The sequence below is a fragment of the Apteryx mantelli genome, chromosome 6, assembly GCF_036417845.1.
Source record: "Apteryx mantelli isolate bAptMan1 chromosome 6, bAptMan1.hap1, whole genome shotgun sequence".
Taxonomy (NCBI): Eukaryota; Metazoa; Chordata; class Aves; order Apterygiformes; family Apterygidae; genus Apteryx; species Apteryx mantelli.
Window position 1 is genome coordinate 32,237,920 of NC_089983.1, and position 134,901 is coordinate 32,372,820.

Consider the following 134,901-nt stretch of genomic DNA (forward strand, 5'->3'; position numbering starts at 1 on the left):
GGAAGTGACCTGGCGCTGTCCCTGGTGAAGACCTTCAGGCCTGGGGTTCCTGGCTCCCTCCCCAAGGGGATACCTAACAGCCCAAGGCTAAGGAACCTCTCTCTTTCCCAAGTCAGATAGCCCTTCTGGACAAATTCAGGGCCATGCACACGAGCACTCACTTGTATTGAAGAGCTGTGTGAACCAAGCCTGTGTCCAGTGCCCAGGATTCAGGTATTGCTGCAAGAGAAGCGTCTCTTTCATTAAAACCCCTGTACAAGTGGAGAGGGGCTGGAAGAAGCTGCATCTCTCCTTTTGGCTCTGTAGTGATGCCTGCAGGGCTGGCAACAGGCTTTGGGAAAGGCTGGCTCAGGTGCCTGCGAAGGACACGTCCGAACCTGCCGTTCCCATGGAGAGGACAGTTTGTGTCCGTGTGTGTGGAGGGTATGTTCCTCCCCTTGCAGGCAGCAGGGCCCAGCTCAGCCCTCTCTCCTCTCCCCGGTGCCTTTCCTGGGGCTGGTGAGTTCCCGTTTTTCGAGTGACACAGAGGGGAGGTGGATGGAGGGAAGAAAAGGGCAGCATGTGTGGGGCTGGCACAGTGGCAGGGACATATGAGGGCCAAGGACAGTGGTTTTGGTAAGCCACAGCCAATGCTCTCACAGACAGTATGCATCAGACATAAGGGCCTGTAGACTTTAGATGATGTGTCCGTTAATGCAGATATTTCAGAGCCTGGCATGGACTACAGCATGTTCTGGGCCCCCCAGGTTCTTGCCCAGTGTCCCAGCAGTCCTGAGATGCTGTCCATGCTTTCAGTACAGAGGTCTGGAGACCTGGGGACAAAATGTCACACTGCTAAGTGAAATTTGGTGTAGAACTGAAGTTCAGCCTGGGCCTGCTCTTCTCCAACTTCTGTGCTGTGGTTAAGTCCATGAGTCATTTACGTTTATCTGCGGAATTCAAGCCTGACCCCCAGCATCTGTGAGCTGGGGCTGATCTTAGCCAGTCTCTGGGGTGTCTCACATGCAGATCTTCCCTTTCAGCATCGGCTCTGCTTTCCCTAAGGGTGCCCAACTGGTGCAACTCATGCTTAAACAAAATCATTTGCAGACACTTGCGCGAGGAAGGCAAATGCAACCAAAGCAGCACTCGACCAGCTCCAGCCCAGAGTGTGGGAAATGCTCAGTGCTGGTGGCATCTGGTATTCTTACCTGCCACTCCAGGTGCAGGGCTGCAAACCCAGTCCTGGTCTGGAAGAGGGAGGAGAGTTTTTTAATCCACATTTATGAAATCTGAGCAACTAGAAAGCACACACCATAGCCTAGCCAAGGAGATATAGATGTACAGGGAAGAGGGGAAACTTTGTCAGTGAGATCAGTTCTCAGTTTTGTTGAGCAAGTTGTCTTAGCCAGCATTTTTCTTAACATCCCAGCAGTACAGCCATGTGAATGGGTGCGAATGTTATCTCATTAGAAAGTAAAACACGGAGATGTGCCAGCCCCTCCTGGCTGCAGAGAATAAAAATAGCTTTAGAAGATGGTTTGAGCCTACTTGAAGTCGGGAGACATAGACAGAAACCCAAATAGCTTGCCTAAACATACGATGGTTTAAAATAATACGGCTGATAGTTTTGGGAACGGACTTCCTATTTTTAGTTCTCCAGACAGGCAGCGCGGCTGCTTACTTTAGCAAAGATAATCCTGTCTTACACAGGCTAGCCATGGACAAAGCTGCTGGATAGAGTGCAGCCCTGGTTGCATGTCCCAGCCCTTGTCCAGGCAGCAGGAGGGAAATCACCCCCAGAGCACCCCATCCTGGAGCATCCCCAGCAGCTGCCTGGGCATCCTCTGGAGCCTGCGGCTGGTCTTGCACGAGGTGCCCTCCATGCACAGCAGCATCCCTGGGGTTGCAGCTCCTCGCCTCTCATCTCCCCCTCCTCGCACAGGCATTCTGTGGTCCGACGTGCTCCCCGGTGAAGGCAGCGCCCAGTGGGCTCCCCTCTGGTCCCACAGTGGTGGGGAACTCTCCAGCAGATGGGCACCCAGCCTGTGCGCTGCACCCAGGCGCCACGTATTTTCTAGCGCATCCATCAGATTCGGTGCCCAGGACCACGAAGGTGAGCTCAGACCCTTTCTGCCACTGTGGTCACCCATGGAGGCCCTCTACGCTGTCCTTGAAGCAGAGATCGGTGCTTTCATGGAGTATGTGCAGCAGTGCCAGCGGGGCTTCGACCTGGGGGCCCTTTACAGGGTGCTGCTGCTGGTGCTGCCGCAGAGCCCCTCGGGGGAGCTGGAGAGCTGGGAGCACCTGCAGAGCCTCGCCAAGCGCTGCGCTGCTGAGGGCCCCAATGTGGCCAGCTACGTGGGCTGGCTGGCCTCCTACCTGCAGCACCTGCACGCCTCAAAGGAGAGGTTTGATGCCAAGGTGGTGTTCCCGCTCTGTGAGAACCTCTATGTCCATGAGGGGCCGGGCGCCCCCGCCATGCCACCGTCCCCTCCAGGGGCCCCAGCCTCCATCCCCTGCCTGGCCACCCAGCTCTTTGCCGCCAGGCGCCGCTGGGCCCTGCTGCTGAGGGGGGATGCCATCCACGAGGGAGCCTTCACCCCCCAGAGCCTGCGTGACCTGCAAGGCTTTGCCAACACGGAGCCCGTCCTCAAAGTCTTGAGGCTGGTCCCTGACATCTTCTACCATAGCCTGGCTACGGCAGAGCTCGCCAGGCAGTGGATCCGCCTGCACAGGAACAGATATCACATCCCCCTGCTACTGTCACAGCCGCCACCACTATCATGGCCACCGCCACGCCAGCCAAGAGGGCCGGGCACAGTGGGGCCGGCTCCTGGCGCTTCATGGCCACAGCTGCCACGTGGCAGATCCCTCAGGCAGCCCAGTTCTCCCACAGGCTTGCCTGACCTCTCTGGCCAGCTGTGGCCCCCCGAAGCACTGCGGGCCCAGCTGCAGGAGAGCCAGGAGGAGCTGCTCACCCTGCTGCACCATGCAGAGAGGGCGGACGCCCTGCACGCCCAGATCTGCAGTGTCACCCAGCGCATCCACGGCCTGCGGCTGCAGCTGCGAGGTGGGGAACCAGCGCTGGAGGCTGGGAACACGCCAGGATGCCCGGGGACGGAGGAGCTGCAGCAGCAGCTGGAGCTGGAAGAGTACCACCAGGGCATCCTGCAGGCTGACTGGCTGCTGGAGCTGGAGGTCAGGCCCATCCTTGTCCGGCACATTGAAGAGGTAAGCAGTGCGCACTGGATCTGCCCTCCAACCAGCCTGTGCTTGCCGCCCTCCATCATGGGGCAAGGGCCATAGCTCTGTGAGAGCGGGAGGCAGAGGGAACACCACCACATGCTGGGGCTTGGGGAGATGCATGGGATGGACTGCACATGAAGGCTTGATGGAGATTGTATCTTGTAGGATCAGCAAGGGCCAAAGGCTTTCTAATGCAAATGATGGCCCTCAGGGCAGCCCTTGGCCTTCACTAGTGAGGAAGGAGGGCTGTGGCAGCAAGGAGGGCTGTGGGAAACAGGTGAGGAATGCTTCCCAAGGTGGTGGAGCAGCCAGTAGGGAGAGTGCATAAATGACCCTGCCTAGCCTGCGTCTGACCATGCTGCAAGGGCAGGAGTCAGGCACTGGCGCTGCCTCCTCTTCCATAGGTCCAGCAGCGCTGCTGGGACCTGGAGAGAATGCTGCAGGGCCAGGCGCTGGCCGTCCCGCCGTGGGACCTGTCCAGAAGCGGGGCCACCACCATCTCTCCTCTGCCCACAGTGCGCCCCATGCCAGCAGCCAGCCCCAGGAGAAGATGAAGACCCTGACTGCAGGGACAGAGGGACATACAGACTCAGCAGCCATGTGCCAGCATGTGCACCCAGGCTGAGCGTGGCTAGAGGACATCTGACCCACCACCACCTGGACTGGGAGCTGGCTTCCCTGCCAGCAGGTTCCAGAGACTCGAGCCCATGCAGGCATTAATGGAGAAGTCTGGATGGGTGAGAGTAGGGAGGATGCCCTTTGCCTGCTTGCAGCTACAGGGACAGCTGAGATACTTGTCCTCCACCCGCCTCTGTGCTCCAGAGGAGGAAGCTCAGCACTGCTAAGTGATCGGCACTGTTTTGGAAAAAACCTCCTTTCCAAACAACGATGCACCAAACAGCATCGCTTTTTCCCAGGAATGTCACAGGATGGTCAGCCTGAACCACAGGGAGAGATGCCCTGGGCGGGGGGGGGAAGGGGAGGAAAAAAAAGGAGAAACCTTCATTACCAGGACATGGTCAGACAGAGGTCTTCACAGAGAAGTTTTTCATCAGAGGGGCCTCCCTGGAAGGGTGCTAGGGCATGCCTGCTTGCAGTATGCCTGGTTTGACCTGTGTCTGGGAAGAAAGCATGGAGGCAACCTGTATGTAATGAGATATTTTCTATGTCCTCCGCCAATGGCGCTCCTATCTACAAGCTGGGGTAAGGAAAGAGGCACTGAACGTGCTGTGTGGGCACATGCCTGTGCATGTATATGGATGAACACAGGTATGAGTAAGCGTATGTATTTCTGGTTAAATACGGGGATCTTGGCCTTGACCTGCATCTTCAGCAGCCAGCATGGGGTCTCTTGCTCAGGCTGGTTCCTGCAGGTAGCAAAGCTGGCTATTTGGGGATGGCAGAGAGCCTACCTCAGTGCTGACAGTGGGCACCCAAGTCCCTAATGACTAATGTGGTAGCACCCACTCCTGCTGGGTTTTGTTCCCTCTGCTGGCTGCCGAATTCCTGGGGAAGGAGAACCAGACATCAGTTCCTGTGAAGGGTTTATTGGTGTAGCTGTTTCCACTACAATCAGAGGAGTCACAATGCACAGCGACAAAAGGCCTCCTACACTACACAGGGAGGACAGGACACACACAGCCACAGACACACAGAGACACTTGTCTCTCAGCCCTGGGCACTGCGGGTGGGCCAGGCGGTGGGGCAGGAACCTGCCACTGCAGGAGTTTTCCCTCTGGCAGGATATTTCTGCAGCCTCCTGGGGGAAGTGTTGTACCCTCCCAGTAATGAAAGCACCCACCTTCTCCTGCAGGAGCCACGGTGATAAACAGGAACCAGGGCAGTGGCTTGTCCAAAATCCAATGGTCAGTCAATGGTGGAGCAAGCATCCCAGCCTTCTCCCAAGTCTACTCTGGCTGCTATGTTAGGGAGAGGCTGGGCCCATCTCCTGCGATGTTACCCTCAAAGCCGCCAACGTGTCAGAGCTGTTAGCTGTGGCCACGTTTCCTTTGGTCCCCAGCAGCAAGGGCACTGGGAATGGTTTCTTCAGCTGGAGCCAGGGGGGCCTCAGGGGAGGTGGGCTCTGAATGGAGACTGCTGCCTGGGGTGACCTCAGGAGACAGACCCATGGCCTGCCTGGAGGAAAGCTCAGAGCTGCCCAGAGGTTACTGGGGGCTGAGTGCTGGGCATGCTGGCTCTTACTCATTTCCAATTAGTGGGTGCCCCTGGCCATGGAAGGTGACCCCAGCATGTGAGCAGAAGTTGGACCAGGGGTTTCAGTGACCTCATTGCAGGGAACCAGACCCAGTGGGTCTCTGCACAGGGAAGAGGAGGGGACACAAAGGACTGTTCTGTGTTCCAGCACTAAATCCCTTGTATAGCCTCACATATATGGTGTGTTCTCCAGGACAGGAACCTGGGGATCAGGAACTGGGACACAGCACTGTGACCAGACTTTACTCAACACCCCCTGCAACCTTTGTGGAGGTACAGAATGGCACAGGACCCCTGTTAGTCCCTGCAACAGGGCAGGCACCTGTGACTTCAGGATACCTGCTTGTCCCCAAGCCTCCTCTCCCTGTGCTGTTTTCCTTTGGCAACAGGGTCAGAAAAACTGGGAGGATGTCAGCAGCCCCCCCCCCCCCCATGCTGGACAAGACTGGAAATCTGTCCTGTGGGAGCATGACTGGGTAGATGAAGGCCTGGAGCACAGGGTCTGCAGAGCACCCCTCACCTGCCAGATGCCAGGGCCCAGCGAGCTATTGTCCCACCAGTGGTGGGGCAGCTGTGCTGCCAGGGAAGAGCATTGGCTCCTTGCCCATGTGCTGGGCACCTGCTGAGGGCTCAGAGGCAGTGTCTCCCAGGGAGCCCAGCCCCCTAACCCAGGCAGGTCCATGGGTTGCAGTCTGTGTGCAGCAGCCCTGTGGGCCATGAGCTGCGGCACAGGCCCAGTGTGAGCACTCCTGGATGAGGGCAGAGGGAATGGGAGCAAGGCACCTGCCAGCTGAGCAAGGAGGCTGCTCTTGCCACCCAGTCTGGGAGGAGGCCGCTAGCCACCTGCATGCACTCGGCCTGTCCCTGTAACTGCTCAATGGCACATGGAGCTGTGACACCCAAGCTTCACGGTAGCGGAGTGGGACATAGTGGTACCAGCTGGCATGGCTCCCCTTCACCACCTGGCAGGCTGAACCCAGGCTGCCTCCAGCAGGGACTGGGCAGACCCCTGACCCACAGGTGCTCTGGACCACACAGCATCTGGATGTGAGAGGCATCTCAGCTCACCAGGTCCAAGAGGAGAGAGACGCACAGCCTCTGCTGAGTGAGCGATGAGGCAGCTGGAGCCGGGGCTGCCTCCGGCACGGCTATGGAACAACCATTTGTTGGTCCAGGCAAGAGATAGCACGACTCATGGCAAGTCCGATGCCATCTCCAGGTAAGTCCTCGGGAGGGACGAGCAGGCATTAGCAGCCTGTCCCAAGAGAGGAGAAGGCAGGTCCCAGCTCACACAGGCATGTGCAGCTCGTTGTACTCGTCCCGGCCGTCCTCGTCAAAGTTCGGCTCCGCATCCTCCGAGTCCAACTGGGGAGAGGCAGAGACCAGGCCTTGAAGGCCACAGCAGCCCCCAGCGCAGGGTCTGGAGCCCTGCACTGAGGGAATGGCATGCAGGGAGCCAGGCACTTTGTCCGCCCCAGGAAGATCAAAGATCTTGCTCTGTTTTGTGCCTTTCCCTCCCAACATGCCCCTTTTGCTGCCCTTCCACCCCCAGCCATGCTTCCCCAGCCCAATGCCGTCCCCTATGAGCGCTCTTGTTCCGATCACTGGGTCTTTGCTCCAGCACAGCCAATCCTCTCTCCTCCCCTGCTGACAGCACTCAGGCACTCCTTACTTCTGGGTACTGCTCCAGGCTGCTCTCCAGCAGGAGCCTGGGATGTCAGCAGCGGCTGAGGAGGCACCAGCACCCTGGCACTGCATTTAAGTGGTCCTGTGCCAAGCAGCCACAGGCTCTGGTGTGCTGCTGGGCTGTCCTTGATGCTGCCTCAAGGGAAAAGGGTTATCTCCTGATGAAGCAGCCACAAATGGGATGGAAGATGGAAGAGGAATCCCTTATTCCAGACCTTTGCTTAACAGGCTCCTCTGTGTCCTTGCCTGAGGCTGTCCATCCATCCTACATTGTATTCCCAAGGCTATGGGCTCCAACGAAGCCACAAGGCCATCTACTGCTCTTAAAAAAAGACCCTCAGACAACAGCAGGGAGAGCTGAAGCCTTGCTGGCCCAGGCTCTCTCGGCTTTTCAGTCTCCCAAATCTCCTCAACCTCACCACAATGTTGCAAGCAAGACCATGGGGACAGATATCTGCTTACGGCTTTGAGCTCCCTGTCATGGAAGAAGCGGGGCAGCACAAAGCGTCGCAATGGCACTGTCATGATCAGGACAAATGGGAAGGCCAGGGACGCCACTGTAGATTTCACCACCCAGAGCAGCACAATGCAGGCCAGCTGGATGCAGGTGAAGAGATTCATTCTCCAGGTCTTCACCTAGGGATTTAAATCCAGTCTAAGAACACATTATCCTCCTGTACAGGTTAACAAAGACCCAACCTGGCAACACATAACCCTTCTGCATAGCATAGTAAGGTACTGCAACACTGTGCTGAGCATTCTGCCTGTCTGCTCACTACAGCAAGGCAGTACTTTACAACACACCAGCCTCTATGCAACCTAGCAGCATATCCATCTGGCAGTGTAGTGCCCCTACATCCGGCCAAGTAATGCACTACTCCTATAAAGAGTCTGTCCATGCAATATCTTTGCAACACACTTGTGTGTGCAGCCTGTCAACACACTATCCTAGCATCGCATCAGCTTTGTGCATGGCCTGCACTATCTCTTGGCACAACCCAGCAGCATACCACCCCTCCACATCACCCAGCCAAGCATCACTCAGTCAACACACCATCCTCCCTAACCCGCCTTTTCTTTCTGTGATTCTTCCTCTGCTCCTCATTACCCAGTACCCCACAACTCACCTTAACAACATAGATGTGGTCAGGGTGGTGCTTGGATGGCATGAAGATCAGAAGCAGTCGCTCATAGAGCTGGATGCCAGTGAGAGACGTAACCCCCATGTAGAGGAAAATCCCGAAGAGCACAGCCAATGGGATCTGCCGCAGCATATTCCCCATCACAATGGACAGGCCTGCACAGACAGTGCTCAGGGCACAGCACGATCCACGCCAGCCCCCTCTGCATTGGTACCCCAGCCTCCAGCCCTCTCCTGTCTCCTCTGCCTATCTATCCCAGGGCATAAGGGAAAAGAAATTCAAGAGAAGTCTAGCTGGACAGGTTGGGAAGAAGGACTGACCCTGGGGAGAAGTTACTGAACGCTATTGGAGGGAAGCTGGCATGAGGTGCAGGCAGGGAAGAACAGCAGCGAGTGGGCAGAGCACAGACTGGCCCTGCCAGGCAGAGACACCACCAGGTCTGCATTTCCAGTTGTCAGCCCTGAGCTCCCACATTACTCCTTCACCCAAGCAGAGGCTCACCAACGAGGGCAGCAATAAGCACTCCTGTCACACGCTGCTCCTTCACCTCCTCGATCTTGGGCTTCTCCCCCGGCGCAATGGCCTTGCTCATGACTGTCAGGGCGTTGACATGGGTGACAGAGCGCACAGTTGCCGCAGTCAGCCAGGGCAGCCCAAAAAGTGCACAAAGTCCCCCCATAGTGCCGATGAGCAGCAAGTCCAGGTGAAAGCCAGAGCCTTTCAGCAGCTTCCTCTCCTTCTTGCTCACAATCAGTCTGAGAGGAAAAAGGGCCTGTGTCAGTGCCAGCTCCAGCCTGGGTCACAGCATGCACCCACTGCCTGTGGCCCAGGGACAGCACTGTGACAGGGGACAATGCTCACTCCCTGGATAGGGCACATGTAGGGACAACAAGGAGATGGCTGGGGAGAGGGATGGCAGCTGCTGACCTCAGATTAGAGGTTTCGTTCTGTGCTTGGCTGGGGCAGGTCTCCACCATACTGTATCCCAGGAGGGTAGTCAAGAGAGAATGGGAGAACCCAAGAAGGTGCAGCCTGAAATTGTCAGGATCCTGCCCCCATTGTCCTACTGGGATGCCAGCCCCATTTCTGCACCAGTGGCAGCAGCACCTAACCTGGCCTTGCCTGCCCAAAGGCCAGTGATGGTTGGAGTTGGCAGGGGAGGTACTCACGTAGTGATCTGCGTCTCCATGAAGATAAGAATGAAGACCAGGAGGGCAGGGATGGCAGAGGCAAACATCATCCACATTGGAAAGGTCCCACTGCTGCCCATGGGGTGAATGAACCAGCCACGCTTGTGAGGAGATGTGACGGACAGGCCAGATGGGACATTCAGCTTCTGGTGGTGTAGCCACAAAACCAAGTAATTATTCATCAATACACACATGCCCACAGCCCCACACAGCTCTAGCCCAGATCGTGGTCTCCCTGGTCTGAAGGCCTCAGACGACAGGACAGCCACTCTTACTGGAGCTGGACTTTCTCATGCATAATCCCCTTCAATGTTTAAAAAACAAACAAACAAAAAAACAAACAAATGCATGCTCCCTGTTTCTAAGATGAGCTGGTCTCATTTCCTCTTTCAGCTACTGGAATTCACTTGGTTTTTGTCCAAGAGACTGCGGAAATATCTTCCCTGAGGAACCTTGTCACCATGTCAGTACTTACAGACCATGGTTAAAATGCTTCTTGACCTCTGCTTGGACAAACCAAGCATCCTGAACAGCCTACTCTTCTCTGAGGTGGTTTTCCAGACAACAAGTATTCTCTGAGACATTTTTCAATATTGTTTTTGGAGTGTTGATCCCAGAACCAGGCACATTCTCTAGAAATGATCTCACTCTTATCATGTTCAGAGGGAATATCATGTTTGTGCTCCCATCAGAGACCACACAGACTCCCAGTTGCGCACAGTCCTGACCCTGCGTTCACTACCATTTAAACTCCTGGCCCTGCACAGCTCTACTGCAGTTCTTGCTTTCTGTTTGCGTGAGTACTGCAGTGAGAGTTTATGATTTGCATTTATGTTAATCGACATAAGTATGAATAATATTCCTGGAATGCTTGTACTTGAGCTAAGCTCTGTAACAAAGTACTGTTTTCTCAGAAAGCTTTGCACATATGCTGAGTAAATACCAAAATGATAATGCTGCTGAAATTAATTGTAGAAGTGTACAAAAAGGATGTAGCAGAGTGTTTGATTTTACTAAATTCTGATAAAACCACACTTCTCATTAAGATTTAAGTGAACAAAAATACATTTGTATTCTGCTAAGCCTTGGGTTGTCTTGATAAAAAGCTTGCCTGCTGAACAAAAAATACCTTTCACCCTCTCCCCAGTGTTGGCTGCAAGAAATACCAAAACCGAAAGGCATAGCTATGCACCCAATAAAAAAGAAAAAGAAAAAAAAAGAAACCTGTGAGATGAGTATGTTTGATAACATTTAAACTTGTGCATAAACTACAAAAGAAATCACCGTGTTTGAGATAAAGCAATCAAAATGTTTAGTAGCCTGTGTTCAGGGAGAGTATAAATACTGAAAAGACTAAAAACATGACAGAGTACACCACTGAAACCACTCTGTATGCCACCCCTTCAGTGTGAACAACAGAAGTTTATGTCTTGTTGATTGATGACAAGTTTTTATAGTTATAAACAGGAAATTAACTGCACTGAATCTCTCGGGTCCTCTAAAACCTACCAACAGTTGGAGTATCGTATCATGGGGACTCCAGTCCCTGTAACTCTGGTCTCTGTCTCAACAAGACCCTTGGAGCTTCCCTTCAGGCTGGGAGTAAGGATAAGGGCGAACATCTCTGTGCTTGCTTTGCACCGTTATGACTGAAGAGGCAGGAAGTACAAATCCCCAGTCACAAAAGAGCAGGCCCTGGTGCAGCAGGATCACCGGCTGTACCAGAGAGGCCCTGAGGGCAGTGCTGACTCCTACCTGTGTGTACGTGTCTGTGATGGTGTAATCCACCAGCACCATGACCAGGATTGAGATGGGGATCCCAAAGTCTCCGATGATCCGCCGCGCCTGCAGAACAAATGCCTTCTGGTGGCAAGGGCAGCAGGAGGCCCAAGGCCGGCTACACACGCCCACCCTGCTCAGGGAGCCTGGGACACGGCGAAGGGTCAGACAGGGCCAAGGGCCACTACAAATCCGAGCACTGCTAATGAGTGGGACAAGACAACCTATCCTTGACCCATGGATTCAAGGCTATGCATCTCGCTCTCCGAGTACACATGGCCCTCCAGCCACTCTGGAGTGACTGGCTGCTTGGTCCAACTGGCCCATTCACTAGTCTAATCAGGTGGTGCTCCAGGTATTATAAAACGATGTCCTGCATGGACAGAGGTGTCAGAGAGAACAAGTCGTAACTTCCTCCTCCTGTATTCCAGTTTAACAGATTTGTATTCAGCCAAAGGAACTTTCTCAAGGCCCAGGGGGCTTTTCAGCAGAGCTCACTGGAGCAGGACAGTGCAGATACATCAGCAGCACCCAGCTCTGCTCTGCAGCCTAGGTCAGTTTACCCACTCCTTCTGCATGGCATTTAAGGGATTGCTGGTGTTTCTCTGGGGGATGGTCCCTGATGGTACCAGCATCTCATGGAGCAAAACAATGCTCCAAGGTGCAGCTGAGATCATATAGATATGATAAGATATGATAGGGACAGAGCACTAGGTTCAGGTTCGTTCAAACTGGTAATAAACAAATGCTCTGGTGAACCAAGGTCTCTAGCAAACAGCACTATTTGCTTGGCATAAAGGGTTCTTAATATCTGGGTCCCCAAAACCTCTCACCTTTCCTCCTAAGAAACGGCTGTTCTTGAACTTGCGCATAAAGAAGGCAATGAAGAAGGTGCCCAGCATGAGGATGAGGGAGAGGAGAGCTGTGTTGGGCTGCATCCTGATTCCCAGTGACATCGCATCTGTGGAGAGCATGCTGGTATTCAGGCTGCTCTGCACATTCGGTGGGTAAAACTTCAGCAGAGGATGTTCTGCGAACACCTGGACAGATGAGAGAAGCAGTGGCACTGTCACCGCACAGAGGGGCAGGGGGCACTGTCACTACTGGGGGCAGGGGGATGTGGAGGGTGTCCTGCTCTGCGGAGAGGTGAGGGCACAGACCATCCCAGCATCCGTCACCTCACCTCACAACCTACCTAGCTGGACAGGGCTGGGGACAGAAAAGTGCCCCCTCTTTAATGCCTCCTGCAGGAAGAGAAGGGGAGATAGATGTTAGGGATTATCCTGCCAGCCTCTGTGGTGGCACAGGGGCAAGCTGGCCTGGTGTGTGAGAGGCCAGCAAAGAATTGCTCTGCAGGACACCTAGAAAAGCTGTGGCTATGCTGGTCCTGTTCCCCTGCCTCCTGTATGCTAAAGCAGCAGGTTCCTGGGGGATCAAGAGACATGGCAGTCTGTCTCTCTGGGGAAGGTTCACCTTGTACAGTTTGTAGAAGGTCTCATAGATGAAGATGAGGGAAATAAGGAAAGCAAAGATCTCCTGGGTGAAGGGCGAGATGTAGCGCACCAAGAAGCTTCCCTCAGCTGCCACGATAATGAAGATGAAGACGATGAGCCACAAACCAATCCACACTCTGCCTGTCAGATACTCAATGCCTTGTGTCTGGCAGAACTGAAATGGAAAGGGGAAAGGGTTACTCATGGCTCCTGTGGCTGCCTTCCTCATCTCTCCTCCCCACTGAGACCCCAGACTCTTCTGGAAAAAGGCGTTCACATCTCTGCAGGCATTCAGCACAGAAACAGTGAATTCAGGACTGGAGTCACAGGTAAAGTTACAGACTTTGCATTAACATTAGTCAGCTCACACCAAGCAGGTCTTTCCCTTTTCCAGGCTTTGTAACAGTACTTATCTCACTCACTGCTCAAGCCACCTCATGAATTATGCACCTTGTCCCACCCTTATGGAGGTGTCATTACTCAAACACAGCTCTCCGCTGCTTCATGCACTCCAAAGCCTGTTCCCCCCACAGGAGAGCCTGAGCAGCCTGCTGCATCCTGGTGCACAAAGGCTACACTAACTGGGGCAGGATCCCAGACAGTGTCCTATGTACAAAGACAGTTGTCTGTGTGTGGAGGAAAGCCACAAACCATGGACATACTTCACCCCTTCACATTCCCTCTTTCACAGCCTTACTAGCCATATGACAACAGATAATGCCCCTCACAGAGGGCAGAGGTACACTCAGTACATGATGACTGGACAAAGCAAACAACAGTCAGTGAGAAGTAAGGTCACAGGAGAGCAAAGAAACCCCCATAGTGCAATCGCATCACAAGCACCAAAATCTTGACACCCCAAGCTGAAAATCTAGCTGTAAGAAAAAACATGGTTTAAAAACCCAGAGATGCCAGCAGCCAGAAAAAGTGAGAAGGATTAGACCCACTGTGCTTGGGGTTAAGGTGACACAGGGATGCTTTTTACAGAGCAGAGATTATGCTGGTTGAGAAAGAAACATGTCCAACCTGGTTGGCTACGATGCCTCTGCATGCACCCTTGGACTCATCCTGCCAGGTGAGAGTAATGGGCATGGGCCATCCCGAATGGGTGATACGCTGAAGGTTGTTGGGTTCCCATACAAAGAAACCTGGGCACAGATAACAGTTGTGAAGCTGTTGCCCAAGGAAGCCCGAAGAACAACAAAAAAGGATTGCAGAGCAGTATCTTAGGCTGCAGCTACAAGTACTCGTTGTGCCAGGATGGGTGTAGCACAGGGCTGGGGGAAGAAGCTTCCCTCACACTCAGCAGTTAAAAGATCACTGTCAAACCTCAACAGGGTCAATCCACAGGAGCCAGCAACAGGAGCCAGCAGTCCCTGCACTGTGACCCGGAAAGGGTCAGCACAGATAGGGCCAACCCAGTCGAGCTCAGGCCAGCCTGGCAGGTCCCAGGGAGTCTGCGACAACACAGTGACTTTGAAGAGCCGAGAAACACAGGTAGCCCTCTCCAGTGGAGGGGTAGCGAGAGTGGGTGCAGAGCATGGCACACTGCTCACAGGTACCTTGTAAAAAGCTTCTTCAAACACCAGCAGGGGCCCTGAGAAGCCAATGACCAGGAGCGGCTGAGCTCCAAGCAGGGAGAAGAGGATCCCTAAAACCGAGGTGGAGATTATCAGCTCGGAAACTCCCATGAGACCCTCTGTTTTCTCTCCTGGGAAAGAGAACAAGGTGTGAGTGTTAAAGCCTGGACATAGGCGTTGTCCCCCACTGGCAGGCAGTCTGTAGATACAGTCCCACGCAGAGGAGGTAAATCTCTGTCCCATCAGTCACAGGTCCCCTGTGCTGGGCAGGGAGCGCAGAGGAAGCACGGGGAAGCCTGCTGAGAAGGCTCCCAGGACTCAGCCCAGGACTCAGCCCAGGACTCCTCCGACTGGAACAGCCCTGACTGCCTGGAGAGCACTCAGAGAGGAGCTGTGAACCAAGGCTGGAGAGGCCAAGCTGCAGGCAGGCGACAAGAGAGCCACCGATGTGTGGCACTGACGCTCTTTGAGAGCGAGCAGCACCGAAGCCCACCCCAGCACAGGATCACACAGACACAGCCAGGGTCCCGGCGTGCAAAGAGCAGACCAGAAAGCAGGCCCATTACCTAGGAGTCCCCCGAAGGTGATGGCAGGAGAGAGAGCAGCAAAGTAGATGAAGAGAACGGCTGCGAGACACTGGCTGTGCAAGGCGTCTCTGATGTCACTGAGGTATTTGGGGTACCTGCGCTTTATGTCCCGAACCAGACCTCCAAAAAATATTCCGGTCCGTTTCAAAGGGTCGTCCTCAGCTTCCTCCTCTTCTTCCTCAGCTTTCACTTCACACAGCTCTGGAAGTGCACAGAGAACAGGGCTTGAGAAAGGGAAGGCAGGGTTGTCCCTCTTCTCCATACCCCATGCATACCTCTCTTCAGGGGCACTAATCTGGCTGGCCCCCACACCTGCACATCTGACCATCTCCCACTTCCCCTCATCTGCCAGGGCTGCCCACAGGTGCTGTTCTGCCTCCCTGTGGGCCCCGACACTGCCCTCTGCAGGAGCCAGGACCTGCTCACCCCTCTGCCAGGCTTTGTGAGGAGAAGACCCACCAGGGCAGGCAGGGCACTAGGCACAAACTCATTTGCCCAAATGTGAGTGGAGAGACCTTTGGCTTCCTGGACAGCCCCCTCCTTCATGGACTTTTGCTCCCTCTCCTTCCTCTTCCTCAGCAGCAACTTCTGGAAGGTGGCAATGGATTTGAGCAAGTCTTTCCCCTCCACCTCTGACGGGGGAATGACAATGCTGCAGTCCAGGAACTCATTGATAGCGTTGAGGAGGTCTTGACGGTCATCTGCCATGTATGCAGCCTCATGGAAGTGCTGAGGAGAGGGAAAGAGAGGAGAGAGAGGGAGAAGGCTCAGACCAAGACTGTACCCAGCTGTCTGCTGCCTGGAAACACAGTGCTCGCTGTGCCCACACTGACCCCACACTCCCCCAGCCACCACCTGCCCCACTGCTGCCACTCTGTGACCCACACTCCTGGATCCCTCCTTTCTGTCCCTCTCACCAGTGATCCACCTAATCCCACATCCCTCGTCCCTTCCCTACCCATTCTTTCCAGTGATCCTCTTGCTCCTGCTTTTCTCCTCCAGGCTCTACTGCTCCTGCCCAAGATGGCACTACCACAGCATTTCTGCCAACAGCACACTCCACTGTACCACAGGGTTCCCCTTACAGGACCTCTCCGCCTAACAAAATCAGATCTGTGTTTCCCAGCTAGCTGGTGTCTCTCCTTCCCTAGGTTAGATACCGTGCTCGCCCAGCCTGTGCCACTAGCCACACTGGACCACAGAGACAAAGGACTTCAGGGCTTCCCTGTCCCTGCAGCTCAGAATTAGGACTCTGCAACAGGCTGATGTCCTCCTAGTCTTGTCTTGGGCCTTCTACCCAGAAGAATCTGTCATTGAGGGAGAAGCTGGGGAGACCTAAAGCACTGCAGTGAAAGTGCAAGAACCAGGGCATGAGACATATGAGCAGGCCGTGGAAGAGGCTCTTGAAAGACTTGGACATAAATATGTGAAACATGGGAGAGGCAGGGAAGAGAGGAATCTACAGCATGAGGGAAGCCGTGCAAGGGAAAGCCAGGCAGAAAAGGGGAGATAATCCTGGCAGCAGGGTTAAGATGACAAGGAAGGACTCCAGGGAGACCACGAGGGGACAGCACTACTCTAGATAACAAGGGAGGTGGCTGGCAAATGGGCAGAACTGCTGCATTGCCTCCTGAAGGTGCCTGCAGTGAAAGGGCTGGAGGAAGATGAACAAGTGAACAGCCTGTGAAGCAGGTAGGGGACAGCTAAGATCTCCGCAGTACACAGACTCCCTGGAGCCACAGATTCAAACTGTAAGTGATACCATGCTCTCTTCACGGCGCCAGCCACTGTGTAACCTTGCTACAGCCTGGGCCAGGGCAGCTAACTCCTCCGTTCTAGCAACAGAGCAGCAGAGGCCGAGATGAGCGAGATCAGCCCACAAACGCAGCAACGAAGCTGGAATATGGCACCTCACATTTTCTGGCTCAGTATGTGGTCTCAGCTGAGCAACTCCTGGGGAGGAATCTTTCAGCTGGGAGCCTTTGATGCCCACAACCCACCTGCTTTGTGTAGACTTTTTAGTCCCCAGTTCAGGGAAAATTCTGTGCTAGCACCAGGGCAGGCGGGTTTGTTTCTTGGTTAATAGTTACGTGGCTGCAGCCAAGATCCTGTGGAACCTCTGATTCCCTCCTGTCCTGGATGTATGCAGCAGATACTCCGATTGTCTTTTCTTTGTCTAATTCCTTGCCAGGATAATGAATTTTTCTTTCCTGCCATCTAGCCAAATGAGGGACCTCTAGCAGTGTACACCCTTCACAGAAAACCTTTCTGCTGCCTCATCTCTGCTCCTGCACAGATGTGCTGCTCTGCATGGACACCACAGTGAAGGGATTCAGCTAGAAAGCTTCAGCAAAACTCCTGAGAAACTGTCCCCGAGCATTGCTGGGTCTTCTCATCAGCATGGCCTGGGAACGTCAGGGTCATGGACACCTCTCAGCCTCACTTTATGAAGGCACAATCCCTGTAAGCTGAACACAACTCTTCTCCTCTTCTACCAACCTTGGTGAGCCCTTTGGTCCTGCTCTTACATACATCTCTTGGACTCTCTGTCCCTGCCAAGTTGCTTGTCCCAGTCCTTTGTTTTTTATTTGAGCATCCTGCCTTGGTCTAGCCAGACTGCTCTTAAAAATCCTAGCTGCTCAGGCCTGTCTGTCCCACCTGGGCCTTCATGCAGTATCTCTCCAGCACTCTCATCTCAGGACTGACTTCTGAGGAACTACCAAAGCTCACTTGCCTGAGCTTGCATTACCGCCTGTTGGCTCCTCACCTTGTCAGACATGAGGGTGGAGATCGACCGGCCAATTTCATGGTAATCCATGTTGGCCTGGCTCGGTCCCAGCAGCACAAAGATGAATCTGACAGGAATTGGGACCTCCAAGACAGATTCCAGGAAGACGGCCTCATTTAGTCGGACAAAAGCCATAGTTGGCTGCTCCAGGAACTGCACGCAACCTACCAGGAGACAATGTTTTGAGTGGAGTTAATCACTGGGGCGAACTGTATTGGGCTGCCTTTAACAGTGGAGCCTGAGTGATTTAGGAGGTTCCCACGAGCCCTGCAGTCCTGTACTTGTTTCCAGACCATTAGTACAGCATCAAGCTTCACACTGAGAACTGCTCAAAGTCCCCTGTTCACTGATCATTTCCCAGCAATGCTACTTTCTTTAGCTCTCCTGGTTAGCCCATTCTTAATCTCTTACACATGGGCTCTACTTACATTGTAAGGGGCTAATTTTAAATCAGAATGTTGTTTTCTACTAAGCCTTACGAAAGGAAGTCTCTTACATGTAGGCAGTTACTTTTATCAAACAAACTTCTAATCTCATCAAAGAATGAAATCAGGTTTGTTTGACATGACCTATTTCCCATAAACCTTGCTGCTTGGCAATAATTACATTCCTATCCTTTAGCTCTTTATTAACTGAATCCCATATTAGCTTTGCCATTATTTTGCCCAGGAAGGACGTCAGGCTAAATAACCTATAAGTACTGGATCACTGTACTTCCCTTCTTGAGCACTGACACTATTAGCTTTCTTCTCTTCTTCTCATATTTTCCTTGTATTCTCAGACTTTTTTCAGATGAAAATGAGCCAGTTCTCTAAAGATTCATAGGTGCAAATTACGTAGTTTGTTTTACAATGTCCATGTCTCATGAATGTTTTGCAGCCTCCTCAGTTCCTAACAGATTGGGAAGTACTCCCGCATCCTCAGGCACACCATCCGCTTCCTTCCCATATTGAACAGAAATGTTTATTGAATACTTCTATTTCTCTGGCATTATTACTAATCTTTCTACCATCTGTGTCCAGCAAAGAGCTGTGCTCTGTGTTAGACTAGCAAACTTGGACCATTTGATCATTAAGTCCAAGATACAGCCAAGAGGTCCAGGACATCCCAAAATACAGCCTTTTCTCAGAAATGGCCAGTATTTAGTTATCTGAGTACTCAAAGTGTGTTTATGAAGCTGATCTGGCCTCATCAAGGTGAAGTATCAGCTTGGCTATGCTGTCAAGCCTCTTTGCCTGAGTTTTCCCATCTATTAGATAGGCGATGACATTTATTTTGCTTGCAGTGTAGCTAGGTTTGCTCAGAGTTTAATGCCAGCAAAGCGCTGAAAAGAACTACTCTCGTGGTCAGAAGGCACCAAACCCACTGGTGCTTGAGACCATCTGCCCACAGCCCTCGTTTGTATGGAGAAATATCTCCTGGCAGCGCTGTGGCTGATACCCAAGGCCTTGCCAACAGCTGGGCCCTGCTCCCATAAACTCAGAGCTCCTTGGCACACATAGCCAAACAGCCAAAACTAGCTAGGGGCAGAGGAGACCAGAGGCTAGCACAGCAGCCTGGTGTGAGCAGGCTGGCCAGACTAAGAGCACCAATGGTCAGAGAGCAACACAAGGCCCTTTGGCAGCCAGTGCTTGGGAATTGGTCCCTTGGGCACCACTTATCTGCTTCTGCTCTGCAAAATGGGATGTTTTTGTGAGCATGACCAGACTTTCTCCATTAAGCTGGGCCACAGTTCCCTGCAGCAGTGTCTATCAATCTTTTCACATTCAGTATTTGTTAATTTGAGTAAAAAGTGCCCAGGCATCCTTACATTTACTACAGACAAATAAAAAGTGCACTGCTGACAAAGTAGAGGGCGTACAGTGCTCCTTCTCCACTTAAACTTTGGGAACATGTGCTAGATGTCCAAATATGCCTCAGGATGGAGAGCACACACACAGCCAGGCCAGGACCATGGTCTGAACTGGCCTCTTTTGGGTGCTGGGGGAGGTCCACATGCTGCCTCTTACCCACAAGGACCACTGTGGCTTCTGCATCTTCAGGAATCTTCTCCATCAGCTTCAGATATTTGCGATGTCCTTCAGAGTTATGAAGATGCAGGTTTTTCTGCTGGAGAAGAATACAAAAGACTAAGATCTGAGTCCCCTTGTCTTGGTTTACCTACACAGATGTGTGCCCCACTAGCATATCTGCACCTGGGACTTGGCTGTGTGCCTGACACCCAGTTCCTTGCTTTGCTAGCAAAGTGTCTGCACAGCAAAGGTCATTCTGCAAACACTGGAGCCATTGCTGCCATCGCATGCTCAAGCAGACCTTTAAATACAATGTGAGGCGAAAATTAGGTCCCAAAATCATAATGCAGTGACCTGATTTCCAGTGCTCCAGGTGATCCAGAAGAGCTCAGCCCTTGCAAGAATGAGGCCTCTTGTGAGGGGGCTCAGATGTGGGGCTAAAAGGTTGGTGTACACTGTTGGAGGCCAAAGGCTGCCCCTTGGTGGGAGTGATGTGGAAAAAGGGAGCGGTTACCCCTCATGTCATCCTAACCTCTTTGCATTCAGTCTCGTGGGCCTTGGGGTCAGCCATCTCGATGCGCTCCTCCCCCATGAGGGGCACGCAGGTGTCCGTGGAATGGTTGTGGTGGTGGTTCCCCACGATGGAGTTCATGCTGGAGCTGGAGTGGTTCCTTGGGAAGAACCCCTCCTTCTCATCATTCGGGTGGCTGAGAGAGAGAGCAGCAGTCATGAGGGGCCCTGCAGGACCTGCTGGGTAGCCACCGTCACTGAGCCCAGTTCCAGTCATCCTCTCCTTACCTTGCAAGGTCCTCTCCTTGCCTCTCCACCTGACAGACAGCCCCTCATCTCCCTGGTGCCCTCGCCCAGCCACGCCAGTATCTCTCCCCAGACCCATGCCTCACCACCCTCTCTCTACCCAGCACCATGGAGCTGGCTATGGCCCAGTCCTCATCTCTCCCCTCAAGGCCCTCATTGTCCTGCTCTTGCCAGCCTCCCTGCCCTTTCCCACCACCTGCCTGGGTCCCTTGCCCCATCACTCTGCTTGCAGTGATCTCACTATTTGGGGTACAGCCTGGTTCTTCCCAACCTTCTTTGCTGTCTGGGGCTATCAGATAACCCCTGAGTCTCTTGCACCCCTTGGCCATGTCTCACCTACCTGTGCTTGAGCAGGAGAGCACGCAGCACATTGGCTCGGTCTTCCGCTCTGATCTGGTCAGAGATGATCATGGTCTCCACCATGAGGTGAGCGATGCCAGGCAGCGTGGTCTGCTCCAGGTCGAGGAGGACAGCACCTGCCGGCAAGAGGGGAAGAGCCTTGCTTCTAGTGTGCAGCACTCCCCACCCGCAGGCGGGCGTTCTGGGGATGAAGCCATCCAGCAAAGGCCCTGCAAGCTCCAGGCCCGCTCCCTGCACCTTTCAGTCCTTCTTGCTCCCCCTCTGCAGCCAGACCCTGTACCCACACAGAGGCCGGGCCTTGTCCCAGCCAGCTGCTGGGGAAGCCCTTCCCCAGGCAGGCTCTCCAGGGTGGTTTTGGTCTGCGCTCTCCAGAAAGCTGTGTGTTTCTGGGGATGCTGGGAGTCAGGCTCTGTATGGAGTGTGCTCCTGGCTCCAGGGCATAAGGATGCCTAGGAACAGGCCCAGAACCAGAACTGCACTTTTAAGGGCACCATCCATGGCAGACAGTCAGGGTCCCTCTTGCTTATTCTCTCTTTCTGGACCCATAAATCTTGTGATTCCTGACTCACCATGGGCGATCGTCTTCCTGAGCTCCAACAGGCTACGGAAGGACAGCGAAGCCACGTGGGGTTTCCCCCACCTTGCTGTGTCCTCCTCCACGTCCTCCTCAAACTTGATCCAGCGGGCCGTCTCCCTCCAGTGCATCTCCTGGTTCTTATCCACCACCAGCTCGTTCAGCTCCACAAACACCTAGCAGGAATTTGAGAGAGGACATGAGACTTCCCCCAATGTATACAGCCCTGCAACCAGTATGTGGAAGGCCATAGGCCCGTTCTCCAGGTGCTGCCTGGTCTAAAGCACTGCCTGAACAAAACTGTCCTAGCTAACCAGAGGTTTGGTGAAGAGAAACAGCCAGGACAAATATTGCCAGCAGCGGGGCAGGAGCCTCCATCAGTGTGTGGAGCACCAAAAAGCCCCAAGTCAGACATGTGGGCCAAGGAGAGAGAATGATGCAATGCTCTTGACCAAACTGTGACAATTTTGCCCTCTGACTGCTTTTTGGCTAGAATAAGAGAGTTCCCCCCCAAAATCTTCTATGTGAACTTTCTTACCAGAGACAGTGACATTACTGTGCTGCCAATTTCCATAATAGCATCATTATTTCTGTGATAATTTTGTCTTCCCTAAGGTTGAAGCTTTGTGATTTCAGAGAAATCACAGCTTCTACTGAAAAAGTACACTTTCAGCCCTCCTGATAATGGATAAGAGCTTGAAAATGTCACCCCCAAGGTCATGTAAAGAATTCATTCTATTGAACCTAGATTTATCATTTTATAAAGTGAGTGTTTCTAATCCTGATTTATGACTTTTGAACAAGTGAGGGAAGACAGCACATGGATACCTCATGGGGCTTTCTATCTAACTTCTTCTTCTTCTTCTTTTTCTTGACGGATGGGGTTGCTGCTAACTTTTTGCTTGTCCTGGTGATCTGGCTGCGAGATGGTTTCTTCATCAGATGCCTCCTCACACCAGGGTTGTCTTCAAAACGGTGGCCTGAACACATAGGAAAGAAGAAAAGACCACCAGTGTCTCTAGTGGAAACACAATGACAGGCAGGGAAACACATCCAAGTCCACCCTCCTCTCACTGGCTTACGCTAGCATGGCCCTGACAGCTGGATCACTCACCATTTTCTTCCAAACTTTTTTAAGATCCTTCCGGGCTCACCTTCCTACCTTCAGCTGTTCCTGACATCTGAGAGCTAATTCCTTTAAGAAGGATCCTTTCCAAGCCGTGCATACACTGGAGCATCATCCCAAAAAGCTTTTATTTGCAGTACCTGAATAAGAGGTTCATAAACCCTCCCCACACTCCCTCAGCAAAAAGCAACCTGGAGCCTTGTCTGCACAGCTCTGCACCCAGACAGCACAAGGAAGCATCAGGCTGGGGCTAATTTCTCCCACTGGAGGAAGGCCTGGTGCTTGGTGAGCATAAAGGGCAGTGAAGGGGAAGGATATCTAGCTGCTGCTCTGGCAGACACACGGAGATATCAATGGTTATTTTATTTAATTGTGTGATGAGACAGTAGTATACCAGTGCAGACCCAGGGGCTGACATGGAGGCTGCATGGTTAACTCCAGCTCTCGCTGTTTCTAGATGATTCCCACTGCTGCTGTAATGACCTCTGAAAAGTCTGCAATACAGAGTTTGGCTGTATTGAAGCCTCCTGAACACAGAGGCTGTTGAGGCTGCATTACAGACCTACCAACAAACTGCCAGTGCTAGCCAGCACCCACCAAAACCTGGCCACAACCATGCCAGCCACATTTACATTGTCAGAGAAATGGCACCTGGGCAATGGTCTGCCATGGAGAGAGCCCAGTTCCCCCAGACACTGCCCAGAGGCAGTGAGGGGTGGGCTGCCTCAGGTAGATCAGGAAACCTGCAGCTCTCAGTGTGTGAAAAGTAGTGAAAAGCACTGGGCTTGAAGGCTAAGTGCTTCCCTGATGTTGCAGGAACATGTCAGTGCACTTTTAGCATGGGAAGACACAGCCCAGCATCAAGCCAGGCATACCATGGTCTTGCTCCTTGGAAATCTGGGTCGCTAAATTAAATATAAAATGAATCAATACTGAGCCTTGGGGGATTTTCCCCCATTGGCTGCCCTGCTGATATGTGTCCTGCTGACAGCCGGACTCCTCCCTGCTCCACTTACTGTGCTGCAACATCAATAGGAACCAATAACTGCCCACTGTTACAAATGCTTGCCTGCTAGTTTTCTGGGAGTCGTGCACATGTGCGGCATCTTCCTCAGACTTTTGTACGGATTTCTCTATTCCTGTGTGCACTGCAGTCACATCATCACGCTCAGCGTGGATTTGTGCACAAAATAAATAGGTAGCCAAAATGATGATCTTGATATCTGGCAGCTTTGCTCCAATCTGGGCAACTTCTGATTCTCCCATGTGCCCAGGATTCATTCTCACCATGTCCCTGCCAGGACAGGACCTCTCACTCTGCCCAGCAAGACTGCATGACGCACTCAGAGTCCTGGCTAGTCTCCCTGGTGGCTATGCCCATCTGCCACGCAGTGCTCTTCAGTGACAGCCCTAGGAAGCACACACAGCTGTTCAGCCTGAGGAACTGAAAGGCTGGAGGACCTATAGAATGAATGGAGCAGAGTTCCCTGTGGATGTCTCCAGTGATTTCCACGCTTGCTGACGGGGCAGGAACTGGAGTGCTGTAGGCTCAGAGATCTGGCGAATACACACCTCTGGAGCCCAACAGAAGAAAGGAGTGATCCCCTCTGCTGCTCTCCCTTGGTGGTGCTCGTGGCTGCTGAAATGCCAGCTGGCAGACAGAACTCAGAAGAGCAGAGCGAACACATGGGATTAACTCTGGAAGACACCACAGGCTTTGGGAATCCTGTGAAGAGCCCAGCTGAGGTGTTCCAGGCACTTCCAGAGAGGCTGCCAGTGACCCTGTCAAACTGGTGCTTCCCCTAAATGAAAACCAAGCTCAAGTGAGCACCTGAAGTCCAGAGTTCCTCCTGAGGACAGCATCTTGGACCAAGACCAAGGCTGATATGCCAAGGGAATAATGCAAGGGAATAATGCCTTGCTTAAAGCCCATCTCCCCAGGGTGAAATGTAGCAGCCAAGGACCCCTTGCTGTACCTCCTCTTTACTGCTCCCCAGTAGCAGAGCATGAGATAGTGACAGAATCCGAGGACAGTCTATGGACCGTGACTCTAATGATGACTCCCCTATAACAAATCAGTACCTCATTCTCCCAAATGGCATCTCCCATAGTCTCCTCCAGAAGATTTTCTTTCCACGCTGGCTTCTGTCAGTTCAGATCTCTTGGGCTGACCAAGCTTTTCTTCACCCAGCTCAAATCTGCCAGGCAGAACTTTCCAAAGGCCCAGTGCAGATGAAGAATACCACTTTGCTTTCCCCAAAGCACTGGTTAAAATCTTCCCTCAGAGTGCCAGTGCTCATCAGTCCAACTCAGTGGGTGATCCCCTTCAATTCATGTTTTAGCTCCCCCCTCCCCTTTTCATTCCCCTCTGCCCACAAACAGAAAGTCCAGAAAGAGGCATCAGAGCTGTTGTATCAGTAGTGCTAGAGAATATAACAACTTGCTAGCCTGGCCTCACAAGGATGCTGGCTTGTATCCCAAGCTTACCCCAATGGTAAGCTAGAACATCACCTCAAGGAGGAAGAGGCCGAAGTCCCATCACCTGGAATATTTAAAATTAGACTGAACAGAACACTAATCAACATACAATAAGACACAACCCTATGTTGGCTTCTGAAAGAAGCTATTGCTCTGTCATGACTTACCCAGTTTTAAGTGGAGTAAGACAGTATGTGTGTGGGTGTATATAAATATGCAAATGCCACTGACCCCAGCATATATTAATGCACGCAGGATGTGCATTGTAACTGTACAGCTAAGTGTGCGCAGAAGTGTAGGAGAGCATGTGTAACTGTGAATGTGAGAGCAGAGGCAGGATTATATGTACAGAGGGCACAGGCAGGACTATACGTGTGCAGACACAAACACAAGTTTGTATTTTGAGGATGAGATTGTGCCCAGCCTTCTGTTTCTAGAATATACCAGTATTATTGAGAATAGGAGGATAAGAATGACACTAGAGGAGCTGCAAAAATGTGAGGCCTCTCAATGACTAGCATCACAGAAAGAACAAATCCACAACCTGCCCTGCACCTCAGGAGTGTGTGACAACAGATGTGCTGGCAGTCCCACCAGGGTGCTGAGATCCCGGGTACCAGGGACAAGCTTGCCACAGGCACGACAACCTGGTCTGGGATCTTCACTCTGCTGGGAAGCAGGGAGCTGGCTGTGCAGAAGTGTGACCAGGCAGAAAGATGCACCCAAATAAAAAAAGGGGCCTGGAATCACACACGACTTTTACCACCAGAATGGAAGGGCCTTGTAAAGCTGCAGCTAGACCAGACTGTAAGAGTTCACCCACTTGGCAGGTTCAACAACCACTGCGTGTGTGCCAGTGTTCCCATCATGAGCTGGCTCCCATCAGGTACTAGTGCAGACCAGGGCAGGGCTGGGTATGTTTGCTTACAAGAAAACCTGGTTCTGAGACTGAGCTCTGTGACAGGGTTCACAGGGTAACGGGAGAAGCAGCAACTACAATTCAGCAAGTGGGATCAAGACAGCTTTCTCAGGTGCTGTTTGCACACACACACGGCCATGCCAGGTAAAGCATGCATCCTAACACTGAGGAACCAAAGACAGAAACGACAAGACTGAAGATCTGCTATCACCCATTTTTCCATCATTCAGATGGCAGCATGCACTGGCTAGTGGAAAATCCTGAATAATGTGGATATTGGGGATGCACCCCCAAACAGCTTGGCATAGAACCCAAGTCTGGCCTGGCTGGTGCCAAGCTCAAGCTAAGAGGGATCCCAGCTCATTCCCACTGCCATCCAAGTGTTTCTGCAGAGCACTCCCCATGCTCCTAGCACTACAAGGCAGTGTGGAGAGAGCAGCTCAGGTCCAACAAGGGCTCTATTTTGCACAAAAGGTATTAAATTCCTTCTGGACCTGAGCTGGTCCTGGAAGAGGTACTGCTCTGTCTGCAGCTGAGCAAGTAATACTGGCTGGATGTGAGCAAGCTCTGCACAGAACTCAGTCGTCTCTGCCATCTCTCTCTCTGTCATATCTCTGCAGGATTAATCCATAGTGTGGCTATATTGTGCAGGAATAATTAAGAGTTGACTGTACAGTGCATCCCATTACTACAGCTAATGCTGCAGGTGCTTGAAATCAATGAATGAATTAACTGCTGGCAAGTGAAATTTCCCTACTTTCTAAGTGATATATAACACAAGCCTTAGAAGCAGTCTGCCCCTTCTCCTTTCCCAGAGTAGCCATCTTTCTCCTGGGTGAACTTGGGGCAATCTCCCACACTTTCAGTGCACAGGTTGCTCATCCCTAGCAGCTGATAGGGACCAGTCTGCTCCAGGTTTGTATTTCGAACTTTGCTTATATTATTTTGTCTATGGCTTTACACTAACAAGTAGCAGACCCAGCCAGGAAGAAATCCCTCCTTGCTGGGCCCTGCACAAGCACGTAGACAGCCCTTCCCCAAAGGCTGCACAGCTTATACAGATGGACCAGCTGAGAGAGAGAACATTATGCTGAGACTGGGAGGCATGGCAAGTTAAATGTTTTGCTTAAGATCACACAGGGAAGCTGTGGCAGAGCCAGAAACTGAACCAAGACCTCCTGAGAACATGTTGCAAGCACACTGCCTCCCCACTCCTGCAAGCAAAGTCTGTAAGCGGGCTAGTTCTGAGGCCACGTCACCCTCCTGTGCGCATTTGTACAATGCCTTAGAAAATTAGAACATGATCCCGATGAGGACATTTGGGCAACTGCCACAGAGCAATGAATATGAACAGTGTCACTCCCAAGGTGACATACAAAGCCACCTTTTAACCGTGACTTGCCACCACCTGCTGAGAAAACACAGTCTGTACGAGGTGGGAGTGAGGCTCTGATTTCTGTGCAATCCTTGGCATGGCTCAGAGAGGGTGTACAGATAAGGAAAGAGATGCGGAGAACAGAAAGATGCTGTTTGCTTTCAGGACTCCAATTCTCTCCTTCCTTGCTTTTTCCACTCTCTCCTCCTTCCTCTTTTCCCCTCTCCAGACACCCCAACCAGCTTGCCATTAGCTGTTCCACAGACACACTCATGCCTGCAGACACAAGGGCTAGTTTATTTTTTCCTCCTGGTGTTAGTCTACAATGCAGAACTGAGAACTTGATACCCACTGCTGCTGCTGTCGGATCCACAGCCCGGCTCGAATTCCAGCAAACAGAGAGCAACTGCACACTGTCACCTTGTGCCAAAGATGGAAGGGGAAATTTCTCTGTTCTTATATATGCCTTGGAGCAGCTGCTTTTCCTACAGCCACAGCACGAGCCACATCCTGATAAACACAAACAACAGGCTGCAGCCACCTCCAGAACTGCTCAAGTAAGACACACACAGAGAAGCACCTCAACATTACAAGCCAGATCTGTACAAAGACCTTGGACAGACACACAGACACCAGACAGCTCCTCTAACACCCCCAGGCACAGGGCTGCATAGAGTGGGGCATTTGGGTAGAAGCTGAGCATATATCCTCTAAACCGGGAGCACCAGCCTGACACAGAGAGGGTGGCAGACAGCAAACACAAGGTGGGAGATAAGAACATTAGCTTGGGGCTCTGATCTACAGCTGCAACCATGGGGTCACTGTTCCGGTACTTACAGGTGGACTCCCCGCCTGGGTAGCCCAGATGGTTTCTGATGGCCTCCCATAAATCATAGTCTTCGAAATTGAAGGCAAATTCATCAAAATCTTCATAGCCAACCGAGTTGCGAATGCAGGTGCTTATTGCTACCTCTGGGCTGCTGCCCCTTTCCGAGTCCTTCGCTGCCTCCTCTCCCTCTCGAAGGGTTGTCATTTTGTCCTTGCGAAGGTCAGGGGTCAGGTGCCATGAGCCACTCACCTTCAGCGGAGGGGCTGGGATAGCCAGGCTGAAGTGCAGAAAGCAAGCTGCCCCAGGGTGCACCCTGCAAGGGCTTCACTGGAGCCCCAGGGCCAGCCCCGGTACCTCGCTCCCCTCGTCACAGCGGGGCATGAAGGTGCTGGCTGCAGCAGCCCCCAGGGACTGATGAGGTCCTGGAAAGGAGGGCTCCACCCGGGGCTGCTTCTGTGGGTGGCTGCCCCACTTGCTTCCTGAGAGCGCGGTCTTTGCTTTGCAGTGGGGTCTCTTGCTGGACGCCCAGGGATGCGGTGCCGTGGCCCAGGGACAGCCCAGCTCTGCAGGCAGCACTGCTTCTCTCCCTCACTCCCCTCCGGCGTCTCCCTCCCTCTCCAGCCTGCAAAGCAACCTATTGAATTCTCCATGTCCTCGGCCCGGAGCGTGCATTTCCATGACGTCTCTTCTGTCTGCCCTCACGCCGTGCACAGGGGCAGTCCCTCACAGAGGCACTTCGGCAGGGGCAGCTGCCTCTCCGAGAGGAGAGGAGAGGCTCTTTACATCAGGTTTCCGTGATACCAGTGCTGGCGTGGCACACAGAGGGCTGATTGCTGGGAAAGTGTGTCAGGAAAGGAGAGCTAGGTCTCAGGGAAACACACGGAGCCCTGAAACGGAGAGGGCAGTGGGGTGGGTGGAGGAGGGCCAGTGCCTGCTGGGTGGGTCTCAGGGAAGGTGCCGAGCTCATCTGGAAACCTGGGGACTGGCACTCCAGATTGTAGCAAAGCTGACAGAAAGAAGGCAGGGCTGGAGGAGCAGGGGCTAGGGGACAGGGAGATGAGGACCAGGTCCTCAGGGGAGGCTGCAGACCATGCCTGGAGCTGCTGGGAAGGAGGGCAGAGCAGGGAGATGCAAGGGACAGGCGTACGAGCAACACAGGCAGTGTCACAAACCACAGACTCACTTTTCATGCCGTCCAAGTCAGCGGATGCCAGCATCTGGGCCTCAGCCTCGTCAGTGGGGACACGCTGGTACGCCGCGCTCTCCAGCGTGGTCATGCTGCCAATGCACATTCTCTCCTTCAAGTCATAGGTCACCCGCTGCCCACTCACCACCTGGCCCCAGGGCTTGCGCTTCTCCCACCCACGAGACAGGCGTTCCCGAGGCCCGGGGGCACTGTAGGAACCAATGAAGACACTGATGATAGCAGACAGGGTGAGCAGGGAGATGGAAAGCCACACTGGTCTCTCTTGAGGCTGAAATCCCTTGGCCCAGCCCTGACCAACAAGTCCCTGAGAAGGAGCAGAGCCAGGAGTCACCTGTCCCAATACCTAAAAGTTGCCCTGTAACCTCCTGTGCTGCTCCTCTCCTCCCTGCAGAGACTGACTTACAGTCAGTGTTGGGGGCTCATCTCTAAGTCAACAGCCTCATAGTCCCCTGACTTGGCTGACCCTCCTGGGGCTTCCCAGACTCAAGTCAGCTAGGAGGAAGGGCTCTCCACATGTATAGCCCAGCATCCCCAAACCTGCACCCTCAGGATCCCAATGACGCAAGGAGGCTGCAGTAGTCCCAGGGAATGATTGTCCTGTTCAGAGAGCAGCAACATTGTTGGCAGCTCTCCCACCGCACCTTGTGGATCCTCTGGCTCAGCAGGCGAGTTCAGGCTGGGCACAGCCCCACATCTCCCTGTGCCACCCCCAGGTGCAGGGTCTGTGAGGGACCCCAAACCAGGGAGAGCGGTAGGCAGTTCAGCGTATGCTCTCCTACCTGCGGAGGGAGGCAGAGCCCTTGTCCTGCAGCAGGTCAGCAAAGCGTGGCATGGGGGACAGGACGCCACACTCCTCCTCCACATGGAACTGCGCAGGGGCCGCAGCACTGCCAGACTCGTCCTCATCGCTGCCGATGGTGAACTGCATGGAGGAGAATCCTGACAGCAAGAGCCAGGCAGGGCAGCCTTCGTCCCAACCCTTGGCACGTAGATCCCCCCCATACCTCCCACAGCCCCCTTGATCCCCATACCTTGGGACTGGTGCACACATCCATCCTCATGTCCCCTCCATCCCAGGGCTGGCCACACCAAATTTTCCCACATCCCATACACCCCAAGAACAGCCGCACTCATCTCCCTGTGTCCCCTAAACCCCAGGAACAGTCACGCTGACCCTCCCCAGCACCCATTCTGGGCATTGCCTTATCTATCTTCCAGTGTCTGTCTCCATGGGGCAGGCACAAAACCAGTCTTCCCCCAATGTTCCTCAGCTCTTGAACTTCCAGGTTGTCCCCTCCAAACTCTTTCCCCCAAGTAGCACGCTCCCTTGGTCATGCTCCCCAGCTCCCTCACAGTATCGACTATCCCTCCACATCCCTCCAGACTATAAGACCCACCCAGGCAGGGATGCCCTGGCCTTGCCTTTGGTTTGCTTGGGTGCTCCAGCTTAGGGGATGTGTCCTTCCCACGAGCTTCACTCTCAGACTCTGCAGAGACCTCTTTCTCCTCAGCCTCCTCTGCCTCAGACTCTCCTTCTTCCTCCTCCTCCTCTTCTTCCTCCTCCTCTCCCCCCTCCTCGTCTACTTCCTGGATGGTGGGGGTGAACTCTGAGGGGGGCACTGAAGTTTTCTTCTTTTTCCTTCTCCTTTTTTTCCTCCTGCTGGAGCGCGGGGGCCTCTTTTGGAACTTGAGGGCAGGAGGGAGATGAGTGGAAAGGGGGTGATGGATGTGGTGCGAGGTTTGGCGGTGGACTGAGAGAGAAAAAGAGAGTCAGGGGCAGGAAGAGGCTGGGAGGAACCTGCCAGGCGCCCCTCCAGGAAACAGCCTGGTCTGGAGATCAAGGGCCAGGAAGGGCAAGGAGAGCCACCAGCCCGCAGGGACACAGCAAAGCTCTTTCAGAGATGTGGCAGGCTGCATCCCGCCTGGAGCGGCCAGGGAGACAGCCCTCATGCAGTGTCAAAGCACCCCAACATGGCTTCACCACCCTGGGGAAGGCATAACTCTCCTAGCACTGCTGAAAACCATTTGCATGGCTGTGGAGAGCTGCAGCAAGCTGCCATAGACACCATCCCCTTCTTAAGCATGGGGAAGTATTTCTTACATTCTCAAATAGGAAGGGAAGAGTTTGAGCTCTTTAAAAACACTTCTTTCCCCCAAAATGTTCTTTAGTTCTTTGAGTTGAATAGATGTGCCCTATTTCACCCACAGGCTTTGATAAAAAGGCCCTCCTGTCTACCCACAGGCTCACTACTGACCATGTCTTTTAGTGCAGATGCAACGAGAGCCCATGTCCCAGGTACTGGGAGGGCTTGTGCCTACCAGCATCTGAAATGCAGGTTCAATTAGGAAGTTCTCTTTTAAAAACCAGGGTAAAAAACAGGGCAGGAGGACTTTTGTTTCAACTAATCTACATAGAGAAATTCATATAGGCTTGACCTGGGTGTCGAGGGATTTGCACAGTGAGAAGAAATTAATGGCACTTCTGCGCCTTCACTGAGAAACAATGATAATGCACCGTGCAGGTCTATCTGCAGGCACAAAGCCTCCCATGGAAGGTCTGCAGGACACACGGATTCTGGGGCTGCACCCGGAGCAGCTGAAATCATGGGGGCACCAGCCACTTTGCAAGGGGGCTTTGCACAGCAGCTCTTCCTGAGGAATTGTTTCCAGTCTGTTTTGATTTGGTTCCTTTCCCAGCTTTCCTGTGACATGGCAGCAAAATCTGTTTATACTGAAAACTACCTTCAAAGGACATTTTCAATGGGATCTGTAACCTCCTCCCTGGGAGAGCCAGGCAGGTTCATTGTTCTGGTGTCATGTTTCCTTTCCTTTGGTTTCTCAAGTCTTTTCTCCCCTGTTTCCCCCCTTGGGAACAGCAGGAATATTTCACACACCCCCTTGGTTCTGCAGGAGAGGCTTGTGGCAGAAATAGAAGGGTTTGGGAATGGTCAAATGTCTGCAAAATGGAAAGTTTGGGCTCTTTGCAAACATTTCTTTCTTCTGAAGTGTTCTTTAGTTCTTTGAGTTAAATAGATTATATGAATTTCTAAGACAACAAGAAGCAAGGAAGGCCCCAACCGTACAGACCTAAAGGCACATTGCTCCTTCTACAGCACCAAGATGCTGGTGAGGACACAGCCCGTCTTTCCCTCCTGGATTGAGCATATCTAAGGCAAATGAAATCAAACCAAGAGAGATGCATCTGCACTTTGGATCAGAAGGATGCCTAAGCCTTGGGTTGCCAGCTGCAGGGAAGTGCAGTGGTGATAAATGGTTGATCTGGCACAGAAAAGGGGAGCACCACTCCTCGCCCCTGCACTTAGCCCTCCTTGTGGCAATTGATCACATCTGCCACAGAGGTGGCCTGGAGGTGTGGAGAACATACCTCTCCCTAATGCAAAAGGCTTTGCGCTACCCTCTTCTTCCTCCCTGTCCTCTTGCACCTTCTGCGTATCCAGCCCCTGCTCTCCTTCTCTGTTCCCTTCCTTGCACTGCCTTCCTGTATGAAAGCTTATTGCCAGACTTGGGTTCTACTGTTCGATGTGTTCTAGATGTTTGATTACACTTTTCAGTGAGCTTGGTACAAAAGATACAAGTAATTCGGATTATGAACTGAGAAGGAAGAATCTGAATATTAATAATTCCTGGCTTGGAATGGAACAGAAAACATTTATAAGCCCAGAGAGCATCCACCTCTAAGGACCTAACCAGATTTCCCAGCTTCATGAATATGAATTGCATAAAGCTTCCAATAACAAGGTGTGATGTAGTTCTAGATAACAAGGATACATCAGAAACTTAGAGGAAAACAAGCTTGATTCTGACAAAGAAAGAAGGACCCTTCCATCAGTACTGTTTAAGGCCCAATTCCATTCCTAGGAAAATAACTGATAATTAAGAAAACAAAACCAGTACAAATCTGCAGTCAAATTTTCAAATAAGCTTCTGCCATGTGTGCTCAAGCAGATCCTCTGTGTACCCCGAGCCAGCTTGCACACCTGTGCACGCAGGCAGAGCTGCTGAGCAGGTAAGTCTTTCCGGCACAAGACAGGTATTCAAATGTGTCACCAGTGGCAAAGCTATTAGCACTTAGCAGCCATGTGCGTGAGTGACTGTGTGCTCAGGTGGAAAGTGTTATTTGAACGTAGCCTCTACAGAGAAATGGCACGACAAGCAGCAAGTAGTAGCTGGGGTGCATTACAGTAATAGACCTTACCAACAAATCAGCCTGGTTGTACAACAGCAATTGGAAATGTGCAGCAAAGCAGAAAACAGCCTTCTGATGTACTTGGAAACATAACGTTCCCGAGGTTGTATCCTATCAAAGCTAAGTTGGAAAATGAGCTGTATCTGACTGTAGAGAGCCAGAGACCAGGAAAACTCACCCAACTATTGCCACCTGCCTGCCACACAAACGGCCTGCTGGCTGGTGGACATCTCTTCCTGCCCTTTTACAAGAAGTTCAAGCATCTGCTTCTGTGGCTAATGCAACTAATCCACACCAGGCAATAACCTACTACAGTTCTTGTGGGCCTGCTCTCATTTTACAGCCAAAGTGCCTTTGCGCAGACTGGTTCCCTCCATTGTGGAAGGGGAATCAGTGGAATAAACAAGTTGATCAGAGGAGTTCAGGTGAAATAGCTACCGTATTTTAAATTCACACCACATTTTTATTTTGCATGCTTTCTTTGAGCAGATAAGCCTGATGGTTTCAAGGGTGCTATTTAGAGATATACAAGCATGTCTGACTGGAGCCATCTGTCTTCAGACGGAGGAAGACAGCCTGGCTTCTAGCCATGTTTGGATGTTTCTTTGCAGCCATATGGAGGAAAAACAGTTTCAAACTGGAAACTTTAACTTGGTGGAAGTGGCTGCGTAGGTCTCCAACACTGAGTGAGGAGGTGAGCCAAGGCCCAGGCCCGAGCTACACTGTCAGGTGGACTGAGAAGTAGCTACATCTTCAGGGACAGGGAACACTAGTACGCAGCAGGGAGCAGACTGGGGAGAGGCCATGGGTACTGGTGCTAAACTGCATGCACACAGCTCTTTGAGATCGCCCTGAAGGGAGGGAGCAAGAAGCACATCACCGAGATCTGCAGTGTCCCCGGGATAAGGCTGCAGAGGAGGTGCAAGTGATACAATAGTTCAAACCTACATACACTCGAAATCTCTCTCACTGTAGCTGCGTCTTTGCTTCTCCAGATCGCTTGATGCTGACTTGCTTATCAGGTCCCCAAATCTCTTGATTGACAAAGTCTTATCCAAGTCCTCATCGTCCTCGGCACCAGGAGAGGCTTTCTCTGCGCGATCTCTGCCCTGCACAGAAATCGCCAGACAACAATCAAACGCTGTGGACTCCTACAGTCCTCGGGATTTTGGTACCCTGCAAACAGTGCTGTGCCTTGCTGGGGAGTCTGATCTCTCCCGTTTCTTACTGCCCTCTTCACATACTGGGAAACAGCCTCCCTGCTCTGGTGGGGAGGCTTCTAAAGCTGCTCCCGCAGCTCTGGTGAGCTGCCCCTACAGCACATGGTCCTGTGCCTTCCCGCCTACCCTCCACTCTCCTTGATCCTCCCTATTTCCCTGGTCCCTGGCATGTTTTCTTTAGGCTTTTCTGCCTGTTTTCCCTTCATTTCAGGCTGCAGGCGCTTCTCTGCCTTTTGCTGGTGGCGATGCCCTGAGAAGAGCATCGCCAGGTGACTCCTGTCCTTTCTGCCTCCCAAGCAGCAGCAGCTGATAAAATTTTCCGTCAATATAGCCGAAATGCCAGCGCTGAGCTGTTGTGGACTCCCGTGTTTCCATGGGAACAGGAGGAGGCCCAACTGTGACAAATCTGCCTGTGCTGGGTGGAAAGAGGGAGCAAGGCAGCTTTAGCCAAATTGTGCCCGCACCCCTTGCCCGTTCCCAGCTGTGCCATGGCTGCTGTGTGAGCTGCTGGGGCTCCTACCCCACCACAGCTGGGCCATGCAGGGCCAGCGCACCCCTGGCATCCCCATGGGACCCCGGGGACTGGACAGAGCCATGGCCGTGTTGGGGGCTGCTCCAGGCTTTCCTCGCCCAGGGCAGAAAGGGAGAAGGGAGGCATGGGAGGGAGAGGCAGGAGGAGAAATGAGAGTGAGGGAGCATGTGGACGCATGCCCAGCGAGTGGCGGCTGGATTCCTGCCTCACCTGCTGCAGGTCGATGAAGACATCTCCTATGGGAAGGGGCTCTCCAGCTGCCATTTTGGTTCAGGACCTAAAGGCCTGGGCAAAATATCAACCCTTCTCTTTCACCGGCAGGCACCCAGCAAACCTGGAGAGTGGCATAACCTGTGGAGAAAGGGCAGGACATGGGATTGTCATGGGACACTGCCACTCGCTGCCCTTAGCCCCCCATGGTGCCGGACCCAGAGGGGTCACCTCACCTGGAGCCCCTCAGGAGCCTCCCAGAATCGCTGGGACAGGGCTGTCCCTTGGACGGTGGTGCACCAGGGAACGGCCCCGACCACGCCGCCTCGCATACCAGCTCTCCCAGTTCAAGGCCAGTGAGGCCCTGTCATCTCCCTGCCCTCTGCCCAGTGAGCTGCTGCTCAGAGGGTGCAGGGGCAGAGGGGGACAGCTCCTGCACATGCTGCCCCTGCATGTGCTGCACATCTGTGCAAAGCCAGGGCATCCCCAACCATCGGGGGAAGAACAAAGTAGAAAAGGCATGAGCCCCACCATCTCCCATCAGATCAAGAAGAGTGGGAGATGGTACAGTGACTGGCACTGGAAAGCTACCAGCCTCTGAAAACTCATCTGCAGACACACAGAGAACAAGGGGAATGTTACCGTAGGAGATGTAAGACATAAGCACACACACACAGCGGCTTGGGCAGAGGGATGGATGAAGAAAGTGTTCTCATCTCACAGCACGAGAGACATTTGTTAAAATTACAAGGGAAGAATACAAATGAATTCAAAACTGGCAAAAGAAAACATTTTTTCAGTGATGTCATTGACGGGGAAAAAAACAGCAGATTTGGAGGATAGCTTGGACATCTCTCTAGGTCTTTCAGATGAAGCATTTGCTGGCTATGAGAGCTCTAGAGGAAGGCTTAAAGGACTGCAGGTTACACCGCAGTGATCTACCGAGAGGTTTCTTACTGTGTCATCTGAAGTACCTAGTAGCAGCCACTGTTTGAGACAAGACACTAAACCAGACAGGCTACGGGTGAGACCAGGAAGGCCACTTCCATCTTTGAAGATCTCCTTAAGGTGCTACTACAGATTCTGTGCTTTTTCTGCCTACTGGAATATACCCAGTTAGCTTACAAAACCAAAAATTCTGGGGCCATCTGAACGGCAGTTTTTTGAGGGGCCGATCTGACCACTGATGAAGCATGCTCTTCTAGTCCAAGTGTCTCCTCTCAAACCTTTTTATAGGTATAGCGGCTATCTCAGGATACAGTCATGCAAATGAACAACCTATTGCATAGTGTCAGAAGCATTACAGCTGGAAGTTAGACATACTGCAATGTGATATGGCTGCAAACAGGTAGACAGCAATCTTGAGGCTGCACGCTCAGGCCTTACAGACAAAGACCACTGTTCCTTTGTGCAGTAACAAGAGGACTTCACATGTAATATTATGTTCAGTACTAGAGACAACAGTGACAGAAAGACTTTAACTATGTGTATTTGTTAATGTATTTATTAATGACAGAGACAGTGAGCATGGAAGGACCAAAATTTATACATGACAAACACTTAGGCTAGAGATAAATATGAGGAATACCAGAGGAACAATACGCGAATAGGAATATGAGGATGATTAAAATTCAAGGTGAAAACCCTGGGCTAACTGAAAAACCTGAGATTTTTGCTATTCTTTTCCTCAGTTTGAACTTCATCCTAGTTGTCACGAACAAGGCTAAAATCCAATGGAAGAAACCCCTCAGCACTTCATTGGATTCTACAGTAACAGAACCCCTCAGTGAAACCTGAGCAGCTCAAGAGAAATATGCTCCCAAGACAGAAGTCTAAAAAGCAAATGCAGAGTCCAGACCCATAAGGGACAGGATAGAAAATAATGGAAATACCCAATCCACTGTGTAGATCTATGAGGGTTCCTACTTAATCTGTAATCTTCAAGTTTTAACCCCTTTTTTCCAAGAAAGAGCAAAAGAGTTCAGAGAGAAGAAAAAGCAGAAGAAGGAGTAATGTCTGGAAATTATTTGTAAAAGAGAGACTGAGCTTCTTGTTTAATAGGAGGTGTGACAGAGAAAAGGATAATGTATGGCTTTTATTTACTTTCACTCTTAAAAAGAGGGTATCGCTCCATGAAATCAAACAACAGCAAATTTGAAACTGAAGCAGGAGGACGCTTTAATACACTAAGAAGAGTTGGCAGGTAGAACTTGGCTCTGCAATGCATCAGGACCAAAGAACAGTAAGTGTTAAAAAAAAAAAAAAGCGGTATTTATACAGAGCATAACAACATCCACAGTTACAGCAGAGAGGCCCTACCTGCAAAAATCCATTGTAAGTAATATTATTTCAGGGTGCAAATTGACTACAGAGATTTGGAAGGAAGTTCCTGCAGTGGCAAAGTCCCTAAAACTAACAAAGTAGTAAAGGTAATTTAAGAAAAAAATGCTCCTAATGTTCAGTTCCTCCTCTATGCTATTAATGCATCTTGTGGGGCCTCCAACGGAAACTGGAAACTATCAGCAATGTTGTAAAACAATGTGCTTTGTTGTTACAGGTCAACTGCAGGTTTGTCTGAAGCTATGCAAAGGTCCACATGGGTATTCTTGATCAGGGAGGGGAGAAATCAACAGGGAGGAGAACCGCTGGATACAATGAGCTCTTCTGGCTTGAGCTTTGCAAAACATTATATTGAATATAAAACTACAGTCTGATTGCCTAAGTGAAGTTAAAAGGGATGGAAAATTCAACACAATCTTTCTCTACCCACCCAAGCAGTATATTTTCAAATATGCTGAAAATATGTCACTCTGTAATAGCTTTGCTGAGCAGCTAAAAGCAAGGCAGTTATACTAGTTGGAAAGGAAGAGAGCCCCTGGGACTGTAATAGCACCTCTCACTGGCACACAGACTGGAAAAGCCTTTCTGCTCCCCTTTCAGCCCTTGCAGGAAAACTCCTGGAAGGGTCCTGAGAGCTGGTGCGTGGGCTCTCCTGCTAGGGTCAGTCTGAGAATGGATAATGTCCCATATTGCCCCTGGGATGAGGGATATCTCCCTCATTTTTTGTGGGGTACTGAAAGCAGACTGCTGCAGGGAGAGTTCCCAATCAGGGAACACTGGTGCTCTCTTTCGGTGCATTAATTTGTGGCTGGCCAGTAGAGGCCACTTGCCCCTTTTTCCCAGGCACCTGGTGCAACTGCTCAGAGAAAGGCTAGAGAGACACCTGCTCTGAGCTGGCATGGCATTTCTATTACCTACAAACAGAAGGAGTTCAGGGAAGAGCAACAAAAATTGCCAGCAGGCCAGAGGGACTGATTTATAAGGAAAGGTTAGGTGCTAAATTTGTCTAGTGCAATATGGGATGACTAAGATGGGGAGGGGACATACCAACAGTCTGGAAAGATCTCAGGGGTGTAAAACAACTAAAGAATTTTTTCAGGCAGCCCTGCACAAAGTGACTCAGACAAAGGGGTTCAAATTTAAAAGAGAAATTTATAATGAATATCAGGGAGATTTCTGCTAACAAGACTCATGCTGAACCACCCAGCCTGCTGGGATCACTCCCTGGGCTGTCAAAAGAAGAAGGCAAGGCAAAAGGAAAAAAACAGCAAGGAAACCCGAATGAATGATACCTTCATCCTACTGTATCTCGTGGTTGTCGGCAGTACGTGATTCAGCATTCCTGCTGGAAGTAATTTTCAGTAATAGAAGCATAATGCCAGCAGGCCAGATTCGCACGGAGGCCAGAAAAATCTACCAGACTGCTGACTTGTGTACCCGCACCTCCCCTCTCCCTCCACAAGTGCATCACCCTGCTTACGCCAATTCCTGCAGACTTTCCCCTCTGAACTTGGCCCACTGTGTCCGTACACAGAGCAGAGCGCATCTAAATTGGCGCCGCTTGCATCGATGATCTAGGCAAAATGATCTTTAAAGGAAAATGTGAGGGAAAACAAGTTACAGCAGGCAGGTCCCTGCAACGCTGACGGCTGAGCGGATCCCGCAGGCCACGGCTTGCTAAGGCAGGCTGCAGAAGGGCTTCCCTGACCCCAAGGGCCAGCTCACACCAGCAGCGCAGGAGGTTTCCCATTCTCCTGGAAAAGTGCATTTGGGGGCATTACTGCATCTGGCATGGCTCTGACACCAGCAGTTTGCATCACCCCTGCGAGAAAGCTCAGCCAGGGGGGTACAGCAAGCTGCTCCGGCTCTGCAGCGAAGGGACTGCATGGGAATAGCCACCAGGCCATCCATCTCCTTAGCTCTTCCCTAACCCATTGGCAATCAGGCTAAGAATAATTTTGCTGTGGAATGCCTAGACAAGAAGCTGATGCCTAATAGGAATAAAGCCACATGGGCAACGCCAGCATTGGGATAAAGGAGAGCGGGAGAACCCAGCTGACAGACACAGGCAGGAAAAGCTCAGGAAGGAGCAGGATTAAAGGCCTGGAAAGATTTCCCTGTGAAGACATACTGACAAGCCTGTCCACGGAAAAGGTGAGCAGGAGGGGTACTGCTGCATACACTGAAGCATTCAGATATGCTGCGATGGCCATAGCATACAAGCTAAATAAAACGAGACTGGACTGCACAAACCCTATTTCTCCTCTGTCACAGTGGAGGAACAAGGACACGCATGACAAAACGGAAAGACAGCATATAAGACAGAAGACACACAAACTTTTTACCCGGGAAGTATTTAACCTGTGGATCTCTCTGCCACCTGGTTATATCAAAGCTAGAAATGCAGAAGTATTTTATAAGACTTAAGCATTTCAGTGAATCCAATATCCTACTGAATTAGCTAGAAAAAACACCGTACCTATTCACTTCTGCAGCATCTGCCCCTTTCCCCGTCTCCCACCTCGCAGGCCCAGCAGACAGCGCTACCAGACGGGATGGAGCTCCCGTGGCAGACAGACACATATGTGCATGCACAGGAACAAAACCTGTTCCAAAACGGGGTAGCAGCATCAGACAGGGACAAGGACACACCCCTCCACATGGGTGTCTGGATGGCTCCGGCAGCGCACAGACTAGGGGGGAGGAAGGGACGTGTGCAGGCACCAGGGTGCACCGCACCATGCACCGCCAGGCACCGCGCACCGCCAGGCACCGTGCCCCGAGCCACGCTGTGCACAGCGCTGCCCCTGGGACCATGGCACACCGTGCACCGTGCCATGCACCGCACCACGCACCGTGCCGTGCCCGGGACCATGCCACACTGTGCACCGTGCCGTGCATCACGCTGTTCACTGTGCTGCCCGCGGGCCCGTACCACGCTGTGCACCACGCTGTGCACCGTGTTATGCCACGCACCACGCTGCGCAGCATGCCATGCACCATGCTGTGTGCTGCGCTGCACCCGGGATCATGCCACGCCGTGCACCGCGCCGTGCACCGTGCCGTGCCATGCAGCGCCGCGCACCGTGCATCGCAACCCGGGGGCCGGGGAGGGAGCGCGGGCACTGCGGGACAGCGGCGGCGGCCACGCGTGTCCGCGGAGAGGCGCGGGCTACAGCCGGGGCACACGGCGGGGTGACAGCAGCAGGTCGCGTCCCTCCATCCCCCCCCCAAGCCTCCCGAAGCGGCGCCGGACCCCGGCCCGCCCCTACCTCGCGGCGCCGGAGAAGGAGAGCCGCCCGCCGCCGAGCCCGAGCCCGGGCCCGCGCCGCCGCCGCCGCCGCCGCGCTCCTCCCGACACGCGCCGCGCCGTGCCCCGCCGCACCGGGCGCGGGCGGCGGCGCTGCGGCCACGCGGCCTCCCGCGGCCCCCGCGCACCGCGGTCCCGCCGCCGCCCCCCGCGCCGCCCCCGCGCCGCTTACAGGTGGGGCGCCGCTGCCCCGCGCCGGGCGCCGCCGTGGGGCCGCTCCGCGGGGCGCCCCCCGCCGCGGGGCGGCGCGCTGGGCCGCGGCCCTGCGCAGCCGCGGAGCAGCGGGCAGGCTGGGCTGGGCGCGGCGGCGGCGGTGGCGGCGGCGGGACCCCTGGCGGCGGGGCGGGGGCCGGGGGGCGCGGGCCCCGCCGTGCAGGAGGATGACGCTGGGGCGGGCTCCATGGCAACCGGATGTAAGCGGCGGCGCTCTAGCCGCGGCCGGCGCGCTCGGTGGCGCGGCGGAAGCGCGCGTCTCTGTGGAAACGCGGAAGTGCGCGGTGCGGCGGCGGCGCGGCCGGGGCCCCCTCGGCCTCCGTCCCTCGCAGATGGCGGCGGAGACGCTGGTGCGGGGCCTGGCGCGGCTGCTGCAGGACGCGGGTGAGTGGCGGCCGCGCCCGGCGTGGGGCCCCGCGGGGCCGGCGGCGGGCGGGCGGGGACGCTGACGGCGGGCGCCGCGCCGTGCCTTCCCGCAGGGGACGTGGTCCTGGACGGCCGCAGCACCCTGAGGCTGCCCGCGCCCGCCCTGCAGCACCTCACGCGCGTCTTCGAGCAGCACCTGGGCTCCCGCAACCAGGGCCGCGGCTTCGTCGCCCTGCCCTCGCACCCCGCCGACTCGGCCGCCTTGCTCCAGGCGCAGTTCCTCTTCGACGTCCTGCAGAAGACCCGCTCCCTGAAGGTCCGTGCCCGGCCCGGCCCCGCCGCGCCTCGCTCGTGGCGTTAAAGGCAGGGCAGCGGGGGGGGAGGGGGGGCGGTGTCGCGTGCTGACCGTGGCACGGCGTTGGGAAGGGTAAACGATTGCTTCCCGAAATGCTCGAGCAGTGCTTGGCATGTCTCCCTAAGCCATGATCAGCGTGTGCAGTGCTGCAGGGCCAGGGTGTGCGAGCAAAGCTGGTCACAGCCACCCTCTAATCTGGGACTTTCTGTTTCTTATTTCTGAGTTTTGCGTACTTTTGCCTAGGCAGTGATTCTGGCTGATCTGTTTCACAGCACAGTGAATCACTAACAACACATCCTCCTTAAATGAATTTTAAGAAGGCTATAGTAGAAGTAAAAGCATGGCGCTAAGGATGTTTCAGAGGACTTCTTGAAAGCTGGCATGTGCTATGAGACTGCACGTGATTATACTTGGCCCTGGGGTGCTGCTAGGAGGGTAGGAGAGGTGAAATGGGACTGGAAGGGGAGAGGGAACTAGCTCTATAGGCTGTTCCTAGGCCCCATGGTGCCACTGAGGAGATGTTGCAATTGAGTGCTCAGGTCTCTGGCAGTACAGCCTACAATGCCTTTAATAGTGTTTTCAGTAGGAGACAGATTGGAGTTCATTATTCTAATGTTGCTGGGAGGTTTTAACAGCAATGTGATGAGGCTGGAGATCAGCATGGGGCCCAGAGCCTGTGGAGGCTGCAGGCTCCCCTGGCTCTGCAGCCTCCACAGGTGCTCTGACAGGTCAGGGAAAAGCAGCTTAGTCAGGAGGATATTGTGGTGAGTGCTTGCGTTAACCAAATTAGCAGGCGCTTACTATAACAAGCATTGAAAGAAGGGGAAGCTACCATTAACCATGCAGTAACTTATTTGCTTAGAGAAACTTATGCTTTATATCAGCCTGTTCAGATTCTTAAGACGGTGGAAGGAGAGGAGAGAAGGTGATTAAATTGCCAAGGCACAAATCAAGGATGGCACCTGTAATAAACTTTTCTAAAACTGATCATCAGAGCTCTCAGTACAAGCTTCCCCTACAAATGGCCCTGTTCAATATGCTGCATTAGTGCTGGAAAGCGCCAGTGCTGTGATTCATCACTGTCATGGCCATAACTGTGGAAGCTGTAGTGGTGATGAGGCCTTGGGATTATGTTCTGCACCTGATGAGTCACTTTTACGTGAGCCTAGATGTAGCTGGCAGAGGTGGTCTCTCCAGTTGTTCTCTGGTGGCTGCAGTAGGAGTGTTAACCACTTCATTATTCGCTTTATCTGAAGTACTGTTTATGCAATGACTGTAGAGAGCATAAGAAGCCAGATTTAATATGAACACGACCTCACTGTCTTGTAGTGAGAGAGGCTGTGGCTGTACTACAGAACGCAGGGAGTGAGTTTGTAGGTTCCTCTGTCTCATGCTAACAGTGTCTTGGGGGCCAGCTCTATTTTCTATTGTATTTGCTTTTGGTTTGCCTTATTTGGCCTGCTCTAGTGAAATACAAATGCACAACTCCCACCAGTGTGCTAGTTTAGCTCAGCTGTTTGGCAAACATAGCTCTAGCAGTGAGATTTTTCTCTGCTTAGTAGGTTTGTTGGTGATGGCTGATGGGGAATCCAGCTGTCAGACCTCCTTGTGGTTCTGAAAGCACAGGCTTCTGGTGAAGCCATATGGGCAGGGGAGGGGAAATGGAGCTATATGGTCTGGCAGTCCTTGGTCTCATGCTAGCTAATATACTTTTTTCTTTGACCTGTGCTGAACTTCAGGGCAATGAGTCAGTGCTGATGCCAGCAGGTGGGCAGAGAGCACCAGAGGTGAATGGACCTGTTTGTGATGCTGCAATCAGTGCATCAGGGTGGCAGTACTGCAGCACAAACTGAGATTTATGCAAGACTTCTTTTCCTGTTTCTGTAGCTTGTTCATGATCCAAACTGTGTTTTGCAATCTGCTGTGAAGATCTTCCCTTTCAAGTCCCTTCGGCATTTAGAAGTAAGTATGGGAGGCAAAACTGGCTTTGAGCCTTGCTGTGTGGCTTCTTCTGACTTAGTTTTGTGGTTGCAGAATGCCTCTACTCTTAAAAAGCGGGTAGGCTTTTGTGGCCTTCCTAGAAGGCTAAGTCTAAACTTCTGCAACATTTGCTTAGGGTCAAGCCTGGATATGAACAAGGAGTGGAATGGAAGGGCTCTCTGCTGCAGTAGGGAGATGGGAGATTGCTTGCAGAGATGGGCCTGAGATGGCAGCTGCTCTTACATTATAGTATTCTCATGTGTGTTCTCCTTGCTTTCTCATCACTGCTGCAGTTGAAGTCTGTCCCTCCACACTGCCTTCGGGGACTGCGATTAGTCTATTCACAGCTGGAATCTCTAACCTGTTGCAAATGCATCAGTACCTTGGAGGTGAGTGAGGTCTCTACAGACCCCATGGACAAAACTGCAGGAGGAAGACTGTCTGGATCCTACAACCCTTCAGGCAGGGAAGATGTGGGAGATGACATGTTTTATTAATCGATGCTGTGTATGGCTTCCCCTCTCCCCCCTCTGGGGTCCTATTCATGACTCAATGCTGAAATACCCCTTGTTAGTTCCACACCTGTGCTCTGGTGCTCTGTAATCTCCTCTTTAGCTGCTTGAGAATTTTTGGCTCCTAACCAATGTTCGTATCACTTAAGTGGTTGTTCTGTGTGTCAGGCCATTTCTCTATTCAAAGACTTGCAGCCGATCAGGGTTTATTTGATTGCACCTCAACAGTCTTTAATTAGAGTTGATGAAAGGAATGCTGTGCCCCTGTGTCTCATCTGCACTGATTCCCACTAGGTTTTTGAGACATGAATGCAAGCTCTGACCACGGAGAACTGAGTAATATAGACTGTGCTAGCAATGGGGCTCTGGGATTGTATCTGCAGCATAGAAGCAACTGCCTGCTGGGGAAGAGGGTCTGCTGATGGGGAGTGCTTTGTGGTATCCTCTGTCAGCCAGAGCCTGTGTTACTTGACCAGAGCATATGTATCTATTGCTTTGTCTGTGCTTTGAGGAAGGTCTGGAAAAGATTTTGTAATGATGAATCTTTGTGCTTAAAATTCAGAGTTTACTAACTGTAACATGTTAGAAAAAGTATTGTCACTTGAGTAGAGAGTGCAAAAGCGTCTCCCCCTCTTTCTAAATATTTAGCCATGGAGCTCCCACCACATCCAAATACTTGAATTAGTGACTTAAATGTCATTCCTTCTGAAGGCAAGGCAGGGGCCATAAGGTGCAAAATGCCAGCCTTGTTCTCACTAGCTGTTCTCCTGTGTTCATCTGCTGTTACTGTAACAGCTAGTACTCATCAAGTAATGGCTCCTTGCTTCTTCCTAGGAAATCATTTCAGCATGTGGTGGAGATCTGAGCTGTGCTCTCCCCTGGTTGGAATTGCAGACTGTCAACTTCAGCTATAACTCGATCACTGCCTTGGATGACTCACTGGTGAGTGAAGCATGCTTCCTGCATGACTGAATGGAAGAGAGGAGATGATCATGGCCAGGAACTGGGCACTCCTTTACTGATGCTGATGGATCTGGGTGGGAGTGGGCAGCGTTCATTTTCATGGCCTTTCCCAGCAGGATAGGCTTCCCATGCTGCAGTAGAGACTTTTGTAGGATCTGATCTAGTCTCTTTTCTTCCTTCAGCAATTACTGAATGTGCTGAGAGTCTTGAATTTGAGTCACAACAAGGTCCAGGACTGTGAGCACTATTTAACAGTAAGTATCTGGGACTGAGCCCCAGAATATGGGTATGGAGAGCATGCTACTGAAGTGGTCTTTGGCTATGTGCCTGCTAGGTGAAGTATGCCACGAGAGATAGGAGACATGGCTTAACAGGCATGTGATGTAGACCTTCTACTTACAGCCTTGAAACTGTTTGTCCTGTATGTGCAGCCCCTGCCTCACTGGGACAGAGAAGGCAGCGTTCGCTGTCTGCTCTAAGACAGGGACCTTTGCTGTATGTATTGTTGTAACCTCTCCAATGTGGCTGAGACCTCACTGTAATCTGCAATAGGTGAGAATGATGTAGCCAGGATTTGTTGTTCAGTTTGTCCAAACTGCCAGTAGTATTTCCCTCTTGCTCTCAGAAATTGCCTGCCAATTATGTTAGAAAGGTGGTCATCTGTCACAGTAGCATGTGTGTCTCTGGGAAACAGTGCTGAAATCCTCTCTGTGCTGGGCTAGGTCTGCTGCTTTTGAGAGAAGCTCTGAAATAGCTTTTTATGGAGTTGGTGAAGCTCACAATACATCATTCGCTTCCCTTTCTTTGGAAAGATGACTGTGCTTCTTGTGGTAGCAAGTCTGGTCTTTTGCTTAGGCAGGGCATCCTGTTCCTTCCTGTGAAGTTGATGGTGCAGGGGAAAGCTGCTCCTAACAAATTTTGCAGAGGAGTTAGATCATGTTGAGTGCCCCTAGGCAAACCACTCCAGATGCAAACATTGAAGTCTTACTGCAGAAAAACTCATATTTGTAAGTGGCCTTGGCGGGTCGCTATTGCTTTTTGCTAGTGTCCATATGTGGGGGATGGAGAGAAAGGTAGGGACTAGTGCCCTGTCTGAGTACGGGATCAGGCTTTGAGCTAAGGTCTCAATTGATCTGGTGCTGCTCTTCTCTCTGAACAGACCCTTACAGAACTAGAGTACCTCAATCTGGCCTATAACTTCCTGTCAAAGGTGCCAAACCTTGGCATCTTCAGCCGATCCAAGCTGGTGACTCTGATCCTGCGCAACAATGAACTTGACAGCATTGATGGTGAGTCCAAGGGGAAGGAGTGCTTCTGAGTTGGAGGCCTTTCCCTCTTCCAGGAGGAACACAGCTTGAAATCTTGGGTGCAGCTATTTTTGCTAGTGTTCAGTGTGGGGGAGAGGGGCAGGGGGAAGGTTCCTAGGTTATATCTTCTGGCATGCTGATGGCTTCTTGCTTTGTTTGCAGGGGTGGAACAGCTGGTGAATCTGCAGCACCTGGATGTGGCCTATAACCTGCTACTGGAACATGCCCAGTTGGCACCACTGTCCACTCTGCACTATTTAAAAAAGGTAAGCATGAAGCCTAGTGGGTTGGTAGATTGGAGATGTCATGGTCTGGGGTTGCAAGGTGGAGGCTGCTTGACAAGAAGAGTGTTGGAAGTTGAGTTCAACTCTTGAGCATTTAATTTTGACGAGGAAAGCTGGTAGGGGAGCCTTGGTGAGACAGCTATATTTTAGTCTGCTCCATTATTCAAGCTAACCTTTCTTCCCTATGTTCATTCCCATCTCCTTGTTCTACCTTTCAAATTTTAATACTACCAAGTTCTGTAAAGATCCTCACCTAATTCTTTTGTGGATCTGTGGTGTTCAGAGAAGTTTGAAGGAGGAAAACTGCAGTCACTCTAGGGCCTATGAAGCAAAATAGCCTGCAAAGGACTGCTCTCCCAACACTTTCTGGAGTCCTAGTACAGGAAAGGCTTTTGTCAATTTAGGGGCATGAATAAGAAATACTTAATTTGTTCAGCTGCAAATGAAATTTCAGGAAGCACTGAAAAAGCTTAGTCCTCTCCTGGATTTTTCATCATTCCACTGCAAGGATATTTCCTGAAGCAGAGAGAAGTCCTAGAGCCACAGGGCAGATGAGGTTGAGATACAGAATACTATTTCTAATAAATATTTTTCTATTTCCTCACCCAGCTGCACTTGGAGGGAAACCCATTATGGTTCCATCAAAATCATCGTTCTGCAACACTTGTACATGTCTCTCCCAGGGCAGCCTCCTCCAATGTGAGTATTGGCTATATGCCTTCCACCCCTGGGGTTGAAGGATTAGGGTGTTCTGAAGCACAGGGACAAATGAGGGGAAAGTATTTTGAAAACTTGAAAGCTGATTCTGGTAGTGCAAAGATGAAGGCTGAGTAGTTTATGCTTAAATTTTAGTGAGGTGTGTTGGCCAGGGCAGACAGCTCAGTACTGATCTTAGGTTTGCAAGGCCTCAGGTCTTAATCCTTCTTCCCTGTCTACTTCATCAGTTTTGCTTACAGATTGTCCCAAAACTTTACTCTGTTCCTGCCAGGTAGTGACTATTTAGTTGGGCTTTGCAATCAAGGAACTCACAGACTCAGCCCACCTTGACTAATTACATACTGCTTTGGCAGCGGTGACCACCTCCTTTTTTCCCCTCATCACTCTGCTCCGAGCCAGGTGTCTTCACTGTTTCCCTTGCACTCTGGTGCTTAATCAGTCCCGGGTGGCCTGCTTTTAAATAAATGGGCCAACAAAGAAAGTGTTCTGGCAGTTTAGCAAGTAAAAGTGCTTACTGATGGGTGAGAGGTGTTGCAGAGCTGGTATGCCCTTCGTGTTAGCAGCAAATGGCTAGATTCATTGTCATCAAACTGGATCTTGAAACAAACTTTCATTGAGCCTTCTTTTTTGTAGAAATTTCTCTAATCTTTCATTTAGTGGGTTCTTTCCTTTTACTCAACCTGCAAAATCCTCTGCCATTCATCCTCTGAACACTTCACAAGTTGTCAAAGAGCTCTTGTGCCCATCTGCTGTGAAAACTTGTGTCCAGGGGAGGAAATAGATTACTTGCTTTTACTGGTTGTTAGGAAAGATTCACTTCAGGATTGCTCCATGCTTTGTGGCCAAGTATACCTTAGTGTGAGACTCCAGATGTTCATCTGATTAAGTCCTTGGGGAAGAATAAGGAAGACTTGGTCAATTTAAGAGTTTACATGGAAGCAGTGTGCTGTTCAGTGCTTTCAGTCTGGCAAGCAGGGGCTTACTGAGCTCCAGTAGCTGGGAGCTAGGTAGGCTAAGCCTAGAAGTAGGGTGTAAGCTTTGAAGTGAAGATGAGTAGTCCTCAAAACAATTCATGAAGTATTGCAGTAGGATCTCTGTCATATCACTTCTGCAAATTGCCTTAGATACGTTTCTGAGACTCCTGAAGTGTGTAAACAGGAAAACCACAATGGTCCCTTCTGGCTTTGTATGCTATTAAGTCAGGTAGCTACAGCTGAAGGAGTGATGGATAGGTGGGAATAGGGTTGCTTCTGGTACTCTTTGCAGTCTTATGCAAGGATCATGTGCCAAGGACCCAACCCTAGGATGGTCTGAAGGGGAATAGGAGTCAGTAGATGCTGTTGTGGATAAGTGTCAGCCAGGTGGAATCTGACTGCAAATGGGTCTCTAATTACAGTTCCTTTTGGATGGAGAGCCACTATCTTCCTCAGACCTAATGGTAAGTACAGTGCTGTAAACTGATCTTACTGGCTTTGGGAGTGGGAAGTCTGACAGGTTTCTCAGTCCTCACGTGTCCCACTTAATCTGTATTGGTTGCCTTGCCTCTTTGAAGCAATTCTTTTTGGCTCAGTTCATGCTGATTCCTAGTAATTGGGACTGATCAGGTAGCTTGTTCTGTCCTATGCACCATTGCAGAATTTGGAGCCTTGCCTGTTTCCCTTTCAGGTGCTATCTGGCACTTGACACTTGAATTACCTGTCAGCAAAACAAACAGTTGTCAATTCCCTATATGCTGTTTTTAAGAAAGGCATAGTTTGAGTTAAATTGGAGCAGTCATGACAAGCAATTGAGTCAACCAGGCAGGATTTGTTGTTACCACTTCTACTGAGATGGTAAATGTTTGGGATGATGAGCAGGGAAGTTCTCAGCCTGAGTTGTGGCTTGGTTACCTGGCATCACCTTCATGCTCAGCAGACAGCATTCTCTTCTTTTGGCTTAGCACCTTCCAAAATCTGTGCAAAGTGTGTCACAGTCGATCCACACTTCTACCTCTGAGAAGACTGCACTGGACCGCAGTGCTCTGGACAGTTCCTGTGCTGCAGACCTCAGTGACAGTCAGTCCCCAGCGGAGAATGTGGCTGTCAGGCTCCCTCGGAAAAAATGCAAGGTCTGGGACTAACGTAACATCTTAACTTTTTAGCTGGCCTGTTGGGAGAGGGGGATGGCTCTCAAAGTCCTGTACTGTGGGATGTTGTCTAGTACTGACTGGGTGGTACTGGGCCTCTACACTGGTGTGTGCTAAGTAGGGGCTTGGCTTAAAGACAGTCTTGAGCTACTGTAACAAATGTTTTGTGAGGTATTTTTGCACTGGAACATCCAGGAGTGGTCATGCACACCTCTGCCTGGCAGAGCCTCTGATCAGATGCTGTTTTCGGTTGTTCTGGTGCCTCCCAACTATTCTTATCCTGTTTGTTTCAGGGAAAAGTTAAAGTGCGCAGAGCAAGCATTTCAGAGCCCAGCGACACAGAACACGAGTCCCAGGCTTTACTTCTCTCTGCTGGTGAGGCTTGTCTTCTTCCTTGGTAACACAGCAGCTGAACAGCCCACAGTCAGAGGTGTGTGCTGTGGCGTGGTGACTGTCTTCATACTTCCAAGGTTTTCTCTGTGCAGGCCTTGTCCTACAGCATCAGAAGGAGATAAAGCGTATGGACAGCTTCAGAGATCGCTTTGGTGTTGACTGGCTGCAGTACAAGAGACACCTGGAGGAGCATGACCAAGTACCTGTCATCTGCCATAGCCATTCTGCAGATGAGATCACAGGCAGACCTGCTGCAACGGACTTGCTGAGTGAGAGCTTTGGTCCGGAGCAAGGAAAACCCCAAGTGTTCCAGAAAGAATCCTCTCCTCCTTTGGATGACACTGGGAAGGGAGAAGAGCCTGACCTACAGCTGGATATGCCTGTGAGAGGAGAACAAGGAGAAGAGGAGGCAGATGAGCTAATGCTTGGGGAGGAAGAAGATGAGAAGACAGAAGGTAAACGGGCTCTTTCACTGATGTGTTTAAGGGCTTGGATGATAATAGAATAGATGGATCACATGTGATATCCCTAAAGCTTCATCATACTGCCCAGTTTTGTGGGGCTTTTAAGGACTTTGGCCAAGTAGACACTGTGACCTTTGGGCAGGGATGGGGACACTGTTTTGGGAGACCTCCATCAAGGCTGAGACCACTTTCTCTGCCTTGGCTGCTCTGCTTCTGGCACCTCCTAAACACTCAGATATGGTTGCCTCTGTGCCAGCGTTTTGCTGGAGGAATGCCACCGACTTTATATCCCTTGCATCCTTTTTACAGCGGAAGCAGAGATGGTTGCCACAGTGCTACCTGTGGAAAGGAGGGGAGGGAGCAGGGAGAATAGGACTTGAGTCTACTGCTGGAGTACCTGCAGTGCTGTCTTCATTTAATGCTGGTATCACATATGGTAGTTCTGCAGCTTTACGCCTAGTGTCCATATGCCTTCTATCATCTGTGTGTTGCCCCAAGTCACAGCCTGCCTCAGAGGATTGGGTGGAACGACTGATTCCCAGTGAGACACAATCTGGGCCTGAAGGTCTGCTGTGTGTACTGACCTCTGGTTGTCTTGCTCAGCAGTGGACCTTTGCCAGCCAGTGCTGGTGAGCCAAATAGAAAGTGAAGGCGACCCAGAGCCAGACTGGATCTTCCTTCGGGTCACAGCTAGGCATGTGATTGAGGTGGAGCTGAAGGCTGCCAGAGTCCTCCACAAGCTGGAGCTGAAGTGCCTGCAGAAGATGGAGACCTCTGAGATGAACTGGAAGAGGATGGTGAGTTGTGCCTCTGTGTGAGCCTTTGGCATGTTATGCCTTGTATGGGCCAGCATTCTGGATGTGGGCTTCTGTCACTGAGTGCCCTGTAGGAGTTTTCATAGCTCCTGTAAAGCCTGATTGAGTCTCTTCAACCCCATTCATGTGTATTGCTTAGGACGTCTGTGATAATGCAGCAGAAATCCACACCAGTTTTATTCCAAAACTGGAGTTAAAAGGACTGTGGCTGGACTTGTTCCAGCACATAGGAATGAGAGACTTCCCGAGAGGAGCCTAAATCAAGTGAAGGCAACCTCCTTCTCATCCATTCCTCAGTGGGATATCCCAGCCTTGGAGGGCTCTTTGTGGACTGCACTTTTTCATTGACAGTGCAGCACTGAGGCTAGGTCTTGCGTGACTTTTGGAGAGCTAGTGATAGCTCAGTGGGCAGTTTTCCATCTGCTCTAGGTGTGTGCTTTGGTACTACCAGCCCTATTTTGCTTTTGTGGTTTTTAGAAAGGGAATTTAGAAACCACTTTTCCCATGGTAGGATTTTAAGAACATGTTCAATGCGTGCATGAACTTTATCACAGGCTCTTCTAAAACTTTTTTTTTTTTCCAAAAGCTCCAACTCATTTATCTTCCTGCCCTTGTACATCTTAAGTTTGTGGTATGCTGTTCTTCTGAAATATCTTCCTGAGAAGGTGTTTCATTTGAGACACATTCTTCTGGGCCTTGAAACTTACTAGTTGTCTTCAGCACTTCACACAGCTTAAATTTTTCAGCCCGTTTTACCAGGCTCCTAAATGCCATCAAGGTCTTTCTGGGAGGGCTGTTCAAAGCTTACTAGATTCCAATGCTCTGGCCATGTTTCCAACAGTTGCAAACAAATGTGGTCTGTGTCCTGGATACTGTGCCCTCTTTCTGGAACTGATGTTTTGTCTCCTGCAGGACCTGGAACGAGTTTTCCCTGTTCTCACATTACACTTCAGCTACATTCGCAAGGACCGGCAGAAGCGCAAATATGTGGTGCTTGATGACTGCCCGGAGCAGTGTCTACAGGTGGGGAGGCTAATGGGGGAAGCGTGGGGAGGAGGCAGTGTTTTTGGAAAGTCATTGGATTCTTGCAGCCAGAAGAACTCCCATTCTCAGAGCACATGTACATCTGACCTCCTCTTACTAGCTGGGCAGCTCATGTCTGGACTGTATTCTGAGGGTTTATCCTGCTGTACAAATGACCCGTGGAGGGCTCTGAGCATGGCCATGGGCAGTGGAGCTTCTGAAACATAAAAGGTGCTCTCAAGGAGAAAGCTTTGCAGTTTTCTTCCCTTGGGAAAAGAGGAGCTGAGTTTTAGTAGTAAAGTTAGTGACCTTGTCTTGTGCACGTGTGGCATAATATTTCCTGGGTGCTGTGTGATGCTCTGGCCTGTGCTTAGCCTTCAATACAGCAAGAGTATCTGTGCTATGGCAACTGTATTCTGCACAGCTGCTATAGTGACTCTGCTATCAAATCCAAATATTTTTCTTGAGGCACAGTCATTTATACACAGTTAAGTAGCTGCTGCAGAGAAGACACAAACAGATGGGACACCTGAGACCTGTAAACATGTAGGTGCAAGAGACAGACCTGCAAAAAGGTTTGTCTTAGTCTTTGCGGTGGAGTTCGGTGCCTTTGACAAGTTTCTTTCACAGATTAACTGTTGTGCCCTGCTGGCCTGGGATATGGCCCTGCACCCTTGCAGTCTGAAATGCTGTGATGAGGCACATGAGGAGACGTGCTAATGTTAGAGACCTGCTTTTGTCAGGACAGTTGTAGTCTGCCTGCTAGCGCTCTTTTTCCCTGTGCTGATACTTCTAGTGTGTGCTTGAAGTGTTGACTCCGGCTCTGGAGGAGAATCGGAGAAATCGGGGCCAGGAGAAGGGATTCACAAAGCTCCAGTGCCTGAAATGCAAGCAGGAGTTTTTTCAGTCCCTGGGTCCCTGGCAACAAGGTCCATGTTCTGCAGAGGCTGGAGACCCCAAAAGGCTGGAAACCCTAGCTGCCTCAGATCAAGGTAGGACTTAGTCCTCAAAAAAAAGATGTTATCTGGTGCCCAGGCAGACTGCCTGTGGCAGCTATGGTGCAGAGCATGGCATGCATAGGAGAGGGTAATGCCTTGGTTGCACTGGAATTAAAACATGTTGTGGGATGCACTCTGACTTGGCATGTTTGGATTGATCCTAGGTGTCAGGGAAGAGGCGCTCACTGCTTGTCTGCTAGCAGGAATAAGCCACTGTTTTACTGTTCATCCACAATAGGGGTACTGTTTGGTTAGTCTCAGGCCTGGGAGAACATAGGGGTGCTGGAAAACTGCAGATGGCTCACAGAAATCTTAGGTCTGGGAGAGGCCTTAAAGGTTCTGTAATCCCTTGTCCTATGTAAAGCATGATCAGTTCTGCTATACAGGCTAACTCTTTCTGAAAGGCCTTTGCTAATGGAGGTTTCTGGGCAATCTACTCCACTATTTCAGATAAAACTTTGGCTGTTAGTCATCAGAAAAACAACTGCTACCCTAGCCAAAATCTCCCTGGCTGTAATCTTAAGCCTATTGCTACTTCCCCTATGGAGAATTATTTTTTCCTTTCTTTGTACTCAAGAGCTGTTGTTCTCCCCCCACACACTAATCCTGTCTTCTCTCCTCTAGACTAAATAAACTCAACTCCCTAGATAATTTGCTCGTCAGTCGTATCTCCTACAATCCAGTTATTCTTGCTGGTCTCCTTTATACTGTTTCCCATTAGTCCACATTTTTCTTTGGGTATCTGAAACTAGATGCAGTATTTTGGCTGAGATATTACTAGTGCTGATTAAGCATCTTCTGCTTGCTGAGTTTCTCAAAGCTTCTCTCAGTTTAAATGTGAAATGGAGAGTGCCCAACCTTAGCCTGTAGGATGCTGCTGGTTTGAGGAAGTAACCTGGGATTGGAGGACTCTGCAATGAGGGCAGAAGTGCTGTCCTGTCTATAGCGCTTTCCTCCACCCCAGGACACTTTCTTCCCCCAGGGTAGTAGAAGTCCCAAGCTCCAGCTGGGAGTCTAGTGTAGTGTGGGTGAGGTGAGTGTCAGGAAGGAGGGTCAGGAGGGTGAAGACTGCTAGACAATGGGCACAGCGGGCTCATGAGCTAGCTGGCTGGAGGATAAGCCAAGCCAGGGATGAGGGTGACTAAGGATGGTTGGATTGACTGGTGGTGAGCTTGATCTTCAAAGGCAATGTGAGCACTTGTGGATATGAAATGGAGGAAAGGGATGAGCCAAAGCCCTGATGTAGGTTATCAGTTGTAATTACAACCCACACTAGCCACTCTAGTTCTGAGCAGGGTTATTTTATGTGAATGTTGGCACTGATCTAGAATTTCTCATTGATTTGAGAGGGGAGGTGTGTAGGATATGATTCTGGATAGAACTGCTCAACAAGGTGCTGAAGTCAGGCCATGACTGAGCTATTGTCTACTTTGAAAGGGATGGCTTGTGGTTTACAGAAAAAAAAAAAAGTTAATCTTGCTGGGGGAGAGCTGTTCTTGTTTTGCTCTATCCTTGATGAAGTCTTTCACAGATGCTGCAGCACCTGGTGAACCCATAGCCTGTCCCAGTTGTTCCAGTGACCATGTGGTCATCCTGCCTTCAGAGATGTGCTCCAGCACATCTCTGCTGCCTGGCCCTGATGACACAAGTGAGGACCTGTCGGAATCTGTTCTGGAGGGAGGCAGCCAGCAAGAAGGCACAGAGGAAGCATCTGCCCTGGCCAGTGAGAGTGGGAAGTTCTACATTGGCGGGGAAGACAGCTCTGAGGTGGACACCAGCAACAGCACGAGAACCCCGGAGCTCAGTGGCGAGCACGACAGCACTCTCCATTCCAGTTCTCGCAGTTCAGATGGGGGCTGTGGGAAGAAGGAGCTGGGCATGAAAAACCAGTATTTGTCCTTCAGTCACACTGACACCAACGGGGACAGCTTGATGGGGAGCTACCATTACGGTGTCTCTCGTGGGCCCACTCCTTCCCAGCTGTCTTTGAACTCTGAGTCGGAGGAAACCTGGAATCTCAGTCCTCGTGAGTATGTAGGAGCTGTACAGGGTGTAGAGGTGGTGTGCACAGCTTGGTGGTGGGCTCTGTGTCTGGTGCTTGCAGTCTGCACTGCCTCCTGTTTAATGCAGGAAAAGGGGTCATCAAGCACAGGCAGTGGCTATGGCGCTTGTGAGCAGAGCGCTTCATGCCCTTCTGTTCTCTCTCATGCCTGAAGGTAGGGAAAACTGAATCAGCTCCTAATCAATAGTATTGCTCAGACTTTGGGTAGTAGGCTCTTGTTTTGGGAGCTCAGTCACAGGCACGCTGGGTTCCTGTGGTCCTAACAAGCTGCCAGCTGGAGTGTTACCTTTGGAGAATGCTACACACAATAGTCCCTGTCTTTATTCTCTGGCTTAAGTGCGATGTGAGGTTAGCGTGTCTGTTGGAGGCTCTGGTTCATAGATCTACAGCTTCTTGTGTTCACTTCAGTGGTCTTTGTGAACTGAGATGACAAAGCCTCTCCCAAAGAAGGGCCTGGGTGCTGGCTGTGTGAGGGCTATTGTGCAAGCTTGTAGTTACTGTGAGGTACGCAAAGAGCTTTATGTGAAGGGTCTTAGATTTCTGTTGTGGCAGAGGCTGCCTTTGCTTGGACTTCAGCATGTGATTTATAGAATAACTTAATTTGGAAAGGACCTCTGGAGGTCATCTGCTCCAACCCCCCAAGTGGCTTTTATTGCAGCTGCTCTCTGGCCCTAATTTGGAAACCTATGAGCCTCTTATCTATAGAGATCTCCCCTGGCCTGTCAAGACTGCTGTGCCTCTGAAGAAGACTCGGTATAGGACCAATGTTTAGGAACACCATGCTCAGTCTTGTATACTCACAGAAGTGTATGAGGTAAGGCAGTCTCTGGTGCCTTGTGATTTGATGCAAAACAAATTTAGTGAACTGAGACCATGAAGAAGTTCCTGTTGAGAATAATTTGATTGATAAAGTATTCTTTGTGGAAAACAGGCCTCTTTTTTTTTTGGGGGGGGGGGGGGGGACTGTTCTCAGGCCACTGGACACTTGGTAATTAGCATGGCAGTATTGTGGCTGTTGTATAAATGGTTGGTTCATACAGTTGCATGACAAATACAAGTTAGGTTCCTCACCAGTTTTCTTGGTGTCTTTCTCAGTTCTTTTTATCCCTACCTTGGTCTAAGTCAGAGACCTGAGCTGACACCAGCTGAAATGAGAAATGTCTTTTTGGTTTGGCGTGGAATTGCCCTTCTGCCACATCTGGAAGCAAAGTGGTGTCCCCCTGTGACTAACAGCTGGGCAAAGGTTGAAGATGGATTAGACCAAAGCTTTGTATATCTGAAAGAGCAAGTGTTAGTGATGAAGTCCCCTCATGTCTCTGTGTTGAGATCTGTGGCCTGAAGAGCCCTAGTTCTGATCCTTTGTCTTGAGGAGAGACTTGATGAAAGCGAGTGTGCAAAAGGGTGACAGTGTTGCCCCACTGCCAGTCTGCATGACTGAGCAGCCTCTGGTCAGTGGGGAGAGTGCTGATGCCACCCTTTGCTCTCCTCAGCTGCAAATGGCATCCTGAACACGAGGGATTTCCGTTCTGTGGATCATCGCCTGAAGCTGTACCTGGATATGGAGGTTTTTGAGAAGGACACTGAGGAGTTCCAGTGCTTTCTCAAGGTGAGCTCCTGCAGCACCACCCCTACGTCCTGTGGGCAGCCTTGGTCCTTGGCCGTCCTTTTAGCTGCCCTGTGAGTTTTGCTCTGGAATGGCATCCCAGAGCCTGGGGGGTATGAAGGGATCTGACATGTGTCTGGGCCAGTCCTTTGTGTGGGTGAGCTGGCAAGGGGTCAGCCGGTACTGTGACCTGCCCTCTCTGTGCTGCAGGTGGCCATGGTGAAGTTTGGTCGACATGGGGAGTTCCTCTCGATCCTGGTTGCCTCTGACCTCAGGATTTATGTGCTGGAAGTCACTGGGGTTATCAGGTGAGGAGAGTGGTGGCAAGTGAGACCTGGAAGCAAGGCTGTGAGTGCTGGGTGGTGCAAGCCTGTGCCAGCCTTGTGCTGGAAGGGTGGTAACATGCAAAAGCTCTTTTGACAAAATCCCCTGGTGCAATGTGATGTGGGAGAGGAGGAGATGGGGTAGCCTGCTGCAGCTGAGTGCTGTGCTCTGTGACTAGGGGACAACCTGCAGACTGGCTGAAGAAGAATGACTCTCACTACTTGTCTGATATTTCCCATCTGGAAGTGGGACTCTGCCATCAGAGCTTGCGAATGGAGTTTGAGAACCCGAGAGCCTCCTATAATCTGCTGATCCGGAACCAGAGCTGTTGTGACCAGTTCCTGCAGACACTGACATGTAAGAGAGCTGTAGCAGAGGGAGGGGGAAGATTTGGAAGATCTGCTCTTGGAGACACACCAGGAAGGCTGCAATTGGGATGTACACTGGAAAATCAGTTCTTGCCAGCTCAGAAGAAAGTTGGGAGAGAATCCTACTGGTGCCATAACTTAGTGTCTCTATATAGACTAGAGAACTGTCCTGAGCTGTTGCATGTTGCGCTTGGGCTTGCAGTAAAAAGTTATCTACCTTTTACCTGTCTTTAGATCTCATACAGGAGCTGCCTGCCAAGCATAGGAGTAAGGTGAAGGAAATCCCCACTGTGGAGATGAATCCTCAGCATTCTCTATGGTAAGAGCAGCCTCTGAGGGGATGGAGTTTGGGATAGAAAAGGATGTTTGCTTTTCCATCAGTGCCTGGGATGTGTGGCAGCACAGTAGGAGGCATCACTGAAATGGCAGCAAGGCTACGTTACAGGCTTGAGGCAGCTGGCTCAGATGCCTGCTGCACAGGGGGTGAGCTGTAAAAGAGTGATGGACTGAGCAGGCAGGGTGATTCTAGCTCTCTAGGAGGAGCCTGGGCAGAACAGAAGTTGGGGAGAAAAAGGGGGTGGTGTAGGACTGACTGGTCCCATGCGAGAAGCATTTGGTTCTTTGCTGGCAAGGTGGTGGGCAGGGAGCATTGAGAGTGGCAGGACAGAGAGGAATTTTGCTATAGCATGTGGAAGAGATGGGTCTCTCCCTTTGCTAAGAGGACAGAGAACAGGAATGAGCTCACAGCAAGCTTAGACTGAGAACAGAGTGCTTCCTTGGATTACCTACTGCTATCTCTTCCAGGTCTTTGCTGGACTCCAAGACCACAGACTCCATGACTGCAGATGACACTTGTTTCTTCTACCTGCTGGCCTATCTGATCCAAGGTACAAGAGATCTCTGTGGCCAAGTTTCCCACACCTTGTGCTGTCTACTTCATGCTTGTGTTTTTAATGTACAGTGTGCGGGAACAGGGCTGGCCCATGGTTCCAGCAGCAAGATGGGGAGGAAAGAGTTTTTTAGTGTTGGGACATGTAGGCTAGTAGCATGCTTCCGCCTATAAGCGTTGGGTGTCTCAGCCCTTTTCGGAATGAAAGTCCAGGTTCTAGGGAGCAGTTGATCTTGCACACCAAGTCTGGAGATAGTTCAAAATGGTTGCTGAGAAGCTGGAAATGATCTAAGGGCTGGATTGTTCCCATGGGATGAGGGAAAATTTGAGGGGTCATGCACACATTTGCCTGTGAAAAGCTGAAAGGCACTGCCTTAGTTTGGGAGAACAGGAGCAGGTATATAGAACCCTAGAAGGTAGGTCAGGAGGAGCCCACTGGAGCCCACCCAGTTTGTCCCAGTGCTTGTTGAGGGCCAAATGTGCCAGACCTGAGATCTGAGTCTTCAGTGAGCAATTCCGGTATCATCTTAGCTTGAGACACCAGAAAAACCAACGTAAGTTGTTAATTGTGTACTGACTTTGTCACTGCTCTTGCAGTCGTCTTCCCTGGTGGCCGTTGGGGAGGTATGAGAGAACAAGAATTACAAGGAATCTGTGGGAAGTATGTTTGTTGGTCTCCTTTAAGCTGCGCAAATAGCCTGTGGGAGGGGGAACTTAAAGTGCATTTCTGTTACTCTCCAGTTTTTCTCCTTTTTTAGAGTAAAATGCCCAAAACTGGACACTGTTCCAGCTGAGGCCTCCCTGCCAAGTAGACAGGACTAATTAAACATCCTATCTCTGATACTCCTACTAATTCCCAAGAGTGAGCTGTGACAAGAAAAGCAATGTGTTGATGTAGCAGTTTGATCCCCTGTGACCTCAGCCAGTTCTGCTAGTGGTTCCCTATTTCTGTGCGTTTTACTTCTTCCCAAGTTCTAGTGCTTTTCATTTGTATCCACTGAAATCAACTGAATGATATTTATGCTCCCTCTAATTTAGCAAAACTATTTTGCTTTCTGCCATACTTATGATGCATCCCAGCTTGGTATTAAACTTTGTGTGCTCTCTGTTGCATACATCAGACCTGCAGCCAGACAAATTCAGGCCAAAAAAGGCGGCCTTTTAGTTGGAGCTGATGACTTTTAACTAAGGAATGGTAAAGTGTTGGTTAAGAGGTCAGAGGACTTAAGTGTCTTTTCCTGCCTCACATGAGGATGTTGGCTGACACAATGCTAGTCGGTTGGTGGTCTTTCCTATGCTTGCTCTGGCAATGAGCTTGAATAAGCTGGTCAAGCCCAGGTGCATTCAGCTACCCTGTTCCTCCTCTTCAGTCGGGAAGCTGGATAAATCTGTTCACCCAGTCACTTGCTGCTGGAAAAGATTTCCCTGGGCGGGGGGAATAGAAAGCAAAGCTGGTTCTGTGGTGACTCAGGCTCTGAGCAGAGCTTCTCCTATTCCCTCCTATCCTTTTAGGGGCATCTGCTTTCCCTGTGACCCTGCTGAGCACCCGCAGCATGCTGTTTCTGCTGGAGGAGAATCACCAGTGGCAGGTGCAGCCCCCCTTGGATGTGGATGGTGAGGCAGAACCACCTCCTAAGAGCAACATCCAGTTGAAGGAGAAGCAGCCAATCAGTAGTATTAGCAATGTCATAACCTATCGCCTCTATCCCTGTGACATCAAGCTGATGCTTTATGATGAGGTAACCAGGAGTGTCATGGGGCACATAAGACTGGGGGTGGATCCTGGGGGCTGGATTGTGCTCGGACTCTGTTCCTGCCAAGAGTGTTTTGGGGCTGTCATCTTTCATCCTAACCCAGGGTCTTGCACCATGGAGGCAGGGGAGCGCAGCATATTGCTGCTGTACAAAAGCCATGCAAGGATGCTTTGACAACTCGCCAGGGAGGGGGAAGAGGATGTTACTTAGGAACTGGAAGCAGCTGACATCTGTGCTGGGGAATAGCAGCTCAAGGCTGACCTTTGAGGTTGGACCCTGCCCATCCACCTTTATCTCCTTTCTCCCTGACAGGTGCTGAAGGTGGAGAGCACTTGGCACATCCGCACAGAGTGCCCTGAGCTCCTGGCAGAGCTGGTGGAGTGGATCCGTGGGCCCTGGGAGGAGATGTTCTCTATTGAGCTACGGAAGGCTGTGCACGAGGGGCTGGAGTGAACTTGCCAGCTATAGGCAGGCGGGACTTGGAGTCAAGAGTGCTGCTGTGCACACTCTTGGTGCACAGGTGTCTCCCACTCCCATCAACTTTGCTGTCCTGTGGCCTCTGCTACCTACTGAACTCTTGCCCCTAGGCCTTTCTAGAGAGGAGGAAGGGAGCACGCAATGGTCCAAGCTTTGCACTGTCACTCACCTGCACTGGGCTGACCATGGAAGGAGGCTATGGAGGGTGTCCCCTATAATCCTGCACAGGCTGCACAGAATTGCAATGTGGTGATGTCTGCTAGTCTCATTCAGGGTAGCAGGGAGTCACTCTGAAGGAAACAAGTCACTGAAGGAAGAAGGGTGCAGAACAAGAGCATGTTCAGTGGGACATGCAGTGAGACTAGGCAAACAGCAGGTCAGAGGTAACTGGCTGCTGGGCTCTTCTTCTAGCAGGTGTATTTGCTGCCTCCCCAGCTGTCTCAGAGCAGCTGCCATTATCTGCTGCTAATTTTTTCCCCTTCCTCTTATCCATGGCTTCCCTAAAGCTGCCTGCTTCAGACAGGGGCCTGATTGCACAAAGGAGAAAGGTGTGTTATACTGAACCCTATGGAGAGCCCTTTGCACCTGTCTGCCTGGCAGGGCATGGCTCGGCCTGCTGCTGTAGTCTTTCACTGTCACTGGGGAGGGAGAAGCCGTGAGGCTCTTGGGCACAGAAGTGTTGCTTATCGCTTAGGGGTCAGGACCTTGGCGGGCACTGACAGGTGAAAGTGAGGCTTAGGCTTTTCTGAGCAGTCCAAAAGCAAGAGTCTCTATTTTAACATGAGTTTTACTATTTTCTATTGTAATAAAAGCTTCTATTTATTGAATTGTCATGTTTTCTTTGCTGCATCCTTTTACATTGCTTTAATGTCATGTAAGGTCTATCTTCATAGTGGCCTCAAGGGCTTCTCAAGATCCCACAGAATAGGAGCCTTTTTCCCCTCCTGTGCAGGGTGGGTGCTGATGGGCTGCTAGACTGCTCTTCTCCACATGGCTGGCTCCCAAGCAGCAGCCAAGTCTGTGGCCTGAGGGCATGAACAAGGCCCAAATATGATTAGACTGACAGCAGGTGCTAGTTTTGTTGTTCTCCTGTGAAGATTGTCCTCAGGTGAGTACCCTTTGGGCTCAGCCCCAGCAAATTGCTTACTGGCTGCTAACAGGTCCTCAGAGCCATGGCTCCTGTGGGAGCTGTTGCTGTGGTGGCTGTGGAGGTGTAAATGCCTGCCCCTGCAGCACTGTGACTGAGTCCTTTGGCCAAGTGTTGCTCAGCTATTTCTAGGAGGCAATTCTGGGGCTCACGGGGTAACAAAGCTGCATTTGGGAACTGTGGATTTTTGACTGGACATAATGAGAAGTCCTCTACCTGAAGTCCCAAACCTGGCTGGAATTGAAGCGACCCTTGCCTCTCTGAATCTTGGGCAGATTTGACTGGAGTGTACTGGGGTGGGAAGGCAGGACCTTTGGGTGGAAGAGACTGTGAGACAGGTGTGATGCCAGCCAGTGAGGTTGAAGGAGGTGCATACAAACCTCTGCAGGAAGACAGCATCTCTCTGCTGTGCTCCTGCTCCAAATTCTTGCCTGAGTGAAGGTTCCTCCCTGTACCAGTTTTCACCTTGTCTCAACCTCCCCTGCATGAAATTAAATGTGGCTGAAAAATGCTGTTGCCTGGCCTGGACTTGCTGTGTCACAGGGTCTCTGCACTCTGTCAGGTGAAGAGTAAGTGGAGATGGGGTAGTACTTCAATACAATTGAAGTTCCCTGTTGGGGTGAGCAGAAACAGTCCTGTTAAATCAAGGTGCTGCCTGGTAGAATCTAATAGCCCAAGCATAGACCTTTACTGATATTTGCCTTTCCCAGAGCAGCATCTCTATCCTGCTGTGAGCATTCAACCCACAGTCTCGGGACAAGTTTTCCCACTGCTCACTCCTTAGTGACAAAACTTCTGGCAAGGCGATCTTGATTTCTTTAAAGACATGTATTTGTCTTTCATTGGCCTGATCACTATTTTCTTTGGGCTCTGAGTCCTGTGACTCTACAACAGTCTGCAATGGTCTCTATGACATCCAAAGCTTCCACATATCTAGAGCTGGTGTCTGTCACTTAAGTTTGTTTCATCTAGAAAACAACAATGGCCAGGCCCCATAGCAGTCTCACCTTAACAGATGAGATAATGTTCCCCTCTCAGCTCCTCAAGCCAAGCTATGCCATCCTCATAGCCTTATGAGAGTGTGAAATTCATTTTCCATATTCTGTATTTTAAAGGCCAGTTCACAGTGCACTGTTGGATGCTTTCTTGAAATCTCTTTACTATTAACCTTTTTCCCATCTCTTTCAGAAGCTGAAGGCCCACAGTGGCTGATATTTTTATCTAGTCTTCTATAAACTTGTTTGACGGGATCTATACTATCTTATGGCAGATGTCATAACACATTCAACTTTGTCCCTTCTTCCAAAATGGGCATATGCTTGCTGCTCTCTGTTCCTTTGGTGTGATCTCAGATGTTGAACTGGAGTGAGCTCAGTGGAAATGCTGCCAACACCTAGCACTTTGTATGGAGAAAGGAGTTCCAGAGAGATGAGCCAGTAAAAACTGGTAAGGTTTTTTTGTCTTCATCTTGCCATTTAAGGAGTTTGTGTAAGTACTGTCTTCCCCTTCCATAACTGCATTTTTCATAAAGGGCAAGAGTCAAAATTGGAGTTATCAGACCAGCTTGTTGATGTTCCTTCTGCGTATGCCGATCCTCTGAGAAAGCTCATTGCTGGAGCTTGCTTTTTCCATCTTGGCCAATCTGTGCCTTTGCACTGTGGCACCTGAGTCTGGGTATGCGTTGAGTGTGGCAAAAGTGCTGATTGCCAAAAGCAAAGATATCAGCTGCTTGCCTGTCCATAGCTGTTCTCAGACCATTCCTGTTTTTTACTACAGAAGTGACTACTCATATTTGCTTCTGCTCTTTGCCATGTCTTTGAAGGTCTCTGCCCTCAGATCAGCACCAGCATCCTGGTCCCATTAACAGCTCCCTGCTCTTTTGCATTCCTCTGACTACTGAGAGGGGAAGTTCAGCTTTACCCTGTGCGGCCTGTCTGCCTGTTGCCTCTTAATGAAACACTTGCTTTGTTTTCCCTTAGGGTTTTGTCCAGGTTGTTGCAGATTAACCCCTTTGTGGTTACTCCGTGAGCATGAACATGCTTCTGGGAGCTCTTCATGCTGGACCTAGCGATAGGATTAGCTGGGCTTATTCCACTGACAAGGTGCTTCCCCAACATGCTCCTCTGCTGCAGCACTGGAGGCAGCCCAATTGACTACTACATTAGAGCGAGGACTCTGGAAGTGTAGGAGAGCCAGGGTTTATAGAGAAGAGTGATATCTGTTCAGTCAGCTGCACATGTCTTCTACCTGTCACAGCTCTGAGCATGCAGTCCCTCATCTCTGGCACTGTAGTTCTTCCCCCCCTCCTGCCCATCTCCTTTTCTGGGTCTACTTGTCTCCTGTACTCAGCACTGAGCAGATTTAGTCTGGATCTCAGCATTTCCCCACCAGCACCTGCCTGGAGCAGGTTTTTCTTGAGGTGCCTGAAGCTGGAGGGGTGCCAGGGCCTGGGGTGGCCTTAGTGCCTGGTTGCTGGACTCCAGGGCTCTGTGGAGAGTGGCTGTAGGAAGCCTGAGGCAGCTGTGGGCTCCGGCTTTGGGCTGCCCATTGCTACAACCCCTGTTCCCTGGGGACATACCAGCCCTGCCTTACTTTGCTGTTCAACTCCGGGTGATGAAAATATTTTCTAATGCCTCAGTCACGGGTTTGGCTCTTTCAGTGCTTCCTGCTCTGTTCTCTGCACTCTATAGCAATGCTGCCTTGAGCATATGTAGCCTGTGGGTTAGCAGTCAGCTCCCTTGCATTATACCTAGCTAAAGTAGCCTTCTTTATAATCAAACTGCCTGACTGGAGGGACTAGTTGTTCACTTCTAGCAGATCATCCCTGCTGGCCTGAAGTTGACTTCAGCCCCTGCAGGAGGGGGCCATGCAATAGCAAAGGGCACCTGCCTGTCCAGCTTCATCCCTTCTCTAGGTGCCAGTAGTCCTTACCTGGCTCACAGAGCAACAGCCCAGGACTTGTGCAAACACCTTCCCTTTGCACTGCTCTCCATCCTGGCCCAGAATGGAAGAGCAGCAAATGCAGGCTAGGCTTCAGTGCCGTGAATGATAGTGGGGTGCTGGCAGAAGATGGCATGCAGGACCTGGAAGGACGTGCTGGCAGGAGGTGGGTGAGCAGGGACTGTGCTGCGTAACCCCTTGTGGTCCCTGTGTCCTGGCCTTCCCTCTGCAGTGGGTTATGTTACAAGGGACATTCATTGCCCTTTGTGCCTCCTCTGATAGAGCACACCTCTGCCTTTTATCAGAAGATTATTAAACTAACTGTGGAGCCATCCTGTATTAGGACAAACAGTCCCTAATAGAGCCGTCTGCTCCCTGTCCCGGTGCCAGATGATTTGTTTAATCTGTGTTTGCTGCTTGGGCTCAACAGAACTAGGACATGTGCTGCTTGTCTCTGGCCCTGCTCAGGGAGGGTGGAGCTGGCTTGGCCCTTCCTTGCCCCACTGCAAACGCCAGACTGGCAGGCTCCTTTCCTCAACTGAAGCAAACACACCTCAGGCTACCTGCCCTGCCATCTGCCAAACTGTGACCCTCCCTGGAGGCAGAGGTAGTCATAGCAAGGCCGAGCCCCTCCTGCCCTGGAGATTACAGAGGGAAATGAGGCAGCTATCAACAGCGTGCTGGGCCTTGCACTCTCCTAGGGGTGCAGCCAGGTCTGGCAGCTCTGCATGAGGCAGCTGTGGGCTGGGAGGCTCCCGGAGCTGTCCTTGTCCCACTGATGCCTTGAGGATCTCCCTGGCACCCCGGTTTCCCATAGCTGAGGCAGGATCCGGAGGTGGGGTCCCAGTGGATGTCTCCATTGCAGTGTGGTGGCTGAGCACAGTGCACAGAGCTGCTTGCAGGAGCAATTGCCACATTTCCTCCTGAGCTCCAGCGCTTCTCCCATGAATGGAAGTTCTCCCAATAGCTAGAGCTCTCCTTATCTCTGTGCATACAGCCTCCCTCTCCACTCCCCCTCAGCCACTATCTCCCTGATTACCAGCTCCCCTAGCTCCCTCCGTGCTGTGCAGCTGCCCTGCCTTGCTCTGCACAGCACACGCTTGCTCCAGCTCTGGGCTGTGCCCCGCAGATTTAATGTTTTGGGGCTGATCCTGGTTTTGTGGTTGGTGACTGTGCTCCTGTTTCCTCTGCAAAAAACCCATGTGTTTCTGAGCAGGACCCCACAAGGCTGTTGGTCTTGCACATCCTTCCTGCCTGAGATGAGTGCCTTGACTCTGTCAGCCTCAGCTGATGTGGGAAGGGATGAGGATGTGTAATGGCCTTTGCCCAGCTGCCTTCCTTTCCCCGCTCTGTGAGCTGGTGGTTTTGCCCTCTGCCCCAGGGAGAAAGGGTGATGTCTCTGGCCTGTGCTTGGACATCGCACATGAGGCTAGACCCTGAGGAAGCGCAGGGCACCTTAGCTGGGGGAAACAGGAGGGCTCTGAAGCTGATGGCCAGATGGAGGCAAGCACAGTAACACGTATTATGGGCATCTGGGCTTGATCTCTTGAGGACACCCAAACAAGCTCTACTCCAGAGCACTCTGCACCATGTGCTCAGCTTGTGCTGCAGAGAGTTCCTGCCGCTGCATCCAGCTGTGCTCGGCTCTGGCCTAGTAACTAGCGTCGTTGTGAGTGCAATGTCCTCAGTTTGGAGTGGCTCAGCAGTTCAGGCTCTTTGGACACAAGTCTGGTCCTGTAGGGGGTTGTTCTTAAAGCGCTAAACACCAGGAGTCAAAGGATCATGTCGGACCTTTACCACTGACAAACTGCTAGGCTGCCTGGGTGTGAAGCCAGGCTGGAGACAAGACCTGGGAATCCTTGAAAACTACTGGTGACTGTGGAGAAAGAAAACCCCAAGTCACTTTAACCACCTGGCAACAGCAAGATACGTACGGAGAATTTCAAAATACCCAGAGCACTGCTCCTCCACATCAGCAGTGCCTCCCCATTTCTCCCAGGCCGCTGTGCTTGTGCTCGCAGCTCCCCAGGTCACTGTACCCGACTCCTACCTCTCTGTGCCTCATTGTAGGGGTCATCTAGCAGCTGCCTCAGGCCCTGCACTGTACTACAGTTCCCCTCCCCAGCCCTGGGCCTGAACGCTTTCCTGCATCTTTATAAAAACTTAAATTTCTGCGCTCTGCATGCTGTTTCACTTCATCCATCTCAGCCTGCCTCTTCTCGTCTGGGACGCAGACTGTGCTCAGGGTTGCTCCTAGAGCATCTGTTGCTGGATCTGCAACAAGCATTTCCCTTTCCAGAAATGTTAACGTTGCAGTTGTGTGTGTGATGGCGAAATTCAACGGAAAGTGCTTTTACATAGTCTGGACAAAATCCCATTCCTTCAGCTGCAGCTTTTCCTCAGCTGCTGAAGGAGTGGAGGTAGAAGTTTTTGTCTGGGGGGGAACTAGGACAGGTGGGGGGGAGGAAGGATTGAGTAGGAGAGCCCAAGGTGGTATCCTTTCCCCCTTCCTCTTGTGCACACACCTGCACCTGTGTCAGGCTGCAGCACCCACTCCTGCAGGCGCTGGGCTTCCCTCTTGAGTTGCTTGCCCCGTTGGCCTCTTCCCCGAGCTCTCCTGTGTGAGAGCATTGAGTGGGTGTGTAGGCTGCGCAGGGCGGCCGGGCTGCGCTGCAGTGGCGCTCGCTGACTTAAAACAGGCACCGGAACCGGCCGGGCTGCCGTTACTCAGCGGGCCCAGAATAACTGAAAACTCACACAGGAAGTGGCCATACTGCGCTTTACTCCAGCTGTGTGGCCTCACCCCTCGTGCACTTCTGCTTGCCTGACCGCAGGGGCACAGCCCGTTCTCTGCGCCGGCTGCTGTCGTGTGGCGTGTACACCCTGTCCCGTCTGCACCCTCTCTGTGGGGCCCCACACCGGGGTGGCAGGAGGCTGTGGCAGGCAGTGGCTGAGTGAGCAGCGCTGGCTGTGGGAATCCCCACGGGGTGCATTGCCACCCCAGCTTGGTTGGGGGCAGCTCAGCCCAGGCAGCTCCATCCCTACATCGCGCATGGGCCTGCTCTTTGGAGAAGAAGGTGGTGGGAAGGTGATGCTCCACTCTCCCTGCTGAGACTCTGCCTTATTCCTAGCCTCCCTGGGTCTTCATCTCACTTTGTGGCAGCTCCGCCAGATGATGGGGTCTTGGAGGAAGGAGAGAAGTGTGACCTGGCCAGGCAGGGAGCTTAAGTAAGGACTTGGGTGACCTGCATGTCTAGTGACAAGGTGCTTGTCCCCTGCTATGATGAACTGCTCCCTCCCTTGCACAGCCCTTTCCTTGTACTGTAATCTGTGACCCCTGTCTCTTCAAGCTCAGCAGCAGCCCGTCTCCCAGGGAGGGCTGGTGGTTCGGCATTGCCTGTGGGAGGTGGGTGGAGGCCCTTCCCCCACTAGTGCCTACTCAGGGGAACTGTTTTGCAGAAGGGAGCACATATTTCAGAGGGGAGAAGCAGCGTTTCACCAGTTCACGAGGACACCAGCTCTCCACCATCTATTTGGGTTGCACAAGGCAGCCCTGTGGGCCCAGATCGTACCCCATCACCACCTCAGAGCGGACAAGGGAGGCTGCTCTTCCTGGGAAGTCACAAGTGGGTTTGGCGTGGTGTGGGGATTCCCAGACAGAACATAGCTCCCCCAAAAACCTCTAGTGCCAATTTTAGCAGCACAGAAAGTGAGTGGCTGTGATGCGACGGAGGGACAGTACACCTCTTGGGGTGGTGACTCAAAGCCTGGTCTGCTGTTGCAGGGCCTCAGCTCTGGCCTTGGAGAGCTGGTCCTGCAACACGCTGCTGTTGCCCCCAAAGGCAGCAAACCCGTCTCAGGGAGGCTCTGGTGGTGCTTGCTGAGGAGCACTGCTGACTCTCTAAGCGCACATTTGGAGGTGCTGCATGCTCAGCCCTGGTCCCACTGAGGGACCAGGCCTAGTGGGGTGAGAACCAGCACTAGCAGGACCAAAGTCAGCCAGGCTTCCTGAGCTGTATGAAGCAGGGGTCAGGGCAGCCCCATCCTGCAGCTGCAGGTTTGAAGCACATTCCCACCGCACAGGCACATTTTGCTCCATGTTCCCAATGTGCCTGGTGCCACCTCTCCTGTGGTGCCACCAGATCCCTTCTTTCCTCTCTCCTCTCTCTTCCCCTTCATGGGAAGATCCAGTGAAGAAGAATTTAGAGTTTTGGGGGCTGGAGGTTATCGTGCAGGAGTCTTAACACTTTCTAGTGTTGGCACCCTCCTCTCCCTGTATGGCCAAGCACCCGCCAGGGCTGTCCATACTCCTCTGAAGGGTGCTACTGTCCCTGACATCTTGTGGGCTGAGCCAGGGCCTTTGGAGGATGCTGCTGCAAGAATAGTTTGGAGCATTTTTCTACAATGCCCAGGAAGCCTCAGTTTCACACCTCTGCAGGGGTTTGGCACCGTAGGAGTGAATGGGTTACCTGGGGGCAAAAGGAAGAGGAGGAGAGCCAGATGGGAACATGCCTGGGCCATTAGGAGCTGAATGGGGCTGCTCAGGGCAGGGAGCAGCCTCCAGGAGACTAATGGGTTTCAGGGGCTCCGCAGAGACCGCAGGCCAGCTTGGAGTGTGTCACTCCTTATCTTGCTGATAAAAGCGATGCTTCAGTTTGTTTTGGCCGGGCTTGGCCTCTGCCTGGAGGCATGTGTGGAATGGCAAATGCGGTGGCTCCGGAGCGGCCTCCCAAGCCGCCGCAGCTCACGACCGCTTGCAAAACTTCCCCCTGGGGCAACAGCCCCCACCAGAGCGGTGTTAATTTGGGCTCCCAGCAGCAGGGTCGGGCCTCGCCGCGCCAGGTACGCCGCTGTCCTGCCGGCCCGGGCCCCGTCCCCGTCCCCGTCCCCGTCCTCCAGCCAGGGCTGCTCCGCCGCCGGGGAGCCCGCGCCGGGGCACCGCGGCAGAGCGGCCGCGCAGCGGCGGGACGGGGCCGGCCCCGGAGCGGCGGCGGCCGGGAGCGGCCCCGGCCCCGGCGGGGGGGTCCCGCACCGGCAGCGGGAAAGGCCGGCCCGGGCGGTGAGTCACGCCGGCGGCGGCAGCGGCGGGCGGTGCGCGAACTCCGCGCCAAGTTGCGCGGCTGGCGGCGGGCGCGCACCGGCGGGGCAGCGGCGCGTACCGGCGGCGGGCGCGGGGCGGGGCGGCCCCGGGCCCCTTTGTTCGGCGGGAGGCGGCTGCGCGCCGCCCGCCGCTTTGTCCGCCGCCGCCGGCGGGAGCCGCTCGTCCTGGCGCGCCGTGAGTGGGGCCGGCCCGGGCGGCACCGGCACCGGCACCGGGCGGGGCGGGACGGGACGGCGGCGGTGGGGCCGGGGGCCCTGGGCGGGCGGGGGTCGGTGGGGCGCGGGTGGCTGGCCGCGGCGGGGAGTAGCGGGCCCCGGGAAGGTGCTGGGCGGTGGGGCTGCGGGCCCCGGAAAAGCTGGGTCGGTGGGGCCGGGGCTGGTGGGGCTGGGATTGATGGGTCGGGGGCCCCCAGGCAGGCAGGCAGGCAGGCAGGCAGGCAGGGGCAGTGGGGCTGAGTTTGATGGGGCGGGTGCCTGGGAAGGCAGAGGCTGGTGGTGCTGGGGCTGGTGGGTCAAGGGCTGGGAAGCTGGGGGCCTGGTGAGGAGCTCTGGTAGGGCAGGCCAGGGTTGGTGGGGCTGGGGGCCCCAGGCAGGCCAGGAGAGGGAGATCTGGGGCCGGTGGGGCTGGGGATGTAGGTGTAGGGCCCAGTCGGGGCATGTGGTGCTGGTCCTGACTCACAGTGTGGCCAGGAGCCAGCGGGTGGCTCGGCCCCATCCGCCGAGAGCTGGGCCCCTGTTAGCTGACCCCGGGGGGGCCCTGCCCTGGGCAGGGGGAAAGGGGACTGTGCCCACACCGGGGTGGAGCACGGTGCTCCTGACCCGCAGCCGGTCCACGTGTCACCCCTCCTTGGCTGATGCGCCAGGGCCTGTTGGTGCGTGCTTGCCAGCTCCGGGGGCTGCCCCGGCCCCCCAGTCCCTCATCCCCCTGGTCTCATCTGCTGCTCCATCCTTGTGCCCTGGGACCAGGGCGTTGTGCTGCTGCCAGGCAAGGACTGAATGTAGACACAAAGCGCCCTGGTTTTAGTGGAGGCCTGGGAGGGAGAGCCTGGCACCAGGGATGGGGAGAACGTGCCCCGGGGCTGAGGCAGCCAGGTGTTAAAAGGAGCTTGACAAGAAAAGAGGCTGGTGGCCCTGAGGGCTGGGTTTGGTGCCCTGGTGCCCAGGGCCAGCAGAGACCTGGTGCCGGCCTGCGCAGCGTGTTGTCCCCCCGGCCACCTCCTGCTGCTCAGCAGGCTCTGTGCCGAGCGCCAGGTCCTCGGTAGAAGCTGCGTCCCATGTGGACGCTTGTGCTAGGAGGAGCTTTTCTGTTTAGGTGAGGTTTGCTGGGAAGGCAGATTGAGCTAAGCCAAAAAGATCCTCTTGCTCTGGAACGAGGCTTCGTCAGAGGAGCTGGAGCAGAACAACAGCAGCATAAGTGCGGTGGGAGAAATCGCCCGCAGAGACGTGCCCTGGCTGGAGGTGTGGGGACAGGGCTGGCCCGAGGATAGGCGAGGCCAGGAGGAGGCCTGAGGCTCCGTGGTGGTACGTGGCACATCCTCTCTGCCGCTCCCTGTGCCCGGCTCTGCCCTCTCCCTCTGGGCAGCCCTGCCACCTGCTCCCCTTGCATCAGCTCACACGTAAGCCGCTGAAACCGGGGGTGGCGATGGGGTGTCTCCTTTTGCGTCTTCTCCTCTATTTAGCCAGAAGCTGTAGTGCTTTGCTTGTAATTTCCTCCCAGACCTCTGGTGTCAGCTGCTTCTCTTGTACTTTGTGCAATTCCGTTGCCCCTCGCCATCGGTCTCTGTTCCTCACGCTGTGCTTCCTCTGTAAGTTTGGCTGATGCCGAATGCGGGTTTGCTGTAGGGTCGTGGTGTGATCTGAGCCTGGGAGCCTCTCTGAGACCGGCCAACCAAAGGGCCACCTGTCTGGAGCCAGGCTGAGGCTTGGAGGCAGGAGATGCGAGAAAGAGGTGCAACTAGTGCCTGCTGTAGCAGCAGGACATGTGAGGAGTGGACTCGGGGGGCTCATTAGTGATTTGGAGGGATGGAGGTCAGCTGGAGGCTGCGTGTGTGTGGGGGGGGGGGGCACAGCACGGAGGTTTGGTGCGTCTGGTCTCAGGGGGCAGCAGGCTCGGGGGAACAGAGGGGCTGGGTGCTGTGCTGGGCAAGAGGGGCGGTAGATGCCGCGAGGCACTGGCCAGGTCCACCCTGGGTTGCCCGGTTCAAGGGACCTGTGCTCCCCTGGGAGAGCAGAAACCATGCCCCATGGCAGGACGCGGGGCCTGGCGCAGAGCGCGGCGCTGGTCGGGGAGCTGCCCAGGACCAGGTGGCAGGTGGGTGCTGCAGCACCCTGGCTCCACTGGGGAGGAAGAGGAAGAGGAGGCTGTCCCCTCGCCCTCCCTGGCTGGCTCCGCTGGAGGCCAGAGGGCTTCCTTGTTTACCCAGGCTGTGGCTGACTCTTCCCCCAGATCTGTCCCACACGAGATGGGACGGGAGGTAACTGGCCCAGCCTTTTCCCTACTGCCCTGTCCCTGCTGCCTCGGCCCCTCCGCCCACCTGGCTGGCGGCGGCCACGGGGCTGGAACAGGGTGTGAAAGGGAAGAGCGCGGAGGAGGTGCTTGGCATGGGGCAGCCAGCAAGCCGGATCTTGTGGGGAGCAGGGAGAGGGGCCAGCTTGGGGCCCCAGCTTCTAGGCTCTCTGTTTCTGCCTGGAGCTGAGATACTTCTGGCTTCCCTGGAGCTGCTGTGGTTTTGGGGAGAAGGATCCCAACTTGGGGATGTGTTTGTGGGCCTGGTGAGTAAAGGCAGGGTTGCGGGTGCTGGGAGAAGGAGAGATGGAGGTGCAGGTCTGGGGTGGAGGCTGGTGGTTTTGGGGGCCAGGCACGGTGTATTTGGTTTTGCTCTGTGGCTTATTGCCTGCCCTTCCCCACAGGGTTTGAGCCAACTGCTTGGCCAGGATGAGCTGGAGTTTCCTGACACGGCTCCTGGAGGAGATCAACAACCACTCAACCTTCGTGGGCAAGATCTGGCTCACTGTCCTCATCATCTTCCGGATCGTGCTGACGGCCGTTGGGGGGGAGTCCATCTACTACGATGAGCAGAGCAAGTTCGTGTGCAACACGCAGCAGCCCGGCTGTGAGAATGTGTGCTATGACGCCTTCGCCCCGCTCTCCCATGTCCGCTTCTGGATCTTCCAGATCATCATGGTGGCCACGCCGTCAGTGCTGTACCTGGGCTTCGCCATGCACCGCATCGCCCGGATGCCGGAGAATGTGCGGCGCCGAGCTCCAGGGGGCCGGCGGGCACGCATGCCAGTCGTGCGCCGGGGAGCTGGGCGGGACTACGAGGAGGCGGAGGACGATAATGAAGAAGACCCCATGATCTTTGAGGAGATCGAGGTGGAGAAGGAGAAAAGCACAGAGGGTGGGGAAAAACACGATGGCCGGCGCCGCATCAAGCAGGACGGGCTGATGCGTGCCTACGTGCTGCACTTGCTGTGCCGCTCGCTGCTGGAGATGGCCTTCCTCTTTGGGCAGTACATGCTGTACCGCTTTGAGGTGAGCCCCTCCTACGTGTGCAGCCGCAGCCCCTGTCCGCACACCGTCGACTGCTTTGTCTCCCGCCCCACTGAGAAGACAATTTTCCTGCTCATCATGTACGCGGTCAGCGGGCTCTGCCTCTTCCTCAACCTCTGTGAGCTCGTGCACCTCGGCATAGGCCGCATCCGGGACGTGCTGAGCCATCCGGATGATCCCCCGCACCTTGATGACACCAGCCCCGGGCTGCAGTATGCCAAGAAAGCTCCCAGCGCGCCCCCCACCTACCACTCTCTGAAGAAGGAGCCCCTGAAAGCCCCGCTGCCCAACGGCAAGCTGGACTACAGGGAGAACTTGGCCAACTCAGCGACGGAGCGCTTCGCCCTGGCTGGCGCTCCCCCGGAACACGAGCTGGACAGGCTGCGCAAGCACCTCCGCATGGCCCAGGAGCACCTGGAGATGGCCTTCCACCTCAACCCGCCGCTGGAGACTGCCAGCCCGTCCCGCAGCAGCAGCCCGGAGGCCAACGGCATCGCCGCTGAGCAGAACCGCCTCAACTTTGCCCACGAGAAGGGGGGGGCCGTCTGCGAGAAAGCCACGGGTGAGCTGGGGATGCGGTGGGGAGGGGACGCTGGCTGAGTTGGTCCTGGCATTCCTGAGTCGCTCCAAGGAGCCGGGCTTCACCTCGCTGCGGGGCAGGGGAGGTCGAGCAGGTCTCCCCTGTCCTGGGCAGCTGGGCTCTGCACGGCTCCTTGGGCAGGCGGGGCGGAGGGCTGCCTGGGGAGGTGGCTTTGGGGATGGGCATTAACGTGTGTTCTGCTCCCTGCAGGGCTGTGAGTGCTGCGTGGCGCCTCGGGGACTGTGGAGATGTCACCCGGAGTGGCTGCTCCTGCGATCACTGGAAAGGCAGCCTGCCAGGAGAGAGCGGGGCTGAGGATGGAGGTTTCTCTCCCGCGGGGCTGGCTGGGGGCGTCCCTCAGGGACGGCAGGGATGGGGAAGGGGTCATGGGGAACATTCCTTCACTGTTCTTAATTTTTTAAAAAAGGGAATATCTTATTTTTGTACATTTTTATAAACTCGTCAGCGTGTACCCTGGCATTTCTATACTCTGCTCCTAATTCCTGCTCTAGGCCTGCACCTTCCCTTTCTGTCTCCCCTTTTACCCCCTCTTCCTTCTTCACCGAGTTCCAGCAGCAGCTTCCACTTGCGTCTTCCCATGCCCTGCTGTGCTTGCCCTCACCTGCCAGCTGTGCTGGCCTGGAGGGTGCTTTGCACACGCAGGTCACGGCGGAGATGCTGATATTGCCAGCGCTTTCCCCATGGTGTGGGGCAGCTGCCCTGGAGCTGTGGTTGTGCAGGGTCCGGCTGGCTGGGCCAAACCCACAGACCAGGGCTGTGCTTGCATTAAGGTTGAAGTGGGGGGTGACAGCGTGACCTCCTTCCGGACAGGGGGGATAGGTCCCGGTGGCACGGCTGCTAGCAGGGGCCGGTCTTATGGGGAAGGAGGGCACAGGCTGCCATGCAGGGTCCCTCTTTGCCTCCTGGGGGGACTCTGCAGAGGGATCCTTGGCTTCCCCCTCTCCATGTGTTTCTTTTTTAGGGTGCAAAGGGGTTGCATGGGTGTGGGTAGGGGCGATGGCCTGGGACTGCGTCACCCCAGGGGCAGGAGGGGCTGGAAGCTGCTTTCTTTAGGGAAGGGATTTGCACCCTGCTGGACAGGACACCCCAAGCAGGAGCTGTCCGTGATGGGGGCTGCGCTGGGCCAGCCACCAGCCCCCCAGGGCTGCGGGCAGGCGGCTGCTCTCGCGGGGGGCTGCTGGGGCAGTGCTACGGGGCGCCTCCACCTCGCACGTCGGTACGAGCCGCTGGGGCCGTCCTGCATGGAAATGTGTGCGCAAAGGGTAGGGGCAGTCCTTCCCGTCTCCCCCGCTTCCCCTGCCAGCAGCGTCGCTCGCCGCAGAGGCGGCCGCTATTTGGACCAAAGCCGATTCCCACTGCTTCGGCCACCGGCCCCCTGCGCGGGGCTGTGCGGTGGGCGCGAGGCAGGACCGCGGTCCCGCTGCGGGAGGGCGCAGCACCCCGAGCCTGGGGCTAGCAGGGAGCCAGTGGGGCATTTCTGATCATCTCAGCCGGGGTCACGCAGTGATTTTGTAGCTTTGTTTTGTACTCAAATGATTGTGACTTTTTTTTTTAATATTTTCAGTAAAGCCTGGAGACGTTTTGTACTGAACTTCTGTATCCGGCCCTTTGGGAGGAAGGGGTGGGAAGGGAATCCTGCGCAGATGGGCTTGGAGTATGCGAGGGCGGGTGCCGTGGCCCAGAAGCAGCACGGGCTGCGTGCGTGGGGCCGGGCAGGGGCCCCGCGGCCCCGGGTTCGGCGTTCCTTGGAACGTCCCATTTTGGCCTGGGATGACTCAGTCGTTCCTGCTGCGTGGAGGCAGCTTCTGCTGGGCAGCCCCCGGCGGGTCGGCCGAGCCGTGGCCGCCTTCCCTTGGGGTCAGGGGGCCGGAAAGCTCAAGCTGCATTCCTTCGCATCCCGATCCCGGCTCCCGGGGCCCTGCGAGGGGGGCTCCCCGCTCCTCCGGATCCGGCAGTCCCTGCCGCCGCCGGGAGGGGAAGGGACGCTGCACTGCTCTCCTGTCCCGGAGCTGGATTGAATCCAGTGTTGCCTTGCACCACGTGGGGCCCTGTTTTTGGACCGGGCTGGGCTGAGCGCGGAGGGCTCCCAGGCTGTCATCACAGGCTCTGCGGAGGTGCCGCAGGCGCAGGAGGGAGCGAGCGGCTTCAGGGGAGGAAAGCGTGGGAGCAGCAGCCGTAGGAGCCCTGGGGCAGGGCGGACGTGCTCCCGGCTCCTGGGGCACTGCCGCCTGCGCACCCAGCTCCGGAGAGGACCGAGCATGCCGGCCAGGGGGGGAAGCGTGGCGAGGGAGAGGGGTGCAGAGCCGGCCTCCGTGGGGAGCAGGGGGGACGTGGGCAGCTTGCCCTCTCCCTGTTTCTGGCTCTGCGCGGCCGCTGCTTGCAAGCTGGCTCTGGTCAGCTCGGGCTGGTGGGAGGCCAAGTGCACGCAGCTGGGCTGCGCGTTTCTGAAGGGCTGGGGGGCTCTGCGCGAGCAGCCCAAGGCTGCTGCACCCTGCGGCATTGCCGAGGGCGGATGGTCCGTTGGGACCCCGGGTCAGAGCCAGGCCCGTGTCCGGCCGGACCGTGCTCTGCTGCTGCCAGCCGAACACCCGTCACTCGCCATTAAGGCAGTGCTGGCCAGTCCCTCCCTCCTCTGGCCAAAAGCCTCCGGGAGTTTGTATCCTGCTGTGTAACCACTCACTGCCCATGTGGCTGCCTCTGATTGAAGCTGGCATTCTGAGCTTTTGCTTTTTGTAAAGAAAACAGGTTTATTTCACTCATCCTGTTAATCTTTCAAACAGGTTCTGCCACTCAAAGAGCGCTTGCTTGCAGCGCCACGTGTACCACCAGCCCTGTGACTGTGCAAGATCCCAGCTCTGCCTGCCCTGGCACACGCTGTCCCGTGTCCCTGGCCCCGTGTCTGCCTGCCTCTTGCCAGGAGCACGGGGGGTGGTTTCCATCTCCAAAACCTGTAGGGACCAAGCAGCCTTGGGCTAGCAGGCTGCTGATGGGAGCGACCCAGCAGCTCTCCAGACCTGGGTGCCCAGCCAGGACCTGCAGTGAGCCAGGACTCAACTTTATGGGATTTCTTGGGTGGTGCCCGCTCCTCCTCGAGGCCCTGGGACCAGGCTTGGGAGGGCTTCGCTGCCAGGTCCCCCCCAGCAGTGAGCTGCCACGTGGTGCTGCAGGTGCCACCGCAAACCATGCCCCAGGCGCCCTGATACCTTCTGGCTGCTTTGCACCGAGCAGCTGGAGTGGGACCTGCTTGCGCATTCCCAGTCTTATTTGGGGGGACAAAGTGCAGGGGCAGGAGTGGATGGGAAGAAACACGGGATGAGCTGGTCGGAGATGCAAACCCACCTTTGGCTGGGGGTATGTATCTGCCAGCTCCTCTGCAGAAGGCTGTGCCTGTCCCTGATCCCCTGCGCCCCGGCCCGCACGGTGCAGGGAAGGGCCCTGGCATGCGTTTGGCAGGGTAAATGCCCCCCCCGGCGGGAGCGCTGAAACGCTGGGTCGCATGGGGTGTCGCGGGGCAGGGCGCTCTGGGTCCCTGACTCATCCCTGTCCCGGAGCAGGGGATGGCACTGCAGTGTAAGGCAGGGCTCCCTTGTGCAAGTGACTCCTCCATCACCCTGGACGGGATCATCGTCTGCCCAGGAGTTTGGGGCAGGGCGAGGGAAGGCCTGGGCCGCGGTGGGGGTGGTCCGGGGCAGGGTTGTGGGGTGCCGTGGGGCAGGCTGTGGCTGGGACGCGCCGGGGCAGGAGGGAGCCCCGGGCATGGGGCTGAGCGGGGTGCTATACGCAGGTGCAGTCTTGGGCCAGGATGTTGGGCACGGTCTCGTACTTGAAGGAGTAGCCGCCATCAGAGGTGGTGCGGACGCGCAGCGAGCGCATGGTGCCGGGCAGGGCGGCGCAGCAGAGCTGGACCCCCAGCCGGTGGCTCAGGCCGTGGCCTTCGGAGCAGCTGCCGTGGCAATAGTGGAAAACGAAGCTGCTGGGGTGCACGATCCAGTTGTCCCAGCCCAGCTCCTCAAAGGAGATGTTGAGGGAGGCCCGGCGGCAATTGGTGTGGGCGGCCACGTCCTCCGACGGGCGCTGCAGCAGGCCAAGGGCGGCCGGGGACCAGGGCACGGCGGAGCGGCGAGCCCGCTCGCTGCCCTTGGCCTGGGTGGTGGCCACCAGGAAGGGCATCTTCTCCCCGTTGGCCAGGCAGGGGCAGCTGGGGCAGCGCACCAGCAGCACGAAGAGCGGCTGCAAGATGTGGGGCAGCAAGGCGGGGGCAAATTGAAACACCGTCCAGTGGTCGGGCATCTGCACCGCCGTGGCCACCACGGGCACGCGGCCCTGCGGCGACAGGGTCAGCACGTCCAGGGCCGAGTGGTTGCGGGCGGCCGCGGGGCCGGTGTAAAACCAGAGCTGGGCCGATGTCACGGCGCGGCCGAGGGTGTGGGGTGACGGCTGGAAGAGGTAGGTGAAAATCCCTTCTTCCTCCAGCAGCTTGTCCGGCTGCGCGGGCTCGCAGGGCACGTCTGCAAGGAGAAAAAGGCGCCTGCAGCGGCTCGGGGCGCTGGGGCAGGTGCCCACGCCAGGGCGGGCGGCCAAGCGGCCTCGGCAGTGCTGCGCCCTGACCGCGTGCACAGACCGCAGGGACGGGGAAGCAGGCACGCGAGGGTGGCCCGAAGCAGGGCGGGAGGCGGCGGTGGCGCGGGGGGGGTCACGGGGGGCGGCGAGGGCGCCCGCTGCAGGCCCGGCGGCGGCAGGGCGCGGGGGAGCTGACATCTAGCGGCGCGCAGCAGCCACTGCGCGGCGCGGCGCCGGCCGAGCGGGTGCCTGCCCGCCGCCGCGGCCCCCGGGGGGGCTCCCGCCTGGCCGGGCGCCGCTGGGCCCTGCCGCGCCCCGAGCCGTGCGGGCGCCGCCGGCCCTTGCAGAGCGCTCGGCTGCCCGCGGCCTCGCGGCGGGGTTTGGCCCCTCCGCGGCTGGAGCCTCCCAGCCTCGCGGGCTGCGAGCGCGCTCGGGCAGACGGGGCGAAGCGCCCGTGGCTGGGAGCTGGGGGCTGGATGACAAGGGCGCGCGGGCAGGGTCGGCGCTGGGGGCAGCACGTCCTGCGCCTCGAGGGCGTTCAGGCGGTGGATCCCCGTCTCCCTGGGGGATGTGGGGGAGCGGGGCCCCGGCAGCTTTCGGAGCAGCTCAGTCTCACCCTGCGGGCTGCAGAGAAGGACTGAAGCCAGGCAGAGGCTTGCCTGAGGCTCCCACGGGGCGTGGGGCAGAGAGGGGGTCCCAGCGTGCCCAGTGTGGGTTGCTGCCCCATCGGGGAGGCTGTTCTGCCTCCTGCTCCCAGGCAAGCAGCAAAACCTGCCCCGGCCCGGGGGAGCAGCCAGGGCTGGGCAGTGAGCAGCTCCCTGGGGTTGGGGCAAGCTGAGCCCCGGCAGGCCAGCCGTGTCCCTCTGCACCCTGGGCTGATCCGTCAGTGCTACCGTGTCCTCCCCTACTATCCTGTCCCCATCCCTTTCCATCCTGTCCCCATCCCCTAGTGTCCTGCCCTTGTCCCCTGGCATCCTGCCCTGCCTGCTCCTCATCCATCCCCATCTCTCTGCATGCTACCTGGCTCAGCCGGTCCCCAGCCTGTCCGGCTCTCGGCACCCTTGCCTGCCTCTTGTGCCCCTCACCTGCCCTCTGCCCCTCTCCCTGCCAGCATCCTGGGCTGATCTGCCTACCCTGCCTTCCTTCCCCTTCTGCCTCACGGCTCTCCATCACGTCTCAGCCATCCCCACATCCCAGCCTGGCTTTCCTGCTTCCTCTTCTCCTTCTGTCCCACACTAGCATCCCAGTCCTGCTGCATCCCCGGTGCCCTGACCCCCATTCCAGCTTAGCCTTTCTGCCCTCTCCATCCCCACAGGGGCTCCTCACCTGTGGAAGGGAAGAGGATCACCTGGGAGGTGTCCTCCAGCTCTTCGTGTGGGACTTCTGGGGTCTCCAGGACGTCTCTCCGATGCAGCCTCCTCCCTTCCTGCCGGGGCCCCTCCTGGGGTGCAGGGGGGCTCAGATGCTCCAGCACCCGTGCACGGACCTTGGCCAAGATGAGCTGCCGGTCAGCGCCAGCGCCGGTGCAGCCGGCCAGGGTGGCGGGGGGCAGCAGGGCAGGCAGCAGGTGCAGGAGGAGCAGCATGGCCTTGGGGCGTGCGGCGGGCTGGCTGCTTGGGGGGCTCTGCCGTGGGCGCCTGCCTGCAAGCCCAGTCCGTCTGCCCGCTGCGTGCTGCCTGGGGCACAGTGGCATTGAGACGTATCTGACACTGACGCAAACGTCTGCTCGCCGTGAATATTATCTCTGGGCAGCGAAAGCGCTGAGACGTCTGGAATGCAAGGACTGCAAGGACAGTGTGGTCTGGGGGGGAAGGCGCCTGGGGAAGGGGGTGCGGGGCGATGCTGCTGGGGGCAGTGGGTACGTGGGGCTGGGGGAGGCCAGGCTGCAGGCAGGGTGCTGCCGTGAAGACGTTGCTGCGCCAGTGTGGATGGAGGGGCACCCTGGGGCGAGCGTGGCAGCTGCTGGTGTGGGGTGTCCCCACACTGGAGCGGAGTGGGGGAGCTGTGGGTTCAGGGCTTCTGGGGGGATGGGGAGGTGGTGGTGGCTGTGGCTGGTGGTGAGACCTGGGCAGGCACCTGATATGGTCCAGAGCCCTGCAAGGCCCTGGTGTGGGGAGGGACATTGGGGGTGGCAGGCTGGGCATCCTCATGCTGGAGATGTCTGGGACACCCCACAGTCACAGGGGAGCAGGGACGTGAGGAGGGAGCCCAGGAAAGGATGGACTGGGGTTGGGGGGAGCTGTGGCATCTCCAGGGCAGCCCTGTGGTGGGCAGGAGGAAGCTGGCAAGGTCCTGCAATGCAAAGCAGAAGGGATGGGAAGAGGGCCCCATGCAGCCTGGGACAGGCAGTGACCAGGGAAAGGCTGGGCCAGCCTAGGGTGGAGGTGTAGGAGGAAGAGGTGAGGCAGAGCTGAGCCAGCTGGAGACCCTGCAGTAGCACCAGGAGAAGGAGCCCATGGTGCCCTTTGGACTGCCTGGCTGCAGACTTGCTCCTGGGGGCTGGAGCTGCTGGATGGGAGGTGGCTGCGAGTGGACTCAGTGCACCCTGCCCTGCATCTTGCTGTGGCTGCCTGCAGGGAAGTGCCAGGAGTCCTGCATCCAGGAGTCCTGGATGTCTGCATGGTGGGGTGCAGCCTCTGTGCCACCCCACTCCTGCAGCAGTAGCCCAGTGTCCCATGCAGTGCATCCTGTGTGGCACATCCCATCCTGCTGCAGCCTGGCATCCCATGCGGCACATCCCACCCCACAGCAGCCTGGAGTCCCCATGCAGTGCATCCCATATGGCCTGTCCCATCCTGCTGTAGCCTGGCATCCCATGCAGTGCATCCCCTGTGGCACATCCCCTCCCATGCAGTATGTCCCATGCAGCATGTCCTGTGCGGCACGTCCCATCCCCGTCCGGCCTGGGTCCCACACAGCATGTTTCCTCCTGCTGCAGGCTGACCCCACACCGTGGCACCATTGAGTCTGCTGTATGCCGGAGCCCTGGAGGTCAAGCACTGCCTCTCGCTCCAGGCCGGCCGCTCTCCTGCTGGGGCGCTATACATAGGTCAGCCCTTCCCCGCCAAGGCACTGAATGGAGCAGGCTCAGTCTTATCAGCCCCATGTGTCATCAGAGGGTATTTTTGGGGACAGCAGCTGCAGGCATTTGTAACGTTTGGTCCCTGCATGTTGACGTCCAGGAGCGGAGCTGGGGGAGGCAGCAGGAGCAGGGTGCCAGTGCTGGGAGACGCAGGGAAGAGGCGAAGGAGTGAGGTGCGTGCATGGGGCGGGGGACGGCAGCATGGGGGCTGTGCGGGACAGGGTGATTGGGGGGACGAGGGGGCAGCTGGAGGGGAGGAGTGGAGTGGCTGAGCCATTGGGGCTGTGCCTGTCTGTGGAATGGCTGTTGGGGTAGCCCGTGGGTCTGGAGGAACATCTGGCTGGGGACGCATCTCTGAATGAATGTTCCTGCAGGGTTCGGGAGGAGAAGCTGGCCCTGGTCCCTTCTGCTTCTTGCGGACTGGCCCCCTCCCACCCACCCCTGCTTGCTCACTCAGGCAGTATCTTGGCTTCTCTCTCTCCCCATGTTCTGCTCTGCCCAAGCAAGGCAGAGACGCCTCTGCCCCCAGTGGTGGGGGCAGAGGCCAGGGTGTGTGCTTGCCCGGGGAGGCACCGACCACCCTGCCCCTCTCCGGCCTGTGACGATGGACACGGTTACCCGCAGGGCTGGGGATGGAGGCAGTGCCTTGGCCGCCCGGCAGCAGTATCAGTCCCTACGGCATTCCCTCTGCACCCCCGGGGCTCGAGTGACTGATTTCATTTGGAGTTATGACTTTGGATACCTAATGGCTGGGGTGGGGGATCCTGCCTTGGGGAGAGCAGGGACCTCCTCTCTGTGGGGAGCCCCTCTTTGCCCCAGGCAGGGCGCTCTGGAGGGAGCCCCCCAGGGCACAGGGAGCCCTGCTTCCCTGTCCCGCTGAGCCAGGGAGGAAGCGCCCGGATCCGGCTGGATGGCCCCCCCCTCCCCTCCCATGGCAGCCCCTTATCAGCACCTGTGCCTGAGCCAGCCCAGATGCTGCAGGAATGCGGCTCTGCCACCACCCGATACTGCAGGAATGCCCCGCGGGTGGGGACGGGCCGGGGCTGGGGTCCTTTCTGCCTCTTCCCGTCCCCGTCCCCAGCACCCCTCAGGCCCAGCAAGGAGCTGCCTTCACTCCCATGCCCCATCCAGCCAGGGGCCCTGTGCTCCCGGAGCTGGGAGTCCCATCTGCATGCACATGCAGCCTGGGCTATATGCACCTTGGCCCCTCAGGGTATGAAGGGTTGCCTTTTGCCACCTTTCCCATTGCTGTTGGGCGGAGAAATGGGTGATTTGGGCTGAGGCTGGAGCATATCCAGGGAAGCGCCGAGTCAGGAAAACTGCATGGTCGTGGGGTGCTTGCATCGTGGCTCAGGCCCCTGCAGCCCCCAGGGAGGGCTTCAGGCAGCCTGTATCCCTGCAGCCCAGTGGGGCCGGGTGCTCGGAGGGCGGGGAGGTGATGCAGTGCTCCTGCCCGGCTCGCTGGGTGCAGGGGTGCCTCCTGGAGGTGCCCACCCCAGTGCTGAAGCCTCGCCCCAGCCCCGGTCTGTCCGTGCATCGCTCCAGGTTGATGATCCCAGTTGCTGCCCCACTGAGCCGCCTGCTGTGACGCCAGAGAGGCCGGGATGGACGGGTTTGGGGGAGCGCCCAGGTTCCTGGCCTACCCGCGCACTTTCACCGTGCAAAACGGTGCTGACGCCGTCCTGACGTGCCAGATCGCGGGCGACCCCCGCCCCAGCATCCTCTGGGAGAAGGACAGGACCCCGATCGAGCCGTCAGGCCGCTTCCACGTGGAGGCCAAGGGCAACGTGTACAGCCTGCTGGTCTCCCGAGTGACCCCGGAGGACAGCGGGCTCTACGTCTGCAAGGCCAAGAACAACGTTGGCGAGACCTATGCCGCTGCCATGCTCAAAGTGGAGGCTGGGGAGCCCCAGGAGGAGGGAGGCCCTGAGAACAAGCCACCCGTCTTCCTGGTCAGGCCTTCGTCGATGCGGGTGTGCCGGGGGGAGGACGTGATGTTCACCTGCAGGGTGTCAGGGCAGCCCTGCCCAGCGCTGCACTGGGAGAAGGATGGGCACAAGCTCTCCGACCTCTTTGAGAGCAGCCACTTCTCAGTGGGGAAGGAGCCTGAGGACTGGCATTTCCTGAAGCTGTTCAGCGCTCGGCCCCCGGATGGGGGGGTCTACGTGTGCCGGGCACGGAGCGGTTCCCAGGAAGCCCTGGCCGCGGCTGTGCTCCTGGTTGAGCCCCTGGCGCCGGGACTGCCGGACGAGCAATCCCATGGGTCCCCTGGGAATGGCCTGGAGCAGCCGGGGGAGCGGCAGCAGCGCCACTGGCACACCGCGGTCCAGAGCTCCGTGCCCGAGGCCTGGGCGCTGCCCAAAGGCGAGGTGCCCGCTGGTGTGCCGGGCGCCAAGGCGTTTGCTGTGAGCGCGGGAAAGCATGCCAAGTTTCGCTGCTACGTGACCGGCAAGCCCAAGCCGGAGATCACCTGGAAGAAGGACGGGAAGCCCGTCACCCCGGGGCGCAGGCACCTCGTCTATGAGGACAGGGAGGGCTACTTCATCCTCAAGGTGCTGTACTGCAAGCCCCAGGACCAGGGGCTGTACATCTGCACCGCGTCCAACACGGCCGGCCAGACCCTCAGCGCTGTGCAGCTCCAGGTGAAGGGTAGGTACCATGTCCCACGAGCCACTGGGAGTGCGGGGGGCTGCTGGATGCTGGCGGGGGCTTTTAGGGCCGCTGGTCTAGCAGGGGTGCATCTGCATCTGCGTGTGCATGTGCATGTCAGGGCGGACATGTGGCCTGGGCAAGCGCTGCTGGGCTCCCTTCCCAGGGGCTCGGGGCGGATCTGGGGGTGCAAAGGCGCCTGTGGGCTGGGGGCCTCTGGTGCCTGCTGCGGTGGGGCCAGCAGCAGCCGTGGGCTGCCCCCGGGGCTGGCAGCTCCTGCGTTTGTCCCCCCCATGCCCCTCTCTCGCTGTGAGCAGAGGGGTGGCGCTTCTGGAGGGCTGGGTGTGCCAGGCCGTGAGCAGGGAGGGGGCGCGATGTGCTGGTGACAAATTCCCCTGTAAGTGCAGAGTGGCCTTGGCTGGGAGCCTTGCAGGGCACAGCGCCAAGTGTCTGTGCTGGCGACAGCCCCGTCCCTCTGGCAAAGCCTGCACAGGGCTGCGCTGCCAGCCGGGGACACCGGGCTGGCCCCTCGCTGAGGGTGACACAGCACCTGGCACTGCCCCGCTCGCAGCCCGCCCGCGGGCCGTGCACCCACCCCACGTGCTGGGCTGCCTGTGCCCCCTTCGCCGAGACACCTGCATGCTGCCCTGCACGCTTCTGCGACCCCGAAAATGTGCTGCTGAGACGCTGCTGGCATCATCTGGCTTTGCTGACCTGTGCTGTGCTTCCCTCCGTTCTGGGGATATCGCTTCGCAGGGGCAGTGCCCATCACACGCAGCGGGGGCTTTTGCAGTGCTGTTTGGCAATTAAATATAATGAAGGGCCTGGCCGGGGACACAGTGCTGCCGGCCTGCCTCGGGCTTGCGGGGAGAGGAGCTGAGAGCAGGGGTCTGGGTGCTAGCCGTGCCACATGCCTCCCACCCAGGATTTGGTTTGGTGTTAATACCAGGGTTTGGTGTTATCTGCAAGCTGGCAGAGCCTTGCACAAAGGGCCAAGGGACAGTGAGAGCTGGCGCGAGGCAGAGTGGCGGTGGTGTGGGTGCCGGCCCCGTGCGCTCCTCAGCACCCATCTCTCTCTTGGCTCCAGAGCACCGCATGCGCTTCCAGGTGCAGCTGGCGGATGTGGAGGTGCAGGAACGGGAGGACGCTGTGCTGGAGTGCCATGTGCCGCTGGAGAACATCCCCACTGCATGGTACCTGGAGGACAAGGAGCTCCAGCCCAGCCACAAGTACGTCATGGAGGAGCAAGGTGTGGTGCGGCGCTTGACCATCCGTGACGCCCGCACTGATGACGACGGCGTCTACCTCTGCCAGATGAAGGACAAGGGGCGCAGCATCGCTGAGGTCTCTGTCCGAGGTGGGGGGCAGGCCCAACTCCCTTAGCTCTACCTTCCCTCTTCCAGTCCAGGCAGCTCCCTGCTGCCCCCTGCATCTGCCCTCCCACTGTTTTGCCTGCATGCTTCCATGTGCCTGCTGTTACCCCTCCTAGACCTCTTCCACCTCTCTCCCACCCCTCGCTCCCTCCCCACCCCTCACCTGGCTCTTTTCTCAGGGATGATCGTAAAGAGGTTGCCACGAAAGCTGGATGTCATGGAGGGGGAGAACGCGGCTTTCTGTGTGGAGACGCGGGAGGCAGTGGAGGGCATCTGCTGGAGCCGGAATGGGCAGGAGCTGCAGGAGTCGTCCCGCACCGTGCTGAAGAGCTTCGGCAGGACTCACCTCCTGGTGCTGGTGCATGTCACCCGGGAGGAGGCGGGCGTCATCTCCTTTGCTGTTGGGGAGTCTCAGACGTCCTCCCAGCTCCGGGTCAAGTGTAAGCCCCTGAGGGGTCCTGTGTCCTCCGTCCTCCCCATTCACCAGGGGATGACACAGGGGAGAGCTGGGATGGGCACCCACCGCACTGGGGATGTGATGGCTGTGATTGATTGTTTTTTGGGGACTGAGGCTTTTAGCAGGGCCCTGACTCCAGGGCCCCAGTCTCACTTGTGGTCCGCAACCTCCTGTGGCAGGAGGCTTGGCACCATGCCACACTGGTGCAAGGCTTCCACTGAGCTGATGCTCTCCAAGCGTGAACAACCTCTGTCATCAGAGAGAGGATCCCCAGTGGAAGAGGTTGCGCAGCCCCCTACTCACCCCTTTCCCTGCCTCGCTCCCCCACTTGGAGTCTCTGAGAAGGAAATGCCTACTGTGGGTTGCAGGTGTGAAGCGTGACCCTCCGAGCACCCCTGTGGCGGCCAGGATGAGCACAGAGCACAGCAACGCGGCGCTGCTGACATGGTGCCCCGCGCCCGACGTGCACCATTGCCCCCCCAGCAGCTACGTGCTGGAGCGGCAGGAAGTCAGCGCCAGCGAGTGGGTGCACTGCCTCACCACCGACCTGGCCAGCCTGGTCGAGGTGCTGGGTGACAGCGTGCCCTGCGAAGCGGACTACCGTTTCCGTATCTGTGCTGTCAACAAGTATGGCAGGAGCGGGCCCGTGGAGTTCCCCGGCTCCGTGCATCTCGGTGAGGGCTCCAACCCTGTCCGGGCCATGGGTCTTCCTTCGTGCCCCTCTGGGCCTCCCAGACTGGGCTGGGAAATGGCTTTCCTTAGGGACCTGTTGAGATGGGCTGGACCAGCCCCTGACCTGCCTTCAGGATCAGCCTGCTGGCTCCAGGTTCCCCAGCTGGTGGTCCTTGCCCATGTGAGCCAGCCTGCACAGAGCATTGCACTTAAATAACACATCCCAGATCACTTCCAAGCAACTCTTCTTCCCAGGAGAGAATGGGATGGCACTGTGGCCTGGTCCCAGGACCTGCAGGGCATTTTGCTACTGGCACAGTCCTAGGTGATGGGTCCCAGATGCTTCTGGAGGCTGGGTAGGGGCAGCAGGCAGCTGGAGGCAGCACGCTCCTGGGGTCTGCTGGCGGCTGGCACATGCCATTGCTGTCTGGGGCTGAGTCCTGCCCTGCTCCAGTCCCAGCAGCTCGCCTGGAGAGAGGCCTGCAGGACGTGCTGGTGCGGGACGGCGAGGATGCGCACTTCTCCCTGGAGCTCTCTGCCTCGGTGCGGGGCGCCTGGTTTCTGAACGGCACGAGGCTGGGTGATGAGGAGGGGACAGACGGCCGGTATTGCGTGCAGCACTGCAAAACGGAGCACTCCCTGCTGATCCGGGGAGCACGGCTGGCAGAGAGCGGGGCCCAGGTCACCTTTGTGTCCAGCAGCATTCGGGACTTGGCCACGCTGCAGGTGCGAGGTGAGCGGGGCTGGGGTCTGGCAAGGAAGAAAGCAGCAGGGGTGGAGGATGCCGCATGGATTGCAGTCACCCCTTCCAAAGTGTGGGATGCCTGGACTTTTTCCCATGTCCAGCACCCCCTCCTTAGAGCCCGCTCAGGAGCAGGAGGTGGATGAGCAGCCTCTGATGTACTGTTGCCTCCCAGCCCAAGGTTGGGGAGTGCTGGCTTTCTGCGAGACTGGCTTTGCTCCTTGGAGCTGGACCTGCAGAGCACAAAGCACATCTAAGCACTGAGGCTGTGGGCCGTGGAGGAGTTGTGCAGACCTTGGGCACTTAATTCCCTCCAGGGCTTGGAGCGAGGCTGTTCCTTATCTGCCCGGCCTGGCTGGGAGCCCTCTGCCCTCACGCCAAGGCACACCTCCATCGGGTTGTGCTGTCCTGGTACCACAGCAATGGCCCAGGAGCTCTTGTGCCTGTCAGCTCGGAGTCTTGGCCAGGGATGTAACATGCACCCCTGGCCTGCAGTGGGGATGGATTAACTCCAGGTGATGCTGGGCAAAGCAGCTGCGGGGTGGTGAGCAGCGCAGGGACAGTCCCTGGGCACCCTGGGGGTGTCCAGCAGCACCCACTGCCAACGGGTTAGGGTGGGGATATTGCACACTGTCCCCATGCCCGTGCTGAGGTCTGCCCAGCTGGGACCCAAGGAGCTCTCCCAGCTTCCCCGGGCAAGCGAGGGCCCAGACCCATTTCTTACCCATCCATGATGACTCTCAGCCCCGCAGGCCCACATCGCCCCGGTGCCGGAGGCCCAGCGCCTCCGGAAGCAGCCGGCGGGGCTGCCCGTGCTCCTGGAATGCGAGGTGTCCCCGCCGGGCGCCCCTGTCCGCTGGCTCAAGGACGGGGAGGCGGTGCCCCTGGACGACGTTATTGCTGTGCAGGCGGAGGGCTGTGTGCGGAGGCTGCTCGTCCGCTCAGCCGGTCCCTCGGACAGCGGCATATACACGTGTGATGCCGGGGACGAAGCCGTAAGCTTCGTGGTGACTGTGACTGGTGAGCTGGCGACTGTGTGCGGGAGCTTGGACCCCATCTTCTGTAGCCACGTGAGCGGGAGATGGGGGCTGGTAAAGCCCCCCCCAGCTCCTTCTTCCCACACCTTGCAGCAGGCCCAGGGCAGGCATGTGCCCAGGAGACCCCTCTTCCCTTCCTGCTACCATCATGCCTTCTCTGCCTCTTTTCTTACCTTTCCTCCTCCAGCATCCATGTGCGGAGATGCTTGGCCTCTGCCTCCATGCACCTCCCTGGCCCCTGAAACCAAATCCTGCAGCCCACAGCACTGCTCTCAGAAACGACAGCAGTGCTCCTGCCCCTCTTCTTAACTCATGCTGGTCCTGGTGGCAGGGGTCGAACGCTGCCATTGCCCTGCACGGTGAGATCCCTGTGCTGAGCCCTGTGTGTCCCCCCTAGAGCCGCCGGTGCGGATCGTCAGCTCCAACGAGGACGCCCCCCACGCCTACGTGGCCCAGGAGCGCGTGGTGCTGTGGTGCGAGCTGTCCCGTGCGGACGCCCCAGTGTGCTGGTACAAGGACGGGCTGGAGGTGGAGGCGGGCGAGAGCCTGGTGCTGGAGCGCGAGGGGCCGCAGTGCCGGCTGGTGCTGCCCTGCGCCCAGCCGCAGGACGCGGGGGAGTTCGTCTGCGATGCCGGCGGAGACTCCGTCTTCTACAACGTCATGGTGGCAGGTTAGTGGGTTGCAGGTCAGCGATGTGCTCGCAGGGCTACGTCTCCATGGACTCTCTGTGGCGCTCAGTGCGGGGTGCCTCCTCATGGGCTGCAGTCTGCGAGGGCAGGGTAAGTCCCTGCCTGTGCAACGGAAGACTTTATGAGCTGCTCAGTGGACGTGCAAGGATACACAGTGGCTGTGGGAAGTGCTGACCACAGGGAGCATGTCTGTCTGTCTGTCTGCTGTTGCCGCTGTGGTGTCCAGCTGCTCTCTGCCACCCTGCAGCCCCTGGGACTATCGCCCATCTGCTGCATTTCTGCCCATTCCCAGCCTTTCTCCCTGCTGTCGCAGCGCTCTCCTGTTCACTCCTTGTCTTTCTGTGTTACTGTGACTTATCTCCTTTGCCCCTTTGGTCCTCCAGACAACGTTATTTACGCTCATTACCTGGTAACTCGCACCCTGCCTCTGCTGTGACCCAGTTCGGGGCCACTGTCTTTTGCTTCTTACCTCTCCCTGGAGATTAGCTATGGGCAGCAGGATCCCTGTTTAGGGACTGAATTGAGGTTTCAGGGCTTGGCAAACTGTTTCTGCAGGGTGGGAAGGATGGGGACATGATGGCTGGCTCCTCTTGGAGAGTGCCGGGAGGGACCCCACACAGCGCAGGGCAGTGGCTGCCCTCCTGACGTCCTGCGTCGCAGATGGGGCAGGCCCGCTGAGCCTGGCCTGGCCAGTGCCAAAGGGAAAAGTGTCAGTGTCTCATGCTTCACATCAGAGATGTCCTTTCCTGAATCAGTGATTCAGATGGGTAGGGGTCTGTGCAGCAGCAGGGCTTTGCTGGGTAAGTCTTACCAGTAAAGAGGGCAGCTCACTCCTTGGGCATCGGTCTGTCATGCCCAGGCACTGATGGTGGGTCCTGAGCACCCCCATGCTGGGCGGCGTTTGCTGGACCTCTCCCATGGCCAGTAAACAAGACCTCTGCGTTCCTAAAAATAGCGGGTGTTAGCATCCGACACTGAGCGCCCGGCACCTGGTGTGGGGTGACTCACTATTGGACATCACTCTGATGGACAGTGTTAATTGCTGACCTAAAAATTAGTGGTTGCCTGGATACCAATGATTTGGTTGTGTTTACTTTGTGCAAACTGCAGACAGCATCAGGCAGTGACTTTCCCCCATTGTAGAGCAGTTGTTAACATTGCTGGGTAGCAGCACGAAGAGAAAACGATAATGAAAACCGAAAATGACCAAAAGACTTCCTGTCGCTGGCCCCAAAACCCACAATTCCACAAACACAGGGATGCTACCCGTGACAGATATACAGCGTGGTTAAAAGGTGATGTGACCGCAGTGATAAAACCTCTCCGCAATGCTCACACGTGGATCAGTGCAGAAGTGCGATCGCAGAGGACGTAAGTGTGAAAGTGTGATGAGTGACACAAGATGCTAGAAGAATCAGTGAAATAGTAATTGCCAAGAAGATTAAGAAAGAAGGGCTTTTAACATGATAGAGTCAAAATCACCAGAGGGAAGGATGGACTGTAACCCCCCCCGGGGTGATCAGCAATGATCGTAATGCTTTGGATAGAGACAGGAGGCATCGTCTGTCCTGCGGTGGTGCACAGGCGTGGAAAGTTCAGCATCTGTAACATAAGAGGGTGGAAACACCATCTGCTGAAGTTCAATATTTCAGCTCAGCAGCTTTGCATAACTTAGGCTGAAGAGTTGTAAAGAGCCTGACTCAGTTAGCTCAGGACTCGGTCACCAGGGAAGGGCTAACAGTATAATCAGCACCAGGCAGCATGGTGTGAGCGGCGGGTGACAGAAGGCTTAAATGAGGACTTCTCTGACACAATTTCAGGTTTGGCAGATAAAAGCAGTGCTGTTGATATGGCATGCTTGGATTTCTCCAAGGCATCCGAGTTATCCCTGTCACAGGCTGGTGCAATGCACAAGTCCAGCTGCCTAAAGCCTGGCCATCCCCAAATGCCTTTGGGTTTTCCGGCAGCTGCTGAGCATTTTGGCTCCATTGAAGCCATCGGCGGGGCTGGAGCCAGAGCAGCGTGGCTCACCACAGCCTGTCGTGCTGCACCCTCTCAGCTTTTGCCCGAGGCTTCCCCCATGCAGCGCTCTCCTGGCACCCTGCAGGAGGTGAATTTGCCCCAAAACTGCACTGTCCCTCTGCCCATTGCATCAGACACTTTTATGTGCAGGGGCACATTTCTGCCTCCGTGTACCTGTGCTGGATCTCCCAGCCTGTCTTGCTCAGGCAGGCTGAGCCATGGGCTTTTTTTCTGAGCTTCCCAGGGGTTTAAAAGCACCCAGTTGTCTGAAGCCTGCTCATGGGGCAAGGGGAAATGGGGGACAGAGACCTAATGCTGAGAGCCGGTAGCAAGGGCCTGTCTTCATCTTGCAGTGTTGGATTCAGGGCACCAAGCAGGTCTTGGGCATCAGGGTTAATGTCTCCAGCTGTACCTCACTGATTTGATTGCTTTTAGTAGGCCCACTTAAGGGACTTTGCAGCATTTGATCAATAAATTGGACAGATACACGCTCAACCTGATTCAGGCTAAACACTACAAACTGGCTAGGTGCCCACTCTTAAATGCTGTTGGTTTGTAGTGCACTGTTCAGTGTTTGCATTGAGCACTGGAAGGAAACTTAAATCATGCAGGAAGTTTGCGAACTGGATGCCCAGCACAGGGCAGTGGTAGGCCATGAGAAGAACAGGTGGATGTGCCAGGTGCTCGGTCAGGCTCAACTCTCACTGGCTCAACTGCTTCCATAGGTCTGGTCTTGACTGTGTCCCATGCCTGCACGGACCCACGGGCTGGGCTGAGCACCCAGCGCACAGTCCCTCTACAGCCTGTTGGGGGAGAAGCCACCAGTCGCTGGTGCATGGCCAGGCAGATAGTGTTGGCTACTGAAGACAGGGACCACATCCTGACCCCCTGAGCCTTCTCCCAAGGGAGAGGAGGGCTGGATATCTAAAGCTTATATGGGAGCCCCTCCTGGACTTTATGAATTTAATGCATGTTAGCAGAGAGTTGTGAGCACTGGCAAACATTTTGTGGACAGGCTGGGATTACATGTGTTGGTTGTGGCATTTAACCTGCACTCAAATCTAGCGTGGTGTTCTGGGTCACAGTGAGCAGGAGAGATGGGGAAGCCGGCTGCAAATGAGTTGTGTGCCTGCACTGCAGAGTGAGCAAATGCAAAGCTCCGAATTGAGACAACAGCATGGGGCATGATGCAGGCCGGGACCCAACAGTCTTCCAAACGGAGGCTGGGGAGACAGTCGAAGGAGTGTGAGCTTCCCCTAGAAGGGAAGCCACAAGGGCCATGCACAGGCTCCTGGGCGTGCTGGCACTCTGCACACCTGTGAATGGTCCTGTGGCTTTTTGCTTTCCTACTTGCTTCATCGCCCTCTGCCTCCCTCAGGGCACCCACACGGGGAGTGAGGGCTTGCTGAGGTTTGACACAATGTGGTGATTTATGGTGAGACTCGAAGCAAGATGCTTCCCCATGCTGGCACCCAGACAGGGTGTGAGGCAAGGGAGCTCCCTGGCACAGATGGGTCAGGGCAGCCCAACGGCTGGTGTTTCACAAGACCTAGATTAGGTGGTGTTTTTTTAGGCTTAAAAATCAATGAATCTGTGAAGCCACTGTGCCATGCTGGGGTCTGACCACTACAGGCACCAGTTATGGATTTTGCATTGCAGCTCAGCCCACCTCTCTCCCTCCCAGAGCCGCCGGTGCGGATCGTCAGCTCCAACGAGGACGCCCCCCACGCCTACGCGGCCCAGGAGCGCGTGGTGCTGTGGTGCGAGCTGTCCCGTGCGGACGCCCCAGTGTGCTGGTACAAGGACGGGCTGGAGGTGGAGGCGGGCGAGAGCCTGGTGCTGGAGCGCGAGGGGCCGCAGTGCCGGCTGGTGCTGCCCTGCGCCCAGCCGCAGGACGCGGGGGAGTTCGTCTGCGATGCCGGCGGAGACTCCGTCTTCTACAATGTCACGGTGGCAGGTCGGTGCTGCCCTGCAACAGCATCCCTCTCCCCCTGTGCCCCTGCCCTCACCTTCCCCCTTGCCTCCCCGGCCGCAGCTCCTGCAGAGCGTCCCTGCCTCCCTGCTGTCCCTCTCCTCCCCTGCTCCCTGGGCCACATCCTGAAGCACTGGCAGCACGGTCTGCCCCACCACCTCCTCCCAGGCGGCCCCACGCTGCCCCGCTGCACCCTGCTCCGCCTGAGGGCTGGGCGCAGTCCTGTGTGGCCATGCCGCCTGCCCGGGGCTCCCTCTGGTGCTCCCTCGCCCATCTCCTGCATGGGTGAGCGCTGCAGGGCTGAGACGGCGCTGGCCCGGCGCCCGTGCATGGCGCACAGCAGGGCAGGCAGGTCGGTGGCCAAGTGACAAGGGATCTCGGTCCTCTCAGCCCTGCAGGCCCACATCACCCCGGTGCCCGAGGCTCAGCGCCGCCGGATGCTGCTGGCGGGGCAGCCGCTGCTCCTGGAGTGTGAGGTGTCCCCGCCGGGCGCCCCTGTCCACTGGCTCAAGGACGGGGAGGCGGTGGTCCCGGCCAAGGCCCTCGCCATCCAGTCGGAAGAATGCACGCGGAGGCTGCTCATCAGCTCGGCGGGGCCATCAGAAGCAGGGACGTACACCTGCGAGGCCGGAGATGCTGCTGTGAGCTTCGTGGTGACCGTGAGCGGTGAGTCGTGCCTGGGTGCATGTCCTCACGGACTGTGCTGAGAGACAGCTTCAGGGTCACCCACCTCCCTGGCGTCACAGCAGAGCCCTGCGTGTCCCCCCCCAGAGCCGCCGGTGCGGATCGTCAGCTCCAACGAGGACGCCCTCCACGCCTACGCGGCCCAGGAGCGCGTGGTGCTGTGGTGCGAGCTGTCCCGTGCGGACGCCCCAGTGTGCTGGTACAAGGACGGGCTGGAGGTGGAGGCGGGCGAGAGCCTGGTGCTGGAGCACGAGGGGCCGCAGTGCCGGCTGGTGCTGCCCTGCGCCCAGCCGCAGGACGCGGGGGAGTTCGTCTGCGATGCCGGAGACGCTTCTGCCTCCTACAGTGTCACGGTGGCAGGTTGGTGACGTGGCCGGGAGGTCCTGCTGGGAAGGTCAGCGCTGCCCCTGCTCTGCTCCATGTGGTCCCCAGCGCTGCCTCCCTGCTCTCACTGTCACAGGGGAGCATTTGTGGCTATGTTGCAAGCCAGTGTCCAGGGGGTGTGCGAGTGCACCCACCTCCTGCCCTGCTGGGCTCCGACACTGCCCTCGAGCAGCTCTCTGCCCCTTCTGGGTGAGTAGGTGGCTCAGTGCCACTGGAGCCGCCAGCTGGGTCCCTGCTCCAGGATCTATCACATTACCCTGCCTAATGGGACGAGCGTTTCTCACGGTGCACCCTGGGGCACCCCTCTGTGGTCCGGCTTCATGGTGGGTTTTTGCAAAGCTACAGCACTCCTGGTCTTGCAGCGGTGCAGGACAGGTGACAGGAATGTTGGGGGCAGCAGAGCCCAAGGGCAGGGCGGAGAGCAGGTCTCACTCCCATCCTCTGCGTCCCCGTCAGAGCCGCGGGTGAGGATCCTGCACCCGCTGCAGCGCTCGCTGGCACTGCCAGTGCTGGCCCTGGCACGTGTAGAGCTGCAGTGCGAGCTGTCTGTGCCGGATGCTCCTGTGCGCTGGTTCAAGGATGGGCTGGAGGTGGACGAGAGCAACAACCTGCTGCTGCTGACAGAGGGGGCCCAGCGCCGCCTCGTCATCCTGAAGGCCAGCGTGGAGGATGCGGGCGAGTACATCTGCGAGAGCAGGGATGAGGCCGTCTCCTTCGACGTCCAGGTGTCAGGTAAGCTGGGATCCAGGCCCCACTGATGGGGGTCCCAGCCTCAAGGGCTTTCCCAGCCTGGATGGAGGGACTCACTCTGGCTGCTCCCTGGCTGGGGGTGGAGCTGCTGCTCGCTCTTTTCTACGTCCCTTTTGGCAACAGGAAAATGCAGAGACTAAGCGCTGTGCCTCTTGCATCCCTGTCCAAACAGCAGGCACCTGCCTGCAGTGTGCAGCGAAGGATCCTGCGCTCAGGTGGGATGTGGTCCCTGCTGGCTCCCACAGCCTTTGCGCTGTGCATGCCCCATACAGGACTTTCCACAGCCTCTCTGTTCCCTCTGTCCCCCCATGGTGACACATCTCGTGGGCACCCCGACAGAAGCTCATGGCCTGCTGCCTGAGTGGTCTCCTGGGTGCCTACCTCCTGGTTGCATGGCTCTGTGCCACCCACTTCAGTACTTGCCCAGGGCTGACAGCAGAGGCGTCTCCCGGGCTGCGTTGTCCCTGTGCTTCTTTGCACAGGGGCCACGCTCCCACACTCTCCTTGCAGAGCTGCCGGTGAAGATCCTGCAGCCACAGAGACCTCCCCCTGTTGTGAAGGCCTCCCCGGGGGAGACGGTGATGCTGGCCTGCGAGTTGTCCCGTGCGGATGCGCCCGTGTGCTGGGCCAAGGACGGCGTCAGGCTGGAGGCAGGGGGCAGCCTGGTGCTGGAGGAGGAGGGCGCCCACCGGCGCCTGCTCATCCCCGCCGCCCGAGTGGAGCACTCTGGAAAATACGTCTGCGACACCATCGAGGATGCAGTGACCTTCACCATCCAAGTGTCGGGTGAGCGAGGGGCTGGGGAAGAGCCTAGGGGGTGGGTGCCTGGGGTGCAGACCCAGAGACCTTGGAGAAGGGGACACTGGGCTGGGAGCTGCAGGGTCCTGTTAGCTTCTTTGCCATGGACAGTGCTGGGAGGCAGCCCTGTGGACCGGTCTCCATGGGATGGCTCTTCCCCGGAGCCAAACCTTGCACAAGGGACTCCCAAGCACGCAGTTAACGGCAGCTCTGCTGCCGTCTGGTGCTGCCAGACCCGCTAGTCAGGATACTGGAGAGGGACGCTCTGCCGACCCGCCGGCACTGCCGGGCCCTGGAGGACCTGGTGCTGGAGGTGCACCTCTCACACGCCCACGGGGAGGTGAAGTGGTACAAGGACGGGGAGAAGCTGCAGGACACAGGGCGCGTGTGGCTGGAGGAGGACGGGGCGCGCCGCTCGCTCGTTGTCCTGGGTGCGACGCGCAGGGATGCGGGGGAGTACCTCTGCGACACCCGCGATGACAGCATCATCTTCTGTGTCACCGTGGAAGGTGAGCGGCACTCTCCTCGCTGCCTGCCTGGAGCCGAAGAGGCTCCAGAGGTCCCCAGCTGATGCATGGGACGCGCAGGGCTGGGCTGGGTTTCAGTAAATGCAGAGTGGTGCATGCAGGGGTGGGACGCGGAGCTCTGTGACCCTCTCTGAGCTGACTGCACCTGCCTGGCAGCTCTGTGGAAATCCGTGCACTGCCCAGCTGCAGCTGGAAAAGATCCAGAAAGGATCCAGCCATTGCAGCGGGACCACCCGTGGGTGCACAGGGTAGCTGGCAGAGGAAAGGGACTGGGATGGGCAGCAACAGGAAAAGATGTGGTATTTTCTATCCCGCTAGCCCTGCAATATTATCCTGCAGCCAGAGCTGGCCCTGGCAGGTCAGGGGTGAAGCCAAGAGTTGTCTTGCTCTGCGAGGCAGGGTTTGTCCCTGTTTTGCCCCCAAAACAGGGGCTGGCTTGCGGGGCACCCCCAGCCCAAGGGCTCCCCTCCCTGCACCCCTGGGCCAGGTAGCTTGTGCCCGGTGCTGCCGGACTGTACCCAGCGCGGTGGCATGGGCTGCTGCTCCTGCAATGACAGCCCTCTTTGGCCCCCAGAGCCGCCGGTGACCATCGTGGGGAACACGGGCGCCGTGGAGCATCGCTGCCTGGTAGCTGGGGAAGACCTGGTGCTGGCCTGCAAGCTGTCCCGGCCCGATGCCACTGTGCGCTGGCTCCGGGATGGCCAGGAGGTGCAGCCCAGCGAGCGGGTCCGGGTTGAGGCCCGGGGGTTGCTCCGGAAGCTCACCGTCCTCGGGGTGCAGCCTGGTGACGCAGGGGCCTACACCTGCGATGCTGCCAGCGACCACATGGTGACGACCGTGGAGGTGGCGGGTGAGAGGGCAGGAGCTCGGCACCCAGGGAGCGGGTGGCGCTGGGGCTGCCCTCGGGGCTGCCCTCCCCTTGCTGGGGCTGGGGCTTTCTGTGGGGACCCCTGGCACGGTGGGACCATGCCAGAGCCCCAGATGCCCCGGCGGCTCCGTCCAGCCCGCCACGTGCGCACGGTCTCCTCTCTTGTGACTTAGCCTGATCTTGCTGTAGCTGAGCAGCTGCTGCGCCCCAGCGCAGGCACGGGGAGGGGACGCCGCTGCGGTGCCGCTGGCGGCGGGAGGGACGCGAGCCCAGGGCTGCCCCGAGACGCAGCCCCGTCCCGCAGGAGCTGTCGGCAAGGAAGGGGCCTGTCAGGCTCGTGGCGAGACACATACCTCCTGCCTCCCCCAGGCTAAATTTATCCTTGGCTGGCTCCCAGGCGCCTCTCCTCCTGCTTCGGCTGCCAAGGGCCGAGCTCGGCCCAGCCCTTTATCAGAGGGGGATAAAGGGCTGTGCGGGACGGGAGCGCGCCTGGCGCGGGCAGGTGTCCCAGCTCCCCAGCGAGGCCAAAAGCGGTGGTCCCACACCCCGCAGCTGAGCTCCTTGTGCCGGGAGGGATGGAGGAGGGACGGGCTCAGCCAGCATCCCTGCCGGGGCCCCTTCCCCATGGGCACCCTGAGCTGCTGGGCCCAGCCAGCCTGCGCTCCTGTCCCATGGCGACCCAGAGCCAGCCCCACAGCTGGTCCCACTGTCACCCATGCAACCTAGAGGCACCTGCAGCCGTTGCCCCTGCCCCACAGCCAGCCCCGCGGCGGCTCGCGGACGGCGTCGCTGCCCCCTGCTTGCAGCAGTCCCCGCCGCCAGCCCGGCTGCCCCGTCCCTGCGGTGCCCAGTGCTGCGGGGACGCTGCTGAGTCCTGCCCGTGTCCCCCGCGCCCCAGCCCAGCCCGTGCGCGTTGTGAACAAGGAGGAGGCCCAGAGCCCTGTGGAGGTGCTGGAGGGGGACAGCGTGACGCTGGTGGCCCGGCTGTCCCCGGAGACGGCGGCGGTGCAGTGGCTCAAGGACGGGCGGGTGCTGCGCTCGGGCGGGCGGCTGCTGGTGTGCAGCGAGGGCCCCGCGCGCAGCCTCACCATCAAGCAGACGGAGCTGGGCGACAGCGGGGTCTTCCTCTGCGACGCCGGCGACGACGAGGTGCATTTCACACTGCATGTGAAAGGTGAGCCCGGCGGGGACGTCCCATGCTGGGGGGCAGGACCTGCCGGGATGCTTCGTGCCCCTCGCCCGCGCGCCCATGCCTCCCCGGCACGGCTGACCCCGGCTCTGCCCTGCCCCAGAGGCGCCCGTGCTGTTCATGAACAAGCAGCAGCAGCCGGAGAAGCTGCTGGTGCTGGAGGGTGGCAGCGCCGTGCTCTCCGCCATCGTGTCCAAAGAGCCAGCGCCCGTCACGTGGCTGGGGCCGCGGCAGCCCGTGGCGGCCGGCGAGCGCTGCGAGCTGCGGCGCGAGGGCCGCGTGCACAGCCTCGTGCTGAGCAACGTGAGCAAGGAGGACGCCGGCGTCTACACCTGCCTCTCCCGCCACGACCAAATGCAGTTTGACGTGAGCGTTAAAGGTGAGTGCTGGGGGGGGCCAGGCTGCAGGAGGGACGCAGCGCCCGGGACGCCCCCGGCACGTGGCAGTGCGTGCCGACACATGGGCCTTGGCCGTGTCGCAGAGCTGCTGGTGAAGTTCCTGCGGGGCCTGGCGGATATGCACGTGCACGAGGGCGAGACGGTGGTGCTGTGGTGCGAGCTGTGCAAGGCCAAGGGCGACGTGGTGTGGCTGAAGGACGGGCGCGAGCTGGCCCCCAGCGCCCGGCGGGAGATCAAGGTGGAGGGGCGAGAGCGCTCGCTGGTGCTGAGCAACGTGGGGCCCGAAGACGCCGGCGAATACTCCTGCGAGTCCAACGATGACCGGACGCTGGCAACGCTGACGGTGCAGGGTGAGCCCCAGACGAGGGGCCCTGTGCCAGGGACCTGCCTGCTCCAGGGCCAGCCCTGTCCCGTGGGGCGGAGAGGGGATGGGATGGTGGGGAGGGTGCCTGGTGCCCAGCGATGGCAGGGCTTGCAGCAATGCTCAGTGACCCCGCAGCACAGGGCATTGCCGGTGCCGGGTCCATGCACCCTCATGCCCCCGCTGCAGTCCCCAGGGTGGTGGAGATCATCATGGAGCTGCACAGCCTGACGGTGCTGGAGGGGGAGGACGCCACCTTCAAGTGCGTGGTGTCCCCTGAGGACGTGGCCCTGACGTGGCAGCTCAACGGCCAGGCTGTGGCCCCCTGCGAGCGGCTGGTGGTGGCGAGAACGGGGCTGTGTCACAGCCTCACCATCCGGCAGTGCCAGCTGGCCGACGTGGCCACCGTGACGGCCAACGCCGAGGGGCTGGTGAGCGCTGCCCGGCTGAGCGTGCAAGGTGAGTGGGGAAGGAGCCGGCTGGGCCAGCGGGGCCCAGCGCGTGGTGGCCCGTCGCAGTGGCCCAGAGTCGGCTGGGGCCAGCCGGTGACGCTGCGCGCGGGCCTCGCAGAGGCGCAGGTGCTGTTCGTGCGGCGGCTGCAGGACGTGGCCGCGGAGGAGCAGCAGGACGTGTGCCTGGAGGTGGAGGTGAGCCACGAGGCCGCCGAGGTGCAGTGGATGAAGCAGGGTGTCATCCTCCAGCCAGGCGGCAAGTATGAGCTGCAGGAGTCGGGGCGCCGGCGCACCCTCACCATCCGCAGCCTCAGCCCCTCCGACCGCGGCACCTACCGCTGCGAGAGCCTGCACGACCGCACGCAGGCCAAGCTGTGCATCGAGCGTGAGTATCTGCGCGGTACTGGCTCGGCACTGGCACCACGGCTGCGCTGGGGCCGTCCACGAGGGCTGGGGGGGACGGGGGCTGCAAGGCACGAGTCTGCCGAAAGAGAGGCACCGCGCAGAGAGGGGAGATGGGGCAGAGCTGGGCATCTGGCTGGTGGGGGTGATGGAAGAGGGAGGTGTGCATGGGGCCAAGGGTGGGCAGCGGGAGGGCAGCGGTGGGAGCAGGAGCCTGGCGTAGAGAGACGAATCTGGGGCATCCCTCCAGCAGCAAAACTGGGGACCTGGGGGCCTCTGTGGTAGGGGAGCAGGCCCCAGTGGTGGACACAGGTCCCCATCCCTTGCAGCGCGGAAGGTGTCAATCCGGACCCGGCTAGCAGACGTGGAGACCTTTGAGAAGGAGACAGCCACCTTCCACCTGGAGCTGTCTCACGCTGGCGTGCCTGGCGTCTGGACGCGGGATGGCATCCGGGTGAAGCCCAGCGGCACGTGCCAGATCAGCGCCGCGGGCTGCGCGCACAGCCTCACGCTGCAGCGGCTCACGCTGGAGGACTCGGGCACTGTCGCCTTCACTGCTGACACCCTGCGTTGCAGCGCCCGCCTGCTCGTGCGGGGTACAGAGGGGCTCGAGGGGGGGGGGGGGTGCAGCCCCAGCAGCGCCCTGAGAAGCGCAGCCCTTGCCCCACGTTGAGACACCCTTGGCACAGCTCGCTGCCCCCACAGCCCCGAGCCAGGGTCTTTCGCTGCCGAACCTTTCCGCCCTGTGTCCTCTCCCCTCAGAGCCGCCCGTCACTATGGTGAAGGTCCTGCGGGACCTGGGGGTCCCGGAGATGGGGGCTGCCAGCTTCGAGTGTGAGCTGTCTCGCCCCACCGCGGAGGTGAAGTGGTACAAGGTGAGGGCTCGCCCCTGCCCCTCCAGGCTCGGCAGCGCCTGGCCCAGCCCATGGGGGGCTGCCGGGAGACGTGTGGGGCGCAGCAGTGGGGGGGCTGCCCCCAGCACCCCCTGACCATGTGCTCTCCGGGGCAGGACGGGACGGAGCTGCGACCAGGGCCCCACTGCCGTATCTACTCGGTGGGCCGGCGCCGTCTCCTGCAGCTCAGCCACTGCGAGCTGGCCGACGCCGGCGTCTACACCTGCGACGCGGGCGACTGCCAGGCCTCCGCCACCCTGCATGTCCATGGTATGGTGGGGCAGACAGCGCTCGGGGGTGCCAGGGTGGGTGCAAAGGGACCCCATGGGGGTCCCAGCAGCCTCTGGCTGGTACAGCTGTGTCTTTCCAGATGTGCTTGCCTCTGCCAGTGCCCCCCCTTCCCCTTCACTGCTCCCTGGGACCCACAGGCCGGGACTCTCCTCTCCTGCCTGCTCCCAGGTTGCACAGCCTCTTGCTGACCCTCCTTTCCCCGTCACCCCGAGCTGGTCATCCCGTCATCTCCGTGCATGGGAGCCACGGGCTGGGCCCCCGACCGCACCCCGGGCCCCGCACGGCGCAGCACCCACCCCCCTGCCCCTGTCCTGCAGAGCGCCAGGTCTGCATCGTGCAGGAGCTGCAGGATGCCTGCGTGCAGGAGAATGAGAACGCCGTCTTCACGTGTGAGGCGTCGCACGGGGACGTGAAGGGCGAGTGGTTCCGGGACGGTGAGAAAATCAAGGTCACCAGCACGGTGAAAATACGGCAAGAAGGTGAGTGTGCTGCTGGCATGCGAGGGTGAGGTCCGCGGTGGTCCAGGGTGCAGCACTGCTCCCGGGGCAGCAAGCTGTCCTGCATCCCCCCACGGCTGCAGCTGCCCTTGGTCCCTGCTTGCCTGGCTCGAGCAATGGGCACGAGCAATGGGCAGAGGCTGGTGCTGCCCTGATCCGGCTCTGCTAACTCATGCGGTTTCGAGGCTGGGAAGGGGTGAATTCAAGCAAAGCCAAGGCAGAGAGAGGAGTTTGTTTGGCAATGGCTGTAGGGCTGGGTGGGCAAAGCAGGGCCCCCTGCCCCCCCCTTGTGTGTGCCCCTTCTCCGTCCCCCTCACCCCGCATCTCCCTCGGCAGGGACCAAGCATTTCCTGCTCATCTGCGGCGTGCGCCCTGAGGACGCAGGTCTCATCCGCTTTGTGGCCAAGACGGCCGTCTCGGAGGCAAACCTGAGGGTGGAAGGTAACCGGCTGGGGGCACACTGGGGTCCGTGGCTGGGCGCTGAGCACTGGGGCGTGGGGGGCGATGATGGGGTCTGCTCACGGGATCCCTGGCGCTGCTGGGAGCTGGGTCTCCAGCAGAGTGGTGTGGGTGAAGTGTGCCCTCCTGGTGATGCTCACGGTCCCCTGCCCACACACCAGCGCTGCCCATCCGGATCGTGAAGCCGCTGCGGGACAAGACGGTGCTGGCGCGGCACAAGGCCACGCTGGAGTGCACGGTGTCGCATGCCCGGGGCCGCGTGCGCTGGTTCCGTGGGAACACCGAGATCTTCGCTGGCGACAAGTACGAGATCTGCAACCTGGACTGCTACCGCACCCTGATCATCCACCACGTGGGCCCTGAGGACGAGGACTCGTACACCTGCGACGCCTTCGACGACCGCTCCACCGCACGCCTCCTCGTGGAGGGTGAGCCGTGGGGAGCGGAGCCGGTGCGGGGGCCACGGACGGCAGCCACTGGACGGGGTCACGGGCTGGCCGGGCCCTGACCATGCTGCCGTGCCTTGCAGCGGAGGGGATCCAGGTGCTGCGGGGGCTGCAGAGCGTGGAGGTGGTCGCCCCGGCCGAGGCCCGGTTCGAGTGCGAGGTGTCGGGTGCGCTGCCCTGGGCTCCCCAGTGGAGCCTCAACGGGGAGGTGCTGCGGGCCAGCGCGCACGTGAGGATGGAGAGCCAGGGCAGGGTGCACCGGCTGATGCTGTGCCCGACGGCCGCCGGCATGAGTGGCGTGGTGAAGGTCAGCCTCGGCCAGGCCCGCTCCAAGGCCCAGCTCACCGTGCGAGGTGCGTGCGCGGACGTCCCCGGCAGCCCGGCCGTGGTCCTGTGCCCACCCTTTGGGCCCCTTCCCCACCCCTGGGGTCCCACCACTGTTTGCAAGGGCCTGCTCCCTGGGGTGAGGGCAGCCAGCTGGGGATGGGGGTGTCGGGTCTGTCCCACTTTGGACGGGACACCCCTTTGGGGTGCCCTGCCAGCCGCGGGGCTGCGCTGGTCTCCCTGCTCCCTGACACCCTTTCTGCCTGCAGGGAGCTAGGAGCCATGGCAGCAGCGGCCAGAGGCCGGACACGGACGCTGGTACGGGGAAACGGGGTAGCCCTCCCCTGGGACGCACAGACGCAGGCAGACCATCCCGCTCCTGCTCTGGCCTCGAGGCTCTGCATTAAACATCCTGTTTTTTCTGATGTGACTTCTTCCACCCCGGGGGGGGCCTGTCGGGAGCACGGGGCTGGCACCCGGGAGGGTCATGCCACTGCACCGTCCAGCCTGGGGAAACAGGTGTCCCGGGGGAATGACCCTGGGGGCCCCACTGCACGAGCCGCCCGCCCCCACGCGGCCACGGTCCCCAGCCGCCCCGCAGCCCCCAGGCAGCCCGGGCTCCGAAAGGCTCTTTACTGTGTGGCCGTGGCCTCAGCAGCGTTTGGCACATTTACAAAAGAGACTGAAAAGGGGAGGGCGGTGCTGCGCCGCGGAGCCGGTGGCGCGTGGCAGACACATGCAGTTCCCGGGGCGGCGGGACCCCCCGACCATGCGGGGCTGGGGACCCGCCGCGATGTCTGGGCCCAGCCGGCCCCACTGAGCGCTGCTGGGGGCGGCCTGGCAGGCTTCACTCCCCAGCACGGCCGTGGGGAAGGGAAGGGCCTTTCCTGGCGCGAAGTCCTGGCTCACTCCATAATAAATTAATACAAATCACAGCAAGAGAAATATATACAAGGCAGGAGCCTCTGCCTGCAGCGGTGCTCTGGGCAGGGGCTCCTGCCCTGCCCCGCAGACGTGCTGCCCCGGCTGGAGGCTCAGCCCTGCCCCGGGGCCCCCCCGTCCACTATAAAATCCAGTCGCCAGCAAAACAGCGATGGCCTCGGACGCCACAGGAGTCCCTGCATCCCTGAGGCAGCCCAGCCTCTGCCCAAAGGCTGGCTCCAGTGCCCTGTATCCCACTGAAAGAGGGGGGACCTGTGTGGGGCCCCCCCCGGGCATGTCACACTGGACACACGCTGGTAGAGGCCAGGCTGGCCCCAGGGCAGGGGTTCCTCGCGGCTCCCCTGCACTGGGGCAAGTGGGAGCCCTGGGTGCCTCCTCCCTGTGGCAGCATCCCTGGTCCTCCCCATGGGAACAGCCTGGTCCAGGCAGCGTCTGCCCCAACACCAGCCCTGGCTCAGCCCGGGAAAAGGGGGGGACAAGGCAAGCTGCTCTTGGGGGGCAGGGAGGGTGCCTCAGGCAGAGGAGACAGGTATTGGGGGGGAGCTGCCTAGGAGAGGGGCTGGGAGCTGCTTGTGGGCAGGGCTGGGATGGGAACACACATGCAGGAGGGGGATCACTGGAGGTCCAAGGGCTTGGGAACCTGCTTGTTGAGGAAGGGATATGGGGCACAGGCACTTGGGGAGTTGCTGTGGGGGTGCAATGGGGTGGGGGCAGGTGCGGGGAGCTGCTCTTGGAGAAGGGGGCTTGAACATGGGGATGGAGATGGTGGGATGCAAGATAAGCGTGCCCAGGCCAGGGGGAAACACGCAGCAGCAGGGGCTCAGGGAGCCCTGGGGCACCTGTGGGATCCCCCCACCCCAGCAGAGCTGCTCACGCCATGCTCCATGAGTCCATGTGTCCCCAGTCCTTGGGCTGAGTCCCTGCCGAAGGGTTTCCCCAGCATCTCTGGCCCCACAGGCATCCTGGTCTTGCCTAGCTGAGTCCCATGCTCCCCCAGGAAGGGTCTCCATCCGCAGCCTCCACAGCCCTGAGCCAGACGTGGCCGTCCGGGGCCGAGGAACAGCCCCACATGTCCTAGGGGGTCTGTCAGAGCAGGCTGGGGTGCTGGTGTTGCTCGAGGTCACTGGGTTGGGTTATACCCGCACGGCGGGGCCAGAGCCCGTGGTGAGGGGCACGGTGGAGCTGCAGTCATAGTCCAGGTCCACCACGGCGTGGGAGCTGGCAATGAGGCTGTTCAGGGATGGCCCCGTCTGCCGCTCTCGGAAACTCTGGATGTAGCTCTGCTCGAGAAAGGAGGAGTGGGAAGTGAGGAGGCCCTGCTCCTGGCACGCTCCATCCCATCCCATCCCATCTTGTCCCATGCCATCCCGTCCTGTCCCATCCCATCCCATCCCATCCCAGGCAGCCCTAAGGTCTGCTGCAGCTCCCCTGGGACCTGCCTTGACACACTGTGCAGCCCTGTCCAGCCCAGCACTGCCAACAGGCTCCTGAAAGCGTGCTGGGAAGAGACCAGCTGTGTCTGACAAAGCCCAGCGAGCCACACGCCGCAAGGCCCTGGCACGTGGTGCCAGCCTGCCTGCCAGCACCCACTCTCCATCCTGCCCGTGGCCCTGCGACCGTCCGCAGAGTCTCCCCGGGTGGGTGCTGGTGAGTCGGCCTCCTCTCCCTGCACTTCAGCCCTTTGCGGGCTGGCTGCCATGGGGAGGTGATCCCCCATTGCCCCCTTGTCCCTGAGCACAGCCCCATCCCTTCTCTAGATGCATACTTTGTGCCTTGCCCTCTGCTTTTTTAATGTGGCCACGGAGCTTTTGGCTGCTGGTTTTCACTCGTTTGCAAAGTTGGGAGGCTGCGTGTTGGGCACATTGCAGCTCAGCCCTTCCTGAGCTGCCCCCGCCTCGCTGGTATGGCCTTGCCCCCTCTCACTGTGCCCCAGCCCACCCGCATGGCCTGTGTGTGGAGAAGAAAGGGCCAGCCGAGGCCCAGGGAGATCTCTACCCTGGGCGCGGGACTCACTGGGGAGAGCACGTCCCCATCGAAGCGGCGCACGGGGTTGGGCTTGCGGCGGTAGGCAGGCTCGGGCAGGTGGGCCTTGTGCTGGTGGGGTGGTGGGTGGTGGGGTCTCCGCTTCTTCTTCTTCTCCTTCCGGTCCTCCCGCTGCTTGATGCGCATCAGCTGCACACGGCGTTGCTGCCGGCTGATGATCACTGCAGGGCAGAGGGGCCTGTGAGCACGGGAACTTGCCACAGCCTTCAATCCTCCCCACACCCAGGCCAGCCACCTGGTCCTCAGCTCACCCAGCCTGAGCCCCCCTCCACCCCGCAGACCGGGACCACGGCAGCCCCTGGCATTGCACCATGCATGGCCAGGTGTCCCCTTGCTGTGGTTGTTTGCTGGGCACTGCAGAGCCCACCCATCATGCAAACCCCTTAACTGCGCATGCAAACCCAGGCCCTGGGCGCACCTGACCTAGCCCTGAATCCCCCACCTCCTGCACCCAGAGACACCCCATGCCATGTCCATCTCCCCCAGCCCATGGTCAACCCCACCCCCCTGCACACCTTCAGTGTGGGAGTAGCCCTCAGCTGTGACCTTCCACTGCACCAAGACACCCAGTGTGGTGAGCAGTGGCCAGATGCCCAGGATGACCCAGCTGTACCAGCACACAGGGCGAGCGGGGGCCACCTTGATGCGCTCATAGATGTACTGCACCAGCAGGAAGAGCTCGATGAAGTAATCGACAGTGACGGTCATGATGGCGCTGCCGAAGACAGCAGTGGAGAGCGTAGTGAAAAATCGCTGCCACTGCAGGGTGAGCACGGCAAAGAGCATCCCCACGCCCAGGAGGAGCGCGATAGGGATCCACACTGTCGGTGGGTGGTAAAACTGCTCCATTACCACCAGCGTGGCCACCGCCAGCAACAGCCCCAGGAGCAGCCCCACCATGAAGAGGCCGACGCTGCGCACCAGCATGGTGACCAGCCCGCACAGGACCCCGATGCCCAGCCCAATGCCCACTGAGGCCTCCACACTCAGCTGCGTGTCCAGCACCCGCTCCTTGTAGCACAGCATGAAGATGATGATGGAGCCGAACATCAGCCCTGTCAGGAACATGACGGCCTTGAAGCAGCGGTAGCCTACAGAGAGATGGCCACAGTTGGTGCCCAGGAAGGAAGCTGTGCCCGATGGGGGCACAGCCAGCCCCACACCGCAGAATCTCTGCTTGAGTGAGAGGGCGAATGCCACACTTTCCACCCCTCGCAGCACTCTTCTGGCTCTCCTCCTTACTGCCGAGCTGGCAAGAAATGATTCCCTTTGGCCGGTTTGTGTCCCACTCTTGGGGCTGCTGCTCCCAGCCGAGCACCCCCATCTCCCCCATGCCCATCCTCCCACCTCCTCTTGCCCCATCAGCCTCTCCTAGTGCAGCTGGGGCCCAGCCTGGCTCACCGAAGAAGCAGTAGATGATCCCGAAGAGGCAGCACATGGCACACACCACTGAGGGCACCACTTGGTAGTGACGCTCAATTTCCTGCTGGCAGCTGTGTGCCCACTCCTGACCCGTGTCGTGCGGCAGCAGCTTGAAACGCAGCGTCTGCACAGTTGCAGTCATGGCTCTGGGGACTCCCGGAAAAGGCATCAAAATCTCCACTCCTGCCCCATTGCTTGTGGGCAAAGCTGCACTCCAGCACCTGCTCCGGCTGGGAAGGACAGGAGAAGTGGGACGGAAGCACCTGGGCAGGTGCTAAACCAACAGCTGTCCCTGGCAGCCCTGAACTGCAGCAGTCCCGGCCCAGACATCCCCTAAGTCCAAGACACTCAGTACCCAGCACTGGGAAAACCCACTCCAGCTCCATTGTGCTCAACTGGGAAGAAAAGGAAGAGGGGAATAGCCTCATCTGACCTCACCAGTGCAGGCTGCGGAGCCGTGCTGCTCCCCTGGTGCAGGCCAGGAGCTGCCATCTCCCAGAGGGGTGTCCAGAAGGATCCCCTGTCCCCAGGGAGTCTGTTTCCATCCGTGGGGAGCTTCCCTGCTAAGACGCTGTGCCTTACAATGTGTCTGTAGCTTCAGTTTCCTGCCCCTGGCTCTCACGCCTCTCATCCGTTCTCTGCCAGATTAAAGAGACTTCTACTACCTGGTATTTTCTGCCTGTGAAGTAATTATACTCTGTAATTAAGTCATCCCTCAATCTTCTATTTTTGTAGGCTAAACAGATTGAGCTCTTAAAGCTTGTACTCCAAGGCATTTTTTCCAATCCTCTAATCATATTTCTGGCTATTTTTCATACCCACTCCAGCTTCTAGTGTCCTTCTAAAAAAGCAGGCACCCAAACCAGATCCAGCCCTCCCATGCTGACCTCCCCAGGGTGCTGGAGAGGAACCAGCCCTTGTTGGTGCTGGGGCTGGTGGCTGCCCCTTTCCTGAAGGACCTGAGCCCAGCTCACACAAAAAGGGACAGCTTTCGCCCTGCCATGCACTGGTGTGGGAACGCCACGTCCACATTTCCCATGGCTGTGCCAGGACGCCATGCAGGAGGTCGCCAAGGCCCCTTTGGCGCCTCCACAGATGGAGAGGGCATAATCTTTCACAAAGACTGATCCAGCTCCAGCTTAAAATCCAATTAAATCTGCTGTCTCCCCGCTCCGACCTGGAGGCTCTTCCCGCCTCCCTTTGTTCCCATGGTTCATTTCCAGGCACAGTTTGTTTAGGATCAGTTTATTGTGACCAGCTGTCCCTGTGCCAGTGTTGTCCTTCTGACTGCCACATTAAAGCAGCCAGCTCAGGACTTAGCCTTGGTCACAAAACCAAACACACCACCAAGAATTACTGGGGAAGGGGCAGGAGCAAGGGCAGAAACTGTAAGTGCACCACTGCACAAACCCCATCTTGGGCAGGGGCAGTTCTTGCCACACGAGGTCCTACATCAGCGCCTCTCCATGTTTACCAGAAATACCTGAAATAATAGAGCTGGTTGCTGCCTGCTGTACAGCCTGGCGGCTTTTGCAGACAAACCAGCACAGCCTCGGTTGCTGTGGCCTCCACGGCTCCTGTAGGCTCCCTGCCCTCCCTCTATTGCCTGCTGCCTCCCTGCCTCTCCCTTGCATTAGGGATACAGGAGCTGACACGGAGGCTCTCTACTAGCAACTCATCTCCAGCCCCAACCTTCAATGTGCAAGCAAGCCTTGCCTTTGCCTGGGTGTTAATTAATGCCTCCTGCAGCAGCACACATCGGATTTGCACCGCCACTGACAACCCATGCTGCGGCTGGCTTTGCTGGGCTTCCCTGTCTTTGCGTGTTGCTTCCTCACGACTCCTTCCCAGCTCTGGCATGGGGATTTTGGTATGTTTTCCTACTGCCTCGCCAGCTCCGCCTGACTGGCCGCATGCCCACGCTCACTCCCAGCACCACTCCAGCGCTGGTGCACGCAAGGGAAGGGGAGCTGAGCCAGCGCGGTGCAAGGAGGAAAGTGGCACCAGTTGCACCAGTCTGCTCTCCACGGGAGCTTCCCGGGTGCCAGCCTCCACCTCCTCTTAGTCTTTTTGCCTCCAGCCTCCTACATCCCTTTATCTTGAGGAAAACACAGCCCAGGCAAGCCAGGACAAATCTGCTGGAGGAGTGCTCGGAGGGAAGGCTCACAGCAACACCCGCACCTAATCCCAGGAAGCAGAGGAGGGCTGGGAGCAAGCACCGAAGGCAGGACGAGCCCTGGGGCTGTGCCCACCGCAGCCTAAGCCTCTCCCTGCCCCTGCGTGAGGATCTCAAGCAGGATTGGACTTTAACCGCAAAGCCTGGGAGCAGCGGGCTCGCGCTGGCCGTCCCAGCGACGACCCACGATGCCGCAGCGGGGCTGCCCTTGCTGGCTGTGCGGCGGGGGCCAGGGCCGGGGCTGGGGCCGGGGCCATGCGAGGTGCTCAGCTGGCTGCAGTTCAAGGCCCGGCATGCACCGCCTGCCCGCCAGCCCCAGGACCGCGAGGGGAAGGAGCGAGGCTGAGCCCCCTTGGGGGATGTGCACGGGGCGCTGCACGGGGCCAGGGGCCTGGCGTGCAGAGGGGCCCCCTCGACCCACACCCGGCCCTGCAGCCGCGGCCGGGGGATCCTGGCTGCGGGAAGGGGCGCCCTGGGTAAATCCGGCTTAGGCAGCGGCGCAGGCAGCTCGCCGAGCGCCCATTGGCGCCGCACTGTTGCTAGGGGAGCGCAGCGCCTGCTCATTGGCGCCGGGACTTGCCCACCTGCTGCCTCCCCTCCGCCGCATCCCCGGGCTCGGCATTGCCGCCCGCCGTGGCCCACCGGGCTCCCGGCCCGGCCCCACTGCCCTCCCTGCCCCGGCCCCCTTGTACCCCCCCACCAAACCCCTCTGCACCCCAGAGCCCTGCGTGCCTGCCTGCCTGCCGCATCCGCAGCCCACTGCCCCCCACCACATCCACAGCCCGCTGCTCCCGTGGCCCGTAGCTGCATCCCGCATCTCATGGTGCCCCCTAGCCATGTCCTGCACTGCCCAGTGCAGCACCTCGCACTGCACAGGGTCCCTACAGCTGGGCGTCTCCTCGCCACACCTTATAGCCCATTGCCCCCCGTCATACTCTGCAGCCACCTGCCCCTGCCAAAGACCCCTGTCACCACAGTTTGCCCTGCCTCTGGCTGCACCTTGCACTGTGTGGTGCCCCTACAGCTCAGTGCCTCCCTGCCATACCTTATAGACTTGTGCCCCACTGCAGGGGACCCTATAGCCAAGTCCTGACTGTGCAGTGCCCTTATAACTGCATCTTGCACTGTGCAGTACCCCAGAGGTGTCTCCTTGCCACATCTTTAAGCCCCCTGCCTTTTTGTGAGGGTCCCTATAGCCACATCCTGCATCTCCCAGCACCCCATTGTCAAGTCCTGCACTGCGCAATGCCCCCACAACTGCACCTTGCACCATGCAAGGCCTCTATAGCTCCATCCTGCACTGCACAGTGCCCCTATAGCTGAGTGCTCCCTGCTGTACCCCACTCTCCCCTTGCTGAGGGACCCTATAGCCGCGTTCTGCCCTGCCCAGTGCCCCATAGCAAGCCCAGCATGGCACAGCACCCTGCAGCCACATCCATGCCCTCCCTGCCCCCGGTCTGGGCTCCCTGCAAGCGAGGAGCACTGAGCAACATCAGGGAGGGCAGGGAGGGCCCCCTCACTGGGATGAGATTGCTGGGCCAGGGGTGCCCATGTGGGCTAATACAGGGTCTAGTGCCCATGCCAGCACTGCCACCACAGGAGCCTGCCACCCCGCTCATGCCCTCGGGTATGGACAGCTTGCGGGGCCGGTGCCCCCCTGTCTAAAGATTTTCTGGGTGACCCCCCTGAGCTGCTTGGCCCAGAAGGCCCCTTCTTGCAAGAGGATCCTGGCCATGGAGACCTGCTCCCCTCACGCTGCAGCAGCAGGGCCAGGGACCCAGGGACCGGACAGGGGCCAGGCCACATCTCACAGGGGACACAAGGCGGCCTGGCTGCCCCTCTCCTGGAGGGAATGGGGGTGCTCGTGGATAATGGCTGTCCTGGGAAGCCCGACCCCACTGCAGGGCCTTGCAGGGAGCTCTCCCCCTGCCACTGCCTGGCCTGTCTCACGCTCCGGGGATGGGCCCAGGACAGGGCCAGGACAGAGGGATCTGCAGGGACAGCATGAGGGACCTGCTTTCTCAGGGGTGCACGGTCTGCAACACCTCCCTAGAGCTCCCTCCTGGGAGCGGGGAAGGGTGCAGGCAGCTGAGGGCAGGATTTATTTGTGGGAGGGCATGCCAGTGCTTCATCCTCCTACTGCCCTCAAGTTTACTCCGGCAGTTTGCAGAAAAGCTCCTAATGAAAGAATCCTATTAGCAGAGGTAGCGACGGGGGGAAAGGCTGTGTGTGGCCTGGCTCAGATGCGGGTTGCAGGCAGTGTGTCCTCCCGTGCTGAGAGGTGCCCAGAGGAGCCCCCACACCCTCAGAGAGGATCATGCAATTCATTGGGAGCTGCAGCATGTCCCCAGTGCCCCACAGCACTGAACCAAGGTGTCAGGATGGGCAGCGGGGAGGCAATGCCATGTCCCACCAAATCCCAGCACCTCCTCGCCCGAGCGGCCACTGCCTTTTCCTTCCTGCCTCTGCTCAGGGCACCATTGCTGGTTGCCTCCCACAGAGAGCAATCTTTGCTTGCTCCTCCATGGCAAGACCCATGGCTATGGACTGGTGGATCCAGGGGCGCCAGGGTGGCAGGACTCCTTCGTCCCTGGCCCCGCTCACCCCATGTGCTGCTCTCGCCCTGTGATCTGGCTCCTCTGCCTGGCTGTGGCACCGAGCCGTGGGCATCCCTGCCGGCCCCTGCCCAGGGATGCCCTCGCTGCTCAGTCATCCCTCCGGCTTGGCCTGGCTGCACTCCCAGGGCTTAACAAAGGGGCGTCTGGGTGAAATTTAATAGCCTGTGACATATGGGGGATCAGGGCAGATTAGCTAATTACCCTGGCAGTGTGCAGCCCGCTGACACATGGGGTCCTGTCCCCCTCTCCTCCCTCTCACCCCCACAACTACTTCAGGCAAAACCAGGGCACCTTAGGATCACTGACACAGCCAGCATCCCAGCACATCCCGGAGCCCTGCTCCCTTCGCTCATGGCATCCAGCACATCCCAGGGCCCTGCTCCCTTTGATCTTGGTATCCTGCCATGTCCCAGAGCCCTGCTCCCTTTGTTCCCGGCATCCCACAGCATCCTGTGGCCCTGCTCCCCTTTGCTCCCAGCATCCTGCCACATCCCGGGGCCCTGCTCCCCTCCACTCTTGGCATCCCACAGCATTCCGGGGGCCATGCTCCCTTTGCTCCTGGCGTGCTGCCGCGTCCTGGGCCCTGCTCCCCTTCACTCCCGGCATCCTGCCACGTCCGGGGCCATGCCCCCTTTGTTCCCGGCATCCTGCCATGTCCCAGAGCCCTGCTCCCTCTGCTCCTGGCATCCCACAGCATCCTGGGGCCCTGCTCCCTTTGCTAACAGCATCCTGCTGCGTCCCGGGGCCCTGCCCTCCTCTGCTCCCGGCATCCCGCCACGTCCCGGGGCGCGGCTGCCCTCGCTGCCGGCATCCGGAGGTGCCGGGGATGCAGGGGCAGGAGCAGGGGCAGGGGCAGGAGCGGAGGGAAGCCGGGCGTTGCTAGGCGACGCCTCTGCAAGGCCTGCCGGGCAGCCGGCGCCGCTCCTCCCTCCCTTTGTCTGGCCGAGGGGTCCCCGGGGCGCCCCCGCCCGCAGCCCGCAGCCCGCAGCCCGCAGCCCGCAGCCCGCAGCCCGGCGCGACGCGGCGGCGCCCCGCGGCGTGGGGGCACCCGGGCGTGCCCGTGCCGGGCCCGGCGCGGCCGCGGCTCTGCTGGCCCTGGGGCGCGGCGGGCGCGGGAGGCCCCCGTGCAGCGCGGCGGGCGGCCCGGCGGCGTGCTGGCGGCAGTCCTGCCCCCGCCGTCGCACGCGGCGTCCCTGCGCACAGTGGGGAGCTGCTCCAGGGCCCAGGGCAGAGCGGGAGCCAGGCGGTCGGAAAGGCGGAGCGGGCCTGGGAGCATCCCGCTTCCCGCTGGCCTGGGCAGGGCCTGGCCGAGGCCTGGCAGGAGGGGGGCGGTGGCGGCTCTTTCCCCGCTCCAGGGGCAATCGTGCCCCTCTGAGGGCCGCTGCCCTGTGTCCTCATCCTGCCCTGCTCTCTCGCAGCGGGTGGCCAGAAGCAACACGTGTTCCTCCCTTCCCAGCAACTTGGCGAACTCCCCAGACAGGGGGCTGTGGCCGAACAGCCAGCCTGAGGCACCCTCATCCAGAGACCCCTGCCCCTGTGCCCTCCCCAGCTATACCCTTGCCCCATAAGGTATCTGCCACCCATAGCTTCCATGATAGACCTCAGAGACCCACACTGCTGGCTCCACAGACCCAAAACCCATGTCCCTCACAGCCCTCCCTCCCAGAGGGGCACCCTATTGCACCCTCTCCCCTCTCCTCTGTCCGTAGTCTCCCCCATAGTTCCAACACAGCCTTTCCCCTGCAGAGCCTCCATGTCCCCTTCACAATGTCCCTAAATAACCCCCAGCCCCAAGGGACTGGGCCTCCTGTGTGCTTCCCAGCTCCTGCGCATGCCAAACCCCTGTGTGCCAGCCGCTGTGCATGCTCTTGCTTCCTGCACCCCACACCTCCCTGTCTGCACATAGCCCTGTCCCACGCAACCCCGTGCACCACGCACCCCCAGCCATATGCACTCTCCAGTCCCACAAACTCCCTGTCCCCTCGCACCTACAAGCACCCTACAGCCCTCAGGCTCCCGGCACCCCATGCATCTGCACCTTCCAGCCCCACACATCCTCCAGCCCCCAACGTCACACGCACCCCTGCAACACCCCATGTACGCCCGTCCCCATGCAGCCCCTCGCACGCCCCTGCACCCTGCACCCCACGCATCCCGCACCCCCCTGCACCCCACGCATCCTGCACCCCCTGCACGCTACACTCCCGGCACCCTGCGCACCGCGCACCCCCGCGCACGGCCGCCGCGCTCCCACCTGCGCTCCCGGCCCCGCTGCGGCGGCGGCCCCGCGGCGCGCGGCGCTCCCGGCCCCGGCCCCGGCCCCGGCCCCGGCCCCCGCGCATGGTCGCGGCGCCGCCGCGGCGCGCGGTGCTGAGCGGACAGCTCCGCCTGACGTCACCGCGATGCGTCACCGCGCCGGGCGGGGCCGACCCGGCGGGGGGGCGGGGCCTACCCGGCGGGGGGCGGGGCCGACCCGGCGGGGGCGGGGCCGACCCGGGGCGGGGCCTGCGCCGGGGTGCGCGGGGGGCGGTGCGGCGGGAGCGGGGAAGGGGGGGCGCGGCTGCACCGGGACGCGCCGGTGCGCACCGGGGCGACGGCACCAGGAAGGGCCGGTGTGCACCGGGATGGCGGCACCGGGAGGCGCCGGTGTGCACGGAGGTGCCTGTGTGCACCGGGATGGCGGCACCGGGAGGTGCCTGCCTGTGCCGGGGCGGCAGCACCGGGAGGCACGGGTGTGCAGCACAGAAGCGGGCACCGAGAGGCAGGGGTGCACCGGGGCTATTGCAAGGGGAGTCATGGCGTGCACCGGGGCGTTGTGCGAGGGGTAGCATGTGTGGGGGGCACAGCCCCCACAAGGGGCCTGGATGGGGGTGGCTGCAGGGTCTGTGCTCGAAGGGAGCAGGCATAGGTGTACAGGGCAGCTGTAGAGATGGTCCCTTGTCTCTGTGCAAGAGCCCCTGGCTTCATTTCAGTCCAGTTTTCTGGAATTTGGAATTTTATTTTTAATTATATATTTTTTCAAATATTTATTTTCAGCACTTCTTCAGATGTGAACCCCTATCTGAATACAAGCTCGGATCAAGAGGACTACTTTCAGAATGAAACCTCTCTCTTCTTATCACTATTTCTCATGGGATCTCTGGGATCTCTCTGTAAGAGAAATCAAATATACATATTTCTAACATTTCTCTGTACACAGAAAACAAAGGAGGCTTTGGTTGTTTATGATCAAGCTTGCTTTCTGGCCTTTGTCCATGGAAAATCTCTGCTCATTTCATACTTCTGCATCTTTTCCCTTCTGGCATCTCCTAGTCCAATCATGTTCCTTCTGTTTATAGTTTTTATATGTTTGTTACTGAACTGCTCTCCATGTGACTGCCTTTGCCTATTTCTTGTGTTAGCCTATTCAAGAGAAAAAGGCCTATGAGAATGAGCTAAACTTGGATGATCATCCTGTGTCTTAGGGGGGTGCGATGGTGCCAACTGCTTTCTGATGAAAACAGGCTTCTTTGTGGCAAAAATGAAAGCTGGGAAAGGGATCCTGCAAGCACAGTGGTCTCCTGCCTGTGCTTTGCAGCGTGCTGTGCTTGGCAGCTTCATGCTCACCACGGGGCAGACATGATCTGTATTTTATGGAGAGGAAAGGAAGGGCTGTCCAGAGTAAATCCAGAGAGCCCTGATTGCTCTGAGGCTGCTGGAAATGGAGCCATGGGCTGGGAGCAGGCTGGGAGCAGACTGGTCCAGACTGGAAGGATGGGTCTACCTCCTTGTCCTTATTCAGTAATGCCCAGTGCTGTGTCCAATTTGGGCTGCTCACATCACAGGTCCTGGGGTCACTCACATGCCGGAGGCTCCTTGTGTGCTGCAAATTCTCTCCGGGCCAGTTCCTGGATCAGATTTGTTCTTGGTGTTCTCTGCTGTTCTGTGGCCTGGTCTACTCTGCAATATTCTGCTGGTGAAGTCATGAAAATAATTTGCATCATAGGGTCATAGGATAATTTAAGTCCTCCAGAGTCCCTAGTCCAGCCTCCTGCTCAAAGCAGTGTCAGCTACGAAGGCAGACCAGGTTGCCTAGGGCTTTAGGCTGGTCTTGAAAACCTCCAAAGGCAGAGACTGCACAGCCTCTCTGTGCAACCTGTTCCAAAGCCTGGATGTCCTCACAGCAAAAAAGCTTTTCCTTGTATCCAGGCAGGACTTCTCTTGTTTCAGTTTGTGCTTTTTGTCTCTCATCTTCCCACTGTGCACCACTGTGAAGAGCCTGGCTCCATCTTCATGATGACCTCCTTGTAGGTACTGGGGAGCTGCTTTTTGATTCTCCTGAAGCTGTCTCTTCTCCAGGCTGAACTATCCCAGTTCCTTCAGCCTCTCCTCATATGGCAAATACTCTAGTCCCCTGAGCATCTCGGTGGCCCTCTGCTGATCTTACTCAGTTTTGTCCATGTTTTTCTTGGGAGCCCCAAACTTGCACGGTCTGAGCAGCATGGCACTGCCAGCAAACCCTGTGGTGCTGCCTGGCAGAGAGCTGTTGTGGTTTTGCTCACACGCAAGGATGCGGTACATCTGTGCTGCCAGAAACATTCTCCTGTGGCATGTGCTCTGTCTCCCCTAGGGCTCTGTACGGTGGGTAACTCTTAATGGGAGTGGGCACCAGACCTCACCTGGGGGCACTCTGATGCTGGTTGGTGTCAGTATGGGCCATCAGTTTGCTGTCTGATCTGCAGACAACTGCAGAGCAGATACCACAGCTCGAGGCACCCCTGTTTCCCCCATCATGTACTCTGATTTTCAGCAAAACCCAGGGTTTTCTGCTGATTGTTATCCTTGCCACATCACAATAATACTGACAACAGAGCTGGCATTCTGGTATCTTTTTAGTCATCTTCCCCCACATCTTATTATTCTGGAAGTCCTGCTGTAACAACTGCATCTGCTCCTCTGCAATATTGCCTCCCTGGACAGCTGTTCCCTATTGTGTGTCCCAGTGCTTGCCTTCCCTATGTAAGTGCGGTGCTGGGCCCTGGGTTTATTGAATTGTACCTAATTAATTCTGAATATTTTTTCCAGTTTATCAAGATCATTTTAAATTGTAATCTGCCCTTCAAAATCTTTGCAAGCCCTGCCAGCTTGGTGTCAGCAGTACATTTTATAAGCTGTTCTAACACCCAAGTAACAGAAAAGAATCTAGCCTACGAAAAACCACAGTAAGTCTGTCCATAACTGTCCTCCAGCCTTATAACACAAATTTGTTGTGGTTTGTTACCAGTTGTGTGCTCATTTCACTGTGATTTCATGTGGATGCTACAGCTTTGTAGCATGTCACTCATAGTTCATTTTCTACTTCACCTTTTCTGATAGTATTCTTACCACCTTCTGCTATTCCCTACACCTCCCTGACCTCATTCTGTGCTTTTTCTTTGGTCCTGTTTTGACCCACAGGTTATTAAAAAGTTCCTGACACAGCCATTCTAATCTGTTGCTATTCTGCCTCCTTTCTTCTGTCTTGGGATAGTTTGCCACTGTGCTTTCAAAAGACTTTTCCAGCCACTACTTGGTCTCCTGCACACCTCCTTCCCAAGGTTTGTGTGTGCAGCTGCTTTCTGCAGGCCCCAGTGCTTGTTTTGCTGCCTTGATTTCTTCCTTTCCTTGGAATCAGCCACCCTGCTGATTTGTGATCACAGTCATACCAGTTATCTCCTCCTTGGACACCTGTGCTGCTTTTCCCGTGCGTGTTGTCCAGCACAGAATTACAGAATGGTTGAGGTTGGAAGGGACCTCTGGAGATCATCTAGTCCAACCCCCTGCTCAAGCAGGGTCACCTAGAGCACATTGCACAGGATCGCATCCAGGCGTGTTTTGAATATCTCCAGAGAAGGAGACTCCACAACCTCTCTGGGCAACCTGTTCCAGTGCTCTGTCACCCTCACAGTGAAGAAGTTTTTCCTCATGTTCAGATGGAAGTGTCTGTGTTTCAGTTTGTGCCCGTTGCCTCATGTCCTGTCGCTCGGCACCACTGAAAAGAGTCTGCCTCCATCCTCTCGACACCCTCCCTTAAGATACTTGTACACATTAATAAGATCTCCTCTCAGCCTTCTCTTCTCCAGGCTGAACAGGCCCAGCTCTCTCAGTCTTTCCTCATAAGAGAGATGCTCCAGTCCCATAATCATCTTTGTAGCCCTTCGCTGGACTTGCTCCAGTAGTGCCACATCCCTCTTGTACTGGGGAACCCAGAACTGGATGCGGTACTCCAGAGGTGGCCTCACCAGGGCTGAGTAGAGGGGGAGGATCACCTCCCTCGACCTGCTGGCAACACTCTTCCTGATGCACCCCAGGGTACCATTGGCCTTCTTGGCCACAAGGGCACATTGCTGCCTCATGCTTAACTTGGTGTCCACCAGCACTTCCAGGTCCTTCTCGGCAGAGCTGCTTTCCAGCAGGTCAACCCCCAGCCTGTACTGCTGCATGGGGTTGTTCCTCCCCAGGTGCAGGACCCTGCGCTTGCCTTTGTTGAACTTCATGAGGTTCCTCTCCGCCCACCTCTCCAGCCTGTCCAGGTCTCTCTGAATGGCAGCACAGCACCACATCTTTGTGGGGCATTGCCATTCCCCTCGGCTGTTCTGAGGAGTCGCAGAGCTTCTTTGCTTGAGCCTGGCAGGGTGTGTGCAGTCTGCAAGGTCCCTCATGAAAAGGCCATCTATATGTCACAACAGTAACGTGCACATTTAGGTGAAGTGTCCTTTCATACTATTAGTTTAGTGGTTCTCTTGGGTCAGGAGCCTAGTGATGAGGAGAAAACAGTTTAGACTCTTGAAAGAAGACCCACAAACAGCAATTCATGAATGGGAATGTGGGGCTTTAAGACCACCTTGAATTTATTTGTGTCTTTTGTCTGTGCTGGGCAGTTCAGCAGCCTCATGAATGGGGAAGCAGCTTCTGTGCACAGCCACCAAGTCCCCCAAGACGCCTCTCCCGCAGCATCTGCTGAGCTCCAGGAACAAAGAATCAGCTGTGCCCAAGCCACAGGAGAGGGGAGCCAAATGTCAGTGACCTGGAGAAATCTGTGATTAAACCAGCTCAGACATTTTATCTCCTGTTCCATTTGAACCAAAAATAAAACAAATTTGCTTTCTGAGCTGGAAGGTTACATATGCATCTGCTGAACTTACAACTTCAAGACATGAAAAAACGGACATGCTGTTTCTATTGCTTCCTGCGCCATTTCCCTGGGGCGCTCAATCCCTTATCTCTTCAGATGTTGTGTTCCCAAGCCAAGTCCTGAGGGCTTGGTTTGGATCTCGGTAAGCTCCTCTCTGCATGAACTCTCTCTGCTACTATGCAGCAAGTTATCTGCCCTCCCTCCAGGCAAATATCTATTTGCTCTCCCTCCAGGCTGTTTCCCTGCACCCAGACTGGGCATCCCTCCTGCCTTTTCTTTTCAAAGCCCAACTTGCAAGTACTCAGTGAAAATGCAAAGTTTTCCCAAAGAGGCCTTTAGGCGGCCTGAATAAATCCGGTTTCCGAGAACGCGATGAAACAGAAGGGCTCCTGCAGCAGCTATGCCAGCATTATGCATAAAGCCTTTGGTAGCCTCTGGCTTAGCCCCACAACTTCTTTTCCTGAGTCTCTGAAGGAAGCGGCACGGAGATCATGCCTTCCTCTGAACAGATGTCCTCTGTGGCCTCGCAGCGCCCAGGAACATGTTAATGCCTCCCTTCCAGTCACTGCTCCCTCCTTGTGGTGCCAGTGATAGAAGAAAGGACTAAAAGAGGCCTTGAGAGGTTCTGTAATTGCTCTGAGTGGTGAATTTATCTAAGAGTTCGGGAGCCCTTCCCCACGCCCCCTGGGCAATGCCTGGGCAGGGCCTGCCAGGCTTTCCTCTGACCAGCTGCCTGGGCTCCGGAGATGCAGGGCGGTGGCGTCCCCGGGACAGGAGCTGCCTGGACACGCCGTGTTGCGAGGTAAATGCCCAGCCACAGTTTGCCTTCTCCTGGGCCCAGCCTGTGCGATGCTCTGGGGTTTGCGTGGAAACGCAGGCTCGGGTCTTGCCAGCCACGGTGACGGCCCGGCCTCGGCTTTGTGTCCTGGGCAGTGGCCGCCAGGCGCCGGGGCCAGGGTGCTGCAGGGAGCCCTCAGGCCAGCTGTGCACCTGGCATGGCGCTGCCGGGGAAGGTCACCCGCTCTGCTGAGTCCTGCCCCCGCCCCACGGCCAGGCCCTGTGTCCTGCCCCACGGCTGGGTCCTGGCCCCCTGCCCCATGGCCAGGCCCTGTGTCCTGCCCCCCACTCCATGGCTACCACCTGTCCCCTGCCCCATGGCTGCCCCTGCCCCACGGCCGTGCACCGCCCCCGCGCGTGCGCGGCCCAGGCCGCAGGCGCGGAGCCCCACAGCCCAGGACCGGGAGGGGGGGCGTGGGGTCTCCTAGCAACCGCGCCCCGCCCCCACGCCGCCCCCTCTCTCTCCCCTCGGCCGCGGCGCCGAGCGCGGCAGTGACGCGGCGGCCGGGGCGCGCCGAGAGCGGCCCATTGGCCGGGAGCGGCCGCCCGGCGGTGACGTGTCGCGCGGGGCGGGGCCGGGGGGTGACACGTCGGACGGCGGCGCCGAGCGCGGGGAGCCGGAGCCGCCCCCGCCCCCGCCCGCGCGTCCCGGCCCGGCGCGTCCCGGCCCGGCGCGTCCCGGCCCGTCGCCTCGCCCGGCGCGGCCATGCGGCTCTCGCTGGTGCTGTCGGTGCTGCGGCCCGCGGGCCCGGTGGTGATCGGCGTGTCGCTGGGCTTCACGCTGAGCCTGCTCAGCGTCACCTGGGTGGAGGAGCCCTGCGGGCCGCCGCTGCGCCCCGCCGCCCGCCAGCGCCCCGCCGGCGGCCCCGCCAGCGGGCCCGGGCCCGGCCTCGACGGCGGCCGCCACAACGGCAACGCGGCCCGCAGGCCCAACGCCGTGCCCGGCGGGCTGGGCGCCGAGAGCTGGGAGCCGCGCGTCGTGCCCTACCGCCCGCCCAGCCCCGGCAGGGCCGCCAAGAAGGCCGTCAGGTGCGGGGGCGGGGGCGGTGGGGGGGCTGGGCCCCGCCGGGGGGGCGCTGTCCTGGGCCCCTGTCCCCGCCTGCCCCCCCCCCCCCCCCCGTCTGCCCCACGGCAAGGGCAGGCTGCCCCCTGCCCGACGGCAGGCTGCCCCCGCCCTGCTCCATCTGCCCCGCGCCAAGGGGCAGGCTGCCCCCGCCCTGCTCCGTCTGCCCCGCGCCAAGGGGCAGGCTGCCCCCGCCCTGCTCCGTCTGCCCCGCGCCAAGGGGCAGGCTGCCCCCTGCCCTGCTCCGTCTGCCCCGCGCCAAGGGGCAGGCTGCCCCCGCCCTGCTCCATCTGCCCCCTGCCCGACGGCTGGCTGCCCCCCGCCCTGCTCCGTCTGCCCCCTGCCCGACGGCTGGCTGCCCCCCGCCCTGCTCCGTCTGCCCCGCGCCAAGGGGCAGGCTGCCCCCGCCCTGCTCCATCTGCCCCCTGCCCGACGGCTGGCTGCCCCCTGCCCTGCGCCGTCTGCCCCGCGCCAAGGGGCAGGCTGCCCCCTGCCCTGCGCCGTCTGCCCCCTGCCCGACGGCTGGCTGCCCCCCGCCCTGCTCCATCTGCCCCGCGCCAAGGGGCAGGCTGCCCCCCGCCCTGCTCCGTCTGCCCCGCGCCAAGGGGCAGGCTGCCCCCGCCCTGCTCCGTCTGCCCCGCGCCAAGGGGCAGGCTGCCCCCCGCCCTGCTCCGTCTGCCCCCTGCCCGACGGCTGGCTGCCCCCTGCCCTGCGCCGTCTGCCCCGCGCCAAGGGGCAGGCTGCCCCCCCCGCGCCGTCGCCCCCTGCCCGACGGCAGGCTGCCCCCGCCCTGCTCCGTCTGCCCCGCGCCAAGGGGCAGGCTGCCCCCCGCCCTGCTCCGTCTGCCCCGCGCCAAGGGGCAGGCTGCCCCCCGCCCTGCTCCGTCTGCCCCCTGCCCGACGGCTGGCTGCCCCCTGCCCTGCTCCGTCTGCCCCGCGCCAAGGGGCAGGCTGCCCCCCCCGCGCTGTCGCCCCCTGCCCGACGGCTGGCTGCCCCCTGCCCTGCGCCGTCTGCCCCACGCCAAGGGGCAGGCTGCCCCCTGCCCTGCTCCGTCTGCCCCGCGCCAAGGGGCAGGCTGCCCCACCATCTGCCCCAAGCACAGCGGCTGGCTGCCCCCTGCTTTCTGTCCTGTGCCCCCCGCTTTCTCTCCCGTTCCCAAAGCCGGCTGTCCTGTGCATCACGCCATCTGCCCCCTGCCTGAGAGCCAGCTGCCCTGTGCCAGTGCTGCCTTCTGCCCCATGCCCAACAGCTGGCTGCCCCGTGCCCCTGCCTTCTGCCCCATGCCCATGCTAGCTGCCCTGTGCACCCCATGGCCCTGTGCCTAGCTGCTGGCTGCCCACGCTAAGCTGTCAGCTTCCGTTTGCCCCCTGCTGCCCCCCATTAAGTGGCTGGTCACCCTGTGTGAAGCAGCCAGATGCCTTCTGTCCCCCCGCTGCCCCCTCGTGCTCCTTGCTGGCTGCCCGAAGCCAAGTGGCCAGCTGCCCCGTGCCAAGTGGCTGCCGGCCCTCCTGTATGAACTCCGACAGGAAAGTGTAGGGCCATTTCCCGGCTGCTCAGGAAGTCCTTCTGCAATAATGACTTCCGTTAGAGGTGTCTGGCTGTGCCACAGCTCCCGGCTGGGAGCCACCCCGCTGCCGGAGCCTGCCCCGCGCTCCGTGCCGCTCTGCAGCCCAGGGTTGGCGTGGACCGCTCCGCACAGCCCTGGTGTGGGGATGGGGCTCTGCCCCCAGCACTCATCACTCCTTATTGATACTTGCAACTCTCTTGTCTAATGTAAACTTGCTCTCTTGTTGGCCTGAGACCCTTCCTTCTCGGGCTGAGATTTGACATGCCCAGCCTGGGGCTTGAGGGGAGTCTGGGGGGCTTCGTCTGAGTTGTGGTGTGATTCTGTGGCCCATACCGGGGTGTAGAGGGAGAGCTAGTAGGTGGGAGAGAAGGTACCTGTCAGCTGTGGTTGTGGCCAGTCTTGATCTCCCTGAGTCCTGCCCTAACCATAGCTGGTAAGAGCTGTTGTTGGGCTGGTGCCCCATGCTGGGAACAGGAATGAAGTGACCCCAGTGTGCCACATCCTTTACTGGACTTGCTGGGCTTCAAAAGGGCTCTGACAGCCCAGCTCAGAAAACCTTCTAACAAGGTGGCGTGCAACTGTGAAATCCTCCCCTGCTGCGGGAGCTGAGGGCCTGCTCACAGGGGCACCACTGCTCTGGCTGCTCTGCTGCTTCTTGATGCGGCCGAGCTGCCAGGCAGCACTGTGGGCACTGGCTGGCTTGGGTGCATGTGGAGGAGCCTGCTCAGACTGCACTGGGTGAAAGGAGCCTGCTGCTCCCGTTCTCTGGCACCATGTCGCCCGCAAAACTCTCTGTTGCTGCTTGCTGTCCCGTTTCTGCTTTACTTGTGTCGGTGTGTGCATGTGTGCAGCTGATTTCTTCAGGCTGATGGGGAGCCACACTTTATGTGACTTAGTAATGAGGTCTGGGGTTGCTGGGCAGGCTCAGGAGCATGGCCTGGGCTAATTCCTTTCGTTTGCAGCACAGATGGAAGAAGAGCTGTGGACTATTAACCAGGGCTTTGCCGGGAATAGCTGAGGTCAAGCTCTGTGTGCACAGGCATGGCCATGTTTCTGACTGTTGCTCAGATACTCCCTTGCCCCTGTAAATGTGCTGGGAGTTTTTCCAGGCAAAGGGCACCTGGCATGGTGCTTGTCTGCTCCTGCAGTTCCCAGGGGTGCTGTCCTGGGGTCTACAGCTTGATTTTTCTTGCAACACTATGGGCTGCTGGAGAGCCTTCCTCTGCTGCTTCCCTTCCTCCCCTCCATTTCCTGAGCTCATACAATACCTCCTTCCCCCTTCTCCTTAACCCTTCCTCTGCCACTGTCCCTGCCTGTGCTGGGAGCCAAGCTGCTCCTCCTGGCGCTCAGCCCAGAGGAGCTTTGTGCCTGTGCTGCCGTGGTGCATAAGTCGCTGGGCTGGATGCAGCACACTCTGCATGACACCCTGCCCTAGGCTGTCTCCTCTCTCCTATCCTACCCTGGCAGGCACATGTCCTGCAGCAGCATGTCCCCACTGCATGCTGCAACCCTCAACCTGCTCTGGGGCTGGGTGTGCCCTGTCCCAGCAGCCCCAGGATGACATGGAGCCAGCAGTGAAAGGGCTTCCTTGTCCCTGCGAGGAGGTGGGCGGACAGAGGGAGCGGGGGGCTGAATGGGGCCAGTGTGTGTGAGGCAGCAGCATGGGAGTGTGTGTGGGGGGGTCGCTTCCTGCCTCCGGGCCATGTTGGAATAATTAAACCTGAAAGTAATTGTGAGTCTGGCAGCTGGGGGCAGCTGTGGGGAGGGAGCTCCGGCTGTCCCTGTGCTGGCAGCTGGGCTCAGGCCATGCACTTTCACATGGGAGCTGCCTGCCTGGGGGCTGGCGCAGATCATGCAGCCCTGAGCTCTCCCTCGCCTGGAGGGCGGCACAGGCTCTCACCTAGGCACCGCTCTCCTGGCTCCCAGAGGCCTGTCTGGTGGAGAGCCATGCGTGGGGAAAGGCTGCGAGAAAGTGCCTCTCTGCCCAGCTCCCTGCTCAGATGTCCCAGGTTGAAGGCTGTGTCTGGACTGGCAGCAGCGCAGGGTGTCTGGTGTGGGGGTATTTCTGCTAAAACAGGAGGTTTGGAATCTCTGTTTTCCTATTTTAGCTGCATCCAGCCTTTTGTGAACTTCTTGTATGAGCTGGGCTAACATGACAGCGAAAAGAGAAGGTCCCCTGTGGTCTTAGATGGAGTGGGGGATCTAGACTTCTTGCCTGTGTCCCTGTTCCAGTGGGGATGGAGCCAGTGCTGGGGCTGCAGGGCCCTGGCAGGAGGGCCTGGGGGAGCAGCAGGCTTGGGAAGGCTCTCTGGCTGCCCTGCAGCTGTAGGGTGCCAGCTGTGTTTGCTGTTTGACAGGGCAGGGTCAGAGTAGCGGCTCAGGTACCAGGGTACCTCACCAGAGCTCTCTGCTGTGACTCTTGCCTAGGACCTGCTGCTGGCAGTGTCCCTGGCAGCCTCTGGGTCCCTGTGTGGTTTCCTGGGCCAATGTCTTGTCCATGTGGTTGCAAACCTAGGAGTAGTGTTCCCTTCTTCTGCAAAAGGGCTTAACTCTGGAGCCTGGACACTGAGCCTCACCCCCTTTGCGAAGTCTGGGAGGGAGATGGGGAGATGGGGAGGACCTGGGCCGATGTGGTGGTGGAGCGCTCTGATTGCGGACTGTGTCACATGCACGTTCTCTGTTGCAGGACCCGGTACATCAGCACGGAGCTGGGGATGCGGCAGCGGCTCTTTGTGGGCGTGCTGACCTCCAAGAGCACGCTGAACACACTGGCGGTGGCTGTGAACCGCACGTTGGCCCACCGCCTGGAGCGCCTGGTGTACTTCACAGGCACGCGGGGCCGCAAGGTGCCTCATGGCATGACGGTGGTGACGCATAGCGATGAGCGGCCCATCTGGAACATGTACCAGACCATTAAGTACCTGCTGGACCATTATGTGAGCGACTTCGACTGGTTCTTCCTGGTGCAGGATGATACCTATACAGAGGCACACCGCATCAGCCGCCTGGTCGCCCACCTCAGCATTGACACCCACCTCTACCTGGGCCGCCCTGAGGAGTTCATCGGTGGAGACACCGAGGGACGCTACTGCTATGGCGGCTTTGGGTACCTGCTGTCCCGCAGTCTCCTCCTGCGTCTACAGCCTCACCTGGAGAACTGCCGTAACGACATCCTCAGTGCCCGGCCCGATGAGTGGCTGGGCCGCTGCATCATCGACTACACAGCCATCAACTGTGCTGAGGAGCATGAGGTAGATCCTGCAGTGGAGCTGGGCTGTGAGGGTGCTTGATCCCTGCCACCTCAGCCTGGCCTGTTTTCCTGTCTCACCTTCCCTCCTCCCTTGCACTGAGGAAAGCCTCTGGGCAGTGTCTCACCAGCCCTGCCCACTTCTAGGGACTGTGGGACCAGCTCTCGTGTGCTTTTTTCCCTTGGGCTTGCTTTGCTTGTACCCAGTGGGGTGGCACTGTAGGTCTGGATCAGCTGTAACATGTCTCTCCTTGCTGACACAGGGCCTGCATTACCAGTACTTTGAGTTGGGGAAGAACGTAGACCCTGAGCGGGAGACTGACCCACGTTTCCAGAACGCGTTCACTGTCCACCCTGTGCTGGACCCTGTCCAGATGTACCGGCTGCACAAGTACTTTGCACAGGTGGAGCTGGAGAGGACATACCAGGAGATCCAGCAGCTGCAGGTGAGACCTGGCTTAGTTGGGAGGATCTGGGCTCCTCCTGCCATCCTTGTGGGCTTTTCAGTCTCTTTGGGCCACCTTTCCACTCTAATGTGAGGGCTTTCTGGCCTGGAGCTGTTCTGGAGTGGCATCAGCTGAGCTTCTGTGGCTGCGGTGGTGACAGTGCTGTCTGGAGATCAGTCCTTAAGGCCTCTGCCCTTGTGGCCTGAACCAGGAGGTTCTGCCTCTTGGTTCGTCTGGGCCATGTGGACCTTTGAACCCTTCTCAGATCTTGCTGAACTTCACTTCATGATCCTAACCTCAGAGCGCATGCCTGTGACTTCTGACTGACTTCTGTTCAGCCAAGCAGGCTGTGAGCAGCTTTGGACCCAGGCAGATCCTGGAGCTGTGGCAGTCCGGGATGATCGGGCCAGCAGTGTGCCAAGATCTGGCAGCAAACTCAGAGTGGGGTGGGACAAAGTGCAGGCCATGCCAATGAAAGCAGCTTATTGTATTCTGTGTGCAGTTCTGGTGAAACCCTGCCACTCTTTTGCTGGCGTCAGTCTGAAAGCAGTACAAACTTGTTTAGCCACTCCTGTCCCAAATAGCAGTATCAAATTTCTGAATATCATGTGTTAGCAGAAGGGGCTCTGCAGAAAGAACTGGAAGGCATATCTGTACCCACCTTGGCTCTGACTGCTCCTTCTCTGCTTTTGCAGCTGGAAATCCAGAACTCCAGCAGGCTGTCTGCAGATGGGGACCACAGCGCCACGTGGCCCATTGGCATTCCTCCCCCATTCCAGCCCAAAACCCGCTTTGAGGTGCTGCGCTGGGATTACTTCACAGAGGATCAGGTGTATGCATGTGTGGACGGCTCCCCCAAGTGTGAGCTACGTGGTGTGGACCTGGCAGATGTGGCTGATGTGGTGGCCACTGCCATGGAGGAGCTGAACCGCAAGTACCAGCCAGTGTTGCATGTCCGCAAGCAGCAGCTGGTGAATGGGTACCGGCGCTTTGACCCCACACGTGGCATGGAGTACACACTGGACCTACAGGTAGAGGTGGTCACTCAGAAGGGGCACAGCCGCTCTGTCACCAAGCGTGTGCACCTGGTGCGCCCCCTCAGCGAGGTGGAGATCATCCCCATGCCGTACGTGACAGAGGCCAGCCGCATCAATGTCATCCTGCCACTCACTGCCCATGACCGGGACCATGCTGCCCGCTTTTTGGAAGCATATGCAGCAGCTGCCTTTGAGAACAGTGAGAACGCGGTGCTCACCTTCCTCTTTATCTACGACCCCTTTGAGGCCCAGCAGGTGACCCAGAATGACATCTTTGCCCCAGTGAAAGCCCAGATCACTGAGTATGAGCGCAAGTATGCAGAGGTGAAGATCCCGTGGATCAGTGTTAAGACAGATGCACCCTCCCAAATCAAGGTCATGGACATCATCTCCAAGAAGCATCCTGTGGACACGCTTTTCTTTGTGGCAGGCGTGGGCACAGAGGTCACCACTGACTTCCTGAACCGCTGCCGGATGAACACCATCAACAACTGGCAAGTCTTCTTCCCCATTCACTTTCAGGGCTACAACCCTGCCATCGCTTACCACAACCAGGTGCCACCCACCACACTGGACCTGTTGCGGGACGCGGGGCGCTTTGACCGTGATGTCTTCCATGAGGCCTGCTTCTACAATGCTGATTACATGGCGGCGCGCACCCGCATGGCAGGTGATGTGCAGGAGAATGAAGACATCTTGGAGACCCTGGACATCTATGATATGTTCATCAAATACTCCAACCTACATGTCTTCCGGGCCGTGGAGCCTGCCCTGCTGCAGCGCTACCGGCACCAGGCCTGCAATCCCCGGCTCAGCGAGGAGATCTACCACCGCTGCGTGCAGAGCAGTTTGGAGGGTGTAGGGTCTCGTTCCCAGTTGGCCATGGTGCTTTTTGAGCAGGAGCAGGGGAACAGCACCTGAGCCCAGGGCACGGAGGGGCTGGCCCTGCCCAGCCTCTTGCCTGCCCCACCTGCTCTGCTGCCCAGATCTGTCCTCCTCGTCCTGGTGAGTGTGGCATGGCTGCAGTGATCACCGCTAGCTGGTGCCAGAGCCTGTGACTCCATCACCCTGGTGCTACCCAGGTAGGGCTGGGATTTCCCAGCCTGGGCTGCCTGGGATGTTCCAGAGCAGCTGTGGTTTTTGTAGACCCTCACATGAGATTGGGTTAGAGTTATTGAGCTGAGAGCCAGGACACCTGGGTTCTCATCCCAGAGCTGCTGACTGCGGTCCCTCTTGCTCCTGGCTGCAATGGCTGGTGGGAGGAGCAGAACTGTTCTGTCCCTTGCTTTGTCTTGTGAACTGCACCACCCCCGGCCCCCTCAGCCTGAGGGCTCACAGAGCCTGAGGCCCCTGCTGTGGGGCTGTGACTGTGATGAGTTACCAGATGGGGCTTGGGGAGCTGCCACATTTTCCCCTGCCCCCCTGATACAGGGCTGCATTTGCTCATTTGGCTCCCAGTGCTGGGCACTCTTTGGACACTAGGACAGAAAGGACCAGAGCACTGGCCCCTGTCATGTGGGGAGAGGTGTGTCCCTGTGCCTGCCTGCTGCAGGCTTGAGTAGGGGGAGGATGGATTGGGGCACGTCTGACCCCAAAAGAGCAATAAGAAGGTTGGTTTTAGTGTACGCCACTTGGTAATGAGACAGAAACCTGAATCCTCCAGGCTGACTGGGGTGGGGGTTCCTGGCCCCAGGATCTGCAGGTGCAGGGAGTGCTGCAGGGGAGCCAGGGATCCTGCTGTATTCACTTACCATGAGCTGCTCCCCATGGGAACTGTGACCCAGGCCTCTTCGGCCTTCGTAGTATCAATAGGACGTAGGAGGTCGCAGCCTTCAGACAAGAGCCTCCTGCTGGAGGTTTGAGCTGTCCCTGCCACCAATCCAGAGCCCAGCGTGGGGCTGCCCTGTGGGCACCTGTCCCAGGGGCTTTGCTGCCTTGCCACTGCAGAAGGGACCCTGGTGCATGCATGCGCCTGGCCTTTGTGGCCCTTCCTCGTGGCTGGCAGCTGCAGCTTGGCTTCTTCAAGAGCTGCGTCCACTCCGCTCAGTGTGGGGCAGGGGACACCATGCCTGGCCCTGACCCTGGCCAGCACCGCTGAGGCTGGTGGGCAGGATGGATGGTTTGGCTGTGCGTCTCCTAAGGAGAAAACGACTGAGGAGCTGCTCTGTGCTCCTGGTTTGTATTTAATAGTGGGGAGAGAAAGGGGGGGTTGTGTTTACACTAATAAAATGGAGAGATGAACAAGTCGGTCTGACTGATTCTTCCTTGGAGCCAGGCACGGTGGCCTGGGCTGGGGTTGAGCCTTTCTGCGCTCTGGGGAGACTGGTGCAGACGCGAGCTGCTGCTTAGGAGAGAACGTGTGAAGTGGGTGCAAATGGTGTGATCTGTCCCCTTGCTACACCCTCCCGCATCTGGGATCAGCTTGGAAGGAAGCTCCTGGCCAGAAACTTCATCCAGGTACCATGTCGAATCATTACTGGCGAATCTACCCTCTCTGAATTGGTTTCACCCCTTTATGCTCTGTTTTATATCTCAGGCCTTCTCAGAATCTTGTGGTAACAAGTTCCCTAATTTAATGATGTATTTTGGGGTAAAGCACTTCCTCTTTGTCTTTAGCCCTGCTCCAGATGTTCTCACCACATACAGCTGCTATTTGTGTTACAAGAAAGGGTGAGTAAACATACCCTTTCTGTGCTGTTCCAGGCATGATTTTTATGGATCCCTGTGCTCATCCCACCAGCTATTTGGTCATCACTTTTTCCAAGCTGAAGAGCCCTCCTTTATTTAACCTCCCTATGTATGGGAAATGCTCCCTCCCTCTTGCTGTCCTCCTCTGCTCTCTGACCACTTCCCTGACAGCACGTTGGGATGCTAAAGACCTGCCAGACGTGGGTGCGCTTGCGAGGCTCCACTTGTTAAAATAAACGACTTTGTAGGGCAGTGGCATTCAGCACTTGTTCACAAAACTCCCATATCAAGGGCAAAATCCCCAAGAAAATTAATAGCCTACTTGTCTGTAGTTAATAAGGCTATGTTCCGCAAAACTCATGGAAACCCCCCAGGCCTGTAAGGCATATGTTCCCCAAAGAGAGGTATTCTTGTTCCAGTCTTTGTATTCATTGTAGAAACATATGTGTTCAAATATATGTTTGTTGTATTTCCGAGAACAATCTTTAGCTTGCTCTAAGCACTTCTATTTTTGATCTTCCCCAAACACGTCCTTAATTCACTTTAAATGTGAATCTGGGACAGGAGCGTGTAAGAAGGATGCAGGTGCATTGCAGATACATTTCTTCTCTGAAAAGCAGACCTAGAAGTCTGAATTGATTAGCTATTAGAAGAGTATCCAAACATTAATAAAACAAACCAACTTCAAATAAAATTGGCTGCAAAAAGAAATCCTAAATTGTCGTTTAATTGTTGCAAGATGGTCTAAATATAGTTGCTCTTGTCTCTTCTTTGCTGTTTGCCCAGACTGAGTAAAGAGCTATTTGCATACTTAAAGCTTTGCACTATTAAAACCAATGAACCATCCCCTGCCTGAACATACGTAAGAGCAAATTATAGTCCTTATGGTACTTCCAGCAAAGTTTATTGGTTTCTTTCAAAAATAAGCTGGCAGCGTTCAAAGTCACTTTGGCATTTGCCAGGTTATTTGCAGCATCAAAACATGCTAAATGATGCAGCTGTGCTCTTGTGATGGCAGCGTGGCTGCTGTAGCCGCCCAACATCTTGCCCTCTGCCATGCCCTTGCATGTGAGGGGATGCTGCTGTCACCAAAGCAGCCCAAAAACGATGCTACAAAGAAAACAGTGATGATCAACAGTGGAAAGAGCTCGGTTCTGTGTCTGCTCTGAGTGCAGGTGACTTGAGGCACACGTACAGCTTGCTTGAATGGCCAAGCTTTGCTTTCTGAAATTCTGCTCCCAGCTGGAGCCCAACGTACAAAAGTTCACAGCTTTAAGTCCTGCACCAGCGACATCTGCTCTGAGCTCCAGTGCTGAGTCTCTGGCTGGATAGCCAAGCCCACTGCTAGGTTTCAGGCCCCATTTTCCTTGTGGCCTAGCAGTCAGCTTGCACCCCCAAATATGGGGGAAGGCTGCGGGAAGGATGCTCCCGCTGCTTTTAAAGGGACAGTTTTTACAGTTGCAGACTGCTGCCCAGCCCCAGCTGTGGCTGCACCAGGTTTGCCAGGGGCTGTCATACAGATGTTTGCCCGACGAGCCTCTGCGCGGTGCCCCAGCCTGCCCTGCCAGCGCTCCTCTGCCCTGCGCCCCTCACTGCAAGGCGAGTCTCTTCCAGCCCCTTCCTAGGGCTGAGAGCCGTCCTGGCTCTTGTGAGCCCTGGCTCATGCTGGTGTCCCAAGAATGGCTCTTTCGCTTACCTTCTTCCTTGCAAGCAGCCTTGTTTGTGCTGGGTGACTGCGCTGGACCGTCCCGCAAGCACCGCAGGGCACGTCTGTAGCCTTTGTGAGCAAAGTCAGAATTTTTCAAAAACTTATTTTATGCATTTCTGTAGCTTGTCTCACGTCCACTTTGCTGCGTCAGTGTTATTTCCCCCTTTGTAGCTGCTTTTCCCTGACAGAAAAGGAAGGCAATTACTCTCCGGCCCCTAGAGGAGAGGCTGGACCTGGCTCGGGCGTCGAGGCACAAGGGGCTCAAACTGCACAGCTGGCAATTCTTCTTCTTCCAGCAGCCCCTCTCGCACCGAGCACAGAGAACCAGACATCCCTGTTAGCTTTGGCCTGCACCTCGGGTGAGTTAATGCTGCACAAATAACAGCCAGCCTCTTTCTGCAGCTCTGACGCATCTCGAGGACACCATGATTAGGGAGCCCCGGGCAGTGCTGGCTGGGGAGAGGGGCCACGCCAGACCTTCCCCACCTCTCTGAATGTGTTCCCAGAATAATTTCCAAAGCCTGCTGGGCCTTCCTCTATAACAGCAAGTTCTCTGTCAAAAAATAGTCCCCAGATTTGCAGCAGGGGAACTTTCCGACAGGGCGGGTGGCCAAAGGCAGGCGCAGAGGGCTGGGAGGAGCGTGTGCCTGCATGTTTCAGGTAGCCACCGCTGGAGGACTTGGGGAACGGGCTGGACGTGTGTCTGTTGGCAGTGTCACAGGCAGGAGAGAGATTAATGCCCTTCTCTCCCCTTCAGGCCCGCAGCTGAAGGGTGAGCTGGAGCCAGCCAGCCTGCGCGGCAGCCAGCGGAGGAGGCAGAGGAGCTTCACCAGCGTCGCTAGCTATTTTCAGATCAGCCGGGACCGCTCACGCCGGGACTGTGGAGAAGGGCTGGAGCCGTTGCGGAGCCACTATCTCTCAGCACGGAGGGGCGAGAGGTCATGGGGGAGGGGGGAGCCCGACCTATCTGTCTTTAGGAAGAGGGAGAGAGAAGCCAGGGAATTCCTGACAAACCGGCTCAACAGCCTTTCCTAGAAAAACACCGGGACAAACTAACAACGAACAACGTGTAACTGTAACTGCCAGGAGGGTGGGTGACAGCCGATAGAGAGCTGTCAGGAGCGGGCCGTGCCAAGGAAGCCTCATTTCCCTCTGCAGCCAGGGCCGGGGAAGCGGCCCCGTGGTGTTAGACAGCCGGCCGTCGGTGCAGCCGGCTGGAAGTGTCGCTGGACACGCACCAGGCACTGGCCTCTGAGAGGGCTCTGGGGGGGGATGCGAGCCCAGCTGGGGCTCACCACCGGGGTGGTATCAGGCTGGGTGACCGCATCCAGCTCATTCAATGCTTTCTTAATCGATATGGAAGCTGGAAGAATGTAATTATTCTCTGCCACCAGGCCTGAGGCGCTGGACGCATGATGGAGCGGGGAAGTGGAGACGGCTCTGCACGAGGGGAATAGCCTTTCTTGCGTGGGCGCTGGTGGCTGTGGCACCCTGAGACAGATGTGGGCCAAACGAGGAGTAGGAAAGTCCAAGGTTTCGTTGCTCAGGGACTCAGCAGTGTTATCCCAGGCATGCCACCTGGAGCACGGGTAAACCGAGCGGCCGTGGCTGGGCTCCTGACTGCGCTTCGACGGATGCTCTGCTTTCTGCGGGAGTGGGGGGAGCGTTTCAGATCCGCTGCTGGGAGAAGCCTGCATTTCCCGTTTGCTCCTAGGTGTGTGGCAGCGCAGGGGCCACTGCCACTGGTCTCAGGTGTCCCACCTGCCTCCCTGCTCCTGCTCTGCCCCATCCCGCCCCACTGCTGCCTGCCTTGCAGTGCGTCCTGCGGGGGCCGCGCGCTCAGGACGGCAGTGCCGGCAGCGATGCCCTTGTAGCTACTTGGTCCTCTAAACGAAGAGCGAGTAGCTTTCCTTAAAGAGCTTGGGACCAATCTAGCAGCGCCGTTTTGCAGCCTGCCAGCAGCCAGTCAGATCAGTGGGTGCCTGTAACTCACCCAAGTGGAGCCGGCAGGAAGAAGCTGTTGTTATTTGGGTTTAGGCTGAGGCCACAGGGAGCCTTCGCATCACTCTTCATGGCATGAAGGGCCTCACATCCAAAGCACGCCTCCGAGCAAAGCCTCAGGCTGTGCTTGCAGGAGTCGCAGAGCAAAAACCACAGTGCTCGGAGGGTGAATGCAGTCCCTGGCGCCTACGCGGGGAGAAGGGCCCCGATGCCGGGAGGATCTCCAGGCCAGCATGTGCCCCCTTCTCAGGAAGGAACCATGGCAGAAGGAGCAACGGCATTTCCCCCGGGCCCCTCTCCGCCAGGGACACCCATGCCGGGCAGTGTCCTCCGTGCCTGGCTGAGGAGCGATGGCCCGGCCACGGCTGTGCCTCCCCTTCAGCTTCCAGTCCTGCGTGGGAGCAGGGGAGGGCACCCTGCAGCCAGCACATGCTGCTCGG

At 57.2% G+C, this 134,901-nt stretch overlaps 7 protein-coding genes and 1 long non-coding RNA gene across 19 annotated transcripts; 5 read left to right on the top strand and 3 right to left on the bottom strand.

Moving 5' to 3' along the window:
* Positions 1-5,866: 5,866 nt before the first annotated feature.
* On the bottom strand, positions 5,867-35,651 carry SLC4A3 (solute carrier family 4 member 3). 7 transcript variants are annotated; one of them, XM_013960723.2, is made up of 22 exons: positions 35,553-35,651; positions 34,543-34,699; positions 30,806-31,134; positions 30,163-30,305; positions 29,360-29,571; positions 22,278-22,429; positions 21,445-21,625; positions 20,856-20,991; positions 20,232-20,406; positions 19,697-19,793; positions 17,667-17,851; positions 15,415-15,628; positions 14,879-15,100; positions 14,295-14,443; positions 12,713-12,907; positions 12,073-12,279; positions 11,216-11,305; positions 9,440-9,606; positions 8,772-9,025; positions 8,256-8,425; positions 7,591-7,764; positions 5,867-6,807 (listed from the first exon to the last, which is right to left on the bottom strand). In XM_013960723.2, exons 1-22 carry the CDS (start codon positions 35,604-35,606, stop codon positions 6,730-6,732), a joined length of 3,741 nt encoding a protein of 1,246 aa, XP_013816177.2. In that variant the 5' UTR covers positions 35,607-35,651; the 3' UTR covers positions 5,867-6,729. The 7 variants fall into 7 exon arrangements, 6 of the variants coding, with proteins under 6 accessions (XP_013816177.2, XP_067155245.1, XP_067155246.1 ...); XM_067299144.1 differs by having other exon boundaries at positions 19,697-19,796; XM_067299145.1 differs by lacking the exon at positions 7,591-7,764 and having other exon boundaries at positions 19,697-19,796.
* Positions 35,652-41,731: 6,080 nt separating this feature from the next.
* STK11IP (serine/threonine kinase 11 interacting protein) lies at positions 41,732-62,021 on the top strand. 4 transcript variants are annotated; one of them, XR_010884594.1, is made up of 24 exons: positions 41,732-41,799; positions 41,895-42,097; positions 44,024-44,098; positions 44,410-44,505; positions 45,463-45,570; positions 45,774-45,845; positions 46,751-46,880; positions 47,061-47,164; positions 47,792-47,881; positions 49,296-49,337; positions 49,839-50,006; positions 50,318-50,399; positions 50,510-50,872; positions 51,485-51,678; positions 52,609-52,719; positions 53,516-53,711; positions 55,249-55,743; positions 57,270-57,385; positions 57,593-57,690; positions 57,885-58,063; positions 58,309-58,393; positions 58,879-58,961; positions 59,722-59,913; positions 60,476-60,561. XR_010884594.1 is itself a non-coding variant. In XM_067299151.1 (24 exons), exons 1-24 carry the CDS (start codon positions 41,748-41,750, stop codon positions 61,168-61,170), a joined length of 3,507 nt encoding a protein of 1,168 aa, XP_067155252.1. In that variant the 5' UTR covers positions 41,732-41,747; the 3' UTR covers positions 61,171-62,021. The 4 variants fall into 4 exon arrangements, 2 of the variants coding, with proteins under 2 accessions (XP_067155252.1, XP_067155251.1); XM_067299151.1 differs by lacking the exon at positions 59,722-59,913 and adding an exon at positions 61,030-62,021 and having other exon boundaries at positions 51,488-51,678; positions 60,476-60,702; XM_067299150.1 differs by lacking the exon at positions 59,722-59,913 and having other exon boundaries at positions 60,476-61,118.
* Positions 62,022-70,254: 8,233 nt separating this feature from the next.
* On the top strand, positions 70,255-76,126 carry LOC106499309 (gap junction gamma-1 protein-like). Of its 3 annotated transcripts, XM_067299153.1 has the most exons (4): positions 70,472-70,556; positions 71,694-71,902; positions 73,292-74,496; positions 74,725-76,126. In XM_067299153.1, the coding sequence occupies exons 3-4, from the start codon at positions 73,317-73,319 to the stop codon at positions 74,730-74,732; spliced, it is 1,188 nt and encodes a 395-aa protein (XP_067155254.1). In that variant the 5' UTR covers positions 70,472-70,556; positions 71,694-71,902; positions 73,292-73,316; the 3' UTR covers positions 74,733-76,126. The 3 variants fall into 3 exon arrangements, with proteins under 3 accessions (XP_067155255.1, XP_067155254.1, XP_067155253.1); XM_067299154.1 differs by lacking the exons at positions 70,472-70,556; positions 71,694-71,902 and adding an exon at positions 70,255-70,340; XM_067299152.1 differs by lacking the exon at positions 71,694-71,902.
* Positions 76,127-78,145: 2,019 nt separating this feature from the next.
* On the bottom strand, positions 78,146-80,788 carry INHA (inhibin subunit alpha). Its single transcript, XM_067298551.1, has 2 exons — positions 80,422-80,788; positions 78,146-79,043 (listed from the first exon to the last, which is right to left on the bottom strand). Exons 1-2 carry the CDS (start codon positions 80,786-80,788, stop codon positions 78,310-78,312), a joined length of 1,101 nt encoding a protein of 366 aa, XP_067154652.1. The 3' UTR covers positions 78,146-78,309.
* A 2,993-nt stretch (positions 80,789-83,781) lies between these two features.
* OBSL1 (obscurin like cytoskeletal adaptor 1) lies at positions 83,782-103,920 on the top strand. The gene is made up of 21 exons (XM_067298630.1): positions 83,782-84,826; positions 85,914-86,183; positions 86,379-86,639; positions 87,025-87,360; positions 87,783-88,061; positions 88,815-89,090; positions 89,505-89,777; positions 93,503-93,775; positions 94,181-94,456; positions 94,562-94,834; positions 95,315-95,590; positions 96,119-96,394; positions 96,640-96,915; positions 99,939-100,208; positions 100,320-100,586; positions 100,933-101,199; positions 101,366-101,478; positions 101,613-101,766; positions 102,905-103,171; positions 103,273-103,652; positions 103,783-103,920. Exons 1-21 carry the CDS (start codon positions 83,782-83,784, stop codon positions 103,918-103,920), a joined length of 6,246 nt encoding a protein of 2,081 aa, XP_067154731.1.
* Positions 103,921-104,137: 217 nt separating this feature from the next.
* On the bottom strand, positions 104,138-108,144 carry TMEM198 (transmembrane protein 198). The gene is made up of 4 exons (XM_013960532.2): positions 107,900-108,144; positions 107,014-107,589; positions 106,469-106,659; positions 104,138-105,735 (listed from the first exon to the last, which is right to left on the bottom strand). The coding sequence occupies exons 1-4, from the start codon at positions 108,087-108,089 to the stop codon at positions 105,589-105,591; spliced, it is 1,104 nt and encodes a 367-aa protein (XP_013815986.2). The 5' UTR covers positions 108,090-108,144; the 3' UTR covers positions 104,138-105,588.
* Positions 108,145-115,272: 7,128 nt separating this feature from the next.
* On the top strand, positions 115,273-119,817 carry LOC106499180 (uncharacterized). The gene is made up of 3 exons (XR_001295113.2): positions 115,273-115,446; positions 115,751-115,866; positions 119,614-119,817. It is a non-coding gene; the product is annotated as an uncharacterized lncRNA (long non-coding RNA).
* Positions 119,818-121,379: 1,562 nt separating this feature from the next.
* Positions 121,380-131,429, top strand: CHPF (chondroitin polymerizing factor). The gene is made up of 4 exons (XM_067299155.1): positions 121,380-121,733; positions 126,021-126,585; positions 126,845-127,027; positions 127,723-131,429. Exons 1-4 carry the CDS (start codon positions 121,411-121,413, stop codon positions 128,983-128,985), a joined length of 2,334 nt encoding a protein of 777 aa, XP_067155256.1. The 5' UTR covers positions 121,380-121,410; the 3' UTR covers positions 128,986-131,429.
* Positions 131,430-134,901: the final 3,472 nt, after the last annotated feature.

What these genes read in the sequence shown, in the direction of transcription:
- SLC4A3 (XM_067299144.1), bottom strand. Translation starts at nt 35,606, where the DNA reads ATGGCAGCTGGAGAGCCCCTTCCCATAGGAGATGTCTTCATCGACCTG. An exon ending in AGCACCCAAGCAAACCAAAG is followed by an intron (nt 30,306 to 30,805) that starts GCAAGGCCAGGG and finishes TCCTCCATGCAG; the next exon opens with TTCACCATCGGCAGCGATGA. An exon ending in TGACTTGGACGGCATGAAAA is followed by an intron (nt 22,430 to 29,359) that starts GTGAGTCTGTGG and finishes CTATGTGTTCAG; the next exon opens with GCCACCGTTTTGAAGACAAC.
- STK11IP (XM_067299150.1), top strand. Translation starts at nt 41,748, where the DNA reads ATGGCGGCGGAGACGCTGGTGCGGGGCCTGGCGCGGCTGCTGCAGGAC. An exon ending in GCGGCTGCTGCAGGACGCGG is followed by an intron (nt 41,800 to 41,894) that starts GTGAGTGGCGGC and finishes GCCTTCCCGCAG; the next exon opens with GGGACGTGGTCCTGGACGGC. An exon ending in CTCTGCACTATTTAAAAAAG is followed by an intron (nt 47,165 to 47,791) that starts GTAAGCATGAAG and finishes TTCCTCACCCAG; the next exon opens with CTGCACTTGGAGGGAAACCC.
- LOC106499309 (XM_067299154.1), top strand. Translation starts at nt 73,317, where the DNA reads ATGAGCTGGAGTTTCCTGACACGGCTCCTGGAGGAGATCAACAACCAC.
- INHA (XM_067298551.1), bottom strand. Translation starts at nt 80,788, where the DNA reads ATGCCACTGTGCCCCAGGCAGCACGCAGCGGGCAGACGGACTGGGCTT. An exon ending in GATCCTCTTCCCTTCCACAG is followed by an intron (nt 79,044 to 80,421) that starts GTGAGGAGCCCC and finishes TTCTCCTTGCAG; the next exon opens with ACGTGCCCTGCGAGCCCGCG.
- OBSL1 (XM_067298630.1), top strand. Translation starts at nt 83,782, where the DNA reads ATGGACGGGTTTGGGGGAGCGCCCAGGTTCCTGGCCTACCCGCGCACT. An exon ending in CTTCGACGTCCAGGTGTCAG is followed by an intron (nt 95,591 to 96,118) that starts GTAAGCTGGGAT and finishes CTCTCCTTGCAG; the next exon opens with AGCTGCCGGTGAAGATCCTG. An exon ending in CGGAGGTGAAGTGGTACAAG is followed by an intron (nt 101,479 to 101,612) that starts GTGAGGGCTCGC and finishes TCTCCGGGGCAG; the next exon opens with GACGGGACGGAGCTGCGACC.
- TMEM198 (XM_013960532.2), bottom strand. Translation starts at nt 108,089, where the DNA reads ATGCCTTTTCCGGGAGTCCCCAGAGCCATGACTGCAACTGTGCAGACG. An exon ending in GATCATCTACTGCTTCTTCG is followed by an intron (nt 107,590 to 107,899) that starts GTGAGCCAGGCT and finishes ATCTCTCTGTAG; the next exon opens with GCTACCGCTGCTTCAAGGCC. An exon ending in ATGGGGACGTGCTCTCCCCA is followed by an intron (nt 105,736 to 106,468) that starts GTGAGTCCCGCG and finishes TTTCTCGAGCAG; the next exon opens with AGCTACATCCAGAGTTTCCG.
- CHPF (XM_067299155.1), top strand. Translation starts at nt 121,411, where the DNA reads ATGCGGCTCTCGCTGGTGCTGTCGGTGCTGCGGCCCGCGGGCCCGGTG. An exon ending in GCCGCCAAGAAGGCCGTCAG is followed by an intron (nt 121,734 to 126,020) that starts GTGCGGGGGCGG and finishes TCTCTGTTGCAG; the next exon opens with GACCCGGTACATCAGCACGG. An exon ending in ACTGTGCTGAGGAGCATGAG is followed by an intron (nt 126,586 to 126,844) that starts GTAGATCCTGCA and finishes TTGCTGACACAG; the next exon opens with GGCCTGCATTACCAGTACTT.